At 41.0% G+C, this 119,331-nt stretch overlaps 1 protein-coding gene across 1 annotated transcript; it reads left to right on the top strand.

Annotated features, from left to right (window-relative positions):
* The first annotated feature begins 2,001 nt into the window (after nt 1-2,001).
* Nucleotides 2,002-110,109, top strand: DENND4C (DENN domain containing 4C). The gene is made up of 33 exons (XM_065406964.1): nt 2,002-2,056; nt 40,846-41,167; nt 48,756-49,008; nt 50,229-50,298; nt 52,444-52,613; nt 54,027-54,268; nt 57,187-57,253; nt 57,908-57,966; nt 59,474-59,618; nt 61,104-61,279; nt 66,434-66,534; nt 68,439-68,657; nt 69,759-69,904; nt 71,112-71,147; nt 71,295-71,425; nt 72,345-72,477; nt 73,003-73,209; nt 76,184-76,312; nt 77,227-77,371; nt 77,725-77,871; nt 80,508-80,633; nt 83,553-83,687; nt 85,244-86,400; nt 89,965-90,145; nt 91,773-91,882; nt 95,974-96,149; nt 97,586-97,768; nt 100,217-100,406; nt 101,299-101,544; nt 104,336-104,453; nt 106,376-106,529; nt 109,443-109,507; nt 109,857-110,109. The coding sequence occupies exons 2-33, from the start codon at nt 40,863-40,865 to the stop codon at nt 109,991-109,993; spliced, it is 5,859 nt and encodes a 1,952-aa protein (XP_065263036.1). The 5' UTR covers nt 2,002-2,056; nt 40,846-40,862; the 3' UTR covers nt 109,994-110,109.
* The last annotated feature ends 9,222 nt before the right edge of the window (nt 110,110-119,331 follow it).

Below are 119,331 nucleotides of genomic sequence, written 5' to 3'. Positions count from 1 at the left end.
GCAGAAAGAGAAGTGAATGGATGATTATAATGTAAGATTTTTAAATTATAGGCTCTCAGCAAAACTCAAGGGTTGACTGGAAAGTGAAAGTAAATAATTTAGATATTATCTTTCAAGCAGCCTTTACACGATTGGTGGTTAAATCGTCATCTCCCATGATAAAATCTGCAGAATGAAGGCAAGAAACCCCCTGAGGTTGCCCTCTAGAATTTTCAGAAAATCAGCCTTTTAAGTGGGAGAAGCAGTTATTCCCACTTACTAACCCTGTGGAAGGGAGTTGCTAAGAAGTACAGATCCATTTCTTCTGTGTTGTCCTGCTGGCCCCACTTTCTCTCTGACTGTCTTCCAAGGATGAACAGGAGCAGCTATGGAAGAGGCTTTGAAGAAGTCTTTCTGGCGCATTTTGTGTCATTACATGCAATGGGCCTGATTCTCCTCTCATTTTCAGTGACTTTATACTGGGGTAACACCATTGACTTCAGAGGAATTACTTCTGATTTACACTGGTGTAATAGAATCAGGTCTAAAAACTACACAGATGAATACGGGATACAGGATCAGGCCCTCGATCCTTAATCTTTAACTTCAATAGTTTTGCCAGAGATTTGATGTGAAATAATTTGTAAATGAATCTTCAGCAGTGCACCCACTGTAGGTCACAAAAAAAAAAGCTGAGAGCTTACCTCAAAGGAAACAATGGGACCTTTAACATTAAAGGAAATTGGTGCTTTTTGGTCTCTGAAAAATTAGTGCAAAGACCTGTTGTGTTTACAGAGGGAAGAAATGCATGAGCTCTCTTGTATTTGTTTAGCACTTATGTTTTTTCCCACTGCAGAAAATGGTGCCTGCTTTGGAAGACACACAGCTCTTTAGTATTTGATGGTAAAGTAAAATGTCAGCACTTTCAACAGCATAAATATAAATGCCTTAATGGATGAGTGCAGTGTGTCTGATTACGTTGGTGTATAAATACTTGTAGGCTTGTAAAAGTTCTGCGCCTGGAGAGCCTCCCTATCTGTATGTGGAGTCAAAAGTGCTTTCTGAAACACTCAGGGTTTGATTCCCACAGGCAGTCATTTGCACCAGTGCAAAGGAAGTGTAAAACTACCAAGTCAGCACCAGCGCTGCAGGCGTAGGTGCTGGAACTAGGGGTACTCCTACACTTACCACTAGCTTGAAGTGTTTTCCATCATATACAGGGTTTACAGTTTGATTCAATGGCTCTCAGCATCCCCTCTACACATTATTCCAGGGCTGCCCAGAGTGGGGGCAAGTGGGGCAATTTGCCCTGGGGCCCCACAGGGGCCCCCACAAGAATATAGTATTCTATAGTATTGCAACTTTTTTTTATGGAAGGGGCCCCCAAAATTGCTTTGCCCCAGGCCCCCTGAATCCTCTGGGCGGCCCTGCATTATTCTAGCACCCCTAGCTGCAGGTGCATCTTTTTCTTTCCCTCAGCACCTCCACTTTTATTTAGGTACCTAACTTTAAGCACCGAAGTTAGAAATGTTAGCGAGGGCTTGTCTTCACACAGAAGTTATTGTGCTGACAGGGATGGGGGAACTAGGACACAGGAATAAATGTGTTTATATGGATATAGCTTATTCCTGTAGAGGGGAGGGGAATAAGCTACACCTCTATAATAATAACTCCTCCCAGCTGGTGTAGCACCACGGCTTGCGCTATCACTGTGACTGCATTGCTATGACCCTCACAGCCCCGTATTACGGGTACAAGCTGAGCCTGCACCAGGCCCAGGGTCTCTGAAAGGCGGCGCTAGGCGGCTGCGGCGCTCTGCGCACGCCGGGGGCTGGGCCGCGCGGGGCAGCCGTTGCGCTCTGGCGCCCCCTGGTGGTGAAGCGGCCGGCGGCGCAGCCAGTGTGTGCCCGCTCCCCCCTCCCCCGCCTCCTGGGCGGGTCCGGGATCCGCCTCCAGCCGCTTGCGGGGGTGAAAGTAACATGGTGGCCGCTTCCTCCCCAAGCAGCGGCGGCGGCGGGGCTGGCTGCTCCTGAGGCTGCAGCAGGCGGTCTCGGCCGGGCGCGCAGCGGCTGCGGGGGTGAGTCCCGGGCGGGGAGGCGGGTCCCCTGCGCCGGGGGGTGGCGGCAGGTGAGTGAGCGGGGTCCTGACAGGCGGCGGGGGGAGGCTCGATCCCGCCCCCCTGCCCGAGCGCTGGGGCCGGCCCGAGCCGCGGGGCAGGGTCCGCGAGAGACACCCGCTGTCCCGCTCCGTGCCCCGGGGGCAGCGCCGCGCTCCGGGCCGGGAGAGGGGAAGGAGGGGCCCGGGCTTGGTGGGAACGGCTCCTTCCTCCTGCCGCGCCCCAGCCCGGCCGGGGTCGGCCGCCGCAGCTGTTCCTGCCGGGCTCCCGCTGGTGCCAGGCTCGTTTTATCCCCCTCCCCCAGCCCACTGTGTGGGCTCCCTCGGGCCCGGCAGCTGCGGCAGGAGTTAGCCCCGCGGAGGCGCCCCCGGGGGATGCTCGCGGGAGGCCGGGGTGACAGGTGAGGCTCAGGGCAGCTCCCTCCGCCTTTTGTTTCTCCCCCCCCCGCAGCCCCCTGGGGGCGCCTCCGCGGGGCTAACTCCTGCGCGCAGCTGTGCAAGGAACCCCCCGAGGTGTCCCGGCAGGGAACCAGCCCAGCCCCCTGGCAGAGCACACTGCTGGCAAAGGACCATGGCCATAGGATAAGCGCTGCCCTGGCTGGAAGCGGAAGCGCTGTTAGCCAGAAGGGCGTTCATGTGATTTTTTTTTTTCTCCAGAAACAGGTTGAAATAGATTTTTGCAGCCAAGGTCCCGGTCGGAGTATGGCTAGCGACCGTCTTCTGGGGCTTGGTGTCTTCCGTGACGCCTGACCCAACTAGCAGTTCAGCATTGTAATGTAGCTGTTGCCATATAGCATTCCCAGATATTGCCTTGGCCTCTGGGCTGTAGCATCGCTTGGAAATGCTTCGGTCTGTTTCTGCTGTAAGAGCGAACTTAAAGGCGTTGGTGCTACCACGGATGGAGTAACTACTAGGGCCTGTGATGTGGTAGCTTTTACCTGCCCAGACCCGACCAAAGTTCTCAAGGGGGTATTAAATTAGTGGTATTAAATAAGGTGGCTAAATTGGGGTGTCTGGCCACATTGGTTAACACATTGCTGGTGAGAACAGGGACAGGACTGTATGTCCATACAGCACCTATCATGTCTGTTGCTACTGTCTTACAAAAGGTAAGTGTTTGGACCCTGTCTATAGCAGAGTTCAATGGTAGAAAACTGTACTGAAAATCTAGATGGCTGCCTGTTACTTCACTTCTTGCTCTATTTGTACCCATATGCTGTAAATATGGGTTAAACATGGTTCTTACTACATTTCTTGCTCTGTTACCACTCAATAGTCTCTAAATATGAGTTAAACATGTTCCATAAAGGTACCTGCATTGTGATTGAAATAATTAGAGAGAGATACATCAAAGCTGCTGCCTGTGGTTGAACTTTCTGTTTACAAGCTAAAACTTGATGCAGAAGATCTGAATGTCTCATCTTTTAACCCTTAATTCTATCTGGTGTGACTTCTGTGAGCTTTAGAGTAAGCTTTTGTTATTTGCTTAAATATTGTGGCTTATTATGACAACCTTACAAAGATAAATGTAAGCCTGTATTTGTATATATTAGTGGGAGGGAAAGTATCAGCTTTAATAATGAGTTGTCATTGAAGGTCTGACTTTTTTTCCCTTGTACCTTTATCTCTTTACAATTGTGGTGGTGGTTTTTTTTTGTTTTGTTTTTGTTTTGTTGTTTTGTTTTTTGTTTAATTTGAAGAAATAAATAATTGTTCTCTAAAGAAAGTATGATGGGATGGAAATTATTTACCTGCTTTTCTCCCTTCCCCATGAATCTAGAATTCTTATTTCTCCCCACCCTTCTTTTTTGCTGCAGGTTTTTTGTTTTTTTGTTTTTAAGAACAGCATAGTGTCAGCTACCCAGCACACTGATGAGCAGTCTCAAAATAACAAACCAATGTGAGCACATGATGCAAGAAAAAACATGTTGGCTAGTAAGCTGAAATCAATTTCAAGGACTATTACAAACAGCTGAGTGTTTCATATTTTTTAATTCTGATTTGTCATCAAGCTATTTAACAATGTCCTCACAAACATGAGTGTTGGATATTGTTCGGGACATCTTTTTTTTTTTTTTTGTTCTTTAAGAACTTGCTGACTGCTTTTTACCATGTGGGTGAATATGAAAAATATAATAATATATTGTACCTTTCATAACTATGAATGAGCTGACACAGCACAAGACTCCAGCAGGAATTATTTAAGTCTTGTTTGTAAAACATAATATAACTTTGCCTAGTAAAATCTGCAAAATGAAATGTGAACAACTTGTTAGTTAGAGAAGGTATATCTTGTATACTAGGCTCGGAACTTCATTGTCCATAGGCAGCTAAGACTTTGGCAGTCCCAGTGTTCAGGCTGAGGTCTTAGTCTCTAAAATAAAGTTAGTGGGATATTATTGCATTTGTGACTGTGTAAAGACATTTATGTTCTTGTTTTGTTTTGGACAACTGTGTCAGGATTTTTCCATGTTTTTCTTTTTTTTTTAAAGTGTGTCTGACTCTTGCGCCTTCTTTTTTTGTTGTCTTTGCTTTATTATAAAATAAAAATGCCTCTATCAGTGTTCACCTGAGAGTGGCAATTAAAAATGAAACTGTCTAAGCTCAAGTAAAAAAATTCTAATACTGAAATGGTATTAACTATAATGTCCCTTTAATTTGAAATCTAGATCTGATCATTCAGAACAACGCTGCTGTTGTGCTGCCAGCTGTTGAAGTTGAGTGCTTATTGTGAATGTGTCCACAAATTTGGGATTTTTTTCCCCTGACCTCCTTCAAGCCCGTAGAGAATAGTGTCTGGTGTTTCAAAGTAACTAGAGCAGGGCTGCTCAGTTCTATCTGCATTAAGTCCTTTTGCTTCATATGTCTGTTCATGTGAAAATATACATATGCTCCTTTTATATATAAAAAGTGTGTGTGTGGGGTGGGGGAGCTTGTTTAAGTTTGTGAAAACCCCACATTCTTCCACTGCAGAGCTAAAGGGACGGTAAGAATGGTATTGCTAATAAGAACAACAAGGAGTCTGATGGCACCTTAAAGACTAACGGATTTATTTGGGCATAAGCTTTCATGGGTAAAAACCTCACTTCTTCAGATGCATATTGCTAATAAGAGCACTGTAACCAGAAAGGCAGATGGCGTGGCAGTTAAAAGGTCTGTTAAACCTGCATGTGCATTGTCACTTGTAGATCTGTTGTGTAATTTGAGTATAATTTCAGTGGCAACTGTGGACACAGAGCACCTTTCTCCTCACTCAGTCCATGTGTAAAATGTTGAGCAGACAGTCTGTGCACTGCCACAATGAGCCAATGTCTCTTTTTATGACCAGGTCAGTATGTGGAGTCAAAGCATTGAAATCATGTGAATTGTGGTAGTTGTAGCCTGTTAAATCTGGCATCTCTGTCAGATCTGATGTATATATTTTTTTATTTACTCATTTCCCCCAGCAGCTTTGTCTCCAAAAGATGCAGAAAAGTTACCCCCTCAGATTTGCCATACCTAAAGATGGCAGTCTTTCATTGCTGGGAACTTCAGCCTAGCACTTTCTAGCTCTTGCAAAACCTTGAATAACAAGAGATTGTCTCCTGGAAAAGTAAGAGCCTTTAGTCAGGGGATGGATATGGGGAGATAGATGGGGTAAGGGGATTAGGTGGTGGTACTCTTCCAAGCTCCACCCATGTGAGTTGCCAAATGCAATGTTGCTTATTGTCGATTGTGCAGATGTTCAGAATGTGTGTGTGCTCACTGGACTCCTTTAGATCTGCTCTGCTCCCCCTCTGTAGTGCTTCAGTATGTCAGCGTGCTCTGCTAGGCTCCTTGGGCTTAGGTCCTTTATTTTGTGGGGCGAGGGAAATGGCTGGGATGAGGGAAATGGCTGTATGTCTTAAATTCCATCCGCGTCTGGCACCAAAATTATGCAGGTCTGTAACTTTCCCTCTCACTTCTTACATGAGGAATGGAATGGCCAACAATGATCACAATTAAATGATCATCCGCAGGCATTGGATTTAACACCTTAATGAAATGAATGGGCAGTTCACACCCCTCAGAGCTATTGTTCCAATCCAGGCCTTCTGCAGATTCTTATGAAGGTATCAATTGTATCTGGTTCACAGTGCTTACACTTTCTTTGCAGCCATAAAAGCTAGAGACTTTGTTCTCTTAAAAATGAAAGCCAATATTCTGGAGAACAAAACAGAATCTCCTTTTGATCTCCTTAAGAATGCCCCCTAATTTGGGCTGTATCAGCCCCTGGCTGAGTTTCTGCTATATATTCTGAACGAGATACACAATGATCAAAATCTATCGTGTCTAATTTGAAAAGGATTTTCAAAATTTGAGTCTGGGATAATCTTGATTTAGAATAGCAAGCTCAAGGCAGTGGCTGATACAGTGTACAACAGCAACATGAGTTACAATATCTTGTCTAAACTTGGCCTGCACATCATTTAAACAATCCACATTCACTGTTGTAATAATTCAAGCCTGCTAATTTTGATTTGAGCTGTTCTTGTTAATTCACCACACTTAAAAAAAAAAAAAAAACTGTGCTTCTTCCCTTTTAACCCCCAAAATGTAATAAACTGGTTTATGTATTTCACACATTAACCAAATAGAGACTTTTTTTATCCAAAAGTTTTAAAAATAATGTAAATTAGGGATTGACTTGCAGAGTAAGCTGCTTGGCCTTGGCAACTGCAACTGAGTTTACAGTTACCAGGCTGTAACAAAATGCTAGAAGTTATCTCCCTCCGAAAATCAAACTGTATGTTGCAGCAGTGAATGAATTTCAGTTTTGTAACAGTCTATTTGGGTTGCTAGCCTTTCTGGCAAAACTAACAACTACCTGATTGTATGAAGCTACATTGCCATAGCTACACTGGCATAACGGCATAGTGTAGCTATAGCCTACACTGATAGAAGGGGTCTTCCATTGGTGTAGGAACACTACCTCCCTGAACAACTGTAGGTACGTTGACAAAAGCATTCTTCTGTTGATATAGCTGTGTCTTAACACTAGAGTTAGGTCAGCGTACCTATGTCAGTGGTATGGTTTGTTCACACTCCTGTTAACCTAAATTTTAAATGTAGACCAAGCCTCAGCAGTGCATTTTTCCCTGGCCCCACACCTTTCTTTTTAAGGCACTATTTGTGTGGATGACATCTATAATTAGCACATTTCCCCAGTGGCACCATCTTTCATGGGCATTCTGTTTCTCTGCTTTTTTTTCTTTCTCTTAGCCTTTCTGATCACCCATCCCTCTGACTGGCAACTCAGCAGTCTCCCTTATTATTCATTGGGTAGGAAATTAGATACTTGTACCTGTGCCAGACTTCTGGCCAATAAGATTTCCCCCCCTCCAGTTTGTTGTATCATGTGTAAACCAATTTTCTGCTGTTGGAATAAGTAGTGTAGTAACTTATAAATCAACAGGTTATATATTTTGTGTAGGGGAAGGCTGCAAGTATTTCCTTGGATCAGGGAATTTTGGGGATAAAATGGAGAATGTTCAATTATGTAAGTTGTGGGGGGAGGTGGAGGAGAGACCTGCAATAATTTGCAGGCTGCTGTAAGGCTAACTAGGATTAACATTTAAAGAGTAATGTATTCGCTCTTTCCTGAAATGTGAAATGCTTGAAATCAAAGGTAACTTGTGACTACATCTAAGGCTTTGTCTTCACTACCCGCCGATCCGGCGGGTAGCAATCGGTTTATCGGGGATCGGCTTACCGCGTCTAGTGAAGACGCGGTAAAATCGATCCCTGATCGCTCTGCCGTCGACTCCGGAAATCCACCTCGGCAGGAGGCGGCAGCGGAGTCGGCGGCAGCGCGGCAGCGGTCGACTTTCCCGCGTCCTCACCGCTAGGTAAGCCGACCTAAAATACGCAACTTCAGCTACGGTATTCACGTAGCTGAAGTTGCGTATCTTAGGTCGGACCCCCGCTGTAGTGTAGACCTAGCCTAAGGGAATAGATTTGTGTCTGTGTTCATCAGTCAGGACTACTGCAGAACCTGGAAACAGGACAGGCCTAAAGCTGAATAAAAAGCTTCTGCTAGGAGTGGGTTGGGTGGTGTGAGAAAGATATCTTTTGGAGGCCTCCTGATCTGCCATTTGTGGGCTCTACAAATGGCAGATCAACCAACCCTCAGTGGAAGTGACAGTAGCTTGACCAGAATGGGAAGTAAGTCATGTCTGTACCTTTTCCAGTCTCTTGGCAACTTGCATTCCCTATTCCTAATGTATTGTAAGCGATGACCATGGTAAAACATGTGAAGCTTTTGGTGTTCAGATGAATTCCAGAAGGCTGTTGTGTTGTTCCTGTTCTAGATAACGTGGAAACATGGATGCACTTTAATAAACCTCAAGTGAATTGGATTTATGAAGGCGCACACTGTCTCTTGAGTACTCTTCCTGAAAGTATGTTGTAAAGAAATGCTGTGTTCTGCCAGTACAAGTCCTATCAAGGATGCTGATAGTTTGAGAAAAAGGATAAGCATGGAATGCACAATGGCCTTCTTGTGGATCTTAATCCATGCAGGGTTTAAACATTTCCTCAAAAGCCTACAAATAAAATGTGGATCTTAGAATTCAGAAGGGGGGAAATGGAGAATACCAACACACAAGGTATTGCTCTCAGTAAGCAATTTAAAAAACTCAACCCTTCATCTTTACCTACAATGAGCCACATCTATAATGTAATGATAGTTTTATAGTTTAAAAACATAATAAAAGGATTGAAAATTTTAAGAGCAATAATGAATTTGGCCATTACCAAAGTCCTTGCTTATGAGTAGTAGATGTGCCTGGGCCAAAAAAGTGAGCTTCTTTACTGTTTAACATGTTCATTTGTCTTGTTTTCTGCGTGGGGAGGAACTGGGTGTCCATTTCATTTGTACAGCTCCTGGTGGAGATTTCTTTTACAAGTGGATGCCTAAAATTAGGCTCTTCAATGAGTGGCCAGATTTTTAGAAGTGCTGGACATGCAGAAGCTCCCCACTGACCTCAGTGGGGAGCTGTTGGTTCAGCTCTTCAGAACATCTTAGGCATCCACTCTTGAAAATTTTGTCTGTGTTTAAATATAACTGCCATAGGGTTTGCTAGTATAGCGATACCAGCATACCCTTCTGGTGTAGATACGGTTTTGCTGGTATATAGCTTCTACCAATTCCCTGAACAAATTAGACTATATACTAGCAAAATGCTTTCTTTTGCCAGTATAACTACATCTACACTGGGGCTTTTGCCAGCATAGGCATATGTCAGTTAGGGGTGACTTTTCCCCATCCCACTCCCATTTATGCCAGCAAAACTTAAGTGTAGACCAGGCCTTAGAAACAGCATGCTTGGTTGCTGAAGTAACCAGAGTGTAGTACCCAATGAAATCCAAGAATTACTAGATCTTCCACACATCTTAATTGTAAGAAATGTGATTGCTTTAATGTTTTTGAGGAAATGCAAGTCATGTACTGTCATTTCAAACTCTCATTGCTTTCCCACTCTTTAACTTTCACATTAAACCATCGTTTTGTAAAACAACTTAAGTCTTTTACAGGACATATTTTGGGGGTTATGTTGAGTCACTGACTTGTCACTACATTCCTTCCAGTTTTCATTTTAAAAACCAGAAAACCGTCCACATAAGTCTACTTTAAGTCACATGAATTCTCAGACAGATCTTGTTCTTTCTCTACCATCCCATGAGATGTGTGATAGTGCCACAGTTCTTGGTGGTCTCAAGCAAAAACGTTGTCTATACCCCCTCAATTGCCTAACAAAATTGATTAGAAACACTGTGAAGTCTAATTGCAAGTCATCTGTGCTTCAAGTTATGTTTTCTTCTAGCTAAATAAACTGGTGATGCACAAATCTCTGGGGAGGGACTTTTCTGAGAATTAGGTGTCTAATTATGCCTTTAAAAATCTCTTCCCTTCCTTCCCTACCCCTTCAAAAAAGCTATTAAAGTTCTCACTTTGTCCTACATAAACCTGACAACAGCTAAATTAGAATGCTAGCAATATCAAAAAGGCTGTATTTGAACTTCTTATGCTGTCTGATTGTAAAATATTTAATATTTAGCAACCAAATATGAGCACATGTATTTAAAAGGGGAGTGGTTTTGGTCTTGGATCAGCCAAATTCAGAACTCTCAAAACATGCCTACAGTCTAAAACAGTCCACGTCTAGGAATGGTGGCGTACACATGGTTTCAGGTTTTATTGTATGGATTTTTTTTTTTAATACAGCATGATGGCTCTTCTTTTGAGCGAGGCTGAATATTTTCAGCCCGCTAGTGTATTTGTTTGAATTGTATTAACTAATATTTCATAGTCAGGTGTATGCTACAGACTTCTGGCAGTATAGCTATGTCAGTGAGGGGTATGGTGAGGTCTGAATTGTGACTGACATAGCTGTGCTGGCAAAAGCCCCTAGCATAGCTGCAGTTATACCAGCAAAGCTGCACTTTTGCTTGTATAGCTTGTTTTGCTTGGTGGTGATGGTGGCGGCTTGGAATAAGCTGTACGTACTCATGGCCACCCTGCCTCTTCCCGCCCCACTCAGTTCCATCCCCTCCTCCGAACGCACCCTGTCCCTGCTCCTCCCTCTCCCTCCCCCCCCCCCCCCGCACCTCCTGAATACCTCTGAACAGCTGATCACGGCAGGCAGGGGGCACTGGGAGGGAGGGAGAAGAGTTGATTGGCGGCCCTGTGAACGGGAGGTGCTGGGGGAGGGGGCGGGGGGGAGTGCTGGCTGCCAGTGGGTAGTAAGCACCCACAGAAAAGCAACACAAAAGGTGAAGCGAGTATAGTACTGTAAGTGCCAATGACGGAGATGCAGATCGGGACCAACGTGAATCGGAACATGTTCCCCTATTGATGAGTGATGGACATCTGAAACCTCGGATGAGGGGAAGACCTATACCGGGGACCCCCTGTATCGGCAACAACACAGCTTTGCCAGTATAAGGTGCATCCATGCTAGGACTGCTTTGCTGGCATGCGCATATATATATATGACAGTCTCAGTATTTGCTTTTATAATTTTTTTTTTTTTTAATCTAGAACCAACCATTTTCCACTTGGTGCACTCATTGTCTTTTATCAGATGGGAACTAGCAATATCTGGCAATGTAGCCTGCCCATGGGAAAACATTAACTTCAACAGTATGCTTTGAGTGTTTAGATGGCTGTAGCTATTTAGTTCATCCATTGTACTACAACATTAGTTATAAAATAGAGCAAAAGTCTGTGTAAATAGGTGGGTCTTGACTTTTGGGGCATATTGCTGACTCTCTAGTTCTGTTGGACCAGAGGGGGAGACAGAGGTCCTCCATTGGGAAAACCTTATTCCCATCTTTATGGTCATATTTTGCAACTATCTACTTGAATGCTTTAGCCCCCTTCTGCTTCTGGGATAAGATCTGAGGAGAAAGGAGGCTTCTAGATTATCCAGGACCTAAGCCATGTGATTAAAACCCCAAGATCTTCTTTCCAGGTGAAAAAGGAATGCTTTTACATATTATGGAGGCATCACTGTAGTTAATCTGGGGGTTAACTTCCTGTGCTCAAAATGAAAACGTGGGGTCTTTTATTTTTGGCCTTTGTCTCTTCACCAGTGCTTCCATGGGTGCATTTCCATTAATGTTAGAAATGATGGGACCCTCTAGGTTGGGCAAAGTGCCAGCAGTTGCTGGTGTTGTGAGCACCATGTAGACCTGTTCAGAGGAAGGAAATGTTTGTGTTGGCATTTCTTTAACTTACAATGAAGGTTTGTACAGTAAACACTAATTATATACAAAATGCATGGTAAGAACACTAAAGAAACGCAAACACCTATTAATTTTAAAAGTTTTCAGTAAGAAAAGAAGCTATTGCTCTTAATTATTTTGATTAATGGTGATCTATGAAAATGTACATTAGAGTACTAAAATTGGAAACTTAAAATCCAATTCACTCTTTGTATTTCTGTCAACTTGGACAATGAAAATGAAATTAACTTCATAGTCAATTTCACTTTCAGGTCCAGTCATACAATATTTAAGTTTCAAATACTCCAGAAAAGTGTGTGCATAGATTAAAAACAAATGTTTTAAGGGCATTTTGTACCAGTGAAAATGGTTCTATTGGTGTAAAGTTTCTAAAAAGCTTTGGGTTTCTTTTGTCATTTTTTACACAACTTAAATTTTCAGTTATTAAATCGACAGGTTAATAGAAAAGTTTGCTTACTATTGGAGACACACTTTTTAAAAAAAAAGAGAGAGAGCAGGGCTGTCAAATGATGAGGAAAATTAAGCGTGAGATTAAAAAAATTAAGCCCAAACAATCGCAGTTTTAATCGCACTGTTAAATTTCAATTGATATTCTATTATTGTTTATTATAAATATTTTGGGATGTTTTTCTACGTTTTCAAATATAGTGATTTCTATTACAACAAAGTTACAGTGCTCACTTTATATTTTTTATTACAAATATTTGCACTGTAAAAATGATAAAAGAAATAGTATTTTCATTCACCTCATACAAGTACTGTAATGCAATCTCTTTATCGGGAAAGTGCAATTTACAAATGTAGATTTGTTTTGTTTGTTACATAACTGCACTCAAAAACAAAACAATGTAAAACTTTAGAGCCTACAAGTCCACTCAGTCCTTACTTCTTGTTTAGCCAATTGCTAAGACAAACCTTTGTTTACATTTACTGGAGATAATGCAGCCAACTTCTCACTTTCAGGTGACACGGTAAATAAGAACAGGTGTGTGCATGGCACTTTTGTAGCTGGCATTGCAAGGTATTTATGTGTCCGATATGCTAAACATTCGGCCACCATTCCAGAGGACATGCAACTTGTAGGAGGGCTGTTTTATAAATAGGAGAGTGTGTAGTTAAAATAGCCTTTCAGTGTCTGTGTACTTTTTTCATTAGGACAAGTCATGTTTAAACCCTTGCTTTTGACTTTGGGAAAAGCACGGGAAGGATGGGAGCGAGTTGAGCTTAGTTTATGTATCTTGTGCTATTTAAAGTAATCTGTACTTTTGATCCTGGAAAGTCAAACTGTAATCAAGCTTCCTGTTAAATGATTCATATTTCACTTTGAAGCTTCCAACAATGTAGCTAACTTGTATAATATGGATATTTTAGGTGTTAAATAATGGTATAGTGGAAACAAAGTGTGCCACATAATTTTTCTTTACTTGCCATCTGGTGCCTGATAAGACCTTTTGACATACACAATAATAGCAAGCTGGAGCTTCTCTTAGGTGGCTTTAATTACTTATGAACTGTTTCAGAGGAAAATAGTTATGGAAGCATTTGTTTCTCTAAGTGTTTTATTGCCTTTGTGTACTGTTTTCTTTGTATCATGGGGTTTGTCTTATCAAAAAAATTGATTCTTGCACATAGTAATGTATAGCATTATAAAAATATAATAGTTTCATGTACTATATTACACACGTGCGTGCACACAAAGTGGCTGGAAACCAGTGAATCATGAATTTTAGTACTCCTTTCTGTGACAAAATATATTTGAGATGTTAAACAAGTCCTTCTACAGGAAATGTGTTGCCCAGTAGGAACAAAAATTTAGGAGGAAATGAGATTTGATGTCTGAAGTCAAACAATATATATTTAAAGTCTCTTCAAAGATTTTGCAAAACTCTGAAGGGGGAGAATAGAATGTTTGGCTGCGGGACTACTCTTATTCAGCAAAAAATGAGGTGCCCAAGCTTTTCATTGCATGTGTTTAAGTGAGAGGGAAAGATAAGCCATCAATAAGGCTTGCTGTGGGATATGATGACCCTCTTGTCTCTAAAAAAAAAAATAAAAAAAAAATTGGTCCCTCCCACTACAGACTTAAATCGTGTTTTAACATTCTGGAATGTAGATCTGACTCCAGGATAAAATACCAGCAGAACTTGTCATTTGTAATGCTTTTCATGAATGAATTTGTGTGATATTGCTGCTTCCTGTCTTGTTTTGCACCTACACATTCAGATTCTTGACTTTTTATGGAATGTTTTTCTCTCTCAGTAATAAGCTTTCTTTTGAAAATATCATAAATTAGGTGGATTGATTAAAACTTCTTTGGTTGTCACTTTTGTTTTGCCAGTAGGAACTTTAATCAACTCAGGGCTGGTGTATATGCTCTTTTGCTGTGACTTTCTTTTGACTAAAAACTGATCTAAATTAGAGTAGAATGTAGATCTTCCGTGTCGGCTGTTCTTGAGCCATTATTTCCAGCTTTCTTATCTCCATTCCTTTCTTTAATTTGGGCCAATAGCAGTGGCCTAGTGAGCTGGTATTTAATTCTAGAGGCTGCCTTTTTGTGGTCCACTTTTTCTGAAGTCTCTGCTCTTATGTTTGTGAAGATAGCCTTAGTTTATATTTCAAAGGGCTTGTCTTCGCTAGGAAGCTTAATTATATTTAAACAGGACTTTTGAAAAACAACTGAGTTGTGACAAGATACAGAACACTACTTGTCAAGATCAGCATCATGCCACCTAACTCAGTTGTTCAAACACAGTTTTTAAACACAATTAAACTTTCTAGTGAAGATGAGCCTTGTGTGTAAACTGGCATAGTGACGTCAGCCTGAGGTCTTGTCTATAAACTTTATTTTTTTTTTAATTGGTATAGCTGCACCAATTTAAACACCTCTGGTAGTTGTGCTTCACTAGTGTGAACGGTGACTTGCCCCATTGCAGCTTACTCTTACAATTAGTTATTAGGCGCAAAATAACTTGTGGCTTGTCTACAGGAACAGTTAGTTCATGGCAAGCTGCGGTGTCACTCTACCCCCACATGAGCGTGTTGTGCTCTAACAGCATATTAATGTCCTTTGCTCTAGTCCTCTGTGAAACAGGACAAGATCAGGTTGCATTAACTAACTGTGCAGGTGCACTTGGACATTAGAGAATGGCAGGCTAGTGTGGAGTAGCTTCCCCTAGCTTGCCACAAACTAAACATTCATGTATAAAAAGCCTAACACTGCAGACAGCCTGAAATAAAAACACTTAGATATGTGAACTACTCCTATCAATGTCAGTGGGTATTAACATTGAAACTTAACAAGGATAACTTAAATGTCAACAATTAACTTTCACTGCTGGGTGAAGAATGCCAGAAGGAGGATTATCCATATCTTGGACATATGCACAGTCTACTGGGAGTGGCATCTCACATAGGTGGATTGAAAGATAATTACATCTTTTTTCCTAATTTAGTCCTTGTGCAAGTGTGTTGGGATTCCAGCTTGTGAGTGTGGTGCACCTCTGAACTATTGGAGTCATTCAACTCTTGACTTCTTTTTCTTCCCTGCTTTATTTTCATTTAAGGCCACTATTTTTGACTTTCATCAATAGAGATTCTAGTAACAGCAAGGGATCCTCAGCTTTAAAAAATGTAGATATCTGACTTATTACATAATATAATGAGCAGGGCATCTGCTAACCTTTCAAAAGATCACCAGTAAAGCAGCAAGTGCTTCTCATTAAACAGTGGTTCTCAAACTTTTTGTGGGCCATTTTTATAAAGATCCTCTTGTGGACTACTTTCTTCCCAATCCTTGCAGTAGCCATAATGTTTGGTTAGATTAAAAAGTAATCTTGGGGTGGCATTAATGAGACCAGATGAAACTGTGTGTTATTTAAGTAATTGGGTACAGCTGTTTGGCCATGTCCTCCTTCCCTCCCCACCTTTTTCTCTCCTTGGATATGAGACTTCACACTTACTGGTACTAAATCTCCCCTTACTGCTTCCAGCTGCTCCTGGAATCTGTGCAGGTCACTTTACAATTTGGTTTTGTTGTCTTGCGGTTGCTACCTCTCTAATTTTGATGTGATTGGACAACTTGTCTGAACTTACCTGATGGTAAAAACAGACAGAAAGCAGCTGTGTAGGGTGCTGAGGATAAGTGTTTGGGATAGTTTTGTTCCTTTCCCTGCTTTTTATTTGGGTGGAATGGAGGGTCAATAAAGCCTCTCAAATTCTAGGCCTCTTGGACCTGGTTACAAATATCAGCATGTGTTGCTTTTTGAAGACTGACAGATGCTTTGTCACTGTGACAAAAGCCATTTGCATAGCAGTGCTTCTATGGTCCAGACTCATGATCCATAGACATCTGCTCAAACACTGCTGTAAGAGCTTCCATCTCAAAGCTGTTAGTTGAATCTTAAATTATATAATGGCATAAATGCTGATGAGTGATGCACTAATACAAGCAACAGGAACTGGGTATTCCAGCAATATAGGAGAAAATCTGACTGAAGCTACAGTTGTTTCTCACAGGACAGCACCCTTATTCAGAACTTCTTTGTTTTCCCATCTCTTATGAATAACAATTCCTACTTACAAGAAGTAAGGCCCATATATCATGGACCACCTTCTCCCCGACAGTTGACAGTTGCCTCTTTGTTAATATAATCAAAATTGTGAAGTTCTTGAGAACCCCTGAAGTGTGCTTGAAACATTAACTTAAAATGCTCAAGCTAATGTTTATGTAATAACATTATATTCTCTAGTAACTTCTTCCCCATTGCATATTCATGGCCCTGATTTCCCCTCACACTTTCATTTGATTAAGTCAATTGGGATGCGGGGTGTATCTGAGAGAAGAACTCCGTCCAGTGGATATCTAAATCCTCTTTTGATAGCATTGCTGATCATCAGAAGTCACTCACTAACTCATATTGCAAGTTTAAAGTGCTCATAAAGCAATAGCTTTAACAGTTATAAACATTCTGTGCAGGAAGTGCAAAATGTGTTGACTTGTTCTAAGCATCAGTGTTATTTCCCAGTTTCTTGGATAAAAAATTAGTATTCAAATCTCTTCTGACTGTACTGTGTGCTTCCACAATTGCATAGTCAAAAACATAAGCCATTATGGAACTCCGTGGTGAAATAGCACAAAACCACATCACCAACACTAATGCTATTGCATTGCCACTATTTTAAAGTCCTATAAATAGTATTATAATACAAAACTGATTTTACACATGCCCAGGACAAATTTTACAGTCAATGTTTCAACTGCCTAATTCTATTTTGTAATGTAATATATTTTTTTGTAACCTGGCCCAGAGGATCCAGTGAGGATTTTGACACCTGGAATGTTTCAATTTGTAAAGTTCAGCATCTTTATGCATATTTAAAAAAAAAAAAAGTCAGTTTCACTGATTTTTTTTTTTTTTTTTTTTCTCTCTCAAATGATTGAAAAGGTCTTAATCACTTTTTTTTTTATCAGTTAACTTTATACTGAGAGTATAATCTGCTGGGGAGAAAAATGTTTTCAGAAGGTTTTGGGCATTTAGAAACTGGGAGGTAGAGAGGTGGGGTGGTGGTTGTAGCGATGGAGCTGAAGGCACAACATTCTTAACAGTAGCATTTACTACCACGCACCAGAATGAATAATGTGTTCTGAGTTATTTCAGGCTAAGTTTCAAATCCCTTTGAACTAGTTTTTTTCCATTTTCCAATCTGTCTCAAAGGATGCTCTGACTTCAAGATATCCCTTTTAGAAAGTTGATACATATCAAGAAATGCTTGTAATATGAATCAGCGAGGTTTCCAGAGTGACTCACTACAAAAATCTCTGGTCTGGTTACTTATGTACAGCTAAGATTTTTTTTTTTAAACACTACATAACTGAGTCTGTATTTCTTAAAGGCTAAAGTCCTTGTACTTGCTTTGGACACACGGATATAAAAATACAGCTATATGTGACTGAAGAACAAGAACTTGAATTTCACCTCCTCAACATAACAAGATAAATATTTCTCCCTAATCCTGCAGGAAGGTGAACATAAGTGTTGGTTTTCTGATCCATGCAATGCAAATGTTAACTACATGATGTGCAGCTTGGTGCACACAAATTCCATAACATTTTTTTTTTTTTTTTGTCTCTCCTGTTTTGAGTAGCTGCTTGCATTTGATACAGGTGCCTAATTTAACGGTCAATAAATTGACCACACACAAAGTTCTCTGTCTCCTCCCTCCTTGTTAAATTGTGAATTGGTAATGTTTAAAAGCCATGCTCCAAGTATGTATGTAAAGGCTGGTTGTAATTAGGAATTTCTGTTTAGACTGTGGTTGTGAAGTTCCAGCAAGCAAGTAAAATAATCGTGGGTTGAAAAAATACGAAATCTCTTGTCCCTGTCCTTTGGTGTATTTGACTTTGAAGTTAAACTTTTTTATTAAATCAGATGTTTTCTAAGGATGCATATCACCCCAGCAATGTCAGAGTTTCTGTTAAGCACAAATAAAAAAGTAAAGGATACATGTTAATATTCTTTGCCTTTTTTTCTTTCTCTGAATTCTCACCCCATCAATTTTCAAATATACATTTGTGTCCTAAAGATGAAGATTACTTGGAATTACTAATGTACTGAATTCTGGGATAGCAAATATTACCCTTTATGTGTGCAGCCTAATTACAAGGCAAGCTTAAGGAAGAGACGTAGAGCTTATTCTCATTCTGTCAGAATGGTGACATCTGCACCTGTCCATACTCTGACACTATATGCCATTTTCAGGGAAAACTAGTCCTGTGGTGTAATGAAAGTTATATATTTATGTATTGAGAACCACTTGTTTTGGGAGGAGGCTATTCCATGACTCTGCATGATCATCAGATCGTATGCTCCTTGGGACAGAGACTATGCTATCTCTGTACAGCAACTACTGTCATACATTATGAGCGCTGCCAGAAGTAAAGGGGGACTGTGGTGACAAATTACAAAACTATTTTTTACAGCACTCAAAAGTGTGCTACTCACTCATCTCTCTTTATTCTATAAGATATGGTTGGTGCCCTGAAGAACTTAGTCTTGTGTAGCTGGCATTTTTCTCTTATTAAACCACCTTAACTTGAGGGGGTGGAGTTTAAAGTCATTTTATCTTTAAATCCAATAAGGAACTGGCTTGCAGTGGGGGTGTAATTACCTGTAGCCCCTGGCAAATTGGCTGTTTTGGTAAACACATGAGAAATGCAGTATGCTACATATTTGTGTGCATTTTCTCATCCTTTCCTTTCCCTTGACTTTGTAGCAGGTGGTGCAGATGGAATAGCAAATCCTTGAGTGTACTGGATAAACTCTTTGTTCATAGAGAAGCTACCTTCATAGCCTATTATACTAATGGAAAAATGTACTGGTGTGAACACTGTTACCTCTGGCAGCTTGAGTATCTTTCCTAAATTTGGAAGAGGAACAGCAGTACACATCGTTTTTGTTGTGCAGAGTATGTTGCTGCTTAAGATAAGAACTATCACCTGACCTCACAGTCATCAAATAAAAATCGCTATCTTTATTTTTACAATGAGTTAGTAAAAACTGTCAAAATGTTACTTTAGTTTCATAACTACACAAAGTACAGCAATAAAACTTCTAGAATTAGCTTGCATACATTCTTTAAATGCAAAAAAGTTCTGTAATGCTGCTCAGCTAGTGGGGAACATGTTTATGATTCCAGTTATGTGTCTTTCAATTAGGCAGGGGAGCAGCTCCAGTGAAATAAGTTTCTGGACATTAGCTGTCATGAAAATGAACTTAAAAACACATTTTTGGTGGTTTTTAGAACATACTTATTCTGTGATTTGAAGGGAGTAGTTATATTCTAATTCTATCACTTCAGAAAGGTAGCTGAGGTAAAGGAAAATGTAAGCACCTAGTGTAAATATAATTGCGTTTACCCTCTTTATCAAGGCTGTATTATACAGATGAGGAAATGTATCTAGAACACAGATGTAACTCAAATTTAATTTAATTTGGGCAAGGAGGGGTGCTTTGAACCTGGTAAGTAACAGTGAAGTTGCTACACATCCCCCTAACAACCATGTCTTTAAGGCTGATCTGCTTCTGATCTGCTATGGTTTTTCTGAAGAGAACTGGTTTATATTGAGTGGGGCATGCTATGTTAACTTAAGTTGAGCTTTGGAAATTCTTTACTTTTAAATTGTAGGAAACAAGTTTAGAGAAAAAATATTTTTAAACTTAATTCATTTTGTGTATGGTAAATTGCCCTATTCTCCTCTTATCTGGTTTAGTTTTCCCTTTCTTGTGTGTGAGGGTAGAGGGTTTTCACACAGCAACAGTAGTTTAAAGGAAGAAAAACCAAACCATCTAAACAAAGCCACAAACTTGATGCTGCAGGTAAATCTCTGCTCAAGAGGCCTAATAGTGGGGTGTTTCCCAAACCAAGATTGGGATGCATTGGATGGTGCTGTCCAAATTTCCTTAGACAACTGTGCTGTCTAGTTTAATCCAGTATTAATCTTTCACCTTTATAAGCACCAAACTTGCTCCTAGTTTAAAATAAAACTGTTCTGCAGTTCTATAGCCATTAAAAAATTGTAAAAGCTCTTAGAACTTGGGTATAGGCTTTTTTCCCCTTCTGATCCACCATTGCTTTGAAAACCTCTTGAGTATTGACCAACTCCTGAAATTCATCTGAGAATACACTCGCATGTGGTCTATACAGTCACAGATCTCATTAAGGGGTCTATTAGTCTGTCTTTTGCCAGCTTGATTAGAAGGCAAAAATAGCAGATTAGAGTGGAAATCTGTGCCATTTTGAGATAGCAACCTTCACTGCTGTAACCAGCAGTCCAGGCTTTGACCTATGCAAAAACTGCAGTAGAGATTTGGTCTTTAATTTTGTCACCTAAGGTTGAGTCCAGCATCTAAAACTCATACATCACCCTGGTACAGTCTTATGGCACAAGAATTGTCACTGATCTTAGTCAAGATGACTAAGGTATAAAACAGGTAGGGTAAATATAGACATGGGGTAAATTTTGAAAAGCTCTCATCAATTTTTAAGAGTTGGTTTTGGTATAAAGCAGTGGTTCCTAAACTTCAGCATCACGCCCCCTTTTTAATTTTCGAGAAACCCTCACGCTCCCCATCTCTCCTTTACCATCATCCAACCCCCCCACCCCGATCCTTGTCCCCTGACTGCCCCGACCCCTATCCACACCCCTACCCCCTGACAGGCCCCCCGGGACTCCCACGCCTATCCAACCCCCCCCTGCTCCCTGTCTCCTGACCACCACCCCCCAGAACCTCTGCCCAATCCAACCACTCCCTGTCCCCTGACTGCCCCCCAGAACATCCTGCCCCTTATCCAACCCCCCCTCTCCCCGCCCCCTTACAAGGCCGCTCAGAGTGGCAGGACTGGCTTATTGGAAAGCCTGGGAGGTGGGCAGGCGCAAGCTGCGCTGCCCGTGCGGCAGCATAGCTGCAGGGCAGGGGGGCAGGGGCCAGGGGCTAGCCTCCCCGGCCGGGAGCTCAAGGGCCAGGTAGCCTCGTACCCCCTTGGAATTTCTTCACGTCCCCTCCCCCCCCCCCCCCCCCAGTTTGGGAACCAATGGTATAAAGGATGTTTTCTAGTCTCTAAAGAAGATTGTCGTATTCCCTCCTCCTCTCACAGCTCCCTCTACAAATTTTTCTATAGTGTTTATACATGAAGGTTTGGTCTGCACTAGAAACCTCTTCTGGCTTAGCAGTGTGAGGTGTGGTTTTTAATTTTTGGTTTTTTTACACTTCTGTGTCTGCAAAAGCCTTGTGTAGATGTAGTTATACCAGCATAAAAGTTCTTTTGCTGGTATATCTTATTTCACACACCAAACTGGTCTAAACTATACTTGCAAAACAACTTTTGCAGGTACAATTTGCATTACATTAAGAGTGTTTGTCAGTACAGCTAAACTGGATAACCTTTGCTAGTGTAGACTAGGCAAAGGCCCTGTTTTGACAAATAAAAAGGGTGTGTTAGCTCAATCAGGTTAGTTTACCCTGACTGCAAAATTCTATCGAGATAACATGTTTGAAGATGTGCCATCTTCATATAGCCAACCCCAAATGCTCAAAAATCATGAGTGGCTCTAAAATAATGAAATTTGGTCTTTTTATTTGCCTTCCGCTTTTTGAGCCTTTAGCGTGCACTGGGGTCACATTTTGGAGCCCCGAGGACGAGAAACTTACTTTTTCTTTAGGAATGAAGGCTGAAATCATCACATATCCACTTGGCTCAAGGAGTTGGGGCTTTAAGGAAAATAATAACTGAGACTCATGGAAAAAAAATCATTGACCAATCTCCAAGCTGGATCTCTCCTCTTCCCCCCCTGACTGTGGGAGATGCCTATAAAAAGCCGCGTTAATCCTGTCTGCAAATTTTTTGTTATCTTGAAATTCTTCCACAGACTGAGTAGTGCAAGTTTTGCTTAACTTTTGTTTTTATACCAGTTCATCACTTGTCTGGTACATTGTGAATACTGAAGTAGATAAGCACACGTTGAATGGAAATTCTTTTTTTTTTTTTTTTTTTTTTTTTTCTAGTCATTTTTAGTTTTGTATAGCTGACTTCTACAATATGGTTGTCAGGGATACAACAATACCTTAAGGAATACCTGAGTGAAACCTTGTTGAAGCTGGTGGATGGTAATGGTCATTCTTCATTTGGGATAAATGTAAAAACAAGTTAAGCCTCTTTATGGAATAGATAGCTGAAACAATAGGAGTCATCACCCAAAACATAGACCACATGGAAGGCCGGTCAGGAATCTGAGCTATGTGGGAGGAGGGGTCTTGGGGCCTCGGTATTGTTTGATGGAGTGGGGTGAGAGTCAAATCGAGAAGCAACAGAAATGCCACAGAAGCAGTCAGAAGGCAATAGGGAAGCCCTAGAAAGAGAGCTTGTAACTTGATCCTGAGGAAAAAGCTAAGAGATTTTTGGTAGAGTGCTGTCTGGAAAGAGGCTTGGAGCAGTAAGCAAAGAAATTATCTTCTGCTGTTTTGATTCTTACTGTGTCCAGGGAAATTGAATACTGTGTAGGTACTTCGTAAGTAAACAAGATTGCATCAAAGAAATACTAGTTTCCCCTTCTTTTGGGCACTTTACACCTTCCTCTGACGCATCAGTGTTGGAGACAGGATACTGGTCTTGATGGACCACAGGTCTGACAATTCCTAACTTTTCATTGTGTGTGAATGCTTATGATTTTTTCCCCCTTGTCTATTATTATTGAGAAATCAGTTTAAAAGTGGATGAATTGATGCACACTACAACATCCGGATCAAATTATTCTGGTTCATCTCCCTGTGCCTGAATAAATAGGCTTTTGTTTAAATTTTTAGAAGGTCTAAGAAGTATATGTGTATAATAAAGAATTTGTTGCCAAATCTGACTATGTAATGCAGTGCCAATAACTGATCTTTGATTTATTTTTTTCCTTTTTATAGGGAGTTTTATAAATAATACATATTTTCCCCAATTTTAGTGAAAACTCTTTGTAGCCTGATTTCCCTCTTCCTCCCCCCCCCCCAAATATGAGAATAAAACCTAAACAAGGGTGGAGTGGTTGTTGTTGGTTTTTTTTGCTGAAGTTCCTAACATTGATGTAGCTGGTCTTGTCAGAATTATTTGAAAGTGAAATGTAATGTTTTCGTTTTACTTTTAGAGAGACTTGTGTCTTGCAACTTGTTCCTTGTGGGGTAGAACCTCAGTTATGGATAAATTGCTGAGTTAAGGCTTTTGGCAAGAATAAATTGAACAAAACTGTACTCTTGACAAACATGCAGTGACATAATCTGACTACTGTTTTTCGGTATGGAGATTGCAACAGGTGAATAAACACTGCTTACTAAGTATTGAAGTGAGCAAGTCTTGCACTAAGGGCCTGTCTACGCATGGAGTTACTCAGGAATAGCCATTCCTGAATAACTCCATGTGTAGACCAACCTTTATACACACAGATTATCACTGTATTGCTTTAAAGACATAAAACTTTTGTTGCCTGAGTAATGCTGTTTTGTTTACCATAAGATTTCCTTTATTTTCCTTTCCCACTCCCTTCTTCCTCTAACACTGTTTGGCAAGTTTACTTTAATATGTCATCCATTAATGTATTCCATCTGTTGCTAGATTTATCCTATATGATCGGGCAAGCTGTGATAGAAAATGTAGCAGTTTATTAGACCTATAACTAGGTCTTCATCATTCACTATTATCCCAGTGATAGAAATAAAATGAGATGTGGGTGAAAAGCCCCTTTACAAAAGTGACCCCTTTTAATAACAAAAGGAGAAGGGGGAGAAAAAAGCTCCTGGTAAGGGGAAAAATTTTAGATACATTTTTAGGAAAAGAAATTATACAGAATATACTCTTTTATATGCTGCCTGACTGAAATAGTTCTATAACCGTGAGATAATTGCTACCTCACTGCCAATTGCTCGTTGGAAGGTGTCACGTGTGTGATTTCCCCCCCCCCCCCCCCCACTATTAGGAGGATATGGTCAGAGTTAAGTAAGAGGACCAAAAACAGTTTGACATAGATTGACTGACGGAGCATTTAGTGTATAATTCCATGTTCAGCCAATTGACGTAACAGCAAGAAGAGTGATTTAGAAGAGCTAATTGCAATGCCTGCTATGAGGTGCAGTAAATAGAAACACATGCCACATCTGTATTGTATCAGTATGTACGCTGGTTTCTCTAGGAATATCTCTCTCTCTCTCTCTCTCTCTCTCTCTCTCTCTCCACCAGATTATTAGAAAATAAAAACAGATGGAAAACGTTTTGGGAAAGAGATTCAGGTTCTTAGCCTACTAATCTTGACCAAGTTCCTTTTAAAATATGAAGCTTTTTCATGTATTTAAGCGTATATTTAAGTTTTATATATAATTATACCTTGATTGAGAAATTAAAAGTGCAACTTACTTTCTCTTTATAGAATACTGTAAAGTAAATGTTTCCTGAGTTGAACTCAGAATTCAGTTAAGCAGGGCTAGAGATAGTTTTGGTAGTACACATACATACAAAAGGAATGTTGGTCTCAAAATCTATTTAGGTCTTTGCACCAGCTACTAGTATATTAGCTCTGCATTGTGGAAATCTGTTTAAATTCTCTAGGAAGTCTTCCTTTACCATGTGTTGCAGATAGCACAGCGAAAACTTCTTAAGAGAATCTACCACGGAATGATGATTTCTTTAAATGAAGGATGAGAAAACTTGAGTGGACTCATGTCCCCAATTTGGAACTGAAATGCTTGTAACTGTATCTGGGTTAGGCAACATAGCTGCAGAACAAATATTACATGAACAGTTCTAGTTCTGTTTAGTTCAATGGGACTAATGCACATGTGTAACTTTACTAATATGAGAATTTTGTAGGATCAAGCCTTCTGTGGTAGTTCTGGTTAGTAATTGTTTGCATATACAGGGAAATACAGTTCAGTTGGCTAGACTTTCTTTCAAGACAATGGTATAAAATAAACTTTAGAGCTAACTGGTCCCTACCAATAACTGAACACAACTTTTATTTTTTTATATATATATTTTTTAATTCAGATCTTATTTACAACGGGTATCTTCCCTCCGAACGGGAATTCTTCAACATTGGGCAGGGGTGAAAGTGAGCCGGTAGGGGCCGGTACTCTGTACCAGTAAGAACCCGCACCGGCCCATACCCAGCCTACATTAAAGCGCTGCCGCCGCAGCGCTTTAATGTCCCTGCCCCTTTTGCCTCCCCTGTCGGCAGCCCTGCTGGTATGGACCCTACTGGCAGGGCTGCCGACGGGAGGCAAAAGGGCAGGGACATTTGCCAAAGCAGCACTTTAATGTTCCTGTGCACCCCCCCGCCCCCCCGGTCAGCGGGGGGGCACAGCAACGTTAAAGTGCTGCCATGGCAAAGGGCCCTGCAGCGCTTTAATGTCCCTGCCGCATTGGCCCCCCTCCCCCGCAGCCTCCGATGGGCGAGGGGGGGGGGGGGCAAAGGGAGCTGTTGCCCTGGGGCGGTGATTTAAAAGGGCCTGTGGTTCTGGACACTTTAAATCAACATGGGAGCCCTGGGCGGCCCTCCGCCGCCTCTCCCCCCTCCTCCCCCCCGCAGGGGCCGCAGCGCTTCTTGGAACGGCGTGGGGTTGGGGACAGGGCAGGCATGCAGGGAGCCTGCCCTGGCCCCGGTGTGCACTGCTGCCACCCCAGAGCCGCTTTAGGTAAGTGGTGCTGGGCCGGAGCCCGAACCTCTCCTGCCCCCTGCCCCCCAACTCCCTGCCCTAAACCCCCTGCCTGCACCTCACACCCCTGAAAGCTCCGATTTGTCACCTAAAAAAGAATGGCTCAAATTTGGGAATCTGTCCTCACATCCTCTTCAGTGAAAACTGATGGGGGGAAAAAGATTCATTTAGCTTCTCCACAACAGTCTTATCTTCCCTGAATGCTCTTTTACCACCTTGATCATCCATTGGCCCCACTGATGGTTTTGCAGGCTTTCTGCTTCTGATGCTCTTCAAATATTTTCTGCTGCTAGTTTTTGCTAATTGCTCTTCAAATTCTCTTTTGGCCTCCCCAATTACACTTGACTTTTCAGAGTTTATGTTCCTTTCTATTTTCCTCAGTGGAATTCGACTTCCAATTTTTAAAGAATGCCATTTTGTCTCTAATTGTCTTTTTTTTACACTGGTTAGCCATAGTGGCCTTTTGTGGGGGGAAGGGGAAAATACATTTAGTTTCAGCCTCTATTATGATGTTTTTAAATAGTTTCCATACAGCTTGCAGACATTTCACTTGTGCCCATTCCTCTCCATTTAACTAGATTCCTTTTTTTTTTTTTTTTTTTAAATATAGTTCTCCTTTTTGAGGTTAAATGCTACTGTAGTGGGTTTCTTTGCTATTCCCCTCCTACAAGGATCTTAAATTTAATTACATTATGGTCACTATTATCAAGCTGTTCACCTATATTCACCTCCTGAACCAGATCCTGTACTCTACTTAAGACTAAACTGACAATTGCCACTCTCCTTGTGGGTTCCAGGACTAGCTGCTCCAAGAAGCGGCCATCCATAGTATCTAGAAATTTTATCTGTGCATCCCATCCTGAGGTGACACGTCCTTGTAAATATGGAGATAATTTTTCAACTATCATTATTATTGGCTTTTCTGTTTTTGTAGCCTCTGTAATCAGCCTGAGCAATTCACAATCACTGTCACCATCTGGGATTTAAAAGGTGCCTCACTTGTCGAAGTAATTCCTGCTAGTGATGAGCACTCCCACTGCATTTGTTGCTTGGGAGACTGATTCCCAGCAAGTGTAAAATCTGCTCTTCTTTTTAGGGGAAGATCCCATTAAAAACAGAGAAATTAAGCATAAACTATTAATGATGGCGCAAGCCTTAAAATAGGTTTTGGACCTGGGTACAGAGAACTTGCTGTACAGGGACTCTCCACGTTTGTCAGTGGCCTGTCATCGAGAGCTTGCAAGGAAGGGAAAGACCACACCAGAAGTCCAGTCTCAAACACTTTCCTTGAGTGAGGTACTGATAACTGCTAGTACCAAGAGCTTCCCACTCCAAGTATAAGGAAGGGGATAAGAGGAGCAAAACAGAGTTCCTCATCAAAGGAGATCCATTCGCCAGATACCTCAGGCCCCTAGAGGAGTGCTGGTGAGGCTCCCGAGTACTACAAGTACCAAGAAGCATGCTAAGACTTAAGTCCCATATCTCAGCGGTAAAGGGCTTGGTACCGAAGACTACTGCTAGCAAGAGACTGGGTTCAATGGAATCCTCAACCCTATCTGTGCCTCACACAACAGTCTTTGCACACCATTGGTGCTGGTACCGAGTTCTGTTATGCTTCCAGTACCACAGGATCGCTACTCCTTGCAGTCTCTGGACACCTCTCAGTATCTAGGTTGACTGGTCACTGATGCTTATGTTTCTGGGAGATCTTCTTCTCCATCTTCAACTATCCATGTGGAGGGGTTTTCACCTCTGATACAATATGTGGAGGAGCATTCTAATTCAGACTCTGAACTTCTGTTCATGTATCTCCAATTTATTCCAGGAGAAGTTATTCCCTGTTGCAGATGCAACCAAGGTAGGATAGTAGACCCCTGCCTTCCAACATTTGGGATGACCAGCTTTGAATTTGTTCCCCCCAAGCCTTATGGTCTCCCTCATTGGCCTTACCTAGGATCCGTGGGCAATGTGCTGCCAGCAGTTTTGAGGGACCTCAATTCAGTCCCACAGGGAACACAGAATACCTCTTCCCCAGTACTGTCTATCTCTCCTCCCCCTACTGAGTCAGAGGAGACCTTTTGAAAAGCAAGAGGCAAGGGCAGACAAGTAGGCTTACACCCTACCTCACAAACATCTCATTGTCATCACTGGATGATGCAGTCATGCTACTGCTGCCATCGTTAGCTGATAACTTTACACAATTCCAGAACCTGATGAAGTGGGTCACTGATATCCTGCAGATTCCCCTTGAAGTCAAGGATTCCCATCACAAACTCTTGGACATATTTCATGTCTCTTCCTCAGTACAGGGCACTGCCAATTAATGAAGCCATCCTGGAGCCAGCCAAGTCTATTTGGCAAATTCCAGCAGAGGTCCCCCCACATGCAAGAGGGTTGATTTAAAAACATAAACAAAAAACCACTACCAGGGATCACAGCCAGGGATTTTGTGTTTTTATTTTCTCATCTAGCACCGAACTCTCTGGTTGTGGATACAGTCAATGAAAGGGACAGGTAAAATACCCCAAAAGCCACTCTTGTAATGAGGACCAGAAACATATGGACCTGTTTTGGTCCTAAGAGCTATTCATCAGCAACACTTCAGTTCAAGATGGCTATCCACCAGGCACTGATGTCAAAATACAATTACATGAACTACGAGAAGTTCAATGCTTCTATTGACCATTTACCACCAGAACATCATCAAGAATAGTTAATCACCATAATAAAGAAAGGTGAGCTGTTGGCAAAACCTTCACTGCAGGCTTCACTTGATGCAGTGGATACTGTAGCCAGGTCTGTTTCCACCACAGTAGTGATGATGTGAGCTTCCTGGCTTCAGTTGTCCAGGTTTCCACAAGAGGTACAATTGACTGTGGAAGATTTACCTTTCAATGGCCAGAAGCTTTTTCACAGATTCCACGGATGACTTGCGTCATGCCCTAAAGGACTCTAGGGCAACACTTAGGCCTTTAGGGAGATACATGCCTGCAAATAAAAGGAAGCTTAGCAGGTCTCATTTGGCACACAGATCCTGCCCTGCTCAATTTCAGGCCACCAGAACCACTGGCTAAGAGAGAGTTGAGATTTTCCTAAGGAAAAAATCTGCAATCTTGACTGCTTCATCCCATCCTTCAACATCATCCAAATGCCAGTTCTGATGGTTTGATTGAGATTCCAGACCACCCAATGACCAGGTTTTATCAGCTTCACAACATACCCCACCCTTTGCATTTTGGACATCTCTCTCCTCTCTCTCATATATATCAAGCATGGCAGGCTATAACATCAGACAAATAAGTATTGGATGCGATTACTTTGCATTATACTATCCAATTTAACATTATCCTGCCCTTCCAACCTCCTTCCCTGTTCTTCAGGGACCCCTCTCATGAGCAATTGCTGACACAAGACATCTCAGCACTCTTAAGTCTAGAAGCCATAGAGCCAGTCCCACTTCAGCACAGGTGAAAAGGGTTCTATTCAAGATATTTTCTGAGAACGATGAAAAAATGTGGGTTGGAGGCCAATACCAGATCTCAGACAATTGAACAAGCATGTCGGATGCCTGAAATACACTATGTCCCTAGCAGCTATAATTTCCTCCCTGGAATTAGGGAACTGGTTTGTGACCCTTGACCTCAAAGATGCCTACCTCCACACCACATAGTGATTCCCTCTCTCAATCACTATCATAACAGGTATTGGGTTCCTACCCTTCAGCCTGTCTTCTGCCTGAAAAGTGTTCTAAAAATCATGGAGGTCAGAGCTGCCTACCTCCTTCATCTAGGAATAACTATCTTTGACTGGCCCCCTCAAGGATCAGTCATGTCAAGAGGTATGGTCAGCTGTTCATACAACAGCTTCACTATTCCGATGTCTAGGCCTGCAGATAAATCTCGAGAAATTGATCTTTATCCCTACACAATGAATTATTTATAGGAGCACTTTTGGATTTGATAATGGGCAGAACTTGTCTTTCTCTTGACAGGTTCCTTGCTTTAAAGAACCTTATACAAAGAGTGCAGTTCAGCCCTCAAGTTCCAGCAAGGACATGTCTGCAACTGCTGGGACACATGGCAGCTTGTGTTTTTGTGACCCAAAACACCAGATTTTATCTTCAATGACTCCCTGGATGGCTTTGGATTGTTTATATACCCAGCAAACAGTCTTAGCAAGCAGGTATCTGTGCTCAGTTGGGTCCTACAGTCACTTAGCTTGTGGATGAATCCATCCAAATATTGTGCTGGAATTCTATTAATGTCACTATAGGGCAGTGGTTCCCAAACTTTAACAACCTGTGAACCCCTTTCATGAAAATGTCAAGTCTCGCGAACCCCCTTCTAAAAATGAATACTTCCAGGGATTTTCTCCTTTACCTGAGTATAAATTATAAAAGCAGTGATCTTGGAAATACACAATTTGTTTTTATGACATGCTTATTACACACTATTTATTATTAATTATTATTTATCATTACAGTATTTTTATTACATTATGAAAACGGCAACACTCTTCCAAGATCTCACTATCGTAGCTTGTATCACTTTGAATAAGCCTGTTATAAGACAAGGTTCCTATGTTTCATCAAGGAGTATCAGATGTGAAACAGCAGGAAGGTATTTAAGAAGTCAACTCAGAGTTCCTCCTACACAAGCATTCAGGTCTTGAGCAGTCCAGGCAAACAACGCACATTACAACAAAGCTTAAACTTGTTGTTCATAATAATTTTAAAAACAACACTAGCTGCCTATTTCATTTTAAAAACAGCAAAAAATATCCACCTCCCTTTCCATTTCTTATAAGGAGTCTTGAAGTTTAAATCTCCTCAATGTGATAGATAGGCTTGCTTTGATCTGCTTAGCTCTTGGAAGTCCAGGGGCTCCGGGCTGCTGGCCCCGTGCTGCCCGGGGTCCTTAGGGACAGCTCTGTCCGCCATTAGGGATTTTTTCCCCGAGAACCCCCTGGAACATTTTGCGAACCCCCAGGGGTTCACGAACCACAGTTTGGGAACCACTGCTATAGGGGGATTCTGGTTTAACATCAGATTAGGGCTGTCAATCACTGTTAACTCAAGTGATTAAACACAACATAAATTAACTAGCTTAAAAAAATTAGTCTTGATTAATTGCTGCTTTAATCACACTGTTAAACAATAATAGAATAGCAATTTAAATGTACTATAAATATTTTTGGATGTTTATTATATATTTTCAAAAATATTGATTTCAGTTACAACACAGAATACAAAGTGTACATACAAATGTTTAGATATCTGGCACATAAATACCTTGCAATGCCAGTTACAACAGTGCTATGTGAATGCCTGTTTTCACTTTCAGGTGACATTGTAAATAAGAAGTGGGCAGCATTATCTCCCGCAAATGTAAACAAACTTGTTTGTCTAGTGATTGGCTGAAGAAGAAGTAGAATTTAGTGGATTGTAGGTTCTAAAGTTTTTCATTGTTTTGTTTTTGAGTGCAGCTATGTTTAAAAAAAAAAAAAAAATTCTACATTTATAAATTGCACTTTCATGATAGATAAGTACTGTAGTGCAGTCTCAGTATTTTTCTATTCACCTCAATTTCTTTTGTTTATCTTTGCGCAAATATTTAATATATTTAATAAGTGAGCACTGTATGCTTTGTATTCTTGTATTGTAATTTAAACCAATATATTTGAAAACGCAGAAAAACATCCAAAATATTTAAATACCATTCTATTCTTGTTTAACAGTGCAATTAAAATTGTGATTAATCCCAATTAATTTTTTTAATTGTTTGAGCCCTACATCAGACCCTTCCCTCTTAGGATGGGGAACACATTTGTGTCCGCTCACAATCCCAGCAAATGCTCACCACAGGAGAGTGCTTGCACATCAGTCTGTTGGAATTAAGGATGGTCAGAAATGCTTACCTCCACTTTCTTGCCCTACTGAAAAACAAGTCCATCAAGATCAGGACAGACAACACAGCGTGCGTGTACTATGTCAGTCATCAGGGCAGAGCACGTTTCCCCTTCACTCTGCTACTCATTCTGTCAATGGGAGCTGCGGGGGCAGCGCCCAGAGCCACCTGGCCATGCCTCCGCCTAGGAGCTGGAGGGACATGCTGGCTGCTTCCCAGGAGCCGCCTGAGGTAAGCGCCGCCCAGAGCCCGCATCCCTCACCCCCTTCCGCGCCCCAACCTCCTGCTCCAGCCCTGAGCCCCCTTCTGCACCCAAACTACCTCCCAGAGCCCGCACTCCAACCTCCTGCTCCAGCCCTGAGCCCCCCCCCCACGCCGACCCCTTTGGCCCTTGTCCAGAACCCCCCCACACACTCTGAACACCTCGTCTCCAGCCCCACCCCAGAGCCTGCAACCCCAGCTGGAGCCTGCACCCCGTGCCCCAGCCCAATGAAAATGAGTTAGTGAGGGTGGGTTCAGTGAAACACTTTATTCCCTAAAGTTTCTGACTAGCTCTGTTGATCACATGACTCGAGGATCTACAGCTTTAAGAGCACCAAATATTGTGAGATTTGCCATAAAATTGTTAGAGTTGGGAACATTGTTGCTCTTTAGCAAACATTTCTCACTTTGTCCTTCCCTGCTTTCTGTCCTCTGAAAGTAGACTTAAAATACGGATTTTTAAACGTTGCTTGCATTGAGAAGATGTGAAATTTAATTGTCTGAACATGTAGCATATGGCAGAAGGTTTGGTAATGTGTATCTGTTTTTTTTAACCAAAAATATAAATTTTATAAAGTAAAGACTTAAGCCATTACACGCAAATAGTGCTGCCCCATATATTTTTTCTTGTATTGGTCTATACGTGTCTGATTATATATAGGAATACTCTGCTTGGGGATATCCATTTTAAAGGGTGTGTGTGTGTGTGTGTGTGTGTGTGTGTGTGTGTGTGTGTTTGCGGGGGGTTAATCCAAACAGGCAGAGTTCCAATGTGTTTGCTTGTCATAGTTGTACTCATACCTATGTATGCTGGTAGAGTCCTGAAGTATATTGTTTCATAGTTATGGATCAGTTGCTCTAAACTCTAAACTTTTCTATTGTCCTATATTATAAAAACATTTTTACTTCAGTTATAAATCTCAATTTATCATAATTTGTCTCACTTGGCAGCCTTTGCTCTTAAGAGTTGCAGGATAAGGATAGCCAGTTTTTTGACTCGGCCTAAGGGTATGTCTACACTACGGGATTAATCCAAATTTACAGAATTCGAATTTTGGAAACAGATTGTATAAAGTCGAATGTATGCGGCCACACTAAGCACATTAATTTGGCGGTGTGCGTCCATGTACAGGGGCTAGCGTTTATTTCCGGAGCGTTGCACTGTGGGTAGCTATCCCATAGTTCCCGCAGTCTCCCCCGCCCATTGGAATTCTGGGTTGAGATCCCAGTGCCTGATGGGGCAAAAAACATTGTCGCAGGTGGTTCTGGGTACAGCCTCACCCCTCCCTCCATGAAAGCAACGGCAGACAACCGTTTCACGCCTTTTTTCCTGGGTGAACACAGCAGACGCCATACCACGGCAAGCATGGAGCCCGCTCAGCTCAAGACAGCAGTCATGAACATTGTAAACACCTCGCGCATTATCGTGCAGTTTATGCTGAACCAGGACCAGAAAAACGAGGCAAGGCGGAGGCGGCGACGGCAGCGCGGTGACGAGAGTGATATGGACACGGACACAATTCTCTCAAACGGCGGGTCCCGGCGCTTTGGAGATCATGTTGTTGATGGGGCAGGTTCTATCCGTGGAACGCCGATTCTGGGCCCGGGAAACAAGCACAGACTGGTGGGACCGCATAGTGTTGCAGGTGTGGGACGATTCCCAGTGGCTGCGAAACTTTCGCATGCGTAAGGGCACTTTCATGGAACTTTGTGACTTGCTGTCCCCTGCCCTGAAGCGCCAGAATACCAGGATGAGAGCACAGTTGAGAAGCGAGTGGCGATAGCCCTGTGGAAGCTTGCAACGCCAGACAGCTACCAGTCAGTCGGGAATCAGTTTGAAGTGGGCAAATCTACTGTGGGGGCTGCTGTCATGCAAGTAGCCAAAGCAATCATTGAGCTGCTGCTATGAAAGGTAGTGACTCTGGGAAATGTGCAGGTCATAGTGGATGGCTTTGCTGCAATGGGATTCCCTAACTGTGGTGGGGCGATAGATGGAACCCATATCCCTATCTTGGCACCGGAGCACCAGGGTACCCAGTACAGAAACCGCAAGGGTTACTTTTCAATGGTGCTGCAAGCACTGGTGGATCACAAGGGACGTTTCACCAACATCAACGTGGGCTGGCCGGGAAGGGTTCATGACGCTCGCGTCTTCAGGAACACTACTCTGTTTAAACGGCTGCAGCAAGGGACTTACTTCCCGGACTAGAAAATAACCGTTGGGGATGTTGAAATGCCAATAGTTATCCTTGGGGACGCAGCCTACCCCTTAATGCCATGGCTCATGAAGCCATACACAGGCAGCCTGGACAGGAGTCAGGAACTGTTCAACTACAGGCTGAGCAAGTGCAGAATGGTGGTGGAATGTGCATTTGGCCGTTTAAAAGGTCGCTGGTGCACTTTACTGACTCACTCAGACCTCAGCCAAACCAATATCCCCATTGTTATTGCTGCTTGCTGCGTGCTCCACAATCTCTGTGAGAGTAAGGGGGAGACGTTTATGGCGGGGTGGGAGGCTGAGGCAAATCGCCTGGCTGCTGATTACACGCAGCCAGACACCAGGGCGATTAGAAGAGCACACCAGGAAGCGCGGCGCATCAGAGAAGCTTTGAAAACCAGTTTCATGACTGGCCAGGCTACCGTGTGAAAGTTCTGTTTGTTTCTCGATGAAAACCCGCCCCCTTTATTGACTCATTCTCTGTAGGCAACCCACCCTCCCCCCTTCGATCACAGCTTGCTTTCAAAGGAAATAAAGTCACTATCGTTTAAAAATCATCTATTCTTTATTAATTGACTATAGAAAGAGGGAGAGAACTGACAAGGTAGCCCGGGTGGGGTTTGGGAGGAGGATCGGAGGGAAGGAAAAGGCCACTTAAAAAAAGGTTAAAATAATGACAGCCTTTTGCTTGGGCTGTCCACTGGGGTGGAGTGGGAGGGTGCACAGAGCCTCCCCCCCCCGCGTTCTTACACGTCTGGGTGAGGAGGCTATGGAACATGGTGAGGGGGGAGGAGGGTTATACAGGGGCTGTAGCGCCAGTCTGTGATCCTGCTGCCGTTCCTGAAGCTCCACCAGACGCCGGAGCATGTCTGTTTGCTCACGCAGCAGCCCCAGCGTTGCATCCTGCCTCCTCTGATCTTCCTGCCGCCACCTCTCATCTCGAGCGTCCCTCATGTCCTCACGTTGGTCCCTCATGTCCTCACGTTCACTGGCATCTTTCCTATACTTTGAAACCGTGTCCTTCCACTCATTCAGATGAGCTCTTTCATTGTGGGTGGATTCCATGATTTCCGCGAACATCTCATCTCGCGTCCTCTTTTTCCGACGCCTTATCTGAGAGAGCCTTCAGGACAGAGGAGGGAGGCTTGAAAAATTTGCAGCTGCTAGAGGGAGGGGAAAAAAGGAGAGAATTTTTTTAAGATACATTTTACAGAACAATGCTTATACTCTTTCACGGTGAACAACACTATTCACATTACATAGCACATGTGATTTCTGTGCAAGGTCGCATTTTGCCTCTTAATATTGAGTGCCTGTGGCTTTGCTGCTAGAGATCACAGACGCAGGTCCGGGCAACAGAATTCAGCTTGCATGCGGCCATGGTAAGCCATTGTCTTTCGGCTTCTGCGTCCTCCTTTCCCACATACCAAGCAAAGCCCGTTGAGTGCTGCAGTTTTCCTGTTAACCTTCAGCAGCAGAAAACAAACTAACCCCCCCCCCCCCCCCGCATCCAATTCTCAGGGATGATCGCTTTATCCCTCCCCCCACCGCGTGGCTGGTATCAGGGAAGATCCTTGCTAGCCACATGTGAGAAGCTTAGTGCCAAACTCCCTCCTCTTCCCCCCCCCCCCCCCGCGCTTGGCTTACTACAGGGAAGGATTTCTTTTCAGCCACAGGCAAACAGCCCAGTAGGAAGGGCCACCTCTGTCCCCTTAATTAAATTCCCATATTTCAACCAGGTTACCATGAGCGATATCACTCTCCGGAGGATTACACAGCGAGATAAAGAACGGATGTTGCTTGAATGCCAGCAAACACCGGGACCATACGCTGCCAGGCTTTGTCATGCAATGATACCAGATTAGTTGCTACTAGCATGGCGTGGTCAAGTGTCCTACCATAGAGGACGGACTAAGGCTGCACTGCCCAGAAACCTTCTGCAAAGGCTTTTGGAGTACCTCCAGGAGAGCTTCATGGAGATGTCCCTGGAGGATTTCCGCTCCATCCCCAGACACTTTAACAGACTTTTCCAGTAGCTGTACTGGCCGCGAATGCATCCCAAGTCCTCAGGGCAAATTAATCATTAAAAAACGCTTGCTTTTAAACCATGTTTTATATTTTAAAAGGTAAACTCACCTGAGGTCCCTTCCATGGGGTCATGGTCTTGGGTACTGGCTTGGGAGGGTACTTCAGTCAGGCTGAGAAAAAGATCCTGCCCGTTGGGGAGAACGGAGTGCTGTGTGCTCTCCTCAAGCTCGTCGTCGTCCTCCTCCTCTTCCCTGTCCGCAGAATTCTCAGGTGTGGCTGATGAGATTACCCCCGCCTTGGAATCCATGGTCAGAGGTGGGGTAGTGGTGGCGGCCTCCCCTAGAATTGCATGCAGCTCAGCGTAGAAGCGGCATGTCTGCGGCTCTGACCCGGAGCGACCGTTTGCCTCCTTTGTTTTCTGATAGGCTTGTCTGAGCTCCTTGACTTTCACGCGGCACTGCTCTGAGTCCCTATTGTGGCCTCTCTCCATCATGCCCTTGGAGATTTTTTTCAAAAGTTTTGGCATTTCGTCTTTTCGAACAAAGTTCTGCTAGCACTGAATCCTCTCCCCATATAGCGATCAGATCCAGTACCTCCCGTACGGTCCATGCTGGTGCTCTTTTTCGATTATCAGCCTGCATGGTTATCTGTGCTGATGAGCTCTCTGTGGTCACCTGTGCTCTCCTGTGCTCGGCAAACAGGAAATGAAATTCAAATGTTCGCAGGGCTTTTCCTGTCTACCTGGCCAGTGCATCCGAGTTCAGATTGCTGTCCAGAGCGGTCACAATGGTGCACTGTGGGATAGCTCCCGGAGGCCAATACCATCGAATTGCGGCCACACTAACCTTAATTCGAAATGACAATATCGATTTTGGCGCTACTCCGCTCGTCGGGGAGGAGTACAGAAATCGATTTTAAGAGCCCTTTATTTCAAAATAAATGGCTTCGTTGTGTGGATGGGTGCAGGGTTAATTCGATTTAACGCTGCTAAATTTGAATTAAACTCATAGTGTAGACCAGGCCTGGTGTACCTTGTAAATGGATTGTCTTGCTAAGCCAGTACTACTAGCTTCTCAAAACGCTGAAAATAAAAGATCTAGTAGTCACTTAAAATGTGGTCATCTTTGTAAAATGCTAAACTGTGAAGATATAAATGCTAATATATATTTATCTATCTATCCCAACATCCTGTGTCTGCTGTCTCCCTAATGTACCGCAGATGAATCAGGTGTGTCCTGTTCTGTTTAATGTTGGTGGTGTTTATTTCTTCCTATTGGCATGAGATCATAGCAGAGTAGTATCTTGTTTTTAATGTTGAAGATCTAGAAATTACTCTAGCCATGTTGGGCAGGGGATGGAGAGTGGGAGAAGAGCGTTCCTTTTTCCAGATGCTTGTATGTAGATTGAACTTGATGAGCAATACTAAACTACTGCCATAATGTTATCTAAGCATTTTATTGTCTTTGTAGTGACTTACATGTGGTAGCATGCAAAAAAAAGTTTGTGTGTTACAGAGAAACTTACACAGCAAATATAGAGGGGATCGTTTTGGGGGAAACGTTTTATGTTTAAATTATACCTTTTTATTTAAAATATAACAATTCTACATTTACCTAGTGAATGGCTAGAAACTACTCTGCTTGACCATGGTACGCTTTTTATTAGGGCTGTCTATTTAACTGCGATTAACTCAAAAATTAATCACGATTAAAAAAACTAATTGCGATTAATCTCATTTTTAATTGCACTGTTAAACAATAGAATTTTTTTGGATGTTTTTCTACTTTTTCAAATACTGTATATTGATTTCAGTTACAACACAGAATACAAAGTGCACACTGCTCACTTTATATTACACCTCTACCTCGATAGAACGCTGTCCTCGGGAGCCAAAAAATCTTACCACGTTATAGGTGAAACCGCGTTATATCGAACTTGCTTTGATCCACAGGAGTTCACAGCCCCGCCCCCCCGGAGCACTGCTTTACCGCGTTGTATCCGAATTCATGTTATATCTGGTTCACTCCCTCTAGGGCACCTGGCATTGGCCACTGTCGGTAGACAGGATACTGGGCTAGATGGATGGCCTTTCTTATGTTCTTATGTAAGAATCCCTGAACTCTGGTGAATGGTTACCAGTGACCAGAGTGTAGGGATTTGAATAATGTGCAAATCTATCTGCTTCAATAGGCTACTTGCTCAGAATTCTGAAACTAGTTGCCATCAACAACTTATGCCACCTCACCATCTCACCTCCTATCAGATGAAGTAGGGAAACTCAAAAATGTACCCGAAAGAGAAGAAAACAATGCCCCCTGAAAGCAAAGAAAATTGTCTGTACAATTGTAAAAAAGAGGAAAATAATTTAAAACTTGACTTCATGCTCTTGTGGGAGCCCCCAAGCCTACCAAAGCCATACCATTGCTCCAGCAGAACTCCTAGGCCCAGTCAGCTATATCTGAGCTACAGCCCTAAAAGAGTGCAGAAGCTGGACTTCTGCCTGCACACATTAGCAGATCCACCAAGATCCCCCCCAGACATCCATCTACCCACTACCTCATCTACAGATACGATGTCTGTCTGATATCATGTTAACAATACTTTTTAATTGGAATGTTTTTGTGTCCTGGGGAATGCTAAGATGTTTTACCTGTTCTTGCTTAATTATTACTGCACCTTTATTTTATCCTGCAGGGTGGCTAAGCCTAAAATGCAGATGAGCAAATAAGTGTGCCTCATCTGTGCCATAACAGATACTGTGAAGCTGATGTAAATGTCTGAATCTTTGGCTTTGTATTGTGCTGCAACATCAGACATGTCCTATGTGAATGATTGTGTTTTAAAGGGGTGGTTATACTGTCTACTCTGCTCTCCCCTCTCCCCCCAGCTGCCTGACTAAGTTCCTCGTATCTGTATATGAGGTAGTGGGTAGATGGGTGTCTGGGGGGGATCTTGGATTTAAATCCTATGGTGCCGTCAACAGAAGGAACAGTGTCTGACTGCTTCCCCACTCAGTTAGCTTTGTATTACTTGTGATTGTGAAGAAGAGGACTTGGATGGTCTTAGAGCTGAAAGTGTTACTGAAATTGCAAACAGACTTCATAAGAACTTTATTAACCCCGAGAATGAAGAGGGTTTCTTCCATGTGAAGAATTTCAATTTCTGTGGCTGTCCCTGTATTTATCCAACACACCTGGATCTTCCAATCATTCTTGGGTATCCAGGAATCTCTCTAGTGATGGATCTGCTAATGTGTGCAGGCAGAAGTCCAGCTTCTGCACTCTTTTAGGGCTGTAGCTTGGATTTAGCTGGCTGGGCCTAGGAGTTCTGCTGGAGCAATGGTACGGCTTTGGTAGGCTTGTGGGGCTCCCACAAGAGCATGATATGGTGATGGGTAGTAAGTTAGTTACAAAAAGTCTCTTCCTGTTTCTGAGCAAAAGTAGGAATTTCCTAATATCTGACAAGCTAATCATTCAATGGACCCAGGATTTTTAAATGCAGGCTAGCAGCTAGTTTTCTCACCATTATGAAATTGCACTTCATTATTCCAAAAGAGAGATGTGTTCATCCTATGCTGCAGGACAATAGGTTATTCCAGGCCTGGAATGTGCAGCTGAGTGGTGACACATGCTGATGGAATATGACGATGGATACACAGTTGTGTAAAATCAATTCCAGATGTTCAAATGGATAGGCAAAGGCGTGAAGGCTGCAGTGTTATTTCTCAACTCTGAAATAAAATGAAGTGTGCAAAAGATACTGCAGTAAGCACAGAACTTGTATTGCTTTCTTTATTGTGCATAGCAATGTGACACTGAAGCTGAATGTGTAAAAGGGAACAATACAGCTTTTTAATGTATGGCCATGATTAGCCTTAAGGACATTAGCAATGAAGAATATACATTTTAACTGGAGTAGATGCATTGTAGGTACCTGAATGAATTGATGACCCTGAGAGGATTTAAGGGTGGGCAAAGTTGACAAATGCCAACTGAGCCCTCTTTGTTTGTGTCCTTCCAGCTCCTAACCAGAGGAATTCTTAAAGTATCTACTATCAAGTTTCTTAGTTCATTTGTTCATTGATCTTTATATCCAAACTCACCTTTTGATGACATAACTAGAAACTCCAATATGTACAATATTGTATTTCACTGAGTAGTATGAACCTTTGAGAGTATTAATCCTGGGGGTTGCCCTACATCTTTCAAGTAATTTTTGGGATTATATACTGAAATGCTTGATTTACTAAAATTAATTTTAAAACACTCTTGTTTCTGTAATCTTAGCTCATGTGAAAGTTGTCAACCTGTTCACTTTTTTTCTTTTTCAGGAAGTACAGAGACAACCATGATAGAAGACAAAGGTCCAAGAGTGGCCGACTACTTTGTAGTGGCAGGACTCACTGATACTTCGACCTCTCTGGACCAAGAAGTAAACCGCTTTGAAACAAAGTCAGCTGGTCCAAAGGCTCCAATTACAGACCTGGCTGTCATCATCAAGTCAGCTGGTGAAACAGTGCCTGAGGGTTACACCTGTGTTGAAGCCACCCCCACAGCCCTTCAAGCCAACTTGAACTATGGGAGTCTTAAAAGTCCAGAGCTTTTTCTTTGCTACAAGAGGGGCCGGGACAAACCACCACTTACGGACGTTGGGTGAGAGTCCTTTAATTATTGTGACATCATATGTGACATTTTGTAGAAAGAGAATAAAAATTTGATTGTTACTGAAGCAAGGATTTGCGAAAAAAGAGAGCATGTATTTTTATTTACATAATGATAATGCTGACTTTAATAACCTGGTCAGATCTGTCACTTAACTCTGAAGTAAGTGTGTGCATGTGTGTGAGAGAGATTTGTTCCCTTTTTGAAATGCAATGCAAGAGACATGTGACATTCTTAGATAATATTTGTCAAAATGACCAAGTGGAATATGTCTAAATCAGTAATGATGTACATAGAATGGGACTACATTGTGATGAGTTGGGACATAAAAGTGGATACATGAGATTCTATTTTGGGACATAGGAATTATAGAGCGGTCCAGAGGGAAGATTGTGGAAAGTGGTGAATGTATAGCTCACAACATAAGGAAACCAGAAACAGAAAACACTATACTATACGCTATACTGGAAGATGGTGATTTTAGAAGACTTAATGAACATGTGGGAATAAGTGCACACAAATTATGAAAGTAACCACCTTTAATATCTTGGTGGAGTAGAATGATTGGTAGGGCTTGAACCAGAGTCCTTAGGATTATCTGGTATCTAAGTACTTATGTGGCCTCATCACTGTACTGTCCTATGATCACCTATGAGGTTGTAGAGTGGTAGCCATGTTAGTCTGTATCAGCAAAAAGAACGAGGAGTACTTGTGGCACTTTAGAGACTAACAAATTTATTTGGGCATAAGCTTTCATGGGCTAAAACCCACTTCATCGGATGCATGCAGTGGAAAATATATCTATATCTATATCTATATCTATACACACACACACAGAGAACATGAAAAAACGGGTATTGCTATACCAACTCTAACGAGACTAATCAATTAAGGTGGGCTATTATCAGTAGGAGGAAAAAAAACTTTTGTAGTGATAATCAGGGTGGCCCATTTCAAACAGTTGACAAGAAGGTGTGAGTAACAGTAGGGGGAAAAATTAGCATGGGGAAATAGTTTTTACTTTGTGTAATGAGACATCCGCTCCCAGTCTTTCTTCAAGCCTAATTTAATGGTGTCCAATTTGCAAATTAATTCCAATTCTGCAGTTTCTCGTTGGAGTCTGTTTTTGTTGTTGGAGAATTGCGACTTTTAGGTCTGTAATTGAGTGACCAGAGAGGTTGAAGTGTTCTCCGACTGGTTTTTGAATGTTATAATTCTTGACGTCTGATTTGTGTCCATTTATTCTTTTGCATAGAGACTGTCTGGTTTGGCCAGTGTACATGGCAGAGGGGCATTGCTGGCACATGGCATATATCACATTGGTAGATGTGCAGGTGAATGAGCCCCTGATGGCGTGGCTGATATGATTAGGTCTTATGATGGTGTCCCTCGAATAGATATGTGGACAGAGTTGGCAATGGGCTTTGTTGCAAGGATAGGTTCCTGGGTTAGTGTTTTTGTTGTGTGGTGTGTGATATATGCCATCATGTGCCAGCAGTGCCCCTCTGCCATGTGCATTTCCAAATGCACAAATAAGGAAAGGTAACCTGTCCTGTGTAGCCCAGAAAAATGCACTTGAGTGCTCTTTTCACAAATAATCCTCCAAAAGTATTGTTGACTTTCAGCTGCTTATAATTTTGGAGACCTTGTAACCTGTCTTGGACCCATCTCATACTGTCTACCTTTTTTTAATAAGAGTATCTGCAGAAATATCGACTGATTAAAAATCTGTCTTCACCAAATTTTATCTCAAAGCAGATGAGAGTTAAACCACCTCTCAATGAGGGGACTATACCCTGTTTAATTGGGAGCTTTCGTAATACCTGCAGTGTTCCATAATGCCTTATGGCCTGTTTCACAGAATCCCGTTTTTCACCTTTACATGGGAAAATTAATAATTGCATGAGGCAAATAATGACTTATGCCTTTTGATATTTAATAATGCTAGTATAAATAGAAACTTAATGGCATTCCTAAATCTTCTGACCACCACATTTTTTGCGCTAGCTTTGGCTTCTCCTGCTATTTAATATTTGTAAATTGCCTTCCTAACTCTTTTTAACAGAGATAGGAAGGGTTGCTGTGCTGCAGAAACTTGCTTAATACAAAGACATTAGAGTCAGAGGTTCAGCTTGAAGCAGGAGGAGGAATGAAACTAGAGTGAGCCTGGGTCTATTGTACTAGAATATGGTAAAACACAGTGCAGTAGTCCATGTATTATTTTAAATTGTTCCTAGTGTTTTTAGATCAATTATTTTTACAGATTTCCTTGATTGTGGGAAAGCAGCACTTTTTCCTCTAAGTGCTGTTGACTGATGCATTGTGACGTGTGTCTTAAATTTAGTAGATTTGATGACCAAATATATGCCTATGACATGAACTGAATTTGGTGAATAGAGACATTCTAAGTCACTTGAGAAGGAGACACTTATCCTGAAGAAATGGATGGCTACATTCCAAGTAAAAGTCCTGATCTAAATCTTGTCAGCGGAAAGCCCTCCCGTTGATTTAGGTGGTGGAGCAAGTCCAAAGTATGAGATCACTGAAATAGGGAACAGTTCTTATCCTTCGAAAGGTGTATCTCCTAAATGTTGTACAAGAGTAAATTATATGCTCTGATTAGGGCCGCACCTCTGCTGATAAATCTGAAAGGGGTTGTTGTGTGGAAGCTGAACTCAATAGAAGCAAACTTATCACACACTGGTGAGAGAGGGCTTTGCTCACGTATTGAAGGGTGACCTAAACCTGAAGTGCTGTGGTTGACAGTTGCATGTCCCAAAGATCAAATTTTGATTCTGTGGTCTGGAATGTTACAAACACCCTTCTTTTAATAGTCTGCTTCTGGATTTCATTACTGTGTATGAAGCCAGGAACTGGTTTGGTTTTGTCATGTTGCTAGCCTAGTGAATTTCCTTTTTATGAGCCTGATGAGGCAGTTTTGGAGGCTGATTAAACATCCTGTCTTAAAAATGTTTGAAATAATTAATTCTGGGATCTTTAAGCATCTCTCTGGTAGCACTTGGAAATGTATGGAATTTATCCTGGGGATTGAGGGATGCAATATCCCCCTTTTAGAAGATGAAGTCTAGTTGGAAACATGCTTCAAGAATAAACTTATTTTAGTTAATAGTTTAAATTTTTTTTATCTGTGAAATTAAACACTTGTGAACTATAAATAGGCCTTAAATTGAAACCTCTCTGAAACTCAAGTAGAAGATAATATTTTATGCTAATATTAAAATTATGGGACTACCAATATTTTATTATGGTGGTGATGCTGTATATTTTGCTGGGAATAGCTTTATTTCTCCCCCCTCCCCCCTTCATTTATTTCATCTTGTCATAAAAAATGTCGTGAAGGGTGCATTTTAGAAATACTGTCTTGAACAGTCTGATACTTTTTTCCCCATTTTAAGACCTATTTTCAGTTTCTTATAACTTTGCTGGACTTAATTTGTTCAGTTAAAATTTTCCATGCCAGGTAAAAAGGAACACTTCACCTTTCAAGTAAGTCAAAAGTGAAGGTAATATGATACACGGCATGCTCTCTCTATCCATTTTTATATTGCGTTCAGCACCATCTGCGCCCTTATGTACATAAAATTATTATTGTAGCAACCCAAAGAAATAATCTCATAGTAAGGGGCACTAAGTCAGTCCATTAGTGTCCATTTCAGTGGTGCAGGATCAAGATCAGGCCTTTTAATGGACTAAAATTGCTTTTTGAAGTCCACTGTGCAACTGTCTTCTGTGGCTCAACTGACTGGTTTAGCCTGCTACATGCTGACGTAATATGAAAGGTATATCATTCTCTCGGTTGAATTGATCTTTTTGCTTGAATGTAATACTGTAGGTACTAGTTTTTTTTTTTTTAATCACAGACACAAATGCATGGTATACTCTTAAGACTTATTAGTGGTATATCACAGAAGTGATTGGCACAGGATATTTGGTGACAGTTATAATTGCAGGTACTCTATCCACTTACCATAAAAGAACATATGTGATTATAGAAGCTAGGTGCCAGTGTTCTTGGCAACAAGAAAAAGAGAATTGTCAGCATAACTAAGTATGTTTAGTCAAGGGAAACAAAAGAGGCATGTTAAGATTTTAGAATATTGTTGAAAATTGTTTGAAAGCGGTAAGTATTACCGTATATGCTCGTTCATATGCCGAATATTTTTGGTAAAAAAGTGACGCATCAAAGAGCGGGGGTCAGCTTATAAACTGGTCTACACCAAAATTCGATGATTTTAAACTCTATGGAATCATTGAGTATCAAATACATTGTCGTTTTGTTTACCTGGAGCGTCTGCAGGCATGGAGCCCCTCAGCTCCCTGTGTCTGCGGTTTGCTGTTCCCAGCTGCGGGAAGTGGCGACCTATGCCTGTGGACGCTCCAGGTAAACAAAACGTCCTGACTCGCCAGCGGCTTACCCTGACGGCCGGGAGCCAAAGTTTGCCGACCCATTTATTGATGTCAATACTGCAGCCTTTTAAAATTGCAAAGGCTTTGTTTAGTGGACTAGGTTGGCTTGAAAGGAATACTAAAAGAGCAGTGCTGCAGATCTGCATGACACTTGACCCATGCCTTTCATAAAATTCTTCACCTTACAAGTCAATCAGAAAAATACAATGAACGATAGTACTATAGCACTGGTGTCAGTCTGCTGCTGTGTAATTTGATCTCTTTATGCATTTTTACCAATGGACCTCATAAGTCTTGAGCCAATATGAATATATAATGTGCAGAATCGATGGAATCTCTAATAAAATTTAAATAGCCTGTTATCACCACAGACGTCAATCTACAGGGCTGCTTTGAAATAAACAAAGAACAATAATAATTTGACAGTGATAAAGCAGGTGACATTGCTATATAAAGTCCTACAAAATCTATAACTATTATAATGTTAATTTTAAATACTAGTATGAAAATAGATTAACGGTGAAATCAAAAGAAAACGGTCTGCTTATCATGCAGCGTTCAAACTTAAAGTTGTTGAATATGCAGAAGCAAACAATTGTGCCGCTGCTCGTGAATTCTGTATCAATGAGAAGCAAGAGAATGGGGGGAAAAATAAAACAACACTAAAAGACATGCCAAGAAGCAAGAAAAAATGTCCAATGAGGACATCTTCATTTCCTGAGCTGGAGAAAGATCTCAATAATTGGGTTGTTGAAGATCAACAAAATGGGTACACTGTCACTAGAACTGGAATTCATTTGCGTGCTCTGCAGATGTCAAAAGACGACAAATACAAGTCGGTAAAGCTGTCAATGTTTGTCGCATCAGCAGGTTGTTGTACTCGCTTCATGAACCGTCATGGTCTCTGTCTTTGTCAGCAAACAAAGATAGCGCAAAAACTGCTGAGAGACCTGGAAGAAAAAATCAAATCTTTCCAAAGGTTTATTTTAAAATATCGAAAGGGATATGCATTTGAACTGTCACAAATAGGAAATATGGACGAAACACCGATGACATTCGATCTCCCAATTAACAGAACGGTAACAGGTGTTGGTGGAAAAAACAGTTTTCATTAAAACCACTTGCCATGGAAAAAATCCATTTTACAGTGGTTTTATCGTGTTTGGCAAATGGATCAAAGCTCCCTCCTGTTGATTTTGCAAAAGAAAAACCTTGCCTAAAAACATGAAATTTCCTGCTGGTGTCATTGTACGTGCATATGAAAAGGGATGGGTGGATGAAAGTGGGACTATTGAATGGCTGGAAAAAGTATGGAATAAGAGACCAGGATATGCTCAGGCATGGTGAAGTTGACAAAAGGCGGGAAACTTATGAAGCCCGAAATCAATCTGGTCGCCCAGTGGATCAAGAGCGCGTGGATGTCCATTCCCTCGGAAATTATAGAAAAATCATTTTGGAAATGCTGTATCAGCAGTGCACTCGGTGGGTCAGAAGATGATGCCATATTTGATGATGACACAACAGAGGCTGATGAGAAGGAATCTGAGTCTGAAGACAACCCTGCCCACATCTACAATGACAATGCAGGTACAGCTGTGACTGAAGCAGAGTTTAATGAACTGTTTGGTGAATCAGAGACTGATTCAGACTTTGAAGGATTTTAAGACTTTTTAAAGTCTCATATTGTTCTAAGTTACTTGTTTTAAATATCCGTTTACTGATTTTAAATATTGACTGTAATTTTGAAGGTGAATACATATTTGTTCAGTTATTATAACAGGCTTTTCGTTAGATTACATTAAAATAATTCTAGCAAAACTTTTGAGTGTTTCTTGTGATGCCAACTTTTAAAATATAGCAGGGGTTGGAAAACTTTGGCTCCCAGCCCATCAGGGTTTTGTTTACTTGGAGCATCTGCAGGCACAGAACCCCTCAGATTCTAGTGGCCACGGTTTGCCGTTCCCAGCCAATGGGAGCTGAGGGAAGTGGCCCCACTTCCTGCAGCTCCCATTGGCTGGGAACTGCAAACTGTGGCCACTGGGAGCTGAAGGGCTCCATGCCTGTGAACACTCCAGGTAAACAAAACGTCCAGGCTCGCTAGCGGCTTACCCTGATGGGCCAGGAGCCAATGTTTGCCAACCCCCGAAATATAGGTTCGGCTTATGAAAGGGTCATACAGTTTTTGCTATTTTTACCTATCCATTTTGGGGGGGTGGGGGGGTCGGCTTATAAACTAACGGGCTAATGAACGAGTATATACGGTATATGAGTAGTATGGAGGTCTGATTAGACAGAACAATTGCTTTCTTTTGGATGGGGGAAGATAAAACTTGCATGTTTTATTATTATTTATTTATTTATTTTATTTATTTTAGAAATATGATTTGGTACAGTTTGAATTCTGCCTTTCTTGCCACTGTTCATATTCAAGCAACTGTTCTCCATGCTGAGTATATTTAGAGTTTTCTACTCCTGGAAGTTAGCAGTTATCCCAGCATACTAAACAGAAAATATAATCCTTTTAATTGGCTAGTGTTTGAGATTAAGAACCCCTACAAAAAAAATTACCAGAGAAACAATGAAGCCAAACTTTGATTGGCCCACTTCTCTAAAAGCTGACCAAGCTAGCAAATTTCAGTCTTTTCTAATAGTCCCTTAAAAATAATTGAAATGAGCTTGGAATGAATTTGGTAACATTTTAGTACTTCTGAAAAGGAATAACTCCTAGCATAAGACATGTTTAGATATAGTGTGAGGAAAAATTGTGAAAGCTTCCTTTGACAGCTGACAGTGCAATGCCGCCACTGTTCCTTTAGTTAATTACTTAGGGCCAAACTTTCAGACTTGGTGTCCGAAAGTCACACACCTACTGCTGAAGACTTGCCACTCCCACTGAAGTCCCCTTTTTAAAAGTTTCTCTGCTTAGGCCAGTTGCCTAGTGTGTATTTTCACATACCTCACACCTCGTGCTATTGTGAGACTATGGTTAAGATGACTGAAATGTACACTTCTCACACATCAGTTGTTATTTACTATTGGTGTGCAAAGCTAATTGCAGTCCTAGAAAGACAGCATGCATGTATCTGCACAAATAACATGATGTATCTGTGTGTAATGTTTGTATCTTTCTATTTGTTTCCCTCATCTGCAGAGTTCTATATGAAGGGAAGGAACGTGTAATTTTAGGCTGTGAGGTGATCCAAGCTACTCCCTACGGTCGTTGTGCCAATGTTAACAACAGTTCAGCTACTTCCCAACGAATCTTTATTACCTATCGAAGGGCTTCTCCAGTACGGCCTCAGAATTCCTTGGCTGTAACAGATATCTGTGTTATTGTTACCAGCAAAGGAGAAACGCCTCCCCATACGTTCTGCAAAGTTGATAAGAACTTAAATTGTGGCATGGTGAGAATAAATGACATTTTAAAACTTTAGGCCTTTCTAAAACGAAAAGGGACAAAACAGGAAGGCTTTTGGACTCTTTTTAATGCTGTTATTAATGTGTGTCTTCTACTGTGAATATATTTTCATTCTCAGTATGACTTGTCATGTTAGTTTTGAGTTCTTGTTGTTTCAGTTTCTCCTTGGAAGCTTCTGCCAGGATTATTTTCATTAACTAACTAGGATTTTCTCAATTTGCATGTTGACACACCATTCCCCTTTAAAAGGAAAAGGGAAAAACAAACCTCCTTAGTGGTAGTTAAGGGCCAGTACAAAAAACCACTGTAAACACATTTCTTTACCTCTGTTACTGATAACGCTTTTTTATTTAAAAGTCAGAGAATACAGTTCACTGCTTATATTCCTTGCTTGGACTTTCCATTGGACAGTACATCAATGAAATTAGTTTTACTTTTGTTTATAGTCTGCTTTGCCTTCAGTTTCTGAGCTGTAGAGTACACTTAAAATTTAGATCGACCTAGCTATGTCACTTGCAGTGTGAAAAACTCCTGAGAATCGTAGTTAAGCCGCCCAAACCCTGGGTGTAGATCTGGCTAGGTCAAGGCAACCTAGCTATGGCCGCTCAGGGAGGTGAATTACCTACATTGATGGAGAAACCCTTTTCAGAAATGCCTATGCTACAGCAGCATGCTGCAGCTGTGCTGCTGTAGTGCCAATAGTTTAGACATGGCCTTAGTGCAACACTCCTTTAGTTTTCCAACACTGCAGGGAAATCTGTTTTAAAAACACTTGTATACATTGTCATACCCCAAGCCCCAAAAAACAAACCAAACACTGTGGAAATATTTCCATTGGTCTCAGATTCTGTAAAAGCTTATGATGTCCCTCTAAGGGTCTGACTTGAATGACAAAAGGAAGGAAATGCAGAAGTGAAGGCTGCAGTTGCTTTATTTCACCTGTACTTGTTCCATTGTTTGTTGGCCACAGAACAGTGGGTGTCTTTTTAATCATGACCTTTGATAAAGGGCACAGTATTAACTCTGAATTTCCTGATGTATTGTTACTTGTTGGGCTGATGAACACCAACGTTTCCTCTAACATTTTTTTATTTAAATGTCTCTGCTTTGGGTATAACTGTAAATAGGTTCAAACACTTAACCTGTACTGCTCCATTCAGATGCTGTCTCTGTGGGTTTTGATGAGACTTAATTTGTGTCTTACAGTGGGGGTCCAGTGTGTACCTCTGTTATAAGAAGTCTATGCCGGCTTCTAACTCAATAGCATATAAAGCTGGTAAGTTTTTGCAAATAAGAGCACCTAAATATATTAGCAGAAGTACATAAGTGTCCTGCCTAACTTTATTTTAAATTATTCTTTCGACTTATTAACTTTGCTCTCAGGGTAGAGATCCAATATATAACAACCATTGACAAACGTCAACCAAAATGAATTCCTATAATCCTTTCCTCAGCTTATCCCACTTCCCCGGCAAAATCCTGAGCAAACATATAAAGCTTGTACCTAGCTCTAAAGGTAGATCAACTTGGCCTTTGTTAAACAAGCTAAGATTAGAGTTCAGGGCCCACCACTGAGAAGGTCCTCACTTTAGCTCCCTGTTGGTCAAATCTAGTGACTGCCAGCGGACACATCTGAGATGTAGTGTGTAGATGGAGGGGAATTAAATGATGAAAGGCTGTAGAGAGCAAACACAACTTCATAATGCTTATGCAGCTCCATGTGTGATGTTTCTCACCATTGAGAACAAGTAGTCCACCCCCCACAGACTTGCATGCTGAGAGCAGATGGAAATGAGGCAGGAGCCTAGTCCTGTGCACCCTTCAGTAGCAGGTGTGGGGTTTGTAGGAGCCAGGATGATGGAGACTGAGACAGACTGCCAGGGAGAGGTGGTGTTTGGGAAGTTGAAGGGGGGCCCTAGGGTAGTTTGAGCGGGGGCATAGCTGGGAGTGTTGATTGTTGAGGAGGGGTTTAAAAAATCATGGCGGAAGCTTGGAATAGCCACCTCCCAACTGGCTTGGATTTAACAGGAGGAGCAGTGAGAGCAGAGGGTTAACTACATTGGCTGCTTGTTATTCGTTGTCTAGTCAGGTGAAGAAACTGCAAGGGAATCCCAGCAGACTACCTGGATAAGTTATATTTTAGCAGGGCTCTGGAGAGGCACTGAATTACTGCCATGTGTCTGGGTGCCTTGTGAGATGTCTGACACTTAGCGGTTAACTTTTAATTGCACTTGGAAGGAAATTGGAAGCCAGCTCAGTCTGAGATCAGGTGTAATACACTACCAAATGACTACCGCTATTACAAGCAGTTGGTTGTGTTCTGTACTGACTTTGCTGCTTGTTTCCTTTATTTTTATGGCTTGTCTTGGCAGACTCTGCAGCCAGGTATCCTTAACTCAGTTTAGCAAATATTTATATTTGCTTTTAGTGAGCAAAAAGCTTCTCTTTATTTTGTTTGTATTTTTGGGGATGGTGGGGAGTAAGAAATGGTTGGAGGTTCCAGACAATCTTTGTTTTTATTTGTGTTCCTCACAACCATCAGAGCATTTTGCATATACCATGGAAGCTAGGTGCATTTCTTCTGTCCTCTCCTGCAATCTGTTCACCTGTTTTAAGTGAAGGAGAGGGGCTGAGGAATGTCCCAACCAAGAACTGGCTGGAAAATCTCTACGTGTAAATCTGTCTGTGAATTTACACTAAAATAGTGGAAGTAGCATTAGTTTTTTTAAAAAAGAGACCTTCCCAGTTGGGCTTATGGAGCATAAGACATCAGAAGTCTAGGGACAAGCCTCTTCCTTTGCCCATAGAATGGAATAAATTGCCAACATTTATTTCCTGAGTGGAGTTGTAAACCATAGATACTAGGGTGGATGGTGCTATATAATAACCAAGATAAGTGACATTGGTGCAGTGTTTCTAGGAATTCAGGAGTATCCGTCAGCCAGAAATACTGCCCAAAAGGTGTTCAGTGGTACTAGCAGTTAAATTACCAAATTAACATAAATTAATTAAAGTTTTAAAGTAGACAGCCTATCAGTGAGTTCAGGTTTCTATTCAATGGAACATTAATTCTGCTCAGCAAGGCATTGCTAGTGTAGAATAAGTTTTAAGCAGCTCCTATGTAGTTTAAAGCCAGATATTCGGTTATCAAAGTTTACAATTTGGAATTGTTTGAACTGTTACAAAAAGTGAGTTTTAAACGTACATGGATATTTGAAATCCACATTAGATTGTTTAGTCTCGTGCAGTTTAACAGGAATTCTCCCCCGCCCCACTTAAGGTTATATAAGCAGCTATGATGTCTGGTTAGCAGTAGATCTTAATGTATAGCTGTAGAAAATATACTGCTGTTATTTTGTTCAAGGCTTGCAGAGCATTGAAAATGCACTTGTCAATCTTTCTTTCCTTTTTCCCAAAAAAGGCTTAATTTTCAGATATCCAGAGGATGATTATGAGTCATTCCCATTGTCAGAATCTGTACCTCTTTTCTGCCTTCCTATGGGAGCCACTATTGAATGCTGGGATCCTCAAACCAAATACCCATTACCAGTGTTTTCAACATTTGTCCTGACTGGTTCTTCTGCAGAAAAGGTATGATTGAGTATTGTGTTGGTTTATTTGTTGGTTTTTGTTTTTTTTAATGGTTGATATCAGGACTTATCCAAAGCTAGAATTCAATTGGTATGGAGAGAAAATATACATTGCTGCTTCAGTATTTGAGAAATTTCAGTTATCCTACTGAATGTCTGTCACCTATGCCCTTTGGATTTATTGTGGAAAGAGGAAATACAAATCCTCCTGGTCACTTGTGACTGACTGTAGCTAAAATAATCTCCTTTCCCCTTCGAGTAATTAGTCTTGCTTCTAGAAACTTTGGGGGGAATTCTGAAATATGTCCAAAATACACAAAAAAGCACGTAGGAAACCAGCCCCAAAATGAACACTGGCGTGACAGTGCCTATGCAGAGCTTGAGGTGGCTGAGCCTATAGGAAGGCAAGGGACAGGCAGGCAGGAAGGAAATAATATGAAGAGTTTTTTGTGGTGTTTAGTCCCATGGGAATGAAGCATACAGTTATGGTTCCATAGAACTAAAATTGCAGGACCTGGATGGATCAAGAAATCCAAACTCTCACTCCATGTGGGCAAAAGAAGTTTTAATCCATCTCTAGAAAAGATGTTCAACTGAAAAGGGGATCTTCAGTTGCTTCATTTATAATAATATTTAGGTTTAGTTTCTGTTGATCTCATCCCACAGTACCTGGCTCTAATATTGCTCCATGGTCATCCAAGAAGCCCCAAATCATTTCGCCACTTTAGTAATCCTTGTTGACCAAAGGACAAGTGAAATCTGTATTAATCTTTTTCCTTTATAAGGAACATATTTTAGGGTATCAGTTATTGATCTTGCATTATCAGTTTTCCAGTATATTTCAATTAACATGAAACTTTGGCAGGCAAGGTTGGGAGTGTTAGGAAAAGTCACTCTTCTGTCAAAAGTCTATGTAAAATGGGTTCTAAACGACAAGCTCCTGTGTAGTTTTATGTGTAGTGCAACCACCACATGGAAATGTTCATAAACAGAACAGTTTTCTAAATTGGTTTGGGTTGTGTAGAAGGTGCTATTTGATAGCATAGAAGCTCTGGGTTCCTTCTTGATGTTGTTAGTTTATTATATGTAAACTTTTTTGAGGGCAGGGGGAGAGACCAGAGAAATAGTAAACTTAAAAGTTCATATTTCTATATTCATAAGGATGCTTTAATATAGAACCAAATATTCCATTTTGTGTGTGTGTGTGTGTGTATGTATATTGTGTCTAGGATCCCCAGCCATGGACTATGGCCCCTTTGTGGTACTTATGGACTTGAGCCCCATTGTACAAACACATAGCAAAAAGGATGAAGAGTATTTTAAAGAAATCAAACCCAACTTTCTGTTTAATGTTGGGCATAACCATTTGCTTGTTTGTGGGTTTGTTTGTTTTTTGTTTTGTTTTATCCTTTAGGTGTATGGTGCTGCTATTCAATTTTATGAGCCTTATTCCCGGGAGCTGCTAACAGAAAAACAGTGTATGCAGCTGGGTCTCCTGACAGCTGTGGAGAGAAAAGTGGTTACTTCCAAATCCATCAATTCCAACACGTGCATCTGCCTTCTCTCTCACTGGCCTTTCTTCGAAGCCTTTCGAAAATTTCTTATGTTCATCTACAAGCTCTCTGTCTCTGGGCCTCATCCTCTTCCAATTGAAAAGTATGTTTGGCATCTTCCAAATAAATTAATGTTTCAAGGCACTTAAATGTAGATGTAGCTCAAAAAGTGAGGTGACCATATGTAAATGGCACCTTCTTACTTGGTGTATTTGTTCTGTACTCTTGACTGTACTATATGGCTTTTACTGAATTGACAAAAATTACTTGTTCCTACTGTTAGCACTACTGTAGAGCCAATATGGCTATGAGGAGTGGACTGGATATTTTCCTGCCTCATTTATTAATGTTCTGTCTTCATGTTCTCTTACTGGTGACAGAAGAGGCAAAAAACAGCTAGATTTTTAGATCTTCACTTTAGATTTGCAGCACTGCAGTTTAGAAAAATAAATCTGTTCTTTTAAAATGAACTGATTTGGTATGAAGTCATTGAGGGTATAAACAGGGAACCCTAAGGATATTTAAAGATGCATATTTAGGCTATTTTTAAAATCAGCAATTAATGTAGAGTGGTCATGACCATCTCTATACGGAACAAGATTTCATGTCTCCCATCATATGCCTAACAAACTAATTCACAACACTAGAAAAAAGTGGCATATGTGCTGGAAATATTGATACTTACAGAAATGGCACACTTCAAGAAATGACACTTTTAGGGAGACCATGTCATTGGTTTTATTGGTTACATTTCATCAGAAGATTCAGTGTAGACTTTGGCGCTCTTCCCCCCAGCCCCTTTTTTTGGTTTTGTTTTTGGAAAGGACATCTAAAAGTCAATATGCCGCTTGGTGGTATCTTTTGTGTCTCCCACTGTGCCCTTGAAGTGCCAGAGCTGCTAATATTTACTTTCTTTACACGCTAAGAATGTGTGAAAGGAGATATTTTTGTAGCAATTTATGTACGGATAAGGAGGCCTTTGGAGCATTTTTATGAATCTTAACTAAATGATCTCTGTACAACCCATTGCAAGTAGTGAAGACCGTATTAGACAACTGTGTATGTTAACTGAGTACAGAGGAGACTAATCCTATTAATGGGAAGATACATTTGGATGAATCTGACCTGTAGATCAGCACTGATATTTGATTCCTGTCATCAGTGAAACTCTTCTCTGTGCCTCCTAACCACCAATTTACCAGACTGAGACTGGAGATTTACTAGATCTTGGTTATTCGGATTAGTGATTATGGAATAATATGCTATTATGTTTCGGGATGGGCTATTATGGTTTTTTAAGACTGGGCTAATAACTAATGCATCTCTCCTTTTAAGACAGGTGTTAAAGTAACTTTGCTGTACAATTACAGCCTAAAAATGCTTGAAATATAGAAATGATGGTTTAAGCTACAATTTATCTGTTAAGGTATGGTGTACACTGCTAAAATGGTAATTGAATTAGTAATGTAGCTAGATTCAAATACCACCTACAATATTAAAAGTAGCGATTTAAGATTTTGTATCTTTGAAAACTATAAGCTATTGGAGCTTTTAGTTCTGTGTTGTGTAATCATGTCTCAAAAGATATAAACAAAAATAAGTGCAGATGACCTTAAGTTGATAGTTCCCTGTTCCCTGGGGATTTTTCCAAAGATGGGTTTTTACAGTGGCTTGAGATCAGAGAATATCATACTGTATCAATCTTCTCAGTAATCTCCTGACCTAACCAAAACCAATGAAAAGATCTCAGATGACTTAATTTTAATTGAGAATGGAGTATTACTGACTATTAGCCATGAAGTTAGTTTGGATTAAACGTAGGATCAACGTCCATCAAGATTCGTTAATGACACTGACAACCCCTTCCCACTCCATGCCCCAAAATGATCTCAAACTAGGCTGTGAGGGAGGTGAGAATAACTTTACCAGTGTTCCACTTATTTAAATAAAATATTGGGGAAGCTGCATTAATCAATGAAATATAGAGCTTTTGACTTCTAGACTGCCAGTTCGAATTCAGCCCAGGGTCTGTAATGACCAAGTGTTACCACTGTTTTACAGCTATTAACCATACTACAGTGTTTGATAAGAGTGGGATGGTCTGTGTCCAGTTCCTAGTGGACAAGTCAAAATAATTAAACTGCCACAGTTAGTGCTAATTGACCCCCTTGTTGGCTGCATGGCATAGGGATGAGTGAAATGTTAAAAACTTTGATCAGGGAGAAGCCAAGAATTAGGCAAGGAAACTCTCCCTCTTGGAAGTCACACCTATGAAAGGTTGAGGCACATAAGTGTGAAGCATGACCAAACTCACTGTTCTAAGTGAGCTAGCAGGCAATGAGAAATGCCCTGCTGTCATTAGAGTATGGATAGAATAAAGAGTGATGGTAGTGGTCCATTTTTCATAATTTTTTTGAGGGGGTGGGAGGTTGTGTTCGGAGGGACAATGCCATGTCATTTAATCCCCAGATTAAATGTACCTGTTTGCAAGTAGTATGCAGTATACTCTTTTTACCTCCACTTAGTGTTGTTTATTTGGAAAAATATTCACTGCAATAAAAAAAACCAATAAAACCTACATTTGCCATAGGTTCTAAACGCACACAACCTGAGCATGTGGTATTAATAATCAGAATGCATTTTGTAGGCATGGTAAGTGGGTTCTTTTAACACATTTATTTTTAAAATGGCATCTTAACTTTGAATTTTAAAATGTGTACCTTTCACCTGTTGTCTCATATGCTGAATAATTGATGCTTGACACAATATTATAGTTAAATGCAGTTTCCTCTTGCTGTAGGACACTTGAGGAATCTCTTCCCTGTTGTCCTACAGCAGTTAGGTGTGTAAGTGACTTTGCAAACCTTCCTCTGGACTGCTTTAAAGGAGTTAAAAAAGAGAGGGGGGAAAAAAAGAAAATACGTAAAAGCAAACCCGATGAAAGGCTGTCTGCTATACTTAAAACTGAATTTGCTGAATTGAAAACTGTTATTTATTTATTTATTTTAATATTCTTTTCAGGCACATATCCCATTTCATGCACAATATACCTTTCCCTTCACCTCAAAGACCAAGAATCCTTGTACAGGTAACCAAAATATCTACTACTTTTTCTGGTTATAAAGGTGGGGTGGCCCTTCCTTCTCCCAGGCACTGAAAGTGTGGGTTCTTCCTTTGGGCTTCTGTCCTCAGCCTTAGAGCTACTTTTTACACAAGGAGCCAAATGCTCCTCTCTTACAGCTCTGTAAATTTGGAGTAGTGCACTTGAAAGTCCAGGGGAGCTCTTACAGATTTACAATCATGAAACTGGCAGTAGAATGTTCTTCTGGTTCCTCAAATTTCCATTACTTACCTCTTTATTTTGTAGGCACCCTTTACTGTACCATATTTCTTCTTTCACCTACCCACCCACCCTGAAGTCTCTTAGATGAGCCACCCCTCTTGAAGTATCTGTAGTGCCACTCTGTTAATCATCAGGCAGTGGTTGAATGTTCAGTGCTATGTCACAGACTGCTCCTTGTAACTTCTGTGAGTTGTCTCAATGATTACTCTGGGTCTTCTGTTCACTGGGTCAAGAAGTTTCAAGGGTTATCTCTGATAATATCTCTCTGCATAGCATTGTGACATACTGCCTTTAGTGTGCCTGCTGTGCCATTAGAATATTCTGTCGTAAACTTTGATTGGAATATTGTACTGTCTTGAGTTGCCACACAAATCCATTTAATGTTTTCACCTTTTTCAGCTTTCTGCCCATGATGCATTAATATTGTCTCAACCAGTTTCTACACCCTTGCCACTCAGGTAACATTAACAATGTTTAAATTCTATACAGCTTATTGATGAGGGTTTTTTTTTTTTTAAATGGGCTGGGGATGAAGCATAAGAGAAAATAAAACTTTACCATAATATAATTTAAATTTCAGATAATTGTAAAAGATCAAATATATGTACACCGTATATTTATAAAGCAGTTTGTGTGGAAAAGTAGTGTACAAACTCCATCACGTATGAGGGAGTAATAAGGCTTGAATACTTACTATATATGAACAGCAGATGATTGCTTGCTGGCTCAGTGTAGGATCTCTTTTGAGCAGAGATTGCTAGCTCAGAGTGATTATTTTTTTAAATAGTTGATATTTTGGTAACTGAGTTATATGTCATGATCTCCGTATTTTGCTTTTGCAACAGAGACTATTTGTTGTTTTACTTCCTTTTCCCACCCTTCTAATCCATGGGGGAGAGTACAATGCTGATGGCCACAATCAAGTAGTGTGCATACTTGTGCAAGCACAGTGGAAGGAGTCTAAAGATGTATTTGTATAGTCATAGAGGCTGGCATGTTCTCTGCAAAAGCAGTCTGAAGCCTTCTCTTTTCTGGAGCCCTGTACGCACAGTTTAAACTTGTAGTATACATATTTATATTTACAAATTTCCTTTTTAGTTTTAACACTTCACTCAACCTTTGTTCAGACTGGAAAACAAATATCTTCTCTGGAAACTTTTGTTTTTATATTGTACCTCCTATGCTGGAGGATCCCAAAGAGTTATTTGCAAATGACAAGTGTCGAGCACCTTTGGAATGTATCTACCTTAATGGTGGAGAATAGCAGCCAGTCAGCAAACTGCACAGTGGCATGGTGCATAAAGAGACACTCTTGCTCCAGGACAGGAGGGTAAACCCCATCTCTTTGGTATGAAGTGTCAAGAATCTTTAATGTCCACACATCGCTTACCCAAAACAAAACAAAAAAAAAAGCGCACAAACTAAACTGCATGGAATTAAACTTGTATCTATCTCAGAAATATGAAGGATTGAGTTGACCCAGCTGCAATTAGAACCTGTGATGTTAGACCCCTGGAATGAATGGGTATAGTTTTTTGATGAACTGATTGAATTATTCCATCCTAAACAGTGATGCCAGATATCTGCATAGCTGGAACATTCACTAGCCAAACAGGCCTTCCTTTCATAATGCCTATTTTATTTCATAGCAAGTTCGGCTGACAGCTGCTCATGCACGTAACAGGAAACTCATAAACATAACAAAGAACAATTTACTGAAGCTATTTTAAAGAGGTTCCCTTGGATTTAGTTTGTTTGCAAAAGTGAAAATCATGTAGTGAGGTGGTGGTTATTGACTAGCTATTCAAAATGACATGAATTGAAGCCAACAACTCCTCTCAGCCAGTCATAGTTCCCAGTAAATGCCCAGCATTTTGATTGCTGTTGCTGTAGCAATTATTATATCTTTAGCTGTATGTTGAACACTACTGTTTGGATCCAAGTAATCTTCTCTTCTCTTCCTAGTGGAGCAAACTTCAGTACTTTGCTGATGAATCTTGGACCAGAAAACTGTGCTACTTTGTTACTCTTTGTATTGCTAGAGGGCAAGATCCTGCTGCACTCTCTGAGACCAGCTGTACTGACTGGAGTAGCCGAAGCTGTAGTCGCTGTAAGTACAGGATGTTCTGTACAGTAGTGTATGAATGAAGTCATTGCTGACTCCACAGTGTAATTTTTCATTATGATTTCCACTCTTTTTCATTACCTTCTAGAGTTGACCCCAAACCCCCTCCTTTTGGCTTGAAAATGCTCATGCCTAGTCTCAGCCAAACTGTGACAAAAAGAGCTTGCAATCTTTTTGTGTTACTGTGTTTATATTAAATGCCACTGTTCTTTGTTTTATTTAAGTTGCTGACTCTTTGCAGTCCTTGACAATTGCTTCTGGGGTATTTAATGGTTGATGCTTTCCAAGGTAATGGAATGCTGACTTCTTGGGAAGTCAGAGACCACAAATAACAGGTCAGAGGTCCTAGAGAAGGGTCTGTGTGTCCTTCAGGAGTGGTACCACAGGAAATCTTTGGGCACAAGGAAGGTACCTGGGAGTTGGGACCTAACTCTTACAGACTCTCTAGAGATCTGTACATCCAAATTCAAATGCCTCAGGAGACACTGGGGATGTACTTTTGAACCAGATGTCTGTCTCTATGCCAATAATAATGGTCTCTTTGTGGATTAAATTAATGGAAAGTGTGTTTAAAAAAAACAAAAAAAAAACACTTGAGTTATTACAATAACACAGAAAAACACTTGCATAAACTCACATGGCTCAATCAACTCTTGTTGAAATAAACAGTCCCTTTTCTGAACCAAAATTAATTGCAAGAAACTTCAGCCTAAAACTTGAGAAGAAACCTTCTACTCTGAACCTCTCTTTAGCTTTACAGTTCTCTTGAATCCTATACTTATGATGTTCATGATCTCTCTCTCTTTGGTGGGGGAATAGCAAAGTTTGAAGCTCAGATCTTCTTTGGTTTCTGAAATCTTTAGTTAATGCCATATTGTTCACACTTCACTGCAGCTATATTTTTCCTCTTGGGGGGGTCTTATCAACGTTTTTTTTAACTTTTAGTAAAATGTTTGCAGATTAGGTTAAATCAGGTTAACAATATATTTTTCAAGTGCATTTTCACTTCCAGTGCAAAGCAAATTAAATGTGGACGTATCAGGTTGAGGATATTGCAAGCACAGTTGGTGAAGGAACTATAGCAGAAATCCATGAAATTCCTGCTTCCTCAATGAATTTTCCTGATGCCTTCAGGAGTGGCTAATATATTTAATATTTGACTGTAAATTAATGTGTGATTGCCCTAAATAGCTGTTTTACAGCAGTGGCATTTTGTGAATGTCCATTATGATTAGGTCTCAGTTTTAATGGTTATAACTATTAGAATTGCTATAGTTTGTTGTGCAGCCCTTTAAAAAGTGCACTGAAGAACCTGTGAGGCAACCTTGACAGTGGCTTGAGTTGTTGACTGTAACACAGCTCTTAGTATTTTTGTTTGTTTCCTGTATTCACCAACTTCACTTGTTTTTTATTGTACGATATCTGTGTTGTCCTGTTTAATACATGGGTTTCATTTCATTTTTCCTTCAGATGATATTTCCATTTCAGTGGCAGTGTCCATACATCCCCCTGTGTCCTTTGTCTCTGGCAGCAGTGCTCAGTGCTCCTGTTCCATTTATAGTTGGAGTTGATTCACGATACTTTGATCTGTATGATCCACCACAGGATGTTGTTTGCATTGACTTAGACACAAACATGGTATACCTGTAAGTTTTTTGTTTTAAACTTTTACTGATTTTTATATAGGGATCCAGAAATCCCTAAAGTAACCAATAAGCAGATATGTGTACAGGGGTTCTCAAACTTTTGTACTGGTGACCCCTTTCACATAGCAAGCCTCTGAGTGCAACCTCCCCTTATCGATTAAAAACACCTTTTTAATGTATTTAACACCATTATAAATGCTGGAGGCAAAGCGGGGTTTGGGACGGAGGCTGACCGCTCGCAACCCCCCATGTAATAGCCTCGCGACCCCTTGAAGGGTCCCGACCCCCAGTTTGAGAACCCCTGGTATAGAAGAATGTTTCATCAGCCTTTCTCTCTCTGCTGCTGTTAATGCTTCATAGCAAACCAAAATGTACCAAATCGGCGTCTTGGGCTAAATTCAGAAGTGTGATGCAAGTGGTGGTGTAAATCTGAGTGGGTAAGTGTTGCTGTAATGTGAGGAGGGTGGAATTGTAGGACAGAAAAATCAAGCGATCAGAGGGTGTAAGCTAAACTATGGGAAGGGCCTGCATCTTATACCATCCTGTTGGTTGCTTTCCCTGCTGCAATCTCACCCTTGCACCACCATTTACACCATCTCTGAATTTGGTCTGCATGAGTGAAATACAATTCCAGATGTGTCCCATGAGCATACAGATGTTCAGTTTAATGTAAAACTATCAGCTGAAATAGAAATGTATTTAAAATGCTGATGTCCACTTTTCAGGTCCTTTGTCAAGCATGAATTCAGTCTTCTAAGTCATTAGGGAAGCTTTAGTTCCTTTAGCTGGATGAGAGTTATAATGACATGAGACATATATTGTGCGGAGAAAAATACCTTCCATTAAAACTCAGACCCTTAGGTTGCATTTCTAACCCTGTTGAATTTAGTGTATATAATAAGATGGCAAATGGGTCTGTGGAAAACAACAGATGTGTGAGGCCAGATATGCTCTAGAGAAGAATTTTTCTGGTACTACAAAATTCAAACTCTTGAATGCTCACTAGTCCAAACCACAATTCTTTTCAAAACCACATTTTATGTACCAAGAATTACATTCAAACCAAAATTCTGAAGTGGGAGGAAAATATCTGATAATGCTGCTCTTAATTTGCCTTGGGCAATATTAATGATGTAAATATTTCAATTGAAACTATATTGCTTTTTATTGCTTCTACATGCAATGCAGTACAAACTTGATTTCTGGTTAACTTCCATTATGTTATTTCAAATACTGCACTGTATAGACAAATTAGGGGAGGAATGACTGAAGTACATGTTGGACTAGCTGAATGACCGTATAAGCCTTTTTCGTGCTGTAATAAAGAACTCCCATTAATCTAATAATCATACGCTCTTCTGAAAATGCTAACCTACTAGTGTTAAGTGACCCCTATCCATATTGCAACTGAATGAGTAGTGTTTCTATCTTCAGTTTGTTTATTTTGTGCATCTCAACATTTTGCATATAGTCAGTTTTATTGTTTCCATTGTATAGTTAGTTAAATTTCCTTCTTTGTCTGTCACCCAGCAACAATAGAGAGAATTTTAAGAAAGTAATTATGAAACCACAAATCTCAGAGGGATTCTGGCAGCTGTGGTACCAAAAACTTTTTTTTTTTTTAAACTTTTTTTTTAAGATGACTAGATTTCATGTTAACTGTGTCCCTTTAATGTTATAAACTGTGTATAAGGTATACTATGCTTCATTAACTGTTACTGTTTTTGTGTTTTCCTTATTGTGAATGAGTTAACTAAAAGTAATTGCCTCCTTTATGCAGTTATCTGTGCAATTCCCCCTCTCAAAGAAAAGTTGACCTTTCTTTCCTCAACGTATTTATTAAAATGATTTAAACTTAATCATTAATGTAAAAATAAGATGTTGATTAATTTAGACTTAATCAGTTAGTGAATTGTCTCATGCCTTTTAGGATTATTCCAGGCTAGTGGAAACAACAATCTTGAATGATGATGTTGGCTGTAATTGCAAACTGTACATGTTTTCTTTTCCTCTGTAGAAATACATTTTGTGAGGTGCCATGTCAAATTTTTAACTCTAATCAGATTTTCACGCTTAAACATTTGAGTTACAATTAGTCAGTGGGTTTGACTCAGTTTGAACATTTTCTTCTTTTTCTTCATGTCAAGAGGACAGTTCCTGTGATATTTATTGAAAAAAGAAGTGTTTCCTTTCAACTACTGCAAGACTCACTGTCCCTGTAGTAGTATCAAAGGAAATACTGCAGAACAATGCTGCTTGTGTATTTTTTTTTTTTAAATGGAAATATTGCAGAATTTGTTCTTAGCAGTCCATTTAGGAGATTGTACTACGGAAGGAATGGTGGCTAGGAAGAGGAAAATAATAGAATTTAAAGCTTTTTTTCTTCAATGTAACAATAGCTTAGTATTTGGTTTTGGGGTATTTTTGTTTAAAAACACTGCCAGTGGAGACTTAAGTATTCAGTCATGGAGCTGTGATTCTCCAGTGAGTAGTGGTGCGGTATTAAGTAGAGATAGATGAATTGCAAAAGGTTCAGTTCAAATAAGCAGCTGAAAGTTCAAATAATATAAAACTTATTTGGGCTAGTTACTGGGTTGGAAATCTTCTAGGAACTAGACTTCTTGTGAGACTCCCAGTAGTTCCTGGCACTAACTTGGTTAAAACCTGGTGGTGAAGAACAGTGGCAAAATGTAATGTTTAAAAAGCCTCTCAAACTTTTAAAAAACAGAAACAACAACAAATCTTTTGGTTAAGGCAAGGGACTGGGACTCAGGAGACCTGGTTTCCCTGCCCAGCTCACAGGGCCGGCTCCAGGCACCAGCTTACCAAGCAGGTGCTTGGGACGGCCACTTCGGAGAGGGGCGGCACGTCCAGCTGTTCGGTGGCAATTCGGCAGACAGTCCCTCACTCCTGCTCGGAGCGAAGGACCTCCCGCCGAATTGCCGCCGCAGATCGCGATCGCGGCTTTTTTTGTTTGTTTGTTTTGTTTTTGTTCTTTTGTTTGGCTGCTTGGGGCGGCTAAAATCCTGGAGCCGGCCCTGCCAGCTCAGTCACATAGGTCTATGTTTTCAAGACTATCACCTAAAATTATTTGCTTATTTTGGCCATTTTACTGATAGCAACTATAGCCTGGTTTTCAGAGGTGCTGAATACCTGCATCTCCCACTGAAGTAGATTGGAGCTGTTGGTAGCTTCACCTCTGGAAATACATACCCTCCTTGTCTTTCCTCACCTGCATAATGGGGCTATTTCTTTATCTCAGCAACATGTTCATGCAGAATCCATGTCAGTGAAGTACTTTGCATGGAAGACTGTATAGAAGCATGAAGTGTTATAAATGAATGTTATTGCTGGCTTTTATTTTATTCACGCTCCATTCCTTTTTCCATGGGGAGATGCATTTTATTAAATATAACAGTGCTGCTATAGTGAAGCTAATTTTGAAAGACCTTTACAGCTGAATAGAAAGGATAATAATTTTCAGAAAGGCTGTGTTTTCTAGTACAACAGTCTCAACTAGTCATTGACAAGTGTCTTTTGAAAGCATTTAGTGCTAGTAGCTCTGTTATCATAGACTGATGAAGCATTATTTACTGCCAGCAAATGTTGAATGGCTTTCATTCATCCAACATTCTCTTTAGTGCCTATTCTTTGTTGCTTTAAGACTATATCGGCAAAAGTAACAATGACAATCTTTTTGAGGAAGGTTGTTAGGAAAAGAAGAGTTTGGGATTTAAAAAAAAAATAAGTCTTCCTTTTTGTTTTATTTGTTGAACTGGAGAAACAGTACAGCCAATGTTGCTATAGAGAGATCAGGGAGAGAAAGTGGGAGGAGAGTTCCCTGAGCACACGACTGCAAGCTAGGGATCACAGAGTTCTAATCTTGGCTCTGACTTGCTGTATAGTTTTTGACAGCTGTCGCTTAAATCCTCTGCCTCAGTTTCCTCATGAGTAAAATGGGAGTGATCTTGCAAAGACTCCTGTGAGGCTGGGCTCATTATTTGTAAAACACTTTGAGAATAAAGAGACCTGTATGGTTGCTAAGTTTATAATTTCTGCAGGCAATTTTATCTCTAGTAAAATCTAGTATCCCCCCAAAAATAAGAATGTAATCAGCTATACTAATAGTGATCCAACAATAGGTGAGCAATCCTATTACTGATGCAAAGCAACAAACGAGCATGCCTGCATCAGCCAAGCTAGTAATAAATGACTGACTAGTCCTGTGCCAGCAATATCGGCTACATTCCCTGCTACAATAACTTCCCTCTCCCCTTGCATTCCAGAAGGGAGGCACATACATGCCTACAGTTCTCAGCATTCACCCCCCACCTTCTCCGTTTATTTCTTCTCTGCTAAACAAGGACTTGCATTGTAGCCACTGTCTTTCTAACCAAGGAAGAACCTCCCTTTACGCCAGTTAACTGCATTGCTTAATCAACGACATGGGTCCCGAAGTGTGTGCTGAATCCTCAGCCTTCCCAGTCCCTGCTGGCCTAGTATTGAGACTGGAAATAGACATTGAATCAATGTCTATGGTACATGTGGCAGTGCAGCATATGACCATAAAGATACCAGGCAGGACCCCAATACTATTGTAATTTTTACATACCTTTTAATACTAACTACTCTGATCCTAAGTGCTATGCTTACCCTTTTCTGCCATGCATCAAGCCTATATTTTATATTTATACTACAGCTATTGGATACAAAATGGAATAGGAATAGGAATAGGAAGCTCAGTAAGTGAGATTAATTGTATGTTTTCATGTCAGTCAAATGCAGATGAGCCTGATTAAATTATTTTCTTCAATGAGATAAAAGCAGCCACTTTGAGATTTATTAAAGCACCGATTTAAATGTCTAAACCAAATCTAAACAAAAGTTCTGGTTTCAGGTTAATCTGGGATCAGATCCAAACTCAGTTTAGACTGCTATATTATTTGGAGGAAACAAAATAGTTTTCAGTTCTGTCCTTTCTACTGTGTATTTTATTTCTACACAGAAATAAAACTGATGAAAAGGCATCTCTCCAATGCCATTTCCTTGTTTTGGTATTGAGCCATCTTGAAAGTGAAGTAACAAAAAACATTAAGTTTTCATACACTTACTATTCTTTTTTATTTTGCATGCATTGTTTGTTTCACTGTATAGATCGGATGATAAGAAGAGCGTGAACTGGAAACAGCTTCCTAAGAAGCCATGCAAAAGTCTACTCAGCACCTTAAGGAAATTGCATCCACAGCTGGCGTTGGGTAAAGCATGGGGATGGGAAAGAAAGCTACCCTATGCAAGGGAATTACAATAATTTTCACAGAATATTTATTTTGCTGGTACAGACCAGCAACTCTTAACAACTAAGAACCATGGCAATAAATGTAAGGCCATCCCTTTAAGTACATGGCATGAAATTTTTGCACTTTTACCTTGCTGTCATTCTGAACTTTAAACCATATGAAGATTCTTTCCAGTTCTGAACATAGATGGGGCTGTCAAAAGAGAGTTATGTTTCAAACACAGTTCAAACAAAGCTTCCACTGAACCATATTTTGGAAATGAATCTGTTATGTTCATGTTAGACCATTACTCTAAACAATTGCCAAGATAACTGAAAAAATACTAAGGGTATGAGGGCAATAAGTTTTTAACAGTATTTACATAGCCTGCTGAAAATGTGAGTATAAAAGTCAATAAGTAGCTTAAACTCTGACTAAATATTGGTAAAGAAATTATGCGTTTTGTTCAGTGAATAATTTCTTATTTTGGCTTGGCCCTGTCCAAACCAACTGTTTGACAGGAGCCACATTCAAACTATTTTCAGACACTGCTGCCTTTGGAGTATAGATAGGACCTTTCAATGTAAAGTTTTAAGTTGGTTTAATAATACACACCTTACACTGAACTGAGGAGGTGGTGCTGGCTCCTGTGTCACAAATATATAAAGACTGTAAAATGAAGGAAACATTCAAACAGAAATAATATGCCGTGATTTAAGGAATTAAATGACTTTCTGCCTTTCCCTCTATTTTCAATAAGCTTTTAGTGAAAGCCTTGTGCATAACCTGCCCTTGCTTTGAGTTCTCTCAGCAGGATCTATTAAGAGTCAGATGTTATAATTAACACAAAACTGATAGTCTCAGTTCCAAACTTCACTGGAGCAGAGGCAATGGTGTACATCAAATTGGGTTAATGCTTTTATTCTTTTTCACTACACATATTAAGTTAACACCGCTAAGGGAAAAATGTCATAAAGATAGCATAGAAATGGATTTCTCTTGTGGGTGTAGGAAAAAACAGTCTGCATAACTCAGTTTTAGAAGACTGAAGCCCCTTCGTAACACAGTAAACTACAATTGTAGTATTAAAACAAAACTCATACAAAAATGTCTTGATATTCTAGTTTTTTCTCTTAAATTTCACAGAAATCTTATAAATGAACTGAGATAGAGATGATATTGATATTACAGGGTTGAAGCAAGGCCACCTGCGGAGTGACAAAATAAAAAAAATGTAGCAATATAGCATACGGGGGGTAAATTTTTAGCACCTCTCGTCTACTTGTGCTTTCACAAAATTCTGAGAACACATGCATGTGCCCACTCATTACAAGTGTAAACCCTGCATGCCACCTGGCTGTTTCTAACACTTTACTGCACAGAGATGTTAGAATTTTTAATATGTGCAGGCACTTCTATGTGCATATGCAATTTTTCAATACATAATAGGGAAGCCAGGTGGTGAGGTGAGGTGAAAACTTGAATTTTAATGTTGATTGTGTACTGATCCATTGCAAAATAACATTCAGTTTAGGCGGTGACAGGTGTTGTAATGGATCCCACTTTAATTATCTAATATCCAAGCAGGACTGGCTGGCTTGCGGAAAAGAGATCGCTTGTGTGCTTGTAGCCTTTTTAATCTGGCCCAGATGATGATAGGGAATGGAAATGGGTGCCATTTAATGGTTCTTCAGTGGCCCACATGAAATAAATTAGTAGTCTCAAGATTAGCAGAGAATTTTAGTTTCCTGTATTGTCATTCTGACAACTTTCAGGAATGCTAAGTATAAAAGGAAAGAAAAATCTGTCTTGGGTGTTTCTAGGATAGTCTGTTTTAATGTCATCCATAATAAAGCTCACTTTCCCTTTGCTCTTGTTTCTAGTTCACAGAAAGACCCAAGAAGGCTCTGCAGTGGAGATGACGCCTATAGAGGCAGATTTCTCCTGGCAGAAGAAGATGACAGAACTTGAGATGGAGATCCAAGAGGCTTTTCTACGCTTCATGGCGTCTATTTTAAAGGGGTACAGAACATTCCTCAAGCCAATTACCCAGGCACCTTCAAATAAAACTACTGCTGCTGATTCCTTGTTTGACCTTCAAGGTGAGGCTGTTCTGGATCACATCGAGGCAGGGTTGGTGCTGTGGTGATTATTATATTAGTGCCCACAGGCCCAGTGAGGGTCAGGGTGTCATTATGCTAGGTGCTGTCCAAATGCATTGGTGGACGTGGCCTGTGCTCTGAAAAGCTTAATTGCAGTTTAATTGCATGTCTCGCATTAACATCACATCTGAGAGCAGAATCTTGCCCTTTGAAGTTATTTTGAATCTTTTAAATGTTGCAATTTGATTAAAATACAAGTAAAGCTGGTCAATAATAAATAGCATCTATGTGTTGTAACGTGGCCATTCTGCTAATGTAACTGCAGGTCTTGCCATTGAAGGTCTGACAAAATCATTTCACAATAATGTGACATTATCTCTGGTGTCCACATTTCTTTAAGGCGGCTCTTGGGATTATAGAAACTTTGCAACTTGTATTGAGAATAAATGCTCTTAGAAGCCAAGCCTTAGTGGCCTGATAACAAAGAGAACAAACTAAAGTATTCTTAATTCTACACAGGGTAAGAATAGAAAACTTTGAGGGGGGAAAACGTTAAGAATGCAAGAAACCAATAGGGAACACCAGCTGACTCCCTTCAATTCATTCTGGTTGTGTAGACTTTTCAGATAGGCTGCTGTTTTGACAGAGTTGAGAAACTTTCTTAGTGAAGATAGTTAAAGGGACACTCTACTCGTGAAAAAAGGTTTCAAAAATACCTTCCAATCCTACATCTGCCCCTGAGAACCCATACATTTTTGCGACTTTTTACAGTCACTTTTTCTTATGTTTTTGTGTGTATTTTTTTCTGTCTCCTTTCTTGCTGTGTGAAAGAAGTACACAAGCCCAGGAAACTAATTACACTGGGAAATGGTATAAGTGACTATCCACCATGTACTGCCTAATGCAAAGTAAACAAACTTTAATTAAAAAAAAAAAAAAGGGGGCAAAGCAACTCTTTGAAATTTAAGTAATTTTAGGTATTCATATAACGATTGACAGGTGAAACTCTTGCAGACAAATGTGACTTTGTTGTTTTGTTTCTTTCTTTTGAGGGTTCATCTTAAAACTAGTATTTATTTTTTCTAAATTTTTTTTAACCAGGATTTTTAAAAAGTAGAGACCGTGCCTACACAAAGTTCTACATGCTTCTAACCAAAACACAGATATTTAGCCGCTTCATAGAAGAGTGCAGTTTTGTGAGTGACAAGGATACCAGCTTGGCATTTTTTGATGACTGCATAGAAAAGGTGAAAAATTGTATTTCATTCTTTTTTAAGTATTTATGTGTTGCTGTTAATTGTGCCTTCATGTCTGTGGCTTTTAGTCATAGAGGTGGAGCAGCAGCAGCTGTTGTGAGATAATGGAGTTCGCTGCGGTTATCATTCGGAGTCATTTTCCCCTTCATCTTATTGCATTTTCATCTTATTTTTGGTTAGTGTAGGAAACTTGCAGTGGGCTCCCATAACTTCTCCAATTAAAAGTTACACAGTGTGATGTTTCATGAAAAGAAAAACTGAGTCTGCTCTGAGTATGTGGCATGCCATCTCCACCCTGCTCCTCTCATACCTCTATCAAGTGCATTCTAAATATTCACCTGTCTAAGTCAATCTCTAATCCCTAACCATCCACTCCACTTGTCATGCTTCACCCCCAGATTTTCATTTAGCTGTGATTAGAATGTAAACACCGTTACGTATTTATACGGTGCCAAACACAACTGCTCAAACTTTTTTCATTTTTGCATCTGTTACTCCCAACACCTTTCTTTTTTGTGTGTATTGTCTGTGTAGATGATCTTGATGGGGCAGGGACCTTTCTGTCTTGTTTGTAACTGCAACTGGTGCTATATAGATGGTTTTAGAATAGTTCCCAAGTCCCACCCATGTTCAAAATGTAATCCGTTCCCAGGGTGTAATTCCAGTCCAAATTGGCAGTGATTTGGTATATCTTAATCTGTAAAAGGCCAAGTGAATAATTTACAAATAAAATTAGATGATCAATAATTAAGGCATTTATTTACCTGTGAGTGTGTACTTTTTATTAAAATAGTATCTTGGTTTCTGGCTCAATTTTTTTAGGATCCTGGAATGACTCTCTTGCTCCTAACTATTGAATTAATGTATCATTGGGTAGGAAGACACTGTTTTCTTGGAGATAATATAACTAAGCTAAAATAAAGGAAGAGAAGTTTCATTTTCTAGAATTAGGATTGCTTATTTAGTCTGCTGACGTGACTGACCTGACGCTTGTTGAGATAGCCTGCTCCTTTAGCTTTCAGTAAAAGGAAGGAGTATTTGTAATGGAGATTATTTGCATTCAAAGTAATATGACAGTGTAATTTGATTATCTTGGTGGCACAGTAGAGGAAACAACTTCAATGAAAAATATGTATATGTAAAAATACTTGTAGCTTCTTGTAAAACAAAAAACTAACTAACTTTTTCCTCTTTCTAGCTTTTTCCTGATAAAGGAACAGAAAAGGGAGAGAAGGTACTTGTCTCCTTTATATTTGTTTTCAGGGGTTTCTGATTGCAAAGTAGAAGTGAAAATATAATGTGAGTGGGAGTCGTGTTTGAATATGTAGAAGAACTATTACTAATGTTGAAACTGGTGTTTTGTCCTGATACTAATTTGCAGGTTGATGTAGATTCTGCAGAAGATACACGGTTAATTGAGCTTGATGAGTCACAGAAGAGTGAACACACAGTGTTTATAATGCCACCAGAACCTCCCCCTGATGATGGACGGGCCCGAGCACCTAAGTACAGGTATATTGCAAACTAACAAAGGTGCTGAGGCTCTAGAAAACTAATGAGCCAAGTGAAATGGGGACGTATCTCTTTAAACATGAGTGCACATAGCTATTGCATCTTGCTTTAAGCCCCTACCTAAACTTGCAGTGTTTTAGGTATAAAAAGACACTGACAACTTGAATTCTGGTCAGTTTCTGCAGTCTGACAGTAGTTTCTTTCTTTTTTTCCTTTTAAATACCAGCTACTGATCACCACCTGGAAATTCTTATTTCTAATTACATTTCCCTATGTATGTTCCATGTTTTCTTCCCCTGCTGGTGCTGTGTGCATATCACACCAACTGCAGTGGAGTATGCCTGTTTCAGTCAGGATAGCTAGTGAAACTGCACAGGACCACTGAATACACACCATAGACTGCCGGCAAGGGATCTGTCCTTTTGGATGCCCTGTGCTCTTTAACTGGATCCCATGAGTCCAAAGGGTGGTAGAACCTGCCCCTCTCCTCCCACTGTGGCTATTCTGCCACCTCCAGCCCCGTGGCAGGAGATGCCTAATTCTCCTGTCTTCCCTGCCCTGTGAAATGTTTGGAGGTTTCAGGGTTGCTCCTGCTTCCAGCTGCTCTCTCCTGATTCTACTAGCCACTGAGGTATGGAGGCCTTGCTGACTCACTGGTCTCCTGTCTCTGCTGGGCTCATGGATCAAAGGGGAGTCCTTCTGATGTCTTCCCCCTAACCTTCTCTCAAGAGGAAGAGCCTTCCTGTCCTTCCATTCGCTCCCATTTTGTTGGGTTCTTTACAAAACATTCTTTGATCTCAATGTGCTGATCCCTTCAGCTTGCATGTAGAAGGCCTTTGCACCAAGTATTTAAAGTTGGAGCAGAACAACTAAAAGATTTGGAAATTTAAATGACACTTCACTTTTCTTTTTTTAATAGCTATAAAAACTTCCCAAGACTAGATTTTGAGCTCTTCGACAGGCCACAGGAGCTCAAGCTTTCATTCAACAGGCACCCAGCTGGAGGTAACATTTCAAATAGTCCAGCACTCATGGCAAAGAGGACAAAACAGGTTAGATTTTTAACTAGTGCTGCCTTTATATAATATAGTGTGTGTGAGCATCAAAAACTACGTTGGTGTTGGGTCGAATTGTTACCACCCATTTATGCTAGAAGTTAGTGTGGTGTTTAAAGAATAGATGTTTGTAACTTTGAAAACAGATGTATGTGTAGAGGAACGAATCAAAATAAATATGAATTTACAGAGGCGGTGCTTCCTGTATCTAAGGCTATACTTCAGAGCCAAACATGTGTTGGTGTTTATAGTATAATACATGCTATAATAAAGAAAGTTGGAGCAGATTTGAAGTGGTATTAATATGCATTCTCTTCCCCACCTTATGAAGAGCTTTACAGAAGGGAGACTCTGATGAGAAATACAGCTTAACATTCATGTTTGCATGGTTTCCTCCAGGACAATGAGCTGCAGGATCCCATTTTAAGAAAGCTAGTATCTGATTTAAAGAAATTTTCCTCCAAATTCAAGGTGTTCTGTATTTTGTGTGTTTATATCCTTTTTGTTTTCTGCCTTTTACAGGAGATAAAAACTGCCCATAAATTAGCCAAGAAGTATTACACAAACCCACCACTGTGGGCTAAGTGCCTCTTTAGTCACTGTTATAGCCTATGGTTCATTTGTCTGCCAGCCTACATCAGAGTTTCCCATCCCAAAGTCAGAGCACTGCAACAGGCATATGACATTCTTATTAAAATGAGGAAAACCGATGTGGAACCACTAGATGAGGCAAGTACCCTCCTTCTTTCACCCCCCCCCCCAAAAAAAACCCCACACCTATTCAATGGGATTAAGGTACAAGAACATGTTAATCATCAACTGTTAATGTTTCACTTCTAAAAATAAGTAAAGTTCAAGCTTGCTACCTAGCTTACAACTTTTGTTTTTAAACCATTTTTTAAATTTTTTTATTTTTATTAAAGCCTTATTGAAATAACGTGCTGAAAGCTGTGCAGTTAGTTTGGGAAGCTGGAAATTAAAATCAGTTTTCAATACTACCATGCTAGCAGAGGCAGCTGTGCCATAAATTGGAGGTGGAATTTATCACCCCTCCTGAGATTATTGGTGCAGAAAGCATCAACCATCCACCTAGGATTCTGCCAGAGCAAGCCATCTTGAAAATAGCATCATATAGCTTTTGTAAATATGACTATATTTTCAGGTTATAAGTGTATTGGCAGTATCTGTCACTGTCCAATGTAGAATTTAATCTACAAGGCAGTACTGGTTACAGTTGAGTGTTTGTTCATTTTGTCCTCAAATGTCTGTTTTTGAAGTAACTTAAAACCAAAATAACAATGGGCTCTTCTCACTAAATGTACATTTTGAGTGTTTTTTAATTTGCTGTTTGAGTAACCTATGCAGAAAGTGTGACCAACATGTCAGACCTGGCTGTAAAATAGACTAGTACTATTCTGGGAAACTTGGATGGCTCAGAGGTGAATATATTGAAAATGTCCCTTGGTCTAAAGCCTCTTATCTCCAGGCATATAGGAACTACTGATCTGAGTTGAGTTTGAACTAGGAATTATCCTGTGACTGCTAATTGGCCTACTTGAAATGAGACTAATGGTCCCAGTACATTCCCAGTGGACGAGTATCAATCTCACAAAAACCACTTCCACGGTTGCATTAACTAGTAACCTCATACTGTGCCTCATTAGAGAAACCCAGGGATTTAATGGGCATAGAGACGGGGTTTCTCTCCCTCCTGATTCAGGGTTGAGGCACCTTGATAAGACAAGATGGGGAAGCTAGTACTGAGGTAGCCTGTGTTCTACATGCTCTTTGGAGAGAGCTTCGCTGCTGTCACCCTACTCTATCTTACATGAGTGCTAAAATTCACATACTATTTTTGCTCTTACCCTTACTCTTGCATCACATTTAACATAAAGGTGGATTGCTTTCACTGTTCAGAAAGGTTTCTGTGCAAAAACAATCGTTGTTTTTTTGCAATTTTCTTGCTTTGTGTTGCAGTGTGAAATGAGATTTTCCCCACAGGCTGTAATTAACTTTCAAAGAGTTATTTTATGGTAATTTTCACTAATTTCTCTAAAACCACTAAATATGCCCCATTTTAGAATTCAGCGAATTATTTATTTATTTTGGTAACCATGGCTAGTATTCTGTAGCTTTGCACAGAAATAAGCTTAGTAAAATTATCTTTGCACAATCTCATTTTAGTGAAGGGGGGCACCCTTCAGGGCATGGATTGAATTTAATGGGGGTAGATACAGTTGTGACTTTGGGAATATAGATTCTCACACACCAAATTTTAAAAGGCACAAAAACATTAATTTTCAAGTCTGAAGCCATGCTAAATTTAAAAGATGACACTGATACATATTGCTAAAATGTTTTACATTTTTGTGTTATGTCTGAAGCAGGCTAATCCTTAACTTGAAAATAGCTTTCCCGATAACTTGTCCTTTTCCATCTGGCAATCAGATATGTATAGGGTTACCATATTTGAACATTCAAAAAAGAGGACACTCCATGGGGAGTGTTGGCCCCGCCCACAGTCCACCCCTGCTCCTCCCACGCTCCGTCCCCAGTCTGCCCCAGGTCCCACCCCCTCCCCGCTTGGCCCTGCCACCGCACCCCTCCTCACCCCCTGGCCTGCCACTGGCTTGCTGCATCCCTCCTCAGTCCCCCACCCACAGCTCGCCTCCTCCCACCTGCCACTCACCTCCTCACTCCCCTGCCAGAAACCCCCATTCCCGCCCCGAGAACCCCTGCCTGCCTCTGGCTCACCACTTCCTGCCTCCTCACCCCCACCCATCCACCCGCCGCTGGCTCCCTCGCTGCTCGCCTCTTCAACCCCCGCCGCTGGCTTGCCACCCGCCTCCTCACCCTCCCGCCCGCTGTTGGCTCGCTCGCCTCTTCACCACCCGCTGGTGGCTCACCGCTCGCCACTTGCCTCCTCACCCGTCACCAGCCAGCCACTGGCTCCCTCGCCGCTCGCCTCTTCATCACCCCCTACCCGCTCACCTACTCACCCCCCCCACCCGCTGCTGGCTCACCGCTTGCCTCTTCACCCCGCCCCGCTCACCAACTCACCCCTCCTGCCGAAGGTCCCTCTGGCTCCTAGGATCAGGGGCAGCCGAGGGGTCTCCATGTGCTGCGCCCACCACAAGCACGAGCTTCGGGGCTCCCATTGGCCGGGACTTTCAGGCAGCAGCAGCCTGAGTCGGGGGGGCGGAAAGTTGCTTCGGGCCCCGCGGTGGAGAGTGGCGGGAGCCAGGAAAGTTCCTAACCATCGCCGTCTGGCTGGCTTGGCAGGAAACCTTCATGGCGCCAACCCCTACGGCCGATTACCTGAACCTGGGAGTTGTAAGTTGCAGCCACTCAGGGTCCCCTTCCCCTTGCTAGGGTTACCATACATCCGTATTTTCCCAGACGTTTTTAGATATTTAAAAATTCCTCCCGGACGGCGATTTAAGGACTATAAAGCCGAACATGTCCAGGAAGATACGGATGTATGGTAACCCTAGATATGTATAATGGAGTAAATGTGAGTATCCTCAGCAGTGTTCCCTGATGCCAACATGATCGTCTTACTGATTAATTTGTGCTGCCTCTCCTGGCCGTTGAGGATTATACGTTGAATAGTAGTTTTTGTGTGCCTTTTCTCTCTTGCAGACTTCAGTACTTGTAATGTTCCTTGAAATTGACCATGTTATGGGTTTCTCAATCTTATTAGGTGTGCTATAGAGTTGTAATGCAGCTCTGTGGACTTTGTGGTCATCCTGTTCAGGCTGTGAGAGTCCTGTTTGAAATGAAAAATGCTGGAGTACAGCCGAATGCAATCACCTATGGTTATTACAACAAGGTAAGAGATCTCTTAATGAAGCTGGGGCAGGTAAGCAGTCACTTACTTGACATTGTTGTCTCTCATTGTCTTTGTCCTACCTTCCTCAGGTGCATTGTGGAGGCTGATAATCTTGAATGGTTTTCATGTAGATCTTCTTGTTTTGTTTATTGGCTGGTTGCCTGATTGGGCTTGCTGGATACACAGACTTAAAATGTACTTATTTTCATGGCTCAGTGCATACTTCACTTTTTACATTATTTTGTATGTATATATGTCTGAGAGTTCTCTGTCTGAGTTGGTTAACCAAATATGCTGTTGAAATTTAACTGCGGTCTCGTCCAATTTTTATCATGCCTAAGTCTTGGAACAGGCCCATAATTAGGGTATATGGCTGAGGATGGGGGATCGAAGAGGTGGTGAAATAGCTTCTTCCCACACATACAACATATAATTTGACCTGATTTTTTTTTTTTTTTTTTTTTTTGTAACTCTGCAGACACCAGTCTGCTGTCTTCTAATTCTGTGACACAGCAGATAGAATTGCTGACCTTCCTTTTGGTGAAGGGTGCAGTTCTGCTTCTGCTACTTTGAGAGATCCACAAGCTGAGAGGGAACGTCGCAGTGCAAGTAAATCACTCCAGCTGAAGTCAGTGGGAGTGGAGGGCTTAGTGGGGCTCTTGTTGGTACTGCATTGTAAATAACAAATATGCATCCCACAGTCTATTTAAATCATGCTTTTCACAATCGAATGTTAGTCATTCAGGACTGGTGTTCTACGCACAGCCTTGAGACCAGGGGAGAAGGGCTCTTAAAAAAATCAGTTTTAAAATGTTTTCATTTCACATCTTAAAAGAGAGCAGTTTTTCTGTAGAGGGTAAGAGGGCAAGCTTACTGACTAAGCAGTTACTACCATAATGCCTTTGATTTTGCAGGCAGTTTTGGAAAGTCATTGGCCTAGCAGTAACCGCAGTGGTATCTTTCTGTGGACGAAGGTACAGAATGTGGTCCGTGGTGTAGCACAATTTAGGCAATGCCTAAAAAAAGCAACAAGGAGCTCACAGGTGTCTGTGATATCAGGTAATGTATAAATAGTGACTGAAATGGACTCACTTCTGCTGAACTAGAATAGGATTTGCATTCTAATGATTGCTGCTAGCATGATATTGTATGTGTGTATTTTCTAAATGTTTCCAAGTAAGGAATATTTTTCTGAAGTGCATAAAAATAGGCTGCTGCCAAGTTTATGCTCAGTGATATGAGGGTGTCTCACATTGAAAACTAAATTGCTTTGGTCCCTTACTCCATATCCTAATTATATTTATGTAACTATAAGTATCTGCTGTGAGCTGGAAAGGTTTGATTGACTTATTTAAAGTTTGACAAGTTTTCAAATCCTCTCTTTACTGACTAGCTCTCGTTCATATCTCTAGCTCCTCGGAATGCCACGGGTGGAAGTGATGGGGACACGGTGAGCCATGGTAGCGTGGATAGTTCTAATGATGCTAACAGTGGGGAGCACACACTCTTCGTCAGAGACTTAGTCAGGCTTGATTCCATTGATAATCACTCTAGCACAGGTACTAGAGTCTGCTGGGTTTCACTACTAACAATTCCACCAACAGCAAACTCCTCTCTCATTTCCTGCTGATTCTTTCCTCCCTAAACACTTTCCCCCTCTTTCTGAGGTTGTGCGATATGAATGGCTGAATCAATATACTTGTAGAAAAGGAAGTATACAGTAGTTGCAGGATATTCCTTTTTATTGCACATTGGTACTCCATGCTCAATGTAGAGTAAACCATGGCACAATGACTAACTCTTTAAACTGATTTTTTTGTAATTGTATTGCTGGTGAAGCAGTCACATGGTCCATATTTTATTTTGTCAGGTTTTTTTTTTAAGAGAACTCTCCAAGCCTCTAATTATGAGCATTAGCAATTCTTGCTGGCAATTACTCATGCACACGACTGATAAAATCTACTGGACTAAAACAAACTCTGTGTGTAAACTCTCATTTGTGTTTACAAGTGAGGGTGCAAAAGTTGCTCAGACATAATTGGAGACCATTGTTTTCAAATCTGTCTTTAATATTAATTGAGGGTAATTAAAATTCCAGAATCCGGTATGTATGTTTGATCACTGTAGTGCATACTTTATAAATTACAGTTTGCAAACTGCTACCATGGTTTTCAGAACTTCATAATTACTGTAAATTATCTGAACTTTGTCATACATATAATCTTTGGGAGAGTGTCTGAGAGTGGAAAGACTTTTGAAAAGCCAGAGAAGAGCTCTGCACTGAATATGGTGTGTACTCGAACAGACAAATTAGAATGAAATAATTCACCTCCAGAAAATTACTTGAGGTGACAGGTTACCAAAAGAGTTCATCTGCTTTCCTTCCCTACTGTAAATCTGATTATACCCCAGACCATACATTCAACTAAACCTCCTATATATTCGTGCATCACAGGACCTATTGTGCATATGGTTGTCGCACACCCTTTTTCATTTTTTAATATCTTGAATCTTCCTTTAAAGAGAACTTGAATCTGATTCCTGAGCTGCACCTGATGTACTTGTCTAGATGACTGAACTTTCCTTCTCTCTGCTCTTTGTTACTCTGCTTCTTGCTCTGCGTTCTCTTGGTGCTGCATTTGTCCTTGGCTGTCATGGTGTGGGGTGCAGACTTGTATGGTGTGAAGTCTTGGATGCACATGTGCATTAATTCTGCCTTTTGAGTGTTACTGCTGCAGGTAAATTTCCCATTTATTAATAGGTTATTTTCACTGATGTGCAAGGAGGGTGTGGGGGGAGATTTCTACATGGCTAAAGTGGTGATAGAAGAAAATAAAGATCAAAGGATATCAAACTTTTTCTTATCGAGTTGCTTGTAGAATAGATCCAAAACATAAATTGGTAGTTACTTAGGCTTTTTTAACTCTTATCAGTTCTATTCTCCATGTATGTTCTATGGAGATATCAGGCATTCAAAACAAGTTTGTTATTCAGCTTTGTAACTACTAAGGAGCCAGGCGAAATTTCTTTGGTACTTGAGGGTAATTTGCATTGTACTTTTGTGTTTTGAAACAAGCTCATGTATCCGAAGACTTGCTAATAGGCAGGTTTAGGAAATAGATCTCAACATGCTCTATGTTATGCTATGGAATGAATCCCATCTGTTCTCTGTTAACACTATTTCCATCATAACGTCTGTGCTCTTTTTGGGTGCAAAAAGAGCACAGACGTTATGATAGCTGAGTTTTGGGTTTCTATAAAGTTGACGAGCTGTCTAGGCTGACCACTTTATAGTAACAAGGTGGGTGAGGTAATATTTTTTTTATTGGACCAACTTCTGTTAGTGAGAGAGACAAGATTTCGAGGTACACAGATCTTTTCTTCAGGCCTGGGAAAGGTGCTGAGTATGTCACAGCTAAATACAAGATCCGACACAGAGTTTAGCATAGGTAGTTAGCATATATATTGTAAGGGACCATTCAAGATGAAGTGGCCCATTAACACCCCTGTAGTCTTAGGACAAAAAGTGGGTTAGTGAGTTACAGGTTGTTGTAATAAGCCATACATCCAGTGTCTTTATTAAGACCATGATTTTTAGTGTCTAACAAAGTTATAAATTTAAGCTCCCAGGCTCATCTTTTGAAGGTGTTGTGCAGGTTTCCTTTGAGGGTGAGGACTGATAGGTCAGATATAGAGTGATTGCTTTGTGAAAAGTGTGCACCCCCAGGTGATATAGTGTGTGTTATTTTTCTGAGAGTTCATTCCAGAGCAAAGTGATTCTGTCTGGTTTCTGTGGTGTTTGGTTCTGGTTCATGCAGTGTACAAAATTTCAGTCATCCCTGCCTTTCAAATGAGCTACCATAGTATACTGGTGGGGATGCACTTAGCAAATTGTGTAGTGTACAAGTTATTGAGAATGTACTATACTGTAGTATATTGTGGCAAATAGACTATTAAACCTAAAATAGGCTTTTTTTATTCTTGTCTTTGCTATTGTTTTCTGCTTTTACCATTACCAATTAAATACTGTGTGTATGTTTTGTGTGCTAGGCATTGGTGATCTCCTGACTCAATATTTTTAGCCAAAACTAGATGTAGCACAAACAAGTTGCACTTTAATATCTTAACGTGCAACATAATTTCTCAGTTTAAAACAGAAAACTGTTAGACTACTTGCTTGTATTCTTTTCAACAGGGGGTCAGTCAGACCAAGGCTATGGATCCAAGGATGAACTCATAAGGGTTGATGGAGATAATCTTCTTGCAGCTGAGACACTAGCAGAAAAAGATTCTTCTTGTAAAATGGAAGACCTAACAGGAGGTCAAGTATTTAGATTTACATTGATAGGGGTTTATTTTAAATTTGTCCAGTCCATTTAAAACATTCAGAAGGCTTTTAATAGATGTAATTCACAAAACTACAGTCACCACATGATTGTCTTTTATTATTCTTGTTTATTTCCTGTTCAAGGGATCAATTAAAGTACAGCTATATCATAACTGGGTTGCTGGCTTGAGTCCAATCCATGTCAGTAATGACCACAAACAACCATTTGTTAATTAACTGTTCTGTGGCCTATTTGAAATTAGTAGTGGTGAGCCTAAGTCCAGTTCCCATATCACATTTGGCACTCTTATCTGCAGGGAAGCAAAGGACAGCATGGGTGTGGAGATGATTCCTTTGGTTTCACCCTGTGTCAGGGCTCATAGTTAAGGCTATGTTTGTCATGGAGGTCATGAAGTCTGCTTCAGCCCCAGGGGCTCTCAGGATTCTGGAGCTGACAGCCAGTGGGGCGTGGCGGGGGGGCAAGCGGGGGGTAGTTCCCTTGACAGGTGACAGACTCCTGAGGGGGCCCTTCTCAGGGTTCCAGCGACAGGCGAGAGTCTCACGTGGGGAGAGGGGGACGCCTTGGGCGAGCGGCTTGGGTGTCTCGTTTTCTCTTTAGGAAATACGGTCACCCTGCAGCTCCCAGCCGCCGTGGTTGGAGGTGGAACCCCACAGCTCCCAGACACCACAGTGGTGGGGGAAACCATGGAGTCTCAGCAGCAAAAGTCAGACAGGTCATGGCTTCCGTGAATTTTTATTTATTGCCCGTGACTTGTCCATGGCTTTTACTAAAAATAACTATGACAAAATCTTAGCCTTACTCATAGTCATAGAATTTAAGGCCAGAAGGGTTCCCAGATCATCTAGTCTAACCTCTTGTATATCCCAGCCCACCAGTACCACTCAGTACCTCCACACTAAACCCAACAACTGAAATGAGACTGAGATATTACAACCCTCAGGAGTCTTCCCATTGATAGACCTCCAGTAATAGTTAAGCTTGTGGTGCCATTGCCATGTCACTCTGCTTTGTGAGCAGAGAACACCAGGATTATCAATCTGGCAGCTCCCACCATCACTAAATTCACTTTAAAAAGAAATATATTTAAAGCTGTCATATTCGATAAAATGGAGATGCCATGGCAGAATGTGTGTGACTTGACCAAGCCTCCATTGCTCTTTATAAAGCTTCTAGACCTTTCACATTGGTATGTAAGTGCTTATCAGTGTTGATGGATATACTTAGGGCATGTCTACACTACAAACTTAAGTTGACCTGTTAGGTCAACTTACAGGCACTGCAGTGGTTCGTGTCCGCACTGCCCTCCTTCTGTTGGTGGTGCGCATCCTCACCAGGAATGCTTCCACTGACTTAAGAGGGGCAGTGTGGAGGGCTGAGAGCCCGGGCTCTCAGCTCCATGCCCACCGGGAGCCCGTCTACCTCCCTCCCCCTCTGGCTCTCTGCTGGGAGCCCGGGCGGCAGCTGAGCTCTAGGTAGAGCTGCGCCCCCCTCTCCTTATCCCCCCTCTCCCCCCCGCACTGGGGTGACAGCCCCAGCTGTAAGCCCAGCTTTCTTGTCAATTTCATGGCTCCAGCCAATGTACGTAGCCCGCAGTGTCTACACAGACACTGCATCGCCCTGATTATACCAACATAAGCCCTATGCCTCCCATGGAAGTGGAGTTATGTCGGTGTAGGAGGGCACTTGCATCGGCAGGAGCAAGGCTGTAGTGTAGACACTGACATAATTAGGTCAACATGAGTTGTCTTACATCAGCCTAACTCTGTAGTGTAGACCAGGCTTTAATAATTAGCATAACAACCTTCTAGATTATGCTGTGTACAACTAGAATCAATCACCCACTTCTTAGAACTAATATTGCCTTTCATCGTCAAAGTGCTTTACAAACATTAATCCCCAAGGCAAGTAGTAGTTCCCTAAATACTGAAGTTAAATGATTTGCTCATGATACAGTTCCCTGGATTGGTCAATGGAGTAGAATTTAAGAGACCTGGGTTCTAGTCCCAATTCTGTCATTGACCTGCTTTGTGACCTTGGAGAACTCGGTTTTCTGTCTTGTCTACTTAGATTTTAAGCTCTTCACTGCAGTGTCTGCCTCTTACTATGTGTTTGTAAAGGTGTAGCACAATGGGGCCCTAATTTCAGTTGGAATCTAATCTATTATTAGTACTAACGCAGATGGAATCTGAGTTAGTGAGCTCTAGAATCTTTATACTAGCTCCCTGTCCTGTTCTTAACCATGCTTCTCATGGAAGCCTACCAGATAGGTCCAAGGTGACTTGATATCACAGTTGGGTATTGCAGTTGCCTTTCAGTGTCAGTGTGACTCAGAACAATGCCTGATGTTGTCTATGCTAAGAATGATACCAAGGCACAATACAAGTGAAGAACCTAATTATCTCTTGTTTTTATGGATCCTTTTCTTAGTTTTCTGTAGACATTTTCCTGTAGTTTGAAGAACCATCTATTTTGTTTTCTTTTTGAACACATTAAGCTGTAGTTATAGGCATAATTTATGTGTGCGAGCATTCTTGGGTTATGAAGCAACAATTGCTGTTCACAATAATATAACCACTTATACAAAATCCATATATGAAGGTCTGAGAATGTTTGTTTGTTCCTACTTACACTTTATGCTGCCTGCAATACTTCATCCACATGGTGCAGCTGGTGAGAGAAAAGCTGTTCTTATAGAGCCAAATCCTGCAGGCTTTGGAATGTATTAAATTAATTGCAAGAAATGCTCAGCGCCTAGAAAGATTGGCATCTGTGGGCACTGTACTAAGAAGAGAACAGCTTGTACATTTTATCTAAAATGTATCTTCCAAAACAATGCAGATAAAGTTATTTGTTTAGACCGCATAATTAAAGATGGGTTTTTCTTACTCTAGAGGTTGGTGGTACTGGTGAAAAGCATCAGCAGAGTGCAGAACCTCATAGTTCAGCAGAACCACCTGCTTGGGGAAGCAGTATTGTGAAAGTTCCATCTGGCATTTTTGATAGCACTGGCAGGAAAAACAGCAGTGGTGAGTTACTGAGTATATTGTTTAACACAATTGTTATCAACAAAATTTGAAACTGCCTCTGGCTTCTTGTAGTTTGTTTAACTTGGATGTTTGGTAAATGGAATCTTGAGTTGACAGAATGGTCCCAAGTACAGGACAGTGCACTGGGGAGTCAGGAGACTTGGGTTGTATGCCTGGCTCTGCCACTGACCTGCTGTGTGTCCTTGGGTAAGTCATTTCACCACTCTGCGCCTCTGTTTTGTATCTGTAAAATGGCAATAATATTTGCCTTCCCCTGTAAAGCACTTTGAGATCTATGGATGGAAAACACTATGAAAGAGGCAGTATTGTTGTTGTGACTACTGCCAATTGTTGGTGGATGGTCTTTTGTCCTGATAAGTGGAATTACCAATTACTAGAAGACACCATTTTAACTTTAACGTTACTATCTGGGATTTGCAGAGATGTAGCACGTTTGTCACCTTATTGTGATGCCCATGGAGTGGACATTCTCTATCCTGTAATAGGAATACAGCTTACTACCGGCTACCCAGTGTTGGTGGCAGGGACAGCTGCAAGAGTCCCAGAGTGCTAGGTCAGCATGTAACTGGTGTGGGAAGATTGAGTCTGACTCAGGCGGTGGTAAAGCACCTCATAGACTTGCTGCACATGACAGATAAGGGAACTGACAGCTGTTAAAAGAACAGACAGAATCAGTGTGAGATTGAGCCACATACAGACCTAAGCACCTTTAAATCACCTAGTGAGGTCCCATTGAAGTAGAATTACTATACCCACTAAGCAGTCGTTACTGCCGTTACGTTTCATTAGGCTTACATTAATTGTCTGGGTAATCTTGATTGAAGTGGGGTGTACTGTAATATTCAGAGGTTTGGTGCTCTCAGTACAAAGGCAACTTCAGGCATAAGCTAAGAAGAAGGCTATTAAAGAAGGAATCTGGAGTAGCGCTAGGACTACTATGGTGAGTTCCTGACAGACCAATCCCAAATTACTCTTCTCCAGTTATGGTGATCCTTTCTCCAAAAGCACGTATCTATGTTCTTGACACATGCAGATGATGTCTGTGGGACTTAAATTCTCCCCAGAATTATTTGTCCTGCGTGCTTCAGTATTGTCTTGGAAGCAGTGCCACAGCCAATGCAAAAAAACCCCAATCTTCTGAGAGCTAAAGACATTGGCAATAAACTGAGCATAGAGAGGGTAGAGTCCACCCTTTTTGGGAAAAGAAATGATGCAGAGTGAAGCAGGTGGACCACTGAGCTTGGTGGAAAGAGGGAGTGACAAATGTCCATCTTTGCTTGGGTGCTGCAGCCTGCTCATGCAGGCTAATAGTATGTGTCCGTAACTAAAGCACTAACTTTAGCTTTAATCTTTCCGCATGTAATTTGTGACTCAGTGGTACTTTTGTACAATTGCTCTAAAGTATATTTACCACTTTCTTATTAGGAAACTTGTAAATAACCCAGACCATATGACCTTCATTTAAATTATTTCCTTACCTTGTTTTCCCCCAACACATACTGCTATCACATTAATGCCATGTGCTTTCTTTTTAGGAACTGCATCTAGCCCACTCTTTATAACTCAGGATCCAGTTGAAGATTCAGTCTTTCATGATGCTTCTCCCAAGAAAACAGGTGAAAAAGGGCAGAAGAGACAAAAGCTCTTTTCAGAGAGGAGCTGCAGTTTTAGCACTGAAAGCAGAGCAGGTATGCTGCTGAAGAAAGGCAGTTTGGACTTGAGCGCTAGTGAAATAGCAATAATGATGGGAGCAGATGCCAAGATCCTCACAGCAGCTTTATCTGGGGCCAAAACTTCACCCCCTCACACTAGTAAATCCAGTAGCTTTGACAGTATGGGTGACCAGCAGGTCTCTGGGCTGAGTGGCACCAGGACTCATGTGAGCGAAGGTGCTCAGGAACTAGAGCTTAAGTCTTCACCAGTGCTGGAGGAGCCTGAGGAAGGGCAAGAGCACCTTGAGAACGGAGGTGAGGACAGTGCAGCCAGAGCTGAGAAAGTTCATGCCAAACTTCTGGATGGTAATCAGCCCCCAAACCAGAAAACAGATGCCAGAGATGCAATGACTAAAAGGAATAGCTTCTATGGAGTGATTAAGCCTGTTGAAAGGGAAGATGTTGAAGTGGGCTTGGACCCTTTATCTTTGCTGGCTACTGAGAGTATAGAACCAAAACCCTCAGAGCCTGAAGAAAAGATTGTGTCACCAGTTGTAGCACGTAATCTGGCAGATGAAATAGAAAGCTATATGAATCTAAAGAGCCCCCTGGGTAGCAAGTCTTCCAGCATGGAGCTTCACAAGCAAGAGAGCAGAGAAGCAGCAGCCTCTAGTGCACTTAGTTGCTCCCAAGAGAGGAGATCAAGCTTACCTTCAGATTCTGTCCCACCAGCCCCAGAGAAGAGTGAAAATCGGAAAAGTCCTTTAGTTTCCAGGTCTAAAACCTTTACGGGGCGACCAAAGCAACAAACCCATTCACGAGTTCAAAAGGAGCGGCCTCCATCATTAAGGGCGTTGGGTCGCTCTTCACAGCATGGCTCATTGGGGTCTGTGGTAACAAGTTTATCCAATCTGAAGCTAGACAATATACTCTCTGGACCGAAAATAGATGTTCTGAAGTCTGGAATGAAACAAGCAGCTAATGTAGCCAGTAGGATGTGGGGCTCTGTAACCTCACAATATAACTACTCGGATGATGAGGCAAGTAGATTTTAGTTTGATATTTCCTGTGCAGAAGGGGGCATTGCTATTCAAGATATTTGACTATTTAAAGTGCCTTATTTTTTATAATCTGTTTATTCAATTTTTATTTTTATTTTTTGTTGAGTCAATACATTTTTGGCGTGTGTGTGTTCGTTCTTATAGCACTAGAGATAAAACTATGGCCTGGCATCCTCAGCAATTGTTTTATTTAAGAAACTGTGAGCAAAAATCACTTTGAAGTGGACATCATTTATCAAAACACTTCATGAAACCAGATCAAGATTTATTACATTATTATATGACACTATATGGGATTTTTTTCCCCCAAGGGCGTTTGTAGTGAAGATAAATTGAATTCCAGAGTTTAAAGAAGCTAAATTGGTGGCAGATTGGGGATTTAAAAACAAAGTTGGTAGAGGACATCCAGGCAGTATGATTAAACAGCATCCTTCAGGAATTTGGAGAAAAAAAAATTAGGAGAACGGGGAGAGGGGACTAAACTGATTCAAGGGAAGGCACTAGAACTGGATCCAAAGGGGAGGCATGATTTTTTTTAATCTCTTCTCTCCTCTCCTTCCCCTACCTCCCAATGCATGTTATGTCCTTATATCTGTAAATATATTTATATTTCCCCTTTTGAAAAGACTCTTGATCCAATTTTCCTCTCTAGCTGCTGTCTCTCTTTCTCCTAAGTTTTCTCTCCAAATTCCTGGAGCATATTATTTACTCATACTGCCTGGATTCCCTCTCTTCCAGTTTTCTGTTTTTAATCCCCACCAACGTGGCTTCTGTTCTTTCCACTCTACTTTAAACTGTCCTAACCAAGGTCACTATTAATTTCTTTTAACTAAATCTAAAACGCGCAGCTTTTTTTTTTTTTTTTTTTTTGGCCCTGTCAACATTGGTTCTCCACTTGTGAGGTAACGCCCTTCTCTTCATGTGTCAGTATAATAATGCCTGCATCTGTAATTTTCACTCCATGCATCTGAAGAAGTGGGTTTTTTACCCACGAAAGCTTATGCCCCAATAAATCTGTTAGTCTTTAAGGTGCCACCGGACTCTTTGTAGCTTTTCCTTAGTCGTCTTGATCTGTCCGATGCCTATGACAATTATCACTTACTCCTTTCCTTTCCTTCCTCACTTGGCTTCCATGACTGGGTTTTCCTGGTTGTCTTTCTACCTTGCTGATTTTTCCTTCAGTATTTCCTTTAATAATACTTCATCATTTCACCTCCCCTCCTATTTTGGCATCCCTCCGACGTTCTGTTCTCAGTCCCCGTCTCTCTTTGTATCCCTGTGCTACATCCCTACATCTTTCTCCACTATCAAGTCTTGCATCTTAATTACCTGCCTCTCTGTCCTGTCCTCCTTCTCTGGGATGTCCCATACAAACTCTGGCTGTTCAAAACTGAGCTTCTTGTCCTTTCTTTCTCATCCCTGTCCTTTGCCACCCTTCTCTGCTGTTTAACAACTACACTGTCCTCCTTGTCTCCCAGGATCACAACTTCTAGGTCAGGGGTCAGCAACCTTTCTGAAGTGGTGTGCCAAGTTCACTGTAATTTAAGGTTTCCCGTGCCAGTAATACATTTTAACATTTGTAGAAGGTCTCTGTCTATATTCTATAAATAAACTATTGTTGTATTTAAAGTAAATAAGGTCTTTAAAATATTTAAGAAGCGTCATTTAAAATAAAATTAAAATGCAGATCTTATCAATTTAGTGTGATCCTTGCCTGGGATCCTTGTCTGGGGTTCCAGCCACTGGCCCTGCTCAGCCCGCTGTCGGTCTGGGGTTCCATTCACTCAGCCGGCAGTGAGCTGAGTGGGCCGGTGGCGGGCTGAGCAGGGCCGGCGGGGGGCTGAGTGGCTCAGTCCGCTGCCAGTCTGGGGTGCCGGCAGCACTCAGCCTGCTGCCAGTTTGGGGTTCCGGCTGCCGGCCCCTTGCCAGTTGGGGTCCCAGCTGGCGGCCCCACTCAGCCTCCTGCCGGCCTGGGTGAGCAGAACCCCAGGCTGGTAGTGGGCTGAGGGGAGCCGGCGGTCGGGATCCCAGCTGGCAGGAGCTGACGGGACGGAACCCCAGACTGGCAGTGGGCTGAGTGGCTCAGCCCGCTGCCGGTCTGGGGTCCTGGCCACCAGCCCCACTCAGTCCGCTGCCAGCTGAGTGAATGGAACCCCAGACCGGCAGCGGGCTGAGCGGGACTGGTGGCTGGAACCCCAGACAAGGATCCCAGACCCTGCTCAGCCCGCTACCGGTCTGGGCTGAGCTGGGCCAGTGGCCGGGACCTCAGACGGGCAGCGGGCTGAGCGGCTCAGTCTGCTGCCGGTCTGAGGTCCCGGCCGCTGGCTCCACTCAGCCCGCTGCCAGCCTGGGGTTCCATTCACCCAGGCTGGCAGGAGGCTGAGTGGGGCCGCCGGCTGGGACCACGACTGGCAAGGGGCCGGCAGCTGGAACCCCAGACGGGCAGCAGGCTGAGTGCTGCCGGCACTCCAGACTGGCAGCGGACTGAGCCACTCAGCCCGCTGCCGGCTGAGTGAATGGAACCCCAGGCCGGCAGCAGGCTCAGCGGCTCAGCCCACCGCCGCTCTGGGGTTCCGGCTGCTGCCCCGTTGCCAGCCGGGGTCCCGGCCGCCAGCTCCACTCAGCGCCCGCTGCTGGCCTGGGGACCCCCAAGGAACCCCAGGCTGGCAGTGGGCTGAGCAGACCAGCGGCTGAGACCTCGGCTGGCAGGAGCCGGCGGCCGGAGCCCCAGAGTGGCGGCAGGCTGAGCCGCTGAGCCTGCTGCCGGCCTGGGGTTCCATTCACTCAGCCCGCCGCCGCGTGCCATCAAAAATCAGCTCGTGTGCCACCGGTTGCCGACCCCTTTTCTAGGTCATCTTTCTGACTCTTCCCTATATCCAGTATCCAAAACTGTAACTTTTGCTTTTTTTGGTCTTTCTGCCATTCTCATCTGTCCCCGTCCAATCTATCCAAAATGCAATTGCTGAAATAATCTTCTCCTGCCATTCTAACTGTTGTCACTCCACTCTTTAGATCCCCTTTTATTTCTTTTTACCAGAAACTCAGTTTGTCCTCACTTCCAAGGCCCTACAGACTTTCTTACCCTCACCTATGTCTGTGCTCTCCTTTACTTCAACTACCATTCCTTTCTTTTTCTCCTGCTTTTGCCCTTAGTACTTCCTATTTTTTGTCTCCCCACCTTGGACTTTGCACCTGTTTTTTCTCACTGATCCTGCACCTGGAAACAATCAATGTTCTGTTTTGTCACGAATATTCTCCTCCTTCAAATCCTTTCTTAAAACTCTCTTCTGTCAGCTTTCCTTACCACCAGTAGTCTGCAGTGTCCTTCCTCCCATGAGCTCTTCGCCAATGTGTTTTCTTGCCGGTATGACTTGCCTCACTTGGACTGTATGGGTCGGGATGAGACGTAATCTGTTTTGTAAAGAAAGTGTAAACCTATAGCGCTGCATGAATTACTTTTAATAATGATTAAATGTCAAAGAAATACATGTGGTTCTGAAAATACTGGAACAAAATGTTAAGTTCCTTCTTTTTGAATTAAAGGAAGAAACCCATCGACCAGACTTCACCTTTCCTCCTGGTTTTGAAGATCATATCTTAGGAGACAATCTGTCACCAAAACCAGGAATCCCTGGGTTGGTAACCAGTGAACTCACACAAAGCACTACCAGTCTTGGCAGCAGCAACAGCAGCGGAGATGTAGGGAAACAGCACTACACAACAGGTTTGAATTTTTCCTTCCTAATTCACTATTTTTGGAATATAATGAAAAGGGGAAGCTGCTGTTCATCAATACAAGAGTGAAATGGCTCAATGCAATGGGATCAGTAGCACTATCAAACACAAGAATTTATCTGCAAATGTGAGTTGATACACTTTGGAAAGACTAATAGCCTTCTCTTGTAAGTACAACATAGTGAATACATCTCTTTGTTATGTAGAACAAAATATGTTCATAGTGCTTTGTACAAGATAGTCAGCTATAACAGGATTTCCTGAGTCTGGAGAGCCTGGAAAATATTACATCTTTTCTTTTTTGTCTAATTCTTATAGCTATGCTAAACCTACTTATTCATATAAAATCAGCGTTCTATACATGAGTATCCCCAGAATATTAATATTAATAATAAATAAAAAATGAGCAGCCAGATTTTTCAAAGAGCTCTCATTTAGCCATCTAAATGATGTGGCCAGATCTTCAAAAGTGCTCAGCACCATTTTGAATAATAGGAGCTGCTGGGTGCTGAGTTGTTGTGAAGCTCTGAAGTGGTTAGTGGGTATATCTAAGTGTACGTTGTTGGTGTCTTCTTCTCCGTTCTAAAACTGAATGAACCTTGATATCCTCAGTGATCAGGATTACAAACCACTCTGGCCCAGGACAGGAAGGGACTAATGGTCTATCCTGGGTATTGGGACTTAAATTTGCCCCATCCTGCAACATCTACTAGAAATGTTAAGTCTGGAGGGAGGGCCTTCCACATACTTCTCATCAGGAGGGAATATTATATAAGGGAGAAGAGTCAGGTTTGGAGAGCAGCTGCCCTAACCAGGGGAACGCACATGCCTAGAGGGAGATGGATTGCAGACCTAAGGATTGCAGCCTGCAGATGGGGGACTTCCCTTGGAAAGGAAAGGCTCAGTCAAGACTGCCTGCTGTGAGTGGCAGAAGTTGACCAGGACTCTGAACAAATGGGACTAATGGGGGTTTCCTATCTGGAACTGATCCCAGCCTATACTCCACTTGGGCAGCAGGATTTTGATGGTTTTGCTAACTTTTTTTTTTTTTTTTTTCCGGTTGAATAAAGAAGTTGACCCCCCCTCTCCCCCCAACCCTTAGTATCACCCACAGGCTTATCCTATTTTTTGGCTCAGCCAAAACCAGTGAGCGCCTGATGTGACACTTGCACCCCTAGCTTGGTGTTTCTTCTCATTGGTTTCCTTTTCTTGTTCTTTGTGTGGCTATATCAATATTCAAGAGATGTAGGCATTGTACAATAACAAATAGTTGGACAATTCTTTTTGCTCTTCAACTTCCTTTCTCTTTGGTGAAATCTGTTAGACATATCATTCCTATCACTTTTCCTTTCCCCCCCAATTTCCTTGTGCCAATATATCATATATTTATTAATGATGCACAAAAACTACTTGGAAATGCTGATGGCAAATATAGGACTCTATTGTAATGTTTACATAACAATATTGCTGCTATAAACTTACTCATACAGAATCTTGGAACTAATTCTTCTGTAGTCTTGGCAATGTCACTTTTTTTCTGGGTTAGTGAAACTATCCATTTGAAGAAAAATAAACTGCATTTACTTTGGATAAAGAATCTAACTACTCCTATACAGGTGAGGTTTCGTTCCCAAGAAGTATGAAAGGTCTGGATTCTGAGAAGTCAGAACATGGATCCTCCCACAATACCAGTTTGTCCAGCATCTTCCAGAACTGTGCAATGGAGGTAAAATGATGTCTAAGTTTTTATTTTAAAAAATATTTTGGTATGAAGAAACACACTCAGTATACGGGCTTCTTATATTCTCATGGTGCAAAATGCCCTTTCATTCTGTTAACTTCATTAAGAAGAGTTCAACACCTTCAGGGTCAAATCCTACAGTAATTTTAAATACAAATGAATTTAAATAAACAAGGGGGGGGGGGGAGGGGACAACCAAGTTCCTTCAGAATCATTCTTCTTTGATAACTACTCCTTACTAAGGCCATGTCTACACTTACACTGCTTTGATCGATGCAGCAGGGGTCGATTTAGCAGGTTTGGTGAAGACCTGCTAAATCAACAGCAGAGTGCTCTCCGGTTGACTCCAGTACTCCACGGAAGCGAGAAGAGTAAGGTAAGTTGAAGGGAAAGTGTCTCCTGTTGATGCAGCACAGTGTAGACACTGTGGTAAGTCGACCTAAGCTATGTTGACTCCAGTTATGTTATTCACGTGGCTGGAGTAGTGTAACTTAGGTTGACTTACTGAGGTAGTGTAGACAAGGCCTAATGGGAAACTGAATTAGCATGCTGCCTTCAGCATCTCCCATCGCTGCCTATTGGTGCATTTTAACCTTTTGTTTGATGTCTACGTGACTAACAGAAACAGCTTTGCCTCATGATAGCAGTTCCTGCAGCTCTTTCAATTCAGGTATCCAGGACCCAAATAGTCTCTCTGTTTTAAACAACTGTTTGATCTCCTGGAGGATTGAGGAGCCTATCTAACTGTTGCACTACATAGTGTGATGAAAAATAAAGGATAGTAAAAGAAAATCCTTACTACAGACTTTGAAGTGCAACCCATTGTGTTCAAAGAATGAAACTCCAAGAAAATGGGAGTCATAGAAAATAGACTTGAAAAGTATAGAGGTCCTATAGTCCATCCCCTCCTCCATTACTTGATTCTTTTAAAACTGGACCTCACCAAGTCCTGGGACTTCCACCAGTGAAAACTTGCTTCAACCAACCAAGTTAAAAAGAGCAAAACATAGCTCTATCTCTCATTACTATCTGAATGTAACCCAGATCATCCCTGATCACAGCTAGAACTACAAAACTTAACATTATTGGCATCAAGCTATGTTTCAACATCATTTACCAGCTCCATGTGTGGAATTTGTTTTACATATAATTCTGCAGTATTGTATCTCATGATAGAAAAGGTAAAAGGAGTAAGTATGTGCATTTGAACTCCTTTCTGCCTTGTGATGGAGATTGAGAAAAGCTGCAGATTTCTTCAGTGTTCCTCCACACATCCATGTTTTCAATGTGTGAAGCTTTTACAAAGTGTCCTTATTTGTAAAGGCCTAGTAAAAACAGGAACGTACAGATTTATAATAAACACTTTAGAGGCATTTTGTCAGTGTTAATGTTTGTATGCGTCATGTATGTTGAATGTGTCAAAAGTGGCATGTAATTGCTAAATAAGAGCTGTTCTTATTTATTTAGCACTTAAATAGTGCTTTTAATAGATCTCAAATCACTTGACAAAATGGATGAATGTTGTTCCCATTTTATAGGTAGACAGCAATCCACAAAAAGGCTAACCAAGTGGCCTTTAGCATAGCGAGTAAGTGGCAGGGCTGAGATCTTCAGACTGTCATTCTGATGCCATATAGACTCATAGACTTTAAGGTCAGAAGGGACCATTATGATCATCTAGCCTGACCTCCTGCACAACGTAGGCCACAGAATCTCACCCACCCACTCCTGTAACAAACCCCTAACCTATGTCTGAGTTATTGAAGTCCTCAAATCGTGGTTTAAAGACCTCAAGGTGCAGAGAATCCTCCAGCAAGTGACCCGTGCCCCACGCTGCAGAGGAAGGCGAAAAACCTCCAGGGCCTCTGCCAATCTGCCCTGGAGGAAAAATCCTTCCCGACCCCAAATATGGCGATCAGTTAAACCCTGAGCATGTGGGCAAGACTCACCAGCCAGCACCCAGGAAAGAATTCTCTGTAGTAACTCAGATCCCACCTCTAACATCCCATCACAGACCATTGGGCATATTTACCTGCTAATAATCAAAGATCAATTTAATTGCCAAAATTAGGCTATCCCATCATACAATCCCCTCCATAAACTTATCAAGCTTAGTCTTGAAGCCAGATATGTCTTTTGCCCCCACTTCTCCCCTTGGAAGGCTGTTCCAGAACTTCACTCCTCTAATGGTTAGAAACCTTCGTCTAATTTCAAGTCTAAACTTCCTAATGTCCAGTTTATATCCATTTGTTCTTGTGTCCACATTGGTACTAAGCTTGAATAATTCCTCTCCCTCCCTGATATTTATCCCTCTGTTACATTTATAAAGAGCAATCATATCTCCCCTCAGCCTTCTTTTGGTTAGGCTAAACAAGCCAAGCCCTTTGAGTCTCCTTTCATAAGACAGGTTTTCCATTCCTCGGATCATCCTAGTAGCCCTTCTCTGTACCTGTTCCAGTTTGAATTCATCCTTCTTAAACATGGGAGACCAAAACTGCACACAATATTCCAGATGAGGTCTCACCAGTGCCTTGTATAACGGTACTAACACCTCCTTATCTCTACTGGAAATACCTCACCTGATGCATCCCAAGACCACATTAGCTTTTTTAATGGCCATATCACATTGGCGGCTCATAGTCATCCTGTGATCAACCAATACTCTGAGGTCCTTCTCCTCCTCTGTTACTTCCAACTGATGTGTCCCCAATTTATAACCAAAATTCTTGTTGTTAATCCCTAAATGCATGACCTTGCACTTTTCACTATTAAATTTCATCCTATTACTATTATTCCAGTTTACAAGGTCATCCAGATCTTCCTGTATGATATCCCGGTCCTTCTCTGTATTGGCAATACCTCCCAGCTTTGTCATCCGCAAACTTTATTAGCACATTCCCACTTTTTATGCCAAGGTCAGTAATAAAAAGATTAAATAAGATTGGTCCCAAAACCGATCCCAGAGGAACTCCACTAGTAACCTCCTTCCAGCCTGACAGTTCACCTTTCAGTATGACCCGTTGTAGTCTCCCCTTTAACCGGTTCCTTATCCACCTTTCAATTTTCATATTGATCCCCATCTTTTCCAATTTAGCTAATAATTCCCCATGTGGAACCGTATCAAATGCCTTCCTGAAATCGAGGTAAACTGGATCCACTGTGTTTCCTTTGTCTAAAAAATCTGTTAGCTTCTCAAAGGAGGAGATCAGGTTGGTTTGGCACGATCTACCTTTTGTAAAACCATGTTGTATTTTGTCCCAATTACCACTGACCTCAATGTCCTTAACTACTTTCTCCTTCAAAAATTTTTCCAAGACCTTGCATACTACAGATGTCAAACTAACAGGCCTATAGTTACTCGGATCACTTTTTTCCCCCCTTTCTTAAAAATAGGAACTATGTTAGCAATTCTCCAGTCATACGGTACAACCCCAGAGTTTACTGATTCATTAAAAATTCTTGCTAATGGGCTTGCAATTTCATGTGACAGTTCCTTTAATCTTCTTGGATGAAGATTATCTGGGCCCCCCCCCGATTTAGTCCCATTAAGCTGTTCGAGTTTGGCTTCTACCTCGGATGTGGTAATATCTACCTCCATATCCTCATTCCCATTTGTCATCCTACTGTTATCCCTAAGCTCCTCATTAGCCTCATTAAAGACTGAGGCAAAGTATTTGTTTAGATATTGGGCCATGCCTAGATTATTCTTAACCTCCACTCCATCCTCAGTGTTTAGCAGTCCCACTTCTTCTTTCTTTGTTTTCTTCTTATTTATATGGCTATAGAACCTTTTACTATTGGTTTTTATTCCCTTTGCAAGGTCCAACTCTACATGGCTTTTGGCCTTTCTCACTTTATCCCTACATGTTCTGACCTCAATAAGGTAGCTTTCTTTGCTAATCCCTCCCATCTTCCACTCCTTGTAGGCTTTCTGCTTTTTCTTAATCACCTCTCTGAGATGCTTGGTCTACAACTCCTGCCTATGAATTTTTTCCCCTTTCTTATCTGCTGGGCCACTGTGTGCGCTACACCTATAAAACCGTGTGAAAAAGGCTAATATTCATTCTCTTTTGTAGGTCCTGATGTCAAGCTGTTCTCAGTGCAGAGTTTGTGGAGCATTGGTTTATGATGAAGAAATTATGGCTGGATGGGCTGCAGATGACTCTAACTTGAACACCACATGTCCATTTTGTAAAAACACCTTCTTACCTCTTCTTAATGTGGAGTTTAAAGACTTGCGTGGATCTGCGAGGTTAGTGGGTTTGCCAAGAGCTTTACCTTTCCCACTTTACACAACTTCAAAATTTGTGTTGTGTTATAAAAGTATTAATATTCAGAAGTTAAGGCTCTTTCGGGGAAGGAACAAAACAAAGACGCTTATTACCATATACAGCTGGGACACATCACTAGCAGTTTCCCTGTTTGTACAATCGTGATTGGGGTAAAGCATACTAAAAATATTGTAAGCCATTGAAGATTATAGTAATTGCAGCTAGAAAGGATTGAACTCTCAGGTTAGTCATTTACACTTGCCAAACGTCTCATTTTCATGAGTGTGTGCCCCATAAATGTAACCATTTGGAAGGCAGAATATCTGTCTTTGTTTCTTGTTTTGTTTTTTTATATCAAGGTTAATGTATGTACAGCTTTTTAAACTAGCTTTTCAAAAAGGTTTTATATATAGAACACTTTGTAAACGTCAACAAGCAAGTATCAGAGGGGTAGCCGTGTTAGTCTGAATCTGTAAAAAGCAACAGAGGGTCCTGTGGCACCTTTAAGACTAACCGAAGTATTGGGAGCATAAGCTTTCGTGGGTAAGAACCTCACTTCTTGCATCTGAAGAAGTGAGGTTCTTACCCACGAAAGCTTATGCTCCCAATACTTCGGTTAGTCTTAAAGGTGCCACAGGACCCTCTGTTGCTGTCAACAAGCAAGGTTTTTCCCTCCAAGACTGGTTTAGCAAGAGTCACGTTATTGCAGGATATCAGTTTTAAGTTGGTACAGAACTTGGCTAATTAACAGGACCATGAGACCCATAGCCCAGAGAGCCTTTTTATATACAACCCTTCCAATAACTTTGTATTCTGCCACATTAAATTGAATGGTGAAGACAGATGACAAAAATATCACAATCTGACCATAATTTTAAAATGATCTCACATAGCACACGTTGTCATTAGTGGTATGAACTAGCTATAAGCTACCTATTCCTTACGATTTAAGTAAGCCTGGGAGAGCCAAAGTATCTATAAAGGTTATACATAAAAGATCACTAGGAAAACAAGATGTTGCATCTTTAATTATACATGGTCTTGATGTAGCAAATCTTTTTATTGTGAAACAACAAAATATTATTTAAAGTGGTTACTTACCCAAACCAAAGTGGACTTTTTTTTTAAACTCTGCAAATGGCAGAATAGGGTAGCGTGTGGACTAACTTCACATGTTTGGTGTTTTCTCTCTATATTTGTAGTAATGACAGGGGGATGTCAGTTGCATTCTGGAGCTCAGTGCAAGTCTTACTGTTGTGATTTTGGAAGAGGGTTTATGTACAGTGCTTCTTTTTTCTTTTGTAATTGACTAAATATTTGGAAAATCAACTTTTTTTTAAACATACATAAATGTATGTGTTTAATGCCTCCCCCTTCCCCCCCCCCCCCCCCTTCTCTTGTTCATGTCATTGTTTAGCTTTTTTCTGAAACAAAGTACATCTGGAGATAGTTTACATAGTGGAAATATTCCATTAACCACTGATCCTCTGGAGCAGAAACCTGTGTCCAGTCCTGCTGTTGCTGATTTGATCAGTTTTTCAGATCACCTAAAGTCCAACCAGACCATAGCTGAAGAAACCAGCTCTGCAACTGAGCAAAGGTATTGGGGAGAAAGGGGAAAACAGTTCTTAGTTTCTAAACAAAATACTTTTGTGATGGTACTGTTAGAAATTACTAGCACTTTCAATATTGTGTTTCTTATTGAAAAGTGAAAATTTAGCATACTGTTGTCCCACTGTATATTAAACGCTAGTGTGCGCCAAATATGATATAGAAAAGTCATTCTTACTATTATCATTGGTTGGTTTTCCCTCACTTTTTGCACCTTGTAAGTATACTTGTTAGCTGATTGCTTTAAGTTAATCTCTATGAATTAGTGCCTTAAAAGCAGTCTGCCTGTAGAACTGCAGTTGAATCTGTAATTCAGTTATACGTGAACTTGGAGCAATTTCCTATGAATTTTAATGTGTATTTTTAAAGTTATTTTAAGCATGCACTTTTCCGGTATATGGAATTAATACAGTTTTATTATATTATGGAAATAATCAATTTGTTCGGAATCATCTCTTTAAGGTAAGAGGTTTTGGAGTGCTTAGCATAAGCAGTTCTATAATATGCAATATTAACACTGTCGTAGAAAAGCTATCACTCTTTTGTGGCAGTTTGTAAAGAAGCATGAGAGTCAGTAGCCCTATGTTGTGTAGAACTGGTTTAAAAAAACGAGCAAATTTTTTTATTTTTTTGTGGGGGGCTTTTGTTAATTGAATTTTCAACAAAATTTTTATCAAACTCAAATTTAATGAAAACTTTAAAATTTTATGTTTGGAAAATTTGAGTAACTCAATTATGCCCTTCTGAGTGAGACTCTTAAGGTGTGAACATGACGTATTTTGTGTAATATTCGTTGATCTTATGTTCAAAGATTTAAACTGGTTTATCATCTTACATTAGTGTCTCTTAACTCTATCACAAATGTCTCAGTGGAGCCAAACAGATAATTTGCAACTAAAATTTCATCCCATGAATTTAACCCCTCTTCTGCTGCAAAATATGTGGAAGAAGACTGATTTTAAAAAAATTGTATTTGTTATAAAGTAACCGAATTTTAAAGATTAGTTCAACTGTGTGCAGTGCATTGATTGCAAATCGTTCTGAGAGTATTCATTGTGTGCCGTTGCTGAATGAGCTGCACTACTTAGTTATGACTGGTCAGATGAGTCACACAGTATTGCTTCAGTTCCCTGACAGCAAGAGTGTGGGAGCACTTCTAGCATGATATTAAAATTAAGGATTTTTGCGAACGTTTATGCATGTCCTTTATAAATTTGCTTTCCGTGAACACTGTGACAAAGTTCCGCCTCTGCCTTGGTGGGTCCTGCGCTTATAGGCGGATTTGCTTGCCTCAGAGATTCACAGCAGCCCTCAGTTTGGCCACTTTTGCTAGTGGCTCAAACCTGCCGTCCACTCAGCTAACCTCATCACTGGCCAGCATGGGGGAAACGGAGAACAATCCCCACAGTCTCTGTGTCCCACCTAGTGGGTCGGGGACAGGCCAGATCCCTTTCCAATTTAGACCTTCCCTTCTGGTGTTTCTCACAGACCAGGTCAACTCCTCCTGTGTCCGATCAGGAGTTGGAGGGATGGGGGGAACCTGGGCCCACCCTCTACACCGGGTTCCAGCCCAGGGCCCTGTGGATAGCAGCTGTCTACAATATTCCCTGTATCAGCTGCGTGACAGCAACAACTCCCTGGGCTACTTCCCCATGCCCTTCCCCAGCACCTTCTTTATCTCACTGCAGGATCTTCCTCCTGATCCTGATCACACTTGAACTCTTCACTCCTCCAGCAGCACACCTTCTCACTCCCTGCTGTTTGCACACACCCCTACTAACTGATGGGAGGTCCTTTTTAAACCAGGTGTCCTGATTAGCCTGCTTGTCATAATTGATTCTAGAGTCATAATTGATTCTAGGGCAGCCCCTGCTCTGGTCATTCAAGGAACAGAAAATTGTTCATCCAGTGGCCAGTATATTTGCCTTCTACCAGACTCCTATACCCCACTGGTCTGGGTCTGTCACAACACTTACGCTTAAAACTCAATTGCATGACCATTCAGAGAAAGCAAACACAAGGAAAGGTGATGTAAAATGTGAGCATGACCAAAATTAATTCATCTGAAATAGTAAGTATGTATTGATAGAAAATACCTTGCAGTTCTTGTCCAGCTCTGTTTCTAAGCAAGGTGGCTGCACTAGAGTCATAAGCTCCATAATGGCAGGTTTTAGTTAAAAACTTTCAAGTGCTTTTCACAGTTGATACGGAAATGTTCTTTTAAAATGTGACCTTTTTTTTTTTTTTTTTTTTTTTTTTTAATATTGTGCTGAGTTTTTCTGTGGAATAGTGTGGTGCCAACCCAATGATTGAGGCTTTCCTTTCAATAGAAAACTACCTGGTACACCTATGTGAGAGTCTTTCTCTGGTTATTGTCTGTCAGTAAGCCTTGCTGAGTAGCAATATGTTAACATATTCTCTTCTGAAACCCAAATAGTGATGTGCCAGAAGAACAGAGTGAGGGCCCCAGGGCTATGAAGACGTCTGTTATCAATTCATCAAAACGAGGAGCATCTTTGACCCGGAGCCACAGTGTCGGAGGCCCTCTGCAAAATATTGATTTCACACACAGACCATCTCATGGCATTTCAACAGTTAGTCTTCCAAATAGCTTGCAAGAAGTTGTGGTAGGTTGCAAATAAGATGTTTGATATTAAGTGAATCTAACCCAGTGCTAATGAATTGCTGCCTGAACAACATCCTGAGAGATCTACTGCTGCTTGCCATTCTTGAATAATGTGGGCACTACCAGGCTCAAATGTATATTGACCCTTTCCGTAAAAGTAAAGTATTTTCTTCTAAGTGTGTCTTGATATCTTAGGTCTTTCCATGGTTCAGTTGCTCTGACATGGTTGAAAGGATTTACTTTCCTGTATACATTTTAAGTAGTGCGTCTTGATTTGAAATTCTCCCTCTGGAAATAGACTTTTCCTTAACCTTTCTAAAGCGATCAGAAATTTATAAACAAGTGACCAGCATTCTGGAATTGACCATCTAATCATAATAAATAGCATATTATTCCAAGGGGTATATGCAAGTCATTCCCTTCATGTACCGCCTGTCCTCCCCACCAAAAAATTGTTCAGATGTTATATCCTGTGGGGAGAGAAGGGGGCAGGGGAATAGAGTTCATTACAATAAGTACTTCCATGTTAACAAGGATATCTCTCTCCTTCTGATGGACTTCGAGTGGCTGCTGTTCAACGGTGAAGTTTGTTTTCCATTTAAACTGCCTCCTGATGGACTTGCATTCTAATGTATTGCAACATTGTTTTTAATCTTCTGTAGAGCAATTATTTTAACAAGCTCTGTTTTTGTGAGGAAAGAGAAGGAAAAGTTCAGAAATCAAAACTGACAGCCCCGGTATATCTGTCGTGCATTCATTACCTCCAAAGACTTAGAAATGTTAGTTCTGCAGCAGTGCAATTTAAGATTGCTGTGGGAAATGATCCTCAAAAGTATTTCTGGGGGCTGAAAGTCTTTGACTTTGTAAAGTAACAATTGCTGCTGTTCTTTCAGGATCCTTTAGGGAAACGGCCCAATCCTCTCCCTCTGTCTGTGCCCTACTTGAGCCCTCTGGTGCTACGTAAAGAGCTTGAATCCTTGTTAGAGAATGAGGGGGAACAAGTGATTCATACATCCACATTTATCAACCAACATCCCATCATTTTCTGGAACCTAGTTTGGTATTTTCGGCGCTTGGATCTACCTAGCAACTTGCCAGGACTCATTCTGACATCGGAACACTGTAATGATGGGGTGCAGGTAGGTGCCTTAAGAGTAATTGGTCATGCACAAACATTGCAGCATATTGAATTATTTTTGTTTATAGAAAATGTCAGGAAAACCTTGCTTGACAATAGTTTAAAATCTAGATTTTTTTTTTTAATACCAAATCGTACGTTTCTACTTCTAATATTGGTAATAGGAATCTTGTAAAAGGAATCTTATCTTGGATGATGAGTGAATAAGAGCACTTGGCTGCTGGTCAAACTGTTCTCTAGCCATGGCATCTGATGGGTTTTTCCCCACCACCCCCCTTTTGGGGTGCTGCCTGGGACTGGGGTACCACTGAGCCCGCCTGGCCCACCAGCCTGACCTCCCTTTACACTGTATTGCTGAGGCAAGCCAGCCAAGCCCTCCCTCAAGTTTTAGACTGAACTTAACCAGCACACATAAAGGTAGGGATGCACCCAGCTGCAGCTATTCATACAGATGCTGAGATCAGCTCTACATGGGAAGGCTCAGCTAAGGAACTGCCCAGTACTCAAGTGCACACCCCCCTCTGGAGTGTAAACCCAAAATTGTACCATCTTGCATTGCACAGAGAATTGTACAGCCTAAGCTCAATGTGGACAGGGATATACACAGCTTTCTGCCCAAAATTATGATTTCCACACACACTGGTTTTAGACAAAACAAAGCAAGTTTATTAACTACAAAAGATAGATTTTAAGTGATTATAAGATTTAGCAAACAGATCAAAGCAGATTACCTAGCAAATGAAACAAAGACGGAATCTAAGCTTAATATACTAAAGAAACTGGTTATAAGTAGCAAATTCTCACCCTAAATGTTGTTGTAGGCAGATTGCAGAGATTCTTGAAGGCAAGCAGTATTTGCTTGCAGCTTAAAACTCCAGATATTCTTTTCACAGGTCAGACAACCCTCTTGCCTGGGATCAGTCCTTCTCCCCTAGTCCAGTCTTTTTGCTCTCAAGTGTTTCCAGGAGTCCCCTTTCTTGGGTGGGGAGTCAATGATGAACGAATGAACCACGTTGATGACACTCCCCTGCCTTAAATAGATTTTGCATATGACGGGAATCTTTTGTCTCCCAGTGTGATTCCTACCCCCAATCAGTGGAAAAACATTATCATCATAGAGTCCAATACCAGGTGACTTGGTCACATGTTCCTGCAGCCATAACTCAAAGGCTGTTTGCAGCATCCCCAGGAAGGCTTCCCAGGAAGAGGGAGATGAGCATCTTCAAAGACCTGTTGTTTTCCCTAGTGGCCTTTCCCAACCGGCCATCCAGACTGATTGCATTCTGTCTAGTGGGCGTTCCCCAGGTGTAAACACATTTGAAATAGATGCATAGACAATATTCCTAACTTCAGATACAAAAATGATACATGCATACAAATAGGATAATCATATTCAGTAAATCATAACCTTTCCAATGATGTCTTACATGACCCATCTTGCATAAAATACATCTTAGTTATGCCATAATCCATATCATAACCATATCTCTATGAAGAATATGGGGTGTAATGCCACTACATCCTTTTATAGATTTTTCAAAAGCTACTAAGTGAGATTCTTCTCAATGGCTGTTGATGGTCGGGGGTAGAAAGAAGCTCTGGGGAATTCTAACTCATGAACAGCAGCTTTAAATTATAACACATCACAGCAAGGCAGATTCCCTACCACACTGTGAAATCTCTTTCAGATATTGGGCTGGATTCCATGCTTCATTCCACCAGTTTTTTGTTGTTATAACTTCATTGAGTCACATCATATAAAAATGTAAGAAAAGACTAGAGAATCAGGTGCATTATTTTCTGGCATTTCATCCTTTCTTTTAAGGGCCAGATTTTTTTCAGATAGGAACACATCTGACTTCTGCACATGTGCCAAATGTGTATACTAGAGGTCATCAGGTATTTGAACCATGTAATGGAATAGTCTAACAGATGTGGCTGAAGACTCATCACTTGGGAAACTTTACAAGCTAAATTGGAAAATACCCTGTATTATTAGGGGAAAGCCTACACTGACTCAGAATGAACTACACAGCTTTCTTGTCCAGCTCTCACTTCTGATTCATGCAGCAAATTCATAGTCATTCAGAAGGCACTTCTAATTTTACAAAAGTTATGAAAAATTGAGCTGTAATTATGAGTTTCATGTGTCTGCAATAACCAACCGACTAGGTGTGTGGTGTTACTAGGGTAATTTGTGTTCTTAGTAAATACCTGTGAGCAGCTGCCTTTCCCAACCTGCTGTACAAACAGTCCCACCTGTTACATAGAGTCCAAATGCTTTCCTTTCTTGGAGCTTGGAAACCAACAGAAAGGTAATGTAAAGCCTTTTGCAGCAGGATCACCATCTGCTAGTAGTGCGTCAGGCACATACTACCAGCGGGATAAGAACCATCTCTTTGTTTGCATTTGTACAGTGCATAGTACACTAGGGCCGTGGCCTGTGACTCAGGCGCCTAAGTGTTCATGCAATACAAATAATATATTTCTATCAATACAGCCTGAGTAGATGCCAGTACAAGTGGTCTTTTTTGGTTTAGCCTATATCACGCAGGAAGGGGTTTAAGCTAAATAAAAAAAAGCCACTCAGTACTGCAGTGCAAACAATACGCTATTCAATTCCTACCAAATGAAATCTGCAGTTTAGCCTCTCCATTTTTGTGTCTCAAAATGAATAGCACAAATCTTTTCAGCAACAGAGATAAGAAATAACCCTTTTTGCACCTGTTATCAAGTTTTTAATCACATGATCCTGGGCTGACCGCTTTAAACTTCCCTTTCTCTCATTCTAGCTTCCTTTGTCATCTCTGTCTCAAGACAGTAAGTTAGTATACATCCAGCTACTGTGGGACAACATCAACCTTCACCAAGATCCTGGAGAGCCTCTATATATAACTTGGAGAAATCTCAGTAAGTGAAACAAGTGTGGGGTGGGGAGTGAGAGGTGACGCTAAACATTTCTTACCTTGTGACTTCTTTATAGATTGTATGCTCTTCATGGCAAGAACTGTCTTCCCCTCTGTGTGCAAAGCACCCACCACTTTTTGAATGACAATACAATGTAAACTATGTGAAAGCTGATATGAAAGCATTTGTTGTCTTCCTCCTTTGTATACAAATTGCAGTATTCTTTGCATGTTTCTGTATCGGATATAAAATAGGGGAAGGATTTGATCAGATAGCAGCCTGTACATAAACTTCAATAAGGGCATGGGTCTGAACTTTCTTGCTATGTTACTGACCTGTCAGTACAGTCATGAAAGGGAAGAACTGCTACAAAGAAAAATCTTTCTAAAATAAAATTTTGCTTTTGTTTAAAAAAAAAAAAAAAATAGGTGCCACCTTTCTGCATCCTAATTTACCATGTGTAGCTATAGTGTTTATGCCGTTAGCTTCAATTCACATGGTTTTCCACTACAGCAGGAGAGGTTTGAAACATGCATGTGCAGTGTACTATGTACTCTTGTATTACATCAGTCTCAAATATTTTCTTGTTGCACTGAGGTGTTCTGTTTGTGTTAACTTTAAGAAATGAGCTCAGAGCTGTAAAACACCAAGGAAGAAGAGTTCCCTCCCCAGAGGAGCTTTAAATCTAAGCAAACTGATTGAATCAAAAAATTTACTGGGAGAACCAGAGGAGGATGATAGTGCCATTTGCTTTGTTTTTGTTTTCTTTAATAAGGGGCTGGTGACATCCATATGAAACATGAATGACAACTTGAATCTTCCAATACTGTATTTATAACTTTAATTAGCACACCCCCAATACAAACTCATATGATGTAAACAAGGGAACAAAGCGTTTGTTTTAAATGGTTTTTGTGCTGAAAAACTGGCCAAATAGTACCGTTGCAGTAAATTCAGAAAATATCTGGAAAATATGTTCACCAAATGCACTGAATCCTGCTTTTATATCCAGGCTATCCCAAACTCATTAGAGTGATCACTGTGTCTGGCATGACTTTCATCAACAAATGCCCCTTGCTTGCTGCTTACTATGCAACTTTGCTATGTATTGATTCTGCCTGTAATCTAAACTCCACTGCCCCCTTGATGCACTGTTTTTATTAAGTCAGTTCATTGTCATTTTGGAACCACCAGTTCATGCACCAAAACATTGCAGTAAGTGTGCAAATGATGCCAGATTAGATCAGCTGCTGATGGTCATTGTTGCAACATTTCTGTTTCAGCTTCACCATTGCTACATTAATGGTAGCATGTAGCCCAAATTTTGCAATGGCAGCTTCACTTTTCTTTCTTTACAAACTGGTCTTAAAGGTCACCTGATGGCATAAATATTACTAACTTTATTTTCTTTAGAATGCACTTAACCTTCTGTTCAGTTTGCAGCCAACGAACTAATGCAGCATGGCTGAAACATGGTAGCCTTCAGCCACATGCATCAAATACATCTGATTGTGTGTCTGTGTTACACCTGGAAACAATCAATGTGTTTGAATTCAATATAAATTAACAAGATACTGTAGCACTTAAAAAGAACCATTTTTATATCCGTGTCAATATACAAAGATTTTGTTACAAAAATATACATGTCAAGAACTAGAGGCAGTTTGGTCTCTTGTGCTCCCTTGTCAGGACATACTCAAAGAGTGTGTATGCTTTACACAGTTTCTGCCACACTAAAGGATGACAGAATGCCTAAATAGGCAAAGCCATTCCATTGTAGAGGAAACTTCTGAAAGATGGGCAAAATGTCTCTGCATGCAAAGACCACATATATCTTGTACTCACTGCATGTTTCATGGGAGTGAGACTGTTTAAGAATTACCTCTATTTTTGTATTGGTCTGAAATGCTGCATTCTCCTACCAGATTCAGTGGAGAAGAAATCATCCATAGCTTCAGAAGATCAGCAGGCAACAAGCACTTTAGTGGAGAACATCAAACTGAGCATTCAACACAACAATGTTGTTGAACCCATCAACCTCCTTCTGCAGAAAGTTAAACCAGACATCAAACGACAAAGGTAAAGGGACAGTGTTTTCTATTATCTTCCCCCACCCTCATACCCAAACCTACACCAGGATCACATACCATTTAAGTGTTGTAATGGCCTCCCATACATGGTTATAGAACATTCAACCCCCTCTGAGACTCCCAGTCAATACACATACAACAGCCAGATGTTTAGGATCAGATTTTCATATGGGCACTTGGAGATCTATAAAGATTCTGGCATGTGTAGATCTACTCCTGTGCATGTAGTTGCTGCAGTTATTTGCAAATCAGATAGCTAGACCCCCAGTTGTGTACACAAAAACTGATATATTTTTTTTTATATACATAAGTGAAGTAAATATGCATGCAAAAGCAGATACAAAACATGTGGAGATCTTGGGCCTCGCTGCATAAATGTAGCAAATTTACATTTGTCATTGAAACCTTTACATCGCAAAGGATCTGAAAGCACCCTATGAATTCCTCTTTACAAGACGGGAAACCCTGCTTGCTGAGCCATTGCTCAGCCAGGGAAAAAAGGAGCCAGAGCCTGCTGCAGGAGAGACTGTCAACCTTGCCCCAGCTACCAAGAGCCAGCGAATACCCCAGGAAAAAGAGAGGGACTTCAAGTAGCAGAGACCAGGGGATTGCACCCCTCCTGGGCAGACATGAACAAACTGAGTTATCAGGGAATTGTCCCTGCTATAATAATTAGATAATATAAAAACTACATTCAACAGCTTTTTTTTTTAAAGTAACTTTGGCCCCACTCCCCTCCCCAAAACAAAAAAGTGTCTGTGCCCCGAAGCATCATTCTCTAGAGATTCATCTTTAAATAGATATTTGTGTGTGTTGGTGCTTACAGTGGTGTGTGCTTGCAATTCCAATCAAAAATGGTAGTTGCATATAATGGTAGTTTTCGAAGTGTCATATCTATTACAGTTCACAGTAGTGTCACATTACGTGACTGAAGCATGGTACTCAGTGCTCTTAATACCACGTTCTTGTATGGAATACTCCTCCCCTCCCTCCCAGCACCTCCTGCATGCCACGGAACAGCTGATTGCAGCAGCTGGGAGACGCTAGGAGGGAGGGGGAGGAGTTGATCAGCGGGGCCGCCAGTGGGCAGGAGGCGGGGGGGAGGAGGAGGAGCTGGCTCCCGGTGACTGTTCTAGCCCTGGAGCACCCACGGAGACGGCACCTATGGGACACAGGTACTCCCTCCAGAACCCCCAAATACCCTCTCCCAGTACACACACCCCTTCAAGTACCCCTCCCAGTACACAAACACCCCTCCAGCACCCCCATAAATACCCCCTCCAGTTCCCCCTCTGGCAGTGTCCTTTTTTGGGACCTGAAAGTAACCCTAGGAATAAGGGTAATAAATATTCCTCAGCCTCCAGATGCCAGTTTTTTCCCTTAATCAAAACTATTGTGCAAAATGCAGAGCTGATTCCTCCTAGCCAGCAACTCACATGCAGCTGAACTTGAGTGGTTGTAAAGATAGTTTTGTGTGCCTGGCTGAGGCTTGCCTGTCTGTGCTTCTCCCACTCTTTCTGTAGCCAGGCTGGCAGTTTCCTTCCTTCTCCTACAAAGGCTACTCAATACCAAGTGGTGCATGTTCATTTGCACACACTCACTCTGAGTGCATGAGAACTTCAGTGACCCTTTCTCTAAGGCAGGGATCTCAAACTCAAATCACCACGAGGGCCCCATGAGGACTAGTACATTGGCCCGAGGGCCACATCACTGACACCTTTTCATATAAAGGTACAAAAGCCCCCTGCTGCCCCCGGCCCCGCCCCCACTCCACCCCTTCCATGAGGTTCCGCCCCTGCCCCGCCTCTTCTCCGCCTCTTCCCCTGAGCGCGCGGCTCCCCGCTCCTCCCCCCTCTTTCCTGGAAAGTGCTAAGTGCCGCCAAAGAGCTATTTGGCAGCGGGAAGTGCCTGGAGGTAGGCAGAGGAGTGGGGGACGTGGCGCGCTGGGGGGGCGGCAGGTGAGGGGAGCTTGACAGCCGCAGGAAATACCTCCGGGGGAACGCGGGGAACTTGGCGGGCTGCAGCAAATAACTCCTCGGGCCGGCCGCATGTTTGAGACCCCTGCTGTAAGGAGACCTGGGATAGGTACAGTCAGCTGCCACCTTTGGGGATGACTCCCAGAGCTTCTTGATTGGCTCTTCTCTTCTGCCTCCTCCTCCCCTCGAGATGTAGGCTGTTCCCTTTCTTCATTCAGCCACAATCTAGATTGATTTACAAAGAATGCAGTGACTGTATGAAACCAAGAGGCCAGCTCTGTGTCAGTTTGCCAAAGAGTATTGTGCATATGTCTTTAATTCTGCAAGCCTATCCCATTCTTAAGTGAGTAGTGACTGAAGTACAGAAACTGTGTATTTTCAAGGTGTTAAAATGAAAGCACTTTATTCATTAATACAATCTCTAATTTTTTTTTTGCTCCTAGTTCCATACACCTATTTGTTTAATATGTGGATAATTCTGTTCCAGTGAAAATTTGATATCCTGAAACTAAACCCAGGATCCCAATCCCAAATATAAAAAAATCATGAGAAATTTAAAAATGAGACTAAAAATACATTTTGTTTTTTTTTCACTTGCCTTGTAGTTTGTGAACCTTTATGGGGGGGTCACATTTTCAACCTTTTCTCCACAAGCATGGTGGCTAAAACATTTTTGTTAATGAAAATGAGATTTTTCATATAGCTCTTGACTCTAGGAGCTGGGCTCAAAGAAGCACACCAAAAACTGCAGGACTCATAAAATTATGAGTTCGCAACACTGATTAACAAACCACTTATAATACAAATAACATTGGAAACATAGTTTTAAAAAAAGCTGTGTTTATAGAAGATAAACATGCTTTCAGCATTGACTTCTTGAGGGTAGATTGTACTTTAATTGATTCACATTTTAAAATATTTTACAGGAGTTTTTATAGAGAAATCCTTTTCCTGTCTTTGGTGTCTCTTGGGAGAGAGAACATTGACATTGGTAAGTTGAAAATATTGTGAAATGTGCATAATGTTTATTTGCACAAATATATTAAAGAGAAAGCTCAATGTGTATGGACTGATAGGATAGCTAGCTTCAAAAAATTGGCATTGGTTTCAGGAGTTTCTAAGCAGCTGTTCAATTGGCAGACTTCCTTACTTCAGGAGTAACTAATGAATACTAATATAAGTGTTGCTTTTGTGATTCTCAGTTACCGTTCATTTAAAACAGCTAGATCTTGCAGAGTGATACATTTTAAAAAAAGAAACTTAATTTTTGTGGAAAATATTTATGGTGTGCACTTGAAGTCATTTAAGCAGCACTTTCAGCTATGCTCTGTTTATTCCAGAGGCCTTTGACAGTGAGTACAGACTTGCATATAAAAGTCTAACGACAGAGGTGCTTGAAAAAATGCAGAAAATAGATGCACCGCCAAGCAGCAGTGTGGAGTGGTGCAGGAAATGCTTTGGAGCACCTGTCATATAAAAATGCGGGAAGAGGTGATGGAACTTCATGAAACAGAAAGAGGTGGGACAAAAACTGAGAATATGTAGATTTGGATTCAAGTTCCTAAAAGAAGACTAAATCCAGCAAGTTGTATCCAGATCAAATCTCTCTTTGGGACGAGTTCTGATTTTTGATTTTGTCATCTCATGAAATAGTGTAAAGTGCTATAAAATACCTTTAAACTTCTTAATACCAAGGATATTCAGTTCTTGAATGGCTTATCTGCCTTAACTTTATTTTTCTGTATATATTTTGTTTCTTCTTGCTTGTCCACCATCTTCAGCATCAAGTGGTTGAGAAGGGAGATGGTGGTTCAATAAGCATTTAGTTGGTGGCTTTCTTAAGGACCATCAATACTGGGATATTTTATAAGTGTATGGTTTGGATTGCCTTTCTAGCCCAGAAGCATGTTAAGTGCACTGGTAAAGAGGGATCTGTTTGTTGCATATGGGTGCAGCATGTGTGTACATATTTATGGAACCCTTGAATTGCGACTTGCAATGCAGCTATTTTAGACTGGTCACAATACCAAACAATAGCTTTAGTTATTACCTCTCTTTTTGACAGTAGTCCCTGTCCCGGTTAATAATCTAAACATCTATTGACTGACGACAACCTTCCATTTTGGCTATATTATAAAACTTTAGCTTTTCTCTATTCAGTGTCCTGCTACATGAAATTAAATATACTCTGATTATATTGCTTTGTTCTCCCAAACAATGATGGGCTTCTGCCCTGAGCAGCTAGGAGATGGGTGTCTTTCTGCAAGCTACAGAGATAGTTTAATGAAACTAGGGTGCACAAAGGTTTTGACAAAAACAAATATTGACCAGAAATTAAGATTCCCCCCCCCCCCCCAAAAGTGCCCCTTGGGGTGAACTTGCAGCTTCAGGCACTGTTGCCCCATACCTGGTATCTTTCTAACCTATGGGATAATTATTTTGCATTGTAGGTCCAGATTCAATATTTTTTTACTATACATCTATTTATATACAACTCTTAAAGTTGTGTATGCAGAGAAATTGAAGAGTTCAAGGGACTGGTCTTAAAAGTTAAAACCATGTTTAGTTGATTGCCAGTAGATGAAAAACGCATGCACCTGCTTGACAATACTTGTCATGTCCTCTGCAAGATGAAACTTAGACACTGGTCTGTGACTTAAATGTTTCCATAACTAAATTACATGGCAACATTTGTGGATAGCCCTGCTGCTTCTGCTTCAATCAAGTGAGCTGAATCAGTACATGTCCATCCCCTACTGAGGAAGTCACTCCTGGAAGAAGCAACTGAGAGAAGGGATTAATGAATTATTAAAACAATGTGACTTAAGCATGGTCTCACTTTCAGCTTGAATGTAATCTGCTCATGCTACTCCCATGCCAGAATCTTTACTCATTTTCACACTTTCAGTCATTTAAACTCTTTACAGGGGCACTAGGATCTCATTGAAAGTGCCAGTAACTGACACCCTCCCCTCCCCCCCCCCCCCCGAAACATCAAAGTACTTTTAACATGTTGCTGACATAACATTTTTATAAGATATGTGTTCCTTCAAATAAATGGATTTTGCACTATTTGTATCAGAAAATATTTTTGGCATTGTAGGCTGGATGCTCACATTTAAAAAAAACAAAACACATAGCAATTGGTGATCCTAGGCCATGTTAGTATAGTAAGTTCATTTGGAATTCTCCCTCCATGAAAATATTGGGCATTTTCAATCTCAAAAGCAAAGAAGCATAAGCGCAGTACAAGAACTTTATCTCAATTCTTCTGTCATTTTTAGCTTTTTGAGTTTGTTGTTTTGCAGATTTCAGACCAACTCAACAATGAGTATAGAGCTGTTTTCTTATACTCACCTGTGGAATCGGTGCTTGATTTTCTTTTCTCTGCTCCCCTCCCCACCAATGTAATTGTTAATATTTTAAATTTTAAAATCCCTGTGAAGCATGCTCTTGAATACTTACACTTGCATTATAGTAGTTGCTAATCTAAGTAAGTTTTATACAAATAGCAAAGATTGTACCTAATACTTTACTTTAGTACTGGCTTTAAAAGTACAGCAGCACAAAGTTTATCACCTCTCACTGATGGTCCTAAATAATAAGCAACTAAGCCTTATGGCTCCTTGGAGCAATTTAAATAGCAATTCTCTTTGAGCATCCTAAATATTTAGCTACCCTTATTTTCCCCGGCTGCAGAAGATCTTTATAATATGTTGTTTTGCCTACTGGGTAATAACGAAATAACTGGATTCCTTTTTCATCCTCTTAGACATAATTGTAGATGACACTTTTAATCATTTTGCTTTGTTTTAACAGCCCTCTCATATGTATTGCTGTAAATCTTCAACAATATCACACTGGGCTTGTGTAAACATCCAGAGTAGCTTGTGTGTCATGGTATCTAGCACTGAATGTTTGTTTCCTAAGGCTAATGAGGTAAAAAGGATACTCTTACGATCCTGGATCATTCTTGTAGAGGATTTAACGTCCCTGGATTTACTACATCAGACTGATGCCTCTGCATGTTATAACGTAGTCTCTATTCTGTTGTACATACCTGTTTCCCAGCTAGCTGAAAGCACTGTGTGAAACTAAATGAAGTCAAGTCAAAAAGCCCACTTACAATTACTTTCCAACTTAAAATCCAGGACACACTGAGGACTGTTGTTTTGTTGTTGAGTTTGGGTTATTTTAAACTGCTTGGTTTTTAATTCTAGTTTTTAATAGCTGGTTAACTAGCTGACTCTAGAATAGATTCCATTATGCAGGAGAAAAAGTGAAAGTCCTCAAGGTGATGATGTAATCACAATATTTCATCTAACATGCAGCTAGATTTGCTCACAAGAACTTGGAGTAAAGCAAATACTGAGAGCTCCTTCTAAGTTGCTGCCTCCTCCTGACCACATATCACTTCCTGTTCCTCCTCCTTTGACTTCTTTATATGAAATATTTAGCTGCAAACATTAGAGATTGAGGCAAGTTGTCCTAGAGCTGGATTTTCAGAGATGAATGCTTACCTAATCTGAATATGCAAACACCCATGACTGCACTTGGAAAACAGGTATGGCACCTGACTAGACTTGAATGCACGTTAATACCCATATGATCGAAAATCTGACCCAAAATGCATGAGGACAATTCCTTAAAACTTTTCCATTTGCATTTTAAATGGGCTTTCCCCCTCCTCGAGGCACTGAAGAAATTATAAATGATTCCCTGCAAATGAATAACCTAATAAACTCCAGAGGGAGGGGGATGTGGGGGGAATGAGTAAAATTGGAAGCTGCTTGACTAAGAATTAACATTTTGAACTATATTCCCCCAATGATCTAAATTACCATACATCCATTGTGTATGAGTGAGCTTCCCCCAGGTGTCATCCAAAGAGGAATCTGAGTTCAGCCCCAGTTCTTTCCTTCTACATAAGCAGGAAAAGAAATGCCTTGTTAACTTGGGAACCCCTGGCTTCCAGAGGCAGAACAGTTCTAGTCTGACATGTAACCAGCAGCCAAGAATGGGATGGAAGTGCTTTCATTGTATACATTTTGGAAACCTAATTTATAATCATAAAGATAATGGTTGCAGATGACTATTTCCTGAAGAGGCTGCTATTGGACTGCACAAAGTCAGGGTCCAAACCAAAATGATCACATAAGTGGAGCTGGGAGCAACTTGGTTGCAAGCATGCTGAAGTGTGTGTATGTGATCGAGTGAATCCGAGAGATGTTAAAAGGAGCATATTAGCATAAAACAGATAACTAACACAGGAAAATCTCTTTGAATTTATATGGTCTTTAAAATTTTGGATTACTAGTTAATTATATGAAGAGAGCAATATTTTCCAATGTTCATCTAATTGTAAATGCACCAAACCTGCCTTGTTTCCCTTTACTAAACAAGATATTTACATTTTCTGTAAAGTTAAATGGGATCTTTAACAGTTTGAAATCAAGATTCTCAATAGAGAACTTTTATTGAGTGTTGGATGTGCAGAGTGAATAAATTCCAGAACATTACAAAGATTAATTGTAATTATTGTAAATGAAAATGCAGTAGATTCCAAAAAGTTTGTGTATATAGAACAAATAGCAAACTGAATTAAAATGTTGTGCAACGTACCATGAAAATAATAGAACATCTGTGTACAATGCTGATAGCTATATTCTGTCTTCATATTTTATATACTAGTTGACAATAACATCTTAATTGAAAATTTGTTTTACGTAGAAAATGTATCTTTAAATTATATTCCACTTTCTCAAAAAACTACTAAGTTAGTCTTACTTATAGCTGAATTTCACATGTTGGCTAAACTCTAAATTCACATTGCATTTGTGAATTACTAGACTTTTTCTACCTTGTGAATGATGTTTTTCTGTACTGCCTCAATTTTAGGATATACATGTACCTTAGCTTGAGTTTACTATTTTCATATAAATAACTGCAGCCTAGGGTATGTTTGCAAAGTGAGTGTTAATTAGACCATAGAAATCTATATTTTTATATTTGTTTAAAAACTTTTAAAAAAATATAACTGAGGAATCCAGCCTAAAGTAGAAATTTGTTTTTAAACATTAATCAATCAATTTCTTCAATGCAAATAATTGTATTTCATTAACTGTTGAATCTTTTTATTGAATTAATGATAGCCTATACAAATAAAATAATTCTTTAATTTAACAATTTGAAACCTTCAGGTGCCTTCTGTAGATCAGCTTTTCCTTGTGGACCTTTTCAGAAACAACCCCACCCCCTTGTAAACCGTAAATGCTGACATTGAACAGTTGAGTTGGATGCAGTTCTGATTTTACTGTGCTGTATTTTGTGATGCATATTAGAAAAGAAACAGTAGATTGATTGATTATTTTTTTGTCTTTCATTCTGCATCAATCAATGATGCAAATAAAAGGGATTATGTTTCCTGGTTTTTTACAAGCACACTGAACTCCTTTTAGGAGCTTTAAAAATAAACTGAACGTTAATGAGGGTAAAAGGAAGTAGTGTGAATAAATTATCAATTTATTAAATGAGTTGGGAAGTATTCTATTAATGGAATAAAATTTGCACTGGTTTAGAGTATGTTTGTGAACTGTTCAAAAATGACATCCATTTACTGTGCTTTGATCTAACAATTATTTCTCTAATGTTTTTGTACATTTGACAAAATGTTTCTTGGTGCTTTGTTTATTCTGAATTTTGTATAGCTAAGAAACATCTATTTCTCAAAATAAAAATATGTACAACTGCTGTCTGGAACTCCCATTTTTTAGTTCTGTTTTTGTCATCAAATTGCAATTGTCCTCAACACAGCAATAAACTTGAAATGGTGGGTTTAGCTTGTGCCAGAGTACAGCATACTGACATTTTAAAAAGAAAAACTTAACTTTGAATTACCCAAATTGTGTGTTATCTTTCCTACAATAGCTGTGACTCCACTTTGTGCAGATGTGTTGTTACTATATATGGTAACGTTAATGCCTTTATAGATCTGCAGTTTAGCAGATATGTTTGCTGTGGGAACCTGAATTCAGTGGATGTGTGAAATTTCAACCATATAATTACAAGGTAGCCTTAATGCAAATTATAATGAAAATTTGTCAGCCCAGGCGCACACTAAGGCTGTTCCTTTATTGATAGTCATGGCTTTATCATAGCAAACAATTGAAGTATTGCTTGAATCAGTAAGTCTTGCTTGGGAACTGGAAAGTCAAGTACTTTTATATACAATAAAAATGTTAAACTATTTTAATGGGCTATTGAGTCTTGTTTACTAGCAGGCTGGCTGGGGTGACAGACAGCATGATTCTTTCTGGGGAGTGGGAAGAGGCCACTAAAAAAATCAAGGTTCTTGCCATGGAATTATGGCCATAAATAGCTCCTGCAGCTTTTAACTAATACTATTCTACTCACCCATCAGGAAAGAAAATTACTTGCCCCAGGAAAGAGGGCAAATAGAATTCTGCAACAGCACATAAAATGTACTCCTTTTTTGAAATGTCTGTGTTGGTGGATTTGACTGAGTGAACATTCAGATAAACTCACATGTGCAATTGTAAACCGGTCAATATGGAGCATTGTATAAGATAGAGAGGGAAGATTAAGGCTTTCTACAAACATTTAGAGGAGGGAGGAAAAAAAATACGAAATTTAACTGGTGGTGGTTCTAAATATGTACCCTTAGGGGAGCTCCACTGCTCTCCTCCCTGCATTCTTTTGTTGGACACTCAAATAGAGATAGAACTGAGGGGTTATTACTCCGCACAGTCCTATATAACCTCATTGTGCAGCATGAGGTGGTAGAGTGCATACATAGCTGAATGGACACTGTCAAGATTCCCCCACCACACTCTGAACTCTGGTGTGCAGATATGGGGACCCACATGAAAGACCCCCTAAATTTATATTCTACCAGCTTAGGTTAAAACTTCCCCAAGGCACAAATTCCTTTCCTTGTCCTTGGATGGTATTGCTACCACCACCGACTGATTTACACAAAAATTCAGGGGAGGGGCACTTGGAATCCCTATCCCCCAAGCCCCTTCACCCCCTTTCCTGGGGAGCCTTGAGAATAATTACCAACCAGTTGCCTTAACAATGTGAGCACAGACCTGACCCTTTGTCTTCAGGACACTGAAATCAATCCGGTTCTTAACTTTATAAAGAAAAAAACACACCTGCAAAATCCAAATGGAAGGTAACTTTACAGGGTAATAAAATTTAAAACACAGGATTCCCCTCTGGGCTCAGCTTCACAGTTACAAAAACAGGAATAAAACTACCTCTGTAGCATAGGAAAATTCACAAGCCAAAACAAAAGAACTGAACACATTTCCTTGCCCTACTTAGTTTTCTGTGGTTTTAGATGAATTATTCAAGGTATATTTCAGGAGATACTATACCTGCTTGGTTTCTCCCTCCCTCCAGAGAGAGAATAACAAAAGAACAAACAATTCCTTCCCCTCCAGATTTGAAAGTATCTTTCCTCATTGGTCCTTCTGGTCAGGTGCTAACTAGGTCATTTGAACTGCTTAACCACTTACAGGTAAAGCAATCCAGTACAGCTGCCAAGGAGGGATTTTATGCTACTGCATACATAAAGGTTGCTACCCTTCCCCCTATATTCATGACAGACACTAACACAAAATCTCCAACCAAGGGCTTGAGGGATACATCTTGAAGAACCAGTTACTGCACAAGGTGAGTAACCTTTTATCATCTTTGTCCTTCTGGATTTTCTGACAGTCTTCATGGTTTGGGTTTGACTCTACTACTACAAAGTGCAAGTAATTACTGCGCTGTCATAAAAACCCATGGGGCACCTTTGCATCCCTGTATAATGTAACCCATTCTACCATGGGGTTTTCTGCATATTTTGCAAATAGCTTTGAAAGCCCTTTCCTAGCAGTTTTTATGGTCTACTTCTACAGAATTGGTATTGCATGTTACTGGACTGACATTCTTTTAGTAATACTTGGGTCTTAATTTCATATTTTTCCTACCAGTAGCAGTCATGTGCTCTCCTTCAGATAGTTCAGGCAGTCCTGGTAACATGCAGATTCATAGCTATCTTCATTCTTTATAGTTAAATGTATTCACAGAAGTTTTTAGAAAAGCCTCTATATGCTCTTTATTTTCTATTACAGTGTTTCAGTGAGATTCCAAGCTACTTGATAACTGCATCCTGTCCACATATATAATGGGCTTCTTAAGCATATAGGATTTGTTCATTTTCATGTGTCAATCTGATCCGTTTAAGATCTATTTGTCCATTAGAAACATTTCGTTGTTGACCGACAATAGAATAGACTAATGCTGTGAATCAGTGAAGGTTTGGCGCTTTACTGCCTTTGCTTGGAACACTCAAAAAAAAAAAAAAAAATACTTCTAAGTTCACTATTTGAAAAAAGCAGAATCCTTCCTCCTTCTCTCCCCCCCCCAGGACTACCCTTTCAGAATCCAGTCCCTCACCCAGGAAGTGTCCCCAACCCCAAAATCTAGTGTCCCCCATGCACTGGCTGCACCACCCTCCCTGCAGCCCCAGCCCCATCCTCCTACCTTGGTGCAGCCTGCCCAGACCTGTGTCCTAGGCCTGGTCTACACTAGGAGTTTGTCGAATTTAGCAGCGTTACATCGAATTAACTCTGCACCCGTCCACACAACGAAGCTATTTAGTTCGACATAGAGGTCTCTTAAATTTGACTTCTGTACTCCTCCCAAACGAGGGGAGTAGCGCTAAATTCGACATGGCCATGTGGAATTAGGCTAGGTGTGGATGGAAATCGACGGTAATAGCTCCGGGAGCTATCCCACAGTGCACCACTCTGTTGACGCTCTGGACAGCAGCTCGGATGCTCTGACCAGCCACACAGGAAAAGCCCTGGGAAAATTTGAATTCCTTTTCCTCTCTGGGCAGTTTGAATCTCATTTCCTGTTTGGACATCGTGGCGAGCTCAGCAGCACTGGCAACGATGCAGAGCTCTCCAGCAGAGATGGCCATGCAATCTCAGAATAGAAAGAGGGCCCCAGCATGGACTGATCGGGAAGTCTTGGATCTGATCGCTGTGTGGGGCGATGAGTCCGTGCTTTCCGAGCTGCGATCGAAAAAACGGAATGCAAAGATCTACGAGAAGATCTCAAAAGCCATGGCAGAGAGAGGATACAGCCGGGATGCAACGCAGTGCCATGTGAAAATCAAGGAGCTGAGACAAGGCTACCAGAAGACCAAAGAGGCAAACGGATGCTCCGGATCCCAGCCCCAGACATCCCGTTTCTACGAGGCACTGCATTCCATCCTCGGTGCAGCCGCCACCACTACCCCACTACTGACCGTGGACTCTGAGGATGGGATATTGTCGACGGCCGCTTCCTCGGAGATGTTAGCGGACGGGGAAGATGAGGAAGGAGATGAGGAGGACGAGGCAGTCGACAGCGCTTACAACGCTGATTTCCCCGACAGCCAGGATCTCTTCATCACCCTTACAGAGATCCCCTACCAACCGTCCCCAGCCGTTAACCCGGACACAGAATCAGGGGAAGGATCAGTCAGTAAGTGTTTTAAACATGTAAACATTTATTTGTAACAGAACAGGAATATTAACAATATTAACAATGGGTTTTTCATGATTAGTTTGCCCTAGGCGCTTAACGTTTCAGTCCTTGGCAGTGCAACTACTGAAAAAAAAATCTAACAATGTCCGGTTTAGCATGATGGGTTTGCCCTAGGCGCTCTACTGTTTAGTCCCTGCCAGTGCAGCTACAGTAAAATCCGGTCTATATGTCCGGGGATAGAGCAGAAATCCTCCTGGGACATCT

The sequence above is a fragment of the Emys orbicularis genome, chromosome 6 (genome assembly GCF_028017835.1).
Source record: "Emys orbicularis isolate rEmyOrb1 chromosome 6, rEmyOrb1.hap1, whole genome shotgun sequence".
NCBI lineage: Eukaryota > Metazoa > Chordata > Testudines > Emydidae > Emys > Emys orbicularis.
Note: the sequence above shows the minus strand (reverse complement) of the source record. Positions and strands in the feature narration are given on the sequence as shown.

What these genes read in the sequence shown, in the direction of transcription:
- DENND4C (XM_065406964.1), top strand. Translation starts at nt 40,863, where the DNA reads ATGATAGAAGACAAAGGTCCAAGAGTGGCCGACTACTTTGTAGTGGCA. An exon ending in GCATCCACAGCTGGCGTTGG is followed by an intron (nt 66,535 to 68,438) that starts GTAAAGCATGGG and finishes TCTTGTTTCTAG; the next exon opens with TTCACAGAAAGACCCAAGAA. An exon ending in TGGCAGGAAAAACAGCAGTG is followed by an intron (nt 83,688 to 85,243) that starts GTGAGTTACTGA and finishes CTTTCTTTTTAG; the next exon opens with GAACTGCATCTAGCCCACTC.